Genomic DNA, 144179 nt, shown 5'->3' with positions numbered 1-144179 from the left:
CCCAACGTGAACTTGCCGTAGCCCGGGAGGATGGTACCACCTGCTACATTACTACGCAATCCTCCACTATATATAAGAGACAAGTGGCAGATTACCTCTAGGACGACTACTAGTATCATCCTAATACCCAAACAACCAACTACCCTTCATATCTACGAGATGTTATGCTAAACCTTTTGAAAGTATGGTCCTCTGTCTGCTAAACCTTTTGAGAGTATGGTCCTCTGTCGTCATTTAGAGAACGAGAGATCCATTCTACAATGAACCTTTAACCATCCAAGACACCATAAAAATTAATGTAAACACTAGATAATAGTAAAAACTGTTACATCTAGCTGGATATCATGGCGGCTATATAAACAATATACCATCACAAGGACTTTTCCGAGGTTAGTTAAAAGAAAAAAGATATGGCAGAAAGGAAAATAACAGTACTATAATGTAAACCATCGGGTGGATGTCCTGTCTATGGTAAACCCGCAGTCGGATATCTGGCAGTCTTTGTTTCAGTCACGACGAGTTACCGATTCAATCAATTCCTCCTCCATGTTGCATCATTCACAATAAGTTTGTTAGTGGTTCCTTCGTTATGGGTAGGAAATTGTTACAATAGGTTTGGTTAGGTTTGATAATCGTTAATATTCTTACTAACGGTAATCTTTAGGTAACGCTTGGCTAACGTTAGACTTCGTAACGTTGACTAAATTGTGTTTGGTCTTATGGGTCGTTAGACTTCGTAATGTTAAGTTAGGCTGGGATTGATTACGTTTCGAGTTACGTTAGGTTAAGGTAGGACGGTGGTGTGTCAGTTTATATATTTGTAATCCAGCATTCCCCTATTTCTAAAGCCCAACCACCCCACCCACTGTGTGGAACTCAAAGGTCTTGTACACTTTTTATTTTACGCCACTTCCGTATTTAAACAAGACGAACTGCTCCGGATTATAATACTGCGATGTTTCTCCCAGAAATAACGATGACAATAATAGTTGAAAAAAAAAATAGCATAAACGAAGTTCCTACATACAATTTTAACATCAAAAATGAAAAATAAAGAAACAACGCGACTCAAATACTTAATACGTCCTGCGCTTTATGACAACTGAAGCAGCCCTGTGGCGCTTCCCTCATGCAGTGTTGTGGCAGCGAGGAGGTAATGGAACAGCAAAGCAGGATTTTGTTACTGTACATGAAAGCCGATGTGTTGTGTTCAATGGTTTGCTATATCTTATCGCGCTTACTGTTACTTTCACTTTCAGAACGAAAAAGGCTTCCAAGCTCTTACATCAATGGACAGGACAATTTCTGCTGTGTAAATGGAGTTTTTACGCCTAAATCACAAACAAGACAAATATCACACCAAGTGAAAATCTTCTACTAATTGTATTTTGGTGTGAAGATGGGAGACCAAGATGGGCACCGCACGTTGTTAGGTTACATTATCTGTGAATAACCATGAATATAATGCATTCATGGATAACTGCATTATTTTTCTTTGGTCGTTACATAAATCTATATAGTAGAAAATGGTAACGTTTCCAGTCAACTTATGCACTGCGTAAAATAATGACGTCCTACATGACTTTGAAAGCCAGATCTGAATGCAGCAAGTCTGGATCGATCAGAAATTTTTTAGAAAAACAGCGTAAATACCCAAATGACCAGACAACCAGCTACAGAAAGACTAGTGGAGGAAATCAACACCGAAACACTAAAATCAAGTAAAAATATAATCAACTCCTTCATGGATAAGCGGAAAAAAATAAACGTTTCCCAGAATACATGAAGGATCTCACCTGGACGTGGGCGAAATTCTAGCATGATGAATCAACAGAAATGTTCGAGTATTACGGACGACCCTCACACGAAAATATTATACACAAAACATACCTGAAAAAGGAGAGAAAAATATATCAGAATTAAGAAAAATATACAATTTCTTGTTTAGTTGTATTGTAAAGGTTCAAGAAAAACCTGTGAAACTTTATAAGGAAACTAAGTTATAATAATGGCGTTAATGTTAACCTACTTGCTGAAATAGGCATCTTCAAAATTATGAAACTAGATAATCCCATACACATTTTTTTTTTTTTTTTTATACTTTGTCGCTGTCTCCCGCGTTTGCGAGGTAGCGCAAGGAAACAGACGAAAGAAATGGCCCAACCCCCCCCCCCCCCATACACATGTACATACACACGTCCACACACGCAAATATACATACCTACACAGCTTTCCATGGTTTACCCCAGACGCTTCACATGCCCCGACTCAATCCACTGACAGCACGTCAACCCCTGTATACCACATCGCTCCAATTCACTCTATTCCTTGCCCTCCTTTCACCCTCCTGCATGTTCAGGCCCCGATCACACAAAATCTTTTTCACTCCATCTTTCCACCTCCAATTTGGTCTCCCTCTTCTCCTCGTTCCCTCCACCTCCGACACATATATCCTCTTGGTCAATCTTTCCTCACTCATTCTCTCCATGTGCCCAAACCATTTCAAAACACCCTCTTCTGCTCTCTCAACCACGCTCTTTTTATTTCCACACATCTCTCTTACCCTTACGTTACTTACTCGATCAAACCACCTCACACCACACATTTTCCTCAAACATCTCATTTCCAGCACGTCCATCCTCCTGCGCACAACTCTATCCATAGCCCACGCCTCGCAACCATACAACATTGTTGGAACCACTATTCCTTCAAACATACCCATTTTTGCTTTCCGAGATAATGTTCTCGACTTCCACACATTTTTCAAGGCTCCCAAAATTTTCGCCCCCTCCCCCACCCTATGATCCACTTCCGCTTCCATGGTTCCATCCGCTGCCAGATCCACTCCCAGATATCTAAAACACTTCACTTCCTCCAGTTTTTCTCCATTCAAACTCACCTCCCAATTGACTTGACCCTCAACCCTACTGTACCTAATAACCTTGCTCTTATTCACATTTACTCTTAACTTTCTTCTTCCACACACTTTACCAAACTCAGTCACCAGCTTCTGCAGTTTCTCACATGAATCAGCCACCAGCGCTGTATCATCAGCGAACAACTGACTCACTTCCCATACACATATAACCCTTAAATACCTTTTGGGTGTGGTGGTACAAAGATACGGGTAACATTCCATTATACGACCGAACGTTAACAATTCTTACTTAAAAATCGTAACATATTCGTCCAACTCCGAGTGGCACGTATGAACGATTATAGTAATATTCCTCACACCATATAAACTCAGAACTTATCTAAATATTTACCACAGTGTACATGACATTTACGTAGATAGTTCGAGCCCAACGTGTCCACACATCACTGACCTGCTACATCCTGCGACGAACACGAGTCCTGGTACTGGCAGATGTAATACCAGCACAAACATTACTCTCACGTAGGCTGTTGTCAGTACATATTCTCTGCACACTTCCACACGATCAGCAGCCCAGTTTGAATATACTTCTCGACAAACACAGAGATCAACACACACCGCGACCCGCTCGTCCAGCTGACGTTTACCCTACTTCTATCTGGAGTACCGGCAGCGGCATTATGGGAGACTTCAGCTGCACCAATCATCGGCCACAATGCTTTGTTTACATTTGCTGGGCGGCAACGACTGCTCTTAACTACCTCTTATCGTCAAGATACAATTACACGGTAGTAGGTCAAACTTTTCTTTTTATTCATAAATGAGATAAACTAAAGAGCACAATTAACAAACGACAGTTCTCCAGGACTCAGGTAAATAATCAATCTTCCATCAGTACAATATTGATGACGCCTGAACTAGCCCGCCCACCGCGTGTTGACTGGTGCTTCGATACGGAGGATGAACCAATAGCAAGACCTTACAATAACGTATCTCTTATTTGTACAGTTCATTATTGGCGAATCCATATGTATGATTACAGCATCACATGCAGTTGTCAAATTAAGAGAAACTGAACTTTGTTGTTTTTACGAAGTTATATATTCCTTGTAGTAGTAAATTCTGACGTTAGCCATTTTTTTTTTTTTTTTTTTTGCCAATGTCCAGCTGTGAAACCCGGCCTGACAGTGTCGGGTTCGCACCGTCAACATTTCAACAACGACGAGTCATTAACCCAGGTGCAATCCGCGCTTCGGGTTCACTGCTGGACCCAGCTAATAATTTTGCTTAAGGTTTATCCAAGATCCCATTATGAACCTTACTTCAGGTTCACTAATGAACCTTGCCGCGAACTTTACTTCATGTTCACCCAAGATCCCACCATGAACCTTTAGATTCACTAAAGAACCTTGCTTCGAACTTTGTTTTCGGTTCACCCTAGATCGTGCCATGAACCTCGTTTCAGATGCACTGAATAATAACAAAGAATTTCTAAGTAAAGTCAAGACTCATGAGCCCTGTATCTGATCCTCATAGTTCCTCATATTCCTCTCGATGCGAAATAACCATATATCAGGTTACACCGTCCCTGTTCTTAAGAAAGGACCAGACACATGGACCATGACAGATCACAAGCAGCAGAGACGATACCCCTCAAGGTGATGCTCAGACAACAAGGAGCGACATAACTACGAACACAGTAATGACACAAGTAATCACGTTACCAAGGTTACTGGGAGGAATGGAAAGTGATAAAGCTGGTGTGGTGTGGGCACTATGAACAGACACCGCACTCTACTACCACACTCAGCACTGACATGGAGAGTGTTCAGGGGAATATCTACCAGAAGTAACCGAAAAAGATAAGAGAGCGAGACACATTCGCATGGGAAACTGCAGAAGTTGGTGTCAGAGTTTGGGAGAGTGTATGAAAGGAGAAACGTGAGAGTAAATGTGGATAAAAGCATGGTTATTCAGGTTTAGCAGTGCAAAGAGACAGGTTACATGAAGTGCGAGTTTCAATTGCAAAAAAAGGAGAAAGTGGGGTGTTTTAGATACCTGGGACAGCGAATGGAACCTTGGAAGTGGAGATGAGTCACAAGGTGTGTGAGTGGGTGAATGTTCTGGGAACACCGAGCAAAGTGTGGAAAGCGAAGCGACCTTTGGGAAGGTGAAAATGGGTATCCTTGAAGGTATAGTAGCTCCCAATGCCTAAAAACAGATGATAGGAAAGCTATAAAGGACCTTTAATGCTAACTGGAACCTCAGAGTACGATATTGCTGCGTAATGAATGTAGGTGGCGTTGGCTGGCGCCTAAGTTTTCGTCTGCACGTATACAAAGTACACGTTTTAGAAATACAGTTTTGCCATGACCATAACTCGTCTTTCATAATTTTACTCTCTAACCCCAAAAGAATAACTTTATAACTTGTGAAACACCATCATGTACATACATATATACATTTCATTCAGGATATATACCAATGAACTGATCCGCAAAAAGGGACTACAGTTGTATATTTTTCAAAAATAATGCGAGACGAAATGGCTTTTTCTCATGTACACCTCAATCTGAAAGCAAGAAAACATGGTCGGACGTTCTCACTGCTGTGTTGTGAGCAGAATATCCACACACACACACAATATATGAAAGAAAACGATCGGTAAGTGCTATTGTTTGCTCTTAACGTACGCTTATTGACCAATAACCCAGGAGTAACAATCTAGAATAGGCCTAACCGGTAGCTGTGAATATGTGATACCATGGGAATTTTCGTTTATTCATATTTGTTAACCTCTTAATTGGGAAGAATTCCTGATTGCGGTAACTGTTTCTGCATGTGATTCGTGTGGCAGTATGCTGTCTGTGTGCCTTATATTATGAATGTGAGAGCAGAAAAGTTGCACAGAAGCTACAGGGTTTGCAGTCATCATTTTTTATCAAAGAAATTACGTGACTGGACAGACATCCTCCAAACTGAAACACGACGCTTCCTGGTTTGTTGGGCGTTCAGTAAGTGCATGCTTTTGAATTTTACAGTGTAGGTCTATGCCTGCAGTGCTTACTGTAATGCTATATCAAACATCAAAGCCAATCTTTGTTATCCATAATTCATGTGGTATGCAGGTGGTTATTGAAATCCTATTTATGTAGTGGTGATTGGTAAGGTCTGTGTGCTTAACATGCTGTTAATTGCAGTACAATGTGTGACTTGTTGATTTCATTATTCATGATATATCAAATAATTGGGAAAAATTTGGAGAGAAATGAAATTAGAAGACAGAGAAAAATATCCAATACAGAGATTGCGGATGAGGGATAAATAATCATAATCATAAGACTGATTAACAACATACAGGATAATACACGCAGAAAAGACAGTAGTGATCAAAATATGTTACATAACAAGGTTAAAAAAATGCATATACTGCTAACAGATAAATGATAAAGCAGACTGGAAGAAAAGCAAATAAGTTAGATTTCCATTACGTCAACTGAATGATGGGAACTATAAAAGCCTGTACTCCTGTCATTGACCATATATGTACTGGGAGAAGATATCAAGGAGAAACTTGGCACCTACCTAACACCAGGATGAGTGAAACAATATACTGCCGTTAATGTATATTAATCATTAATACTTGTTGCCCAAGAAGAATAAGGATATGCGTAACGATCATAGTGGGCAGGAGAGGTGGCCACAGTTGCCAATACGTACTTTGGTTATCCATTTTTCTATTGGTTGCAGCAGTCACTTTCCTATCATCGTTTGTATAGTCATTGGTAGCGCCACCGATGCTGTATGAGAACACACGAAAGAGGGTGGATGTTTGGAAATGAAATATTTCAGGACAACTTGTGGTGTGAGAAGCGTTGATACGGTAAGAAAGAGGTGTGGTACTAGAGGAGTGTGGTTGAGAGTGCTGAAGAGGGTGTGCTGAAAGACTTTGGATATGTAGAGAGAATAAGCGAGGAAAGGTTGACATACAGGATATATGTGGCAAAAGTGGAGAGGACAAGAGAAGGGAGATCAAAGTGAAGATGTAAGGTTGGAGCGACAAAAGATTTTGAGTGAGCGGAGCCAGAATATGGAGGATGGTGAAAAGGCGTGCACAGGATACAGTGCATGGGAAATATGTGGTATACAGGTGACGACGTGGTGTCCGTGGACTGAACTAAGGCATATGAAGCAGGAGGAGAAACCGCGTAAAGGTCTGTGGGGCCTGGCTGTGGACATGGGGCCATGGTTTCGGTGCATTACGCACGAAAGTTTAAGGATGTATGTGAGGGAATGAGGTCTTTTCTTCATCATTCCTGGCACAATCTCCCTATCGCGAGGCACCAGTAAACAAGTCTGAAAGATAAGCAAGAGAGAGAAATATAACAGACACAGAAAAGGCACCAGTCTCTCAAAACTTTCCTGATGTCAGGTTTAAAACGGAGACGAGCATGTCGTAACTACACGAGTACCTCCAGTGTGTGCACAGGCTACACTTATTGTAGTGAGTGAGTACGGTTATTCAAGTGAAGTTACAAGTCTGTCTATTTAAAGAACACTAATATCTTATTTCTTATTTAACACAAAGGAGTGGGAAGTGTTTATGTGCAGCTCATGACAATTTTTGGACAAGTTCACCAATGGCCATCAGAATTATATATAAAAAGTTTCATTTTAATCTATAAATAACTGTAAGAGGAACTGACTACACCAAACAGATAGATACGGCGCAACGTAATATAGCTGGAAAAAGTATCATGGAAGTTTCTGCAAGTCCTTTCTAATGCCACTATAACTTCCATGCATGTTTAATATACATATGATGCACTTAACAAAATTTCAGCTGAATCCTAGTAAAAATACCTGTGTGGGAAGGCGGGTACACATAACAGGTACCGTACTTACTAACACGGGTAAACACGTAAACAAAATCATTATATATCTCCGTTTATGATTTCCATGTCACAAATCAGTATAGTTCCATTTTATTCAACTGACATTCGTAATCGTATGCGAGAGCGTTGATTATACAAATTATAACACCCTCACTCGGGAGGAACACAGACAGACAGGTGTAATAAAGCAATATACTTTCTAATTACTTCGTAGCGGGCGCATGATAACACGGGCCATGAGAAAACAATCATCCACCAGTACTGAATAATAAGCCAGTCAGATGAGCTTGACGTGCTTACCACAACGTCACAGTGGCCCGGGGCGTGACCAACTCACCAACCAGGAGTTCAGTATCTCTGGGAGACGTACGAGATTAATCATGTTCTCAGATACAAGAGTTTGTGTGTTATTTAATACAAGAATGATGGCGTCCCCTTGATTAACGATAGTGTCTGAGAGAAAATTATCGCCAAAGTGAATAAGAATATCTCCTGGAAAGCTAGGATCTTTCCTGAGTTTCATACCAGATAAAAAAAAATGACATCAGGATATCTTTTCAGCACGTTATGATTTGAAAGGAGACAAACCTGCATAAAGGCATAAACAATATTGGAGAAAAACCTATTGACTGAAAAATATAAAGCTAGTAAACGGAACCATGCAGAATAAATGCCAGGACAATAATGAAGTCCCGAATTAAGCACATCTCTCCCAGTTTGTTAATGTGTCTATGTCGAATTAAGTAGACCAGCGAGGTGACTATTACAGATTACACCACAGCCTTGCGCGTCGGCATGACGGTCTTGGGAATAAAATATGAGGTGGGTATATAATTACCAAAGGAAAATAACAAAGGACCTCATCTCAATCTCAGTAGGACCGGCGTTATTCATGCCAGAGATGCATCACCCTAGGGGAATGGAGACGTAATCGCTCCCACAATTTTGCATCCTTCAGTAATGTTTTGATGCGACATGAAAATTATCGTACTTTTGTAAAGTGCTTCAAAACATATAAAATGATGCGAATATGCTTCGAATTACGCCTAATATACCATTAATACGTGTTTCTGGTGCCACACGGATTTTCAGACGCTCGCAAACACATCTGTATACATTAATACATGCAAGCATATTGACAGGTAAACAAATACAAATATCATTCACAGTAAAAAAAAACACAAAGATAACAAGAACACAAATACAGTCACACAAATATGAACGCAATCTGATGAACATACTACCTAAAAACTCACATACACATGACATTATATTTGAGATCACAAACCCAAAAATACGTCCAAGATATCTGAAGAATTAGTAGCTTAATAAGAGGATGATTACACTGTGGCTCCTTACCCTGGACATGGTCGTCTTCACAAGCCTCCAGCACGACCAGCCAATACCTCGGCATTGCCACCCTGGCCTGCAATTCATAGGTCACTTGATCTCGACGTAATTTCGTGTATTTACCACAAAACTAAGTCACTTATACTCTCTAACACTTGATATAACTCATGTACACACACACCCACACACACACACACAAACACACATATATGTATTATTATTTTGCTTTGTCGCTGTCTCCCGCGTTTGCGAGGTAGCGCAAGGAAACAGACGAAAGAAATGGCCCAACCCAACCCCATACACATGTATATACATACACGTCCACACACGCAAATATACATACCCATACATCTCAATGTACACATATATATACACACACAGACACATACATATATACACATGCACACAATTCACACTGTCTGCCTTTATTCATTCCCATAGCCACCTCGCCACACATGGAATAACATCCCCCTCCCCCCTCATGTGTGCGAGGTAGCGCTAGGAAAAGATAACAAAGGCCACATTCGTTCACACTCAGTCTCTAGCTGTCATGCAATAATGCCCGAAACCACAGCTCCCTTTCCACATCCAGGCCCCACACAACTTTCCATGATTTCCCCCAGACGCTTCACATGCCCTGATTCAATCCATTGAGAGCACGTCGACCCCGGTATACTACATCGATCCAATTCACTCTATTCCTTGCCCGCCTTTCACCCTCCTGTACGTTCAGGCCCCGATCACTCCAAATCTTTTTCACTCCATCTTTCCACCTCCAATTTGGTCTCCCACTTCTCCTTGTTCCCTCCACCTCCGACACATATATCCTCTTGGTCAATCTTTCCTCACTCATTCTCTCCATGTGCCCAAACCATTTCAAAACACCCTCTTCCGCTCTCAACCACGCTCTTTTTATTTCCACACATCTCTCTTACCGTTACACCACTTACTCGATCAAACCACCTCACACCACATATTGTCCTCAAACATCTCATTTCCAGCACATCCACCCTCCTGCGTACAACTCTATCCATAGCCCACGCCTCGCAACCATACAACATTGTTGGAACCACTATTCCTTCAAACATACCCATTTTTGCTCTCCAAGATAACGTTCTCGACTTCCACACATTCTTTAAGGCTCCCAGGATTTTCGCCCCCTCCCCCACCCTATGATTCACTTCCGCTTCCATGGTTCCATCCGCTGCCAGATCCACTCCCAGATATCTAAAACACTTTACTTCCTCCAGTTTTTCGCCATTCAAACTTACCTCCCAATTGACTTGACCCTCAACCCTAATGTACCTAATAACCTTGCTCTTATTCACATTTACTTTTAACTTTCTTCTTTCACACACTTTACCAAACTCAGTCACCAGCTTCTGCAGTTTCTCACATGAATCAGCCACCAGCGCTGTATCATCAGCGAACAACTGACTCACTTCCCAAGCTCTCTCATCCCCAACAGACTTCATACTTGCCCCTTTCCAAAACTCTTATAATAATATATATATATATATATATATATATATATATATATATATATATATATATATATATACACTCCTACTAGTCCACGGAGAAAATGAAACACGGTAAGTTCCCAAGTGCACTTTCGTGTAATAGTCACATCATCAGGGAAGATACAAGAGAAATATAACAGTCAGTTGATATACAACGAAGAGACGTAGCTAGGACGCCATTTGGTAAACATATTGTCTTGGACAATTGCGTAGTCTAGCTCTGCAAGGGACGGAGGTCTGGTTATTATAGCTACCTGCGTCGTCGAAATACTTATCACGATAATAAGGTGGCTCTGTATAGACACAGTGGTGACACCACCTGAACTACAGGCTCAAATCTCCCTATGGCCAGCATGCTTGTTTATGATTTCATTTCCCTAGCGACGGTTGCCACATTTTCTTAAAGTGAGGGAAGTTCTTAAAGGCAAGTGGTTGACCCTTAAGCTCGGTTCAACTTATGCTTGCCAAGCGGTAAGATATGATTTAGAGGCAGACGTATATTTTCATCTTAATCTATAAGAGACTCAAACACGGATATACATAATCTTTCTGTATTGCTGTGTGTCGCGCGTGCTATCTAGAAACGTAGAGACTAGTATAAGGTGTTCCAATGATAGGAAGAGCTTATCTAGGAACTAATTTAGGATTACGTTTCATGTACTACAGGCTCTCCTATCAGACAGGGAAATAAGATATTCCAAATTACATACGAGAAACACAAAAAACGCTGACACTGAAAACCACAGAAGATATTGTACTATTGCGTGTCATCTCTCTACCGAAACTGCGGTAAAAGTCGCGACACATGATTCAGGAGGATCCTGTTTACGACGCGGTTAATGGTTTCACACACCACATCTCCATCCTCAGTGTCACGTTACCAATCGCCTTCGAATACGGTAGGTTTCAACCCCTTAACACACATTAGCCCAGGATTATGCCGATATAACTGTTTCGGTAGATAAACAATCAGCAAAAACATCTTGAAAGAAACAAAAAACAAGTTATGATCTGAACACATGACCGACGTCGAGGTGGACTAGCAACGGAAACATTTATCCTAATTAAATATTTACATCTGTCCACAAATATTGTTCTTTCCTTCTCTAAATAAAGCCTATATCCTTATCTTTGAATATGACGATTAATCAAGGGCTGATGACAACAAGAAGGGCAAATACAACCTGATTCTGCAGAGAAGCCAGCGCGAACGTTTACCTAACAAGCAACGAGCAGAGAGAGCGAATGTGCGTTTGAACACCATAGCTCCAGCTCCCAAAATTACTGTTTTAGCAAAACAAGCACTTTTTTGTACAGAAAAGTAAAAATTATAATCTAAGCAAAACTTTAATAGTAATTTACATAATTAAATAAAGTCAGTGACATAATAAAAGAATAGAAAATTTATAACATTCTTTAAGTCTGTAAGAGAAAAGTTAACGGTATATTATGGGACATTATACAAAACAAAAACATTCTTTTTCAAGGTACAAAAAATTATATACATAACATCTGCCTCCTCAAAAAACCATGTCATCTTTCAGGTTGACTCATAACCAGCGAACATGCTGGACGATACGTAAGCTATAATACTATCTATTTTTATTTATGTATTCATTTTGCTTTGTCGCTGTCTCCCGCGTTAGCGAGGTAGCGCAAGGAAACAGAAGAAAAAATGGCCCAACCCACCCACATACACGTCCACACAAGCAAATATACATACCTATACATCTCAACGTATACATATATATACACACACAGACATATACATATATACACATGTACATAATTCATAACGTCTGCCTTTATTCATTCCCATCCCCACCCGCCACACATGAAATAACAACCCCCCCCCCCTTATATGCACGAGGTAGCGCAAGGAAAAGACAACAAAGGCCACATTCGTTCACACTCAGTCTCCAGCTGTCATGTAATAATGCACCGAAACCACAGCTCCCTTTCCACATCCAGGCTCCACAGAACTTTCCATGGTTTACAGAGACGCTTCACATGCCCTGGTTCAATCCATTGACAGCACGTCGACCCCGGTATACCAAATCGTTCCAATTCACTCTATTCCTTGCACGCCTTTCACCCTCCTGCATGTTCAGGCCCCGATCGCTCAAAATCTTTTTCACTCCATCTTTCCACCTCCAATTTGGTCTCCCACTTCTCCTCATTCCCTCCACCTCTGACACGTACACCCTCTTTGTCAATCTTTCCTTACTCATTCTCTCCATGTGACCAAACCATTTCAAAACACACTCTCCTGCTCTCTCAACCACACTCTTTATTACCATACATCTCTCTTGCCCTATTATTACTTACTCGATTAAACCACCTCACACCACATATTGTCCTCAAACATCTCATTTCTAGCACATCCAACCTCCTCCGCACAACTCTATCTATAGCCCACGCCTCACAACCGTATAACATTGTTGGAGACACTATTCCTTCAAACATACCCACATTTGCTTTCCAAGATAATGTTCTTGCCTTCCACACATTCTTCAACGCTCCCAGAACTTTTGCCCCCTCCCGCACCCTATGATTCACGTCCGCTTTTATGGTTCCATCCGCTGCCAAATCCACTCCCAGATATCTAAAACACTTCACTTCCTCCAGTTTTTCTCCATTCAAACTTACCTCCCAGTTGACTAGTCCCTCAACCCTACTGTACCTAATAACCTTGCTCTTGTTCATATTTGCTCTCAGCTTTCTTTTCACACACTTTACCAAACTCAGTCACCAGCTTCTGCAGTTTCTCACATGAATCAGCCACCAGCGATGTATCATCAGCGAACAACAACTGACTCACTTCCCAAGCTCTCTCATCCACAACAGACTTCATACTTGCCCCTCTTTCCAAAACTCTTGCATTCACCTCCCTAACAACCACATCCATAAACAAATTAAACAACCATGGAGACATCACACACCCCTGCCGCAAACCTACATTCACTGAGAACCAATCACTCACCTCTCTTCCTACACGTACACATGCCTTACATCCTCGATAAAACCTTTTCACTGCTTCTAACAACTTGCCTCCCACACCATATATTCTTAATACCTTCCACAGAGCATCTCTATCAACTCTGTCATATATCTTCTCCAGATCCATAAATGCTACATAAAAATCCATTTGCTTTTCCAAGTATTTCTCACATACATTCTTCAAAGCAAACACCTGATCCACACATCCTCTACTTCTGAAACCACACTGCTCTTCCCCAATCTGATGCTCTGTACATGCCTTCGCCCTCTCAATTAATACCCTCCCATATAATTTCCCAGGAATATTCAGCAAACTTATACCTCTGTAATTTGAGCACTCACTTTTATCCCCTTTGCCTTTGTACAATGGCACTATGCAAGCATTCCGCCAATCCTCAGGCACCTCACCATGAATCATACATACATTAAATAGCCTTACCAACCAGTCAACAATACAGTCACCCCCTTTTTTAATAAATTCCACTGCAATATCATCCAAAATCCGCCGCCTTGCCGGCTTTCACCTTCCGCAAAGCTTTTACTACCTCTTCTATGTTTACCAAATCATTCTCCCTAACCCTCTCACTTGGCACACCACCTCGACCTAACCTAACCTAACCTAACAACAAGCGAGAGCGGCGGCAAAGGCGGCGGCCAACCCTCCTCCCTCACCGCGCGCATACCACATACACCGAGCCAGCCTTCTCACTCTCGCTTTCGATGACGCGCGGCCGACCCACCTCCCTCCCTTCCTCACACACGGTGGTGGTGGTGAACATCAGTGGCCTATCATCGATCGACTCACATTGCGTCCGCGGAGTTTGACATCACTCACTAGATTGCCGGTTGTTGTTTTAGTAAGTAGTGCGCGAGCGAGGGAACGGGCGGGTGGCGGCGAAGGAGGAAAAGGCCGGACGACCCCCGCCCCCTGCTCCCGCGCGCTCTCGCATTCCATACTACACACAAACACACACCCAGCCAGCCTCCTCCTCCTCACTTTCGATGCCGGCGTAGGAGGTCCAGTTACAGTGGCGAAATACACAACTCTTAATTTATATGTCGACTATGTTGGGGCTTTTGCCATCAATAGGCGTGACAAATCCCCTAACCTTTCTCCGACTTAAACCTAACCTAAGCGAGAGAGCAGCGGCGGCAGCGGCCGACCCTACTCCCTCCCCGCTCGCATACCACACACACCGAGCCAGCCAGCCAGCCAGCCACCTCCTCCTCACTCTCGCTTTCGATGACGCGCGGCCGACACACCTCCCTCCCTTCCTCACACACGGTGGTCAGTGGACCATTATCGATCGACCCACATTGCGTCCGCGGAGTTTGACATCACTCACTAGATTGCCGGTTGTGTTTTTGTAACGTTCTAATACGTGAGCGAGGGAGCGGGTGGGTGGCGGCGATCGACCCACATTGCGTCCGCGGAGTTTGACATCATTCACTAGATTGCCGGTTGTGTTTTTGTAACGTTCTAATACTACCTAAACTTTACCCAACTTAAAACTCTTCCACAGCATCCCATGCAAACTGACCTTACATTCTGATCTATCCTTTTCAAAATCACTATCTTACTTTTACTTGCATCCTCCCCCTACATATATCACTCAAATAAAATAAAGTTATATGTGATGAATGCAGTCAGTTCTGATACAATAGTTTTAAGGCCTTAGATATATCAACGGGCCATTCCACCCTTAAGTTAACAACTTTTTATTGTAAATAAAATGACATACCCATATACACTTCATATTTACTGCATCTATTTTGCTTGGAAAAGATCTGATATCATTTAAGTTTCTATGACAAGTTACAATTCATTCTTATTCTTTTACCAAAAACAGCTCAAGCATCAACTTCAGCCATTTTTCACCATTTATACTGTTCATTTGGATTTCTGCTACCTATTCCTCTTCCACGGCCTCTTCCATACTGCTTCTTCCTCTGAGCCAGCACTGCCTGAGTCTTGTAAAATTCTCTAAGATGAGGCTGAGCTTCTGTGAACTCTTTACTGATTTCCTCAGTAAGTGATTGGGCCATCCATGTTATTGCAGCTGACAGTGATAAATATAAAAGATTGTTAGCACATAAAACCTTGAAAATAAAGACCGCTGATATCAAGCAACAAAAATATATACAGAATATCAATATTCACCCTGCTTAATAGATTTCTAGGTTGTACATGACAAGAATAACTTTTGACTTCATTTTACATCTTGAAGGTTTCTTAGCATTACTTGTTAGGTATCTACTAGGTGTATAATAGCTACTCCCAGCCCCAGGAGTCCCTTCTATCCTTGTGAGGCTCCTTAGGCATTAAGAAAGTTGGCTACATCCACCAGTCAGGCCTACAAGTCATAAAGTGTTGTGATGTTGAGTGTGTATCTATGAACAGAGTGCAAGGTACTCAAAGAGTAAAAGTTCAGTGTCTTATTTAAGGTTATTCAATGTGTGTATGTTTTGTCTAATATTTTTGGGAGGCTGGGGGACCTGTGAGTAAAGGCTACTGAAGTGTGAGGCAGGGATAAGCTTGCACAGAACTGAGTGCCAAGCATGAAGTGGAACTGTACTGGATGGATCTATGTTGCACAATGGTTATGAGTGTTTCTGGTACCACGGCTAGGCTGCCGGTCATTATTCTGAGGGCAGTATTTTGTGTTGTTTGTAGCTTTGTTGTATTTTCTTGTGAAAGAGTGGAAGACCAGGCAGGCATGGCAAAGTTTGAAGTGAAGGGGATTAAAGGATATTAAAGCATTCCTTTTCTTGTCAAAATCTGGTGCCAATTAGTGTTCTGAAGGCTTTTCAGTCTGTTTTGCTTTTGCAATGATGTTACTGGAGTGAGGAGTGAATGTCAAGAGTGATTCATATTTGAAACCTAGAATGGAATGTATTTTGCCCAGTGGGTGACTATCCATTCAAGGTGACTTGAGGATATGGGCTACAGCTATATCTGTCTGGGGTTAAAATACTGATCACAGACATTCTGTTGTGGGTGAGCTGTTGTTCCAATTGGATAAAGTAGTGCTGTATGTCTGATGTTCCTACTGTGGTGTTAGGGTGCTGCGATGTGATTGTTAGGTCGTCTGCAAAGAAAAGGACCTTCATGTTGAGGCCTGTGTGAGGTGATGGGAGATTGTGTACGAACAGACTGAAAAGAGTTGGAGAAAGATCTACTCCTTGAAGAACTACACTGTAGCATTTGTTTTTGAGGTGAAGCTGTTGTGAGTGACTCTGACATGTCAGCCAGCAATGAAGTTGGCCAGTCACTTATTGTCTTTCTTGTGGGGGTAATGTCAAGATTTTTTTGCATTATGATGTGTCAGGGGACAGTATCAAATGTTTTGATAATGGCAAATACTACTAGCACAGTAAAATGTGACGTTGTGGTGGGATGCATCCATCTAAGATGGGTTATGTGAGCTCAGTATATAGTATGATGATGGAGTCTTAGGGTATGAAGCCGAATTGCTGAGTGGGTGAGAGTGGAATGTTGTCTTTGATTTTGATGTAGATAATTTTTTCACAGATTGGGCACTGGGAATAGAAGTGATAGGATGGTAGGAGGAGGAGGGAGATTTGAGTGGTTTAAAGTTTTAGAATATAAAGGTTTTGGTATTTTATGGTTTAGAAGGTTTTAATACAATGTCAGCAAGTTCCCAGATGTTTGGGACTTTGTTGTGTAGCTTGTCGTTGATATGTCAGAGCTTGGATTGCAAATAAGCCACACTGTTTTATGAGAAAGTTTGATATGTTGTCAGAACCTGAAGCAAGTGAGTTCCTTAAGGTTTTAACTGCAATGCTTGTTTCAGTGGAGATGAAGAGTCGGTAGGCAATTATTTTTGAGTGGATTTTGTGTAGGTTTTGCATAGCTTCTTTTTAGGAGTAAGGTTGGTTTCTGGCTGATTTTAGCGTAGTGTCTCATGACTAAGTTTGTGTGTTCTTTGGATGAAGGGGTTTAAGAAGAATGGGTCAGGAGTATTTCATGAGTAGTGGCTGAACAGGTTCTATGAAAGTGGATTTTCCTTAATGTATGCCAGAGTTGATTGCTGTGAGTGGTGAGGAAAGTGTGCCATGTTTCAGTTTGTCTTTCAGTGATTGAGTTCATAATGTTGTTGTTTTCTGTTGGTATTGCATATAATTCGAACAGCTTTGATGCATTAATGCTCTGAATGTTATTCAGAACCTTATTTCCATTAGCTATACAATGTATTAAGTATATTTTGTGTTATCCTTTTTCACCCTACAGTCCTTAACCCCTTATTTACATGAAAATGGATTTCACAATATTGTGTAATTTGATACTGCACTTTTGGTACCTAACTCATGCAACATCTCAACCCTACTTTAGCATGAGAAACAATTATCATACGACAACAGAACCAAATGCTAAAGCTTTTCCTAAAAGATGAGATTCAAAACAAACCTTCAATCCTTGGGTCACTAGGAAGTACGAAGAAATTTTTCTTTTTAACCTGACGATGCTGCAAAACAACAGGTCTAGACAGTGCTGAAACAGGAACTGTGACTTCTTTAGTGCCACTCTCTTCATCCCCTAGAAATAAAGATTACATTTGTCTTTTCATTCTTGAACACAGCATTTTGTTACACTCTTTTATGATATTCTCATGTGCTTGACTCATCACCTGGCATACATCAACTCACAAACCATACATGGAAAGCAGCGTCATAACATCTATACACTCCTACTAACATTTGCTTATACTTTGAACATTCTAATTACTGTAATACTCATAGCTACATAGTGGAATAATGGTTCCAACAATGATATATGGTTGTGAGGGCTATAGATAGGGTTGTGCAGAGGAGGGTGAATGTGTTGGAAATGAGATGTTTGAGGACAATATGTGGCGTGAGGTTGTTTGATTAAGTAATGAAAGGGTAAGAGAGATGTGTGGTATTAAAAAGAGTGTGGTTGAAAGAGCAGAAGAGAGTGTATTGAAATAGTTTGGTCATATGGAGAGAATGAGTGAGGAAAGATTGACAAAGAGGATACATGTGTCAGAGGTGGAGGGGACGAGAGAAGTGGGAGACCAAATAGGAGGTGGAAGGATGGAGTGAAGAAGATTTTGAGCAATCGGGGCCTGAACATACAGGAGGGTGAAAGGCTTGCAAGGAATAGAGTGAATTGGAATGATGTGGTATAACGGGGTTGACATGCTGTCAATGGATTGATCTAGGGCATGTGAAGCATCTGGGGTAAACCATGGAAAGTTTTGTGGGGCCTGGATGTGGAAAGGGAGCTGTGGTTTCAGTGCATTATACATGACAGCTAGAGACTGAGTGTGAATGAATTAAAGTATTAAAGAATTATAACCTAAATATTAGTGAAGGTCTATACAAATTGGATAACTTTATTGTTGATAAAATTTGTAAACAATTCACCTTCTTGTCCACATAAGTTTATGATACACTCATTGTCTGTCTGCACAATCACATTTACCAAATGCCATCCTAGCTACGTCTCTTCGTTGTATATCAACTAACTTATATTTCTCTCTTGTCTCTCCCCTGATGACGTGATTATTACACGAAAGTGCACTTGGGAACTTATCGTGTTTCATTTTCCCCGTGGACTCACAGGAATATACTTGATCACACGTAAAATTGTGATCCTTCCCAAAATCGTTTATATATGTATATGTCTGTGTATGTATATGTATGTATACATTAAAATGTATAGGTATGTATATGTGCGTGTGTGGGTGTTTATGTATATACATGTGTATTTGGGTGGGTTGGGCCATTCTTTTGTCTTTCCTTGCGCTACCTTGCCAACGTGGGAGACAGCGACTATGTATAATAAATAAAATAAGTATCTTATATTTATTTATTATGATAGAGTTGATAGAGATGCTCTGTGGAAGGTATTAAGAATATATGGTGTGGGAGGAAAGTTGTTAGAAGCAGTGAAAAGTTTTTATCGAGGATGTAAGGCATGTATACGTGTAGGAAGAGAGGAAAGTGATTGGTTCTCAGTGAATGTAGGTTTGCAGCAGGGGTGTGTGATGTCTCCATGGTTGTTTAATTTGTTTATGGATGGGGTTGTTAGGGAGGTGAATGCAAGAGTTTTGGAAAGAGGGGCAAGTATGAAGTCTGTTGGGGATGAGAGAGCTTGGGAAGTGAGTCAGTTGTTGTTCGCTGATGATACAGCGCTGGTGGCTGATTCATGTGAGAAACTGCAGAAGCTGGTGACTGAGTTTGGTAAAGTGTGTGGAAGAAGAAAGTTAAGAGTAAATGTGAATAAGAGCAAGGTTATTAGGTACAGTAGGGTTGAGGGTCAATTCAATTGGGAGGTGAGTTTGAATGGAGAAAAACTGGAGGAAGTGAAGTGTTTTAGATATCTGGGAGTGGATCTGGCAGCGGATGGAACCATGGAAGCAGAAGTGGATCATAGGGTGGGGGAGGGGGCGAAAATTCTGGGAGCCTTGAAGAATGTGTGGAAGTCGAGAACATTATCTCGGAAAGCAAAAATGGGTATGTTTGAAGGAATAGTGGTTCCAACAATGTTGTATGGTTGCGAGGCGTGGACTATGGATAGAGTTGTGCGCAGGAGGATGGATGTGCTGGAAATGGGATGTTTGAGGACAATGTGTGGTGTGAGGTGGTTTGATCGAGTGAGTAACGTAAGGGTAAGAGAGATGTGTGGAAATAAAAAGAGCGTGGTTGAGAGAGCAGAAGAGGGTGTTTTGAAGTGGTTTGGGCACATGGAGAGGATGAGTGAGGAAAGATTGACCAAGAGGATATATGTGTCGGAGGTGGAGGGAGCGAGGAGAAGAGGGAGACCAAATTGGAGGTGGAAAGATGGAGTGAAAAAGATTTTGTGTGATCGGGGCCTGAACATGCAGGAGGGCAAGGAATAGAGTGAATTGGAGCGATGTGGTATACTGGGGTTGACGTGCTGTCAGTGGATTGAATCAGGGCATGTGAAGCGTCTGGGGTAAACCATGGAAAGCTGTGTAGGTATGTATATTTGCGTGTGTGGACGTATGTATATGCATGTGTATGGGGGGGGTTGGGCCATTTCTTTCGTCTGTTTCCTTGCGCTACCTCGCAAACGCGGAAGACAGCGACAAAGTATAAAAAAAAAAAAAATATATATATATATATATATATATATATATATTTTTGTCGCTGTCTCCCGCGTTTACGAGGTAGCGCAAGGAAACAGACAAAAGAAATGGCCCAACCCACCCCCATACACATGTGTATACACACACGTCCACACACGCAAATATACATACCTATACATCTCAATGTACACATATATATACACACACAGACACATACATATATACCCATGCACACAATTCACACTGTCTGCCTTTATTCATTCCCATCGCCACCTCGCCACGCATGGAATACCATCCCCCTCCCCCCTCGTGTGTGCGGGGTAGCGCTAGGAAAAGAATACAAAGGCCTCATTCGTTCACACTCAGTCTCTAGCTGTCATGCAATAATGCCCGAAACCACAGCTCCCTTTCCACATCCAGGCCCCACACAGCTTTCCATGGTTTACCCCAAACACTTCACATGCCCTGATTCAATCCACTGACAGCACGTCAACCCCGGTATACCACATCGATCCAATTCACTCTATTCCTTGCCCGCCTTTCACCCTCCTGCATATTCAGGCCCCGATCACTCAAAATCTTTTTCACTCCATCTTTCCACCTCCAATTTGGTCTCCCACTTCTCGTTCCCTCCACCTCCGACACATATATCCTCTTGGTCAATCTTTCCTCACTCATTCTCTCCATGTGCCCAAACCATTTCAAAACACCCTCTTCTGCTCTTTCAACCACGCTCTTTTTATTTCCACACATCTCTCTTACCCTTACATTACTTACTCGATCAAACCACCTCACACCACACATTGTCCTCAAACATCTCATTTCCAGCACATCCACCCTCCTGCGCACAACTCTATCCATAGCCCACGCCTCACAACCATACAACATTGTTGGAACCACTATTCCTTCAAACATACCCATTTTTGCTTTCCGAGATAATGTTCTCGACTTCCACACATTCTTCATTTTTATTTTATTTTTTTTTTTATTATACTTTGTCGCTGTCTCCCGCGTTTGCGAGGTAGCGCAAGGAAACAGACGAAAGAAATGGCCCAACCCCCCCCCATACACATGTATATACATACGTCCACACACGCAAATATACATACCTACACAGCTTTCCATGGTTTACCCCAGACGCTTCACATGCCTTGATTCAATCCACTGACAGCACGTCAACCCCGGTATACCACATCGCTCCAATTCACTCTATTCCTTGCCCTCCTTTCACCCTCCTGCATGTTCAGGCCCCGATCACACAAAATCTTTTTCACTCCATCTTTCCACCTCCAATTTGGTCTCCCTCTTCTCCTTGTTCCCTCCACCTCCGACACATATATCCTCTTGGTCAATCTTTCCTCACTCATCCTCTCCATGTGCCCAAACCACTTCAAAACACCCTCTTCTGCTCTCTCAACCACGCTCTTTTTATTTCCACACATCTCTCTTACCCTTACGTTACTCACTTGATCAAACCACCTCACACCACACAATGTCCTCAAACATCTCATTTCCAGCACATCCATCCTCCTGCGCACAACTCTATCCATAGCCCACGCCTCGCAACCATACAACATTGTTGGAACCACTATTCCTTCAAACATACCCATTTTTGCTTTCCGAGATAATGTTCTCGACTTCCACACATTCTTCAAGGCCCCCAGGATTTTCGCCCCCTCCCCCACCCTATGATCCACTTCCGCTTCCATGGTTCCATCCGCTGCCAGATCCACTCCCAGATATCTAAAACACTTCACTTCCTCCAGTTTTTCTCCATTCAAACTCACCTCCCAATTGACTTGACCCTCAACCCTACTGTACCTAATAACCTTGCTCTTATTCACATTTACTCTTAACTTTCTTCTTCCACACACTTTTCCAAACTCAGTCACCAGCTTCTGCAGTTTCTCACATGAATCAGCCACCAGCGCTGTATCATCAGCGAACAACAACTGACTCACTTCCCAAGCTCTCTCATCCCCAACAGACTTCATACTTGCCCCTCTTTCCAAAACTCTTGCATTTACCTCCCTAACAACCCCATCCATAAACAAATTAAACAACCATGGAGACATCACACACCCCTGCCGCAAACCTACATTCACTGAGAACCAATCACTTTCCTCTCTTCCTACACGTACACATGCCTTACATCCTCGATAAAAACTTTTCACTGCTTCTAACAACTTTCCTCCCACACCATATATTCTTAATACCTTCCACAGAGCATCTCTATCAACTCTATCATATGCCTTCTCCAGATCCATAAATGCTACATACAAATCCATTTGCTTTTCTAAGTATTTCTCACATACATTCTTCAAAGCAAACACCTGATCCACACATCCTCTACCACTTCTGAAACCACACTGCTCTTCCCCAATCTGATGCTCTGTACATGCCTTCACCCTCTCAATCAATACCCTCCCATATAATTTACCAGGAATACTCAACAAACTTATACCTCTGTAATTTGAGCACTCACTCTTATCCCCTTTGCCTTTGTACAATGGCACTATGCACGCATTCCGCCAATCCTCAGGCACCTCACCATGAGTCATACATACATTAAATAACCTTACCAACCAGTCAACAATACAGTCACCCCCTTTTTTAATAAATTCCACTGCAATACCATCCAAACCTGCTGCCTTGCCGGCTTTCATCTTCCGCAAAGCTTTTACTACCTCTTCTCTGTTTACCAAATCATTTTCCCTAACCCTCTCACTTTGCACACCACCTCGACCAAAACACCCTATATCTGCCACTCTATCATCAAACACATTCAACAAACCTTCAAAATACTCACTCCATCTCATTCTCACATCACCACTACTTGTTATCACCTCCCCATTTGGGCCTTCACTAAAGTTCCCATTTGCTCCCTTGTCTTACGCACTTTATTTACCTCCTTCCAGAACATCTTTTTATTCTCCCTAAAATTTAATGATACTCTCTCACCCCAACTCTCATTTGCCCTTTTTTTCACCTCTTGCACCTTTCTCTTGACCTCCTGTCTCTTTCTTTTATACATCTCCCACTCAATTGCATTTTTTCCCTGCAAAAATCGTCCAAATGCCTCTCTCTTCTCTTTCACTAATAATCTTACTTCTTCATCCCACCACTCACTACCCTTTCTAATCAACCCACCTCCCACTCTTCTCATGCCACAAGCATCTTTTGTGCAATCCATCACTGATTCCCTAAATACATCCCATTCCTCCCCCACTCCCCTTACTTCCATTGTTCTCACCTTTTTCCATTCTGTACTCAGTCTCTCCTGGTACTTCCTCACACAGGTCTCCTTCTCAAGCTCACTTACTCTCACCACCCTCTTCACCCCAACATTCACTCTTCTTTTCTGAAAACCCATACAAATCTTCACCTTAGCCTCCACAAGATAATGATCAGACATCCCTCCAGTTGCACCTCTCAGCACATTAACATCCAAAAGTCTCTCTTTCGCACGCCTGTCAATTTACACGTAATCCAATAACGCTCTCTGGCCATCTCTCCTACTTACATAAGTATACTTATGTATATCTCGCTTTTTAAACCAGGTATTCCCAATCATCAGTCCTTTTTCAGCACATAAATCTACAAGCTCTTCACCATTTCCATTTACAACACTGAACACTCATTCAACACTCATTCTTCATATATATATATATATATATACACACATGAACATATTCATTGTTGCTTGCCTTTTTCCATTCCCCCATTTCCCGCATTAACGAGGTAGCGCCAGGAACAAATAAAGAAATGATTTTATTCGGTAACATCCACTCTCTAGCTGTCATCCCTCTAAACCATAATGCTCCATTTTCCTTTATCCCTTGCACAACTCGCATCCTCCTGCATGTTCAGTCCCTTAGCCTTCAAAGCATCTTTTACTCCCTTCCAACTCCTCCTTGGTTCCCACTTTTCCTTGTTCCTTCAATTCTGATGTGTATGCCTGCTTAGTCGCCTTTCCTCTCATTCCTTCCATAAGTCCAAACCATTTCAGAACATCCTCTTCAGCTTTCTCACAGAAACTCCTCTTATCCACACCTTTCTCTTAACTTTCATTTCTTTTTAGATCAACCCTCCTTACAACACAAATTGTCTTCATACATTTGATTTAATATCATTTCTAATGCATTCACCCTATCTTTCAGTTTTTGTCTAAGGCCTATGCCTCACATTCATATCGCACCAACTGAACAACACGCCGATTTTTTCCCTTAAAGACAGTGGACTCTCCTGCCACACATTCTTCAGTCCACACAAAACCTTTGCCCCTTCACCCATCCTTCAACTTACTTTAGTAACTATGGTTCCATTTACTGCCACATCCAACTGAGGTATCTAAAATACTCCACTTCCACCAAGTTCTCTCCACTCAAACTCACACTACAAATAAAATCTTTTTTTTTTTTTTTTTTTACTGCTAATCCTAATAACCTTGCTTTTATTCACACATCTCAACTTTCTCTACGAAAACACTCTTCCAAGCCCAGGGCCCAGCTTCTACAATTTCTCACTCAAATCTGCCTCTGATACTGTATCATTAGCAAACAACAAATGACTCACCTTCCAATTCATTCACCTCCCTCACCATCCAAAAAATAGATGGAACAGCCATGGTAACATCACACACCCCTACTGCAGGCCCGCTCACCCTCCTCTCTACTCACATCTTACTCTGATAAAAACTCCTCACTGCTTCTAAATAGCTTTCCTCCCACACCAATATATCTCTAACACCTTCCACAAAGCATCTCTATCAACCCTAGCATTTGCTTTCTCCAGATCCATAAATGCCTTAAACAATCCTTGTTTCTCCAGGTGTTTTTCACAAACATTCAAAGCAAACACCTGATCACAGATCCTCTACTCTTCCTAAAACCACATGCTCCTCCCTAGTCCGATGCTCTGTGCATGTCAGTGCTCTCAATTGCCACTCTTCCATACAACTTACCATGTCAACTCAACAATCTCATACTTTTGTAATTCAAACACTTATTTTTGTCCCCCTCGCCTCTATACAATTGCACTATACATACATTCTGGTAATTTTCACTCAGGCCCCTCACCATATCCACACATACACTGAAAATACTTACTAACCAGTTAATAACAGTCACCCCTAGCTTAAGAAATTCAACAGCATTATCATCTACTCTTATGCAAATCTTCTACCTCATGCTCTTTTTACCAAAGTATTTGCAATAACTCTCTCTTACTTTGCATACCCACTAAAGTAAATTCCTGTGTTACAAAAATATATCCATCAATCTCTCCTTCTTTTACTACACATAATCAAAAAGAAACCAAATACAGATTATAAAATTCCATGAAGAATACTGAAAAATAATCATACTTCTTACCTGCTTTCCTTTGTTGAGAAAACTGGGCTAATAAGCTGAATCCTGATGACTTTTGCCCAAAGTTGAGAGCTTTGGTTATTTTCACATACTTATTTTCAGCATCTGGTTCACAAACTACATTTTCTTCTGCCTGCTAATTAAATTCAAAAGGTAATTAAATGAAAATATGCTCCAAAAACCATGTTTGCTGTATGTGTGTTAGCCACTGCCATAGAGTGAAACTTAAAGATGCACAGGTAAGTCAGCTGGGTTATGGGATCATGATATACAACAGTTCTGAATAATTTCTCAAGAATTAATATGGGTGCATTAAGCGTACTGAGCATCAAAGATCACCAATACATATCCTCAACTTATGTGTAATGTGCCTAAAGGCTTACCTTTTCTCCCTGAAAGTGATCTTTCTGGCCACATTCAAAATTCAGCACCACTATTGGTCTGCTTTGTACAGAATTTCCAGTCTAACACTACCTTTCATATTACACTATTTCCTCATTATCCATCTAATATTATTTCACTCTTACTCATGCCTAGCCCTAGCTGTTCTTACCATACCATCATGAAAATATCCTCAGTGTTTCAAGTCCTGCTGATGCTGAATCTTTGACATCTAAAGGCGAAGAGATGATAGCAAGAATTTCTGAGAAGACCTAAAGGCCAAGGGTGGGTTGGGAGCCAAAAACAGCCCAGGCAAAGATCTAGAAATCGGACCATATGACTGTGTCACAAATTTGATTTTATTTGTCTTAGAATGATACTTTCTTCCTGCTCCAGGAGTCCCTTCTAAATCCCTGTAAGGTTCCTACATCTTCCATCTAAACCGCAGGTCGCAAGTGCTGTGATGTGAGTGCATTAATGTGCAGAGTCCACAAGGCAATTGAGTAGTAAGTTCTCAGCATCTATTTCATGACAGCCGCATCATGGGCATGAAGGGTCATGGGATATGTCAAAACAGTGTTTGTAAAGTTGCAGTTATGAGTGATGTCCAGAGAATAACAGAGAGGGTGGTTTCTCCTGGGTGTGTGTCTTATGGGATGGAGTTGAAGACAAAATTGGTCAGTTGACTCTTCAGTGTTTGTCAGGTTATTTCAGCGTGCATTTGTTTTGTCACTGTTATATTTGTTAGGGGTGGGGGGATCTGTATGCAAAGGTGACTAAATTGTGAGGAAGCAGGGGGTAAGCTTTTTTTTCTACTTGGGGGATGGTGGTTAGTTATATAGTGTCCTGGTTCAGTCCACTGATGGCACATCAACCCCAGTATACCACATTGTTCCAACTCACTCTATTCCAAGCACGCCTTTCCCCTACCTGCATGTTCAGGCCCCAATTGCTCAAATTTTTTTCATTCCCGCTTCTCCTTGTTTCCTCCACCTCTGACACATATATCCTCTTTGCCAACCTTTCCTACTCATTCTCTCCATATGTCCAAACCATTTCAACACACCCTCTTCTGCTCTCAAATCACACTCTTTTTATTACCACATATATCTCTTACTCTTTCATCACTTCCTCGATCAAAACATTTAACACCACATATTGTCCTCAAACATTTCATTTCCAACACATCCACACAACTCTATCTACTATAGCCCATGCCTTGCAACCATAAAATATTGTTGGAACTACTATTCCTTAAAACATACCTATTTTTGCTCTCCGAGATAACATTCTCTCTTTCCACACATTCTTTATCGCTCTCAGAGCCTTCTTCCCCTCCCCCACCTTATGACTCACTTCCACTTCCATGGTTCCATCCGCTGCTAAGTCCACTCCCAGATATCTAAAAAACTTAACTTCCTCCAATTTTTCTCCATTCAAACTCACATCCCAACTAACTTGTCCCTCAACCCTATTGAACCTAATAACCTTGCTCTTATTCACATTTACTCTCAACTTTCTCCTTTCACACACTTTTCCAACTCAGTCATCAACTTTTGCTGTTTCTCACTCAAATAAGCCACCAGTGCTGTATCAAAAGCGAACAACAAATGATTCTTTTCCCAGGCCCTCTCATTGCCAACAGACTGCATACTCACCCCTCTCTTCAAAACTCTTGCATTTACTTCCCTAAGCACCCCATCCATAACAAATTGAACTACCATAGGGACATTACACACCCCTGCCGCAAGCTGACATTCAGTGGGAACAAATCACTCTCCTCTTTTCCAACATGTACACATGCCATATATCCTAGATAAAAACTTTTAACTGCCTCTAGCAACTTACCTCCCACACCATATACTCTAAAAGACATTCCACAAAGCATCTCTATCAACACTATCATATGCCTTCTCCAGATCCATAAATGCTACATACAAATCCATCTGTTTTTCTGAGTATTTCTCACACATTCTTCAAAACAAACACTTGATCCATGTATCCTCTACCACTTTTGAAAACACACAGCTCCTCCCATCTGATGCTCTGTGCATGCCTTTACTCTCTCAATCAATATCCTCCCATACAATTTTCCAAGTATACTCGACAAACTTATTCCTTTGTAGGTTGAACACACACCTTTATCCCCTTTGCCTTTGTGCAACGGCACTATACATGCATTCTGACAATCTTCAGGCACTTTACCATGATCCATACATACAGTGAATATCATTACCAACCAATCAACAGCACAGTCACCCCCTTTCTTAATAAATTGAACTGCAATACCATCCAAAGCTGCCACCATGCTGGATTTCATCTGCAAGGCTTTCACCAACTGATATCACCAAACCACTCTCCTTAACTCTTTCACTTCAAAGACGAACCCAACCAAAACACCCTACATCTGCCACTCTTATCATCAAAAATTCAACAAACCTTCAAAATACTCACTCCATCTCCTCCTCACCTCATCACTACCTATTGTCACTTGCCCCTTTCACCAATGTTCCCATTTATTGTCTTACACATGTTAATTCCTTCCAAAACATTCTTTTTATTCTCCCTGAAGTTTAATGATACATTCTAACCTCAACTCACATTTGCTCTCTTTTTCAACCCTTGCACCTCCCACTTGACCTCCTGCTACTTCCTCAAACATCTGCCAGTTATTTGCACTCCTACCTCGCAAGGGTCATCCAAACACCTTTTTTCTCATTCACAAACAACTTTACGTCTTCATTCCACCACACACTACCCTTTCCAATCTGCCTACCTCCTGCCTTTCTCATGCCACATGCATCTCTTGTTCATGCCATCACTATTTCCCTAAATACATCCCATTCCTCACCCACTCTCCTCACATTATTTGCTCTCACCTTTTGCCATTCCACACTCAATCTCTCCAGGTACTTCCTCACACATGTCTCCTTTCCAAGCTCATTTACTCTCACTACTCTCTTCTCCCCAACATTCTCTCTCTTCTTTTTTTGAAAACCTCTACAAATATTCACCTTTGCCTGTACAAGATCATGTCAAACATCCCCTCAGCTGCCTCTCTCAGCACATCAACATCCAAAAGTGTCTTTTACATGCCAGTCAATTAACATGTAATTCAATAATGCCCCTTGACCATCTCTCCTACTCACCTACATTATTTTTTTTATTATATTATTATCATTATACTTAGTCACTGTCTCCCGCGTTAGCAAGGTAGTGCAAGGAAACAGACGAAAGAATGGCCCAACCCACCCACATACACATGTATATACATACACGCCCACACACGCACATATAAATACCTATACATCTCAACATATACATACATATACATACACAGACATAAACATATATACACATACATCTTCATACTTGCTGCCTTCATCCATTCCCATTGCCACCCCGCCACATATTGAAAACAGCACACACACACACACACACACACACACACACACACACACACACACACACACACACACACACACACACTCACATACACACACACACACACACACACACACACACCACTCACGCACATGCGAGGTAGCACCAGGAAAGGACAACAAAGGCCACATTTGTTCACACTCAGTCTCTAGCTGTCATGTGTAATGTACCGAAACCACAGCTCCCTTTCAACATCCAGGCCCCACCAAACTTTCCAAGGTTTACCCCAGATGCTTTTCATGCCCTAGTTCAATCAACTGACAGCACGTCAATCCAGTATACAACATCTTTCCAATTCACTCATCTTCCTTGCAAACCTTTCACCCTCTTGTGTCTTCAGGCCCTGATCACTCAAAATCTTTTTCATTCCATCCTTCCATCTCCAATTTGGTTTCCCACTTCTCCTCATTCCTTCCACCTCTGACACATATATCCTTTGTCAACCTTTCCTCACTCATTCTCTCCATGTGACCAAACCATTTCCATACACCCTCTTCTGCCCTCTCAACCACACTCTTTTTATTACCACACATCTCTCTTACCCTTTCGTTACTTACTCGATCAAACCACCTCACACCAGATATTGTAAGGTCCTTAAACATTTCATTTCCAGCACATCCACCCTCCTTCACACAACTCTATCCATAGACCATGCCTTGCAACCATATAACATTGTTGGAATCACTTTTCCTTCAAACATACCCATTTTTGCTCTCCAAGATAACATTCTCGCCTTCTACACATTCTTCAATGATCCCAGAACCTTCGCCCCTTCCCTCACCCTTTGACTCACTTCCACTCCTAAGTCCACTCCCAGATATCTAAAACACTTCACTTCCTCCAGTTTTTCTCCATTCAAACTTACTACCTCCCCAATTAACTTGTCCCTCAACCCTACTGAACCTAATAACCCTGCTCTTATTCACATTTACTCTCAACTTTCTCCTTTCACACACTTTTCCAAACTCAGTCACCAACTTTTGCAGTTTCTCCCTCGAATCAGCCACTAGAGCTGTATCATTGGTGAGCAATTGACTCACTTCCCAGACTCCTCTCATCCCCAACTGACTGCATACTTGCCCCTCTCCAAAACTCTTGCATTTACCTCCCTCACCATCCCATCCATAAACAAATCAAACAACCATGGGGACATTACTCACCCCTGCCACAGACCGACATTCACTCTACTCTCTTCCAACTCATACACATGCCTTACACCCTTGGTATAAACTTTTCACTGCTTCTAGCAACTTACTTCCCACACAATATACTCTTAAGACCTTCCACAAAGCATCTCTATCAACTTTATCATATGCCTTCTCCAAATCCATAAATGCTACATACAAATCCATCTGTTTTTCTAAGTATTTCTCACATACATTCTTCAAAGCAAACACCTGATCCACACATCCTCTACCACTTCTGAAACCACACTGCTCTTCCCCAATCTGATGCTCTCTCTGTACATGCCTTCACTCTCTCAATCAATACCCTCCCATATAATTTCCCAGGAATACTCAACAAACTTATGCCTCGGTAGTTTGAAAACACACCTTTATCCCCTTTGCCTTTGTACAATGGCACTAAGCATGCATTCCGCCAATCCTCAGGCACTGCACCATGAGCCATACATACATTGAACATCCTTACCACCAATCAACACAGTCTCCCCCTTTTTTAATAAATTCTACTGCAATACCATCCAAACCCACTGCCTTGCCAGATTTCACCTTCCACAAAGCTTACACTGCCTCTTCTCTCTTAACCAAATCCTTCTCCCTGACCCTCTCACTTTGCACACCACCCACATCAAAACGCTCAATATCTGCCACTTTATCATCAAACGCATTCAACAAACCTTCAAAATACTCTATCCCCTTCTCACTTCGTCACTACCTGTTATTACTTCCCCACTTGCCCCTCCACCAATGTTCCCATTTGTTCTCTTGTCTTGCGCATGTTATCTACCTCCTTCCAAAACATCTTTTTATTTTCCCTAAAGTTTAATGATACTTTCTCACCCCCACTCTCATTTGCCCTCTTTTTCAACCCTTGCACCTTTCTCTTGGCCTCCTGCCACTTTCTTTTATACATCTCCCTGTCATCTGCACTCCTTCCTTGCAAGTATTGTCCAAACACCTCTTTCTCTTTCACTTACAACTTTACTTCTTCATTCCACCACTCAACCCTTTCTTATCTGCCCACCTTCCACCTTTCTTGCCACATGCATCTTTTGCACAAGCCATCACAGCTTCCCTACATGCATCCATTCCTCACCCACTCCCCTCACATCATTTTCTCTCACCTTTGACATTCTACACTCAATCTCTCCTGGTACTTATTCACACAAGTGTCTTTTCCAAGCTCACTTACTCTCACCACTCTCATCTCCCCAACATTCTCTCTTCTTTTTTGAAAACCTCTACAAATCTTCACCTTCGCCTCCACAAGATAGTGATCAGACATCCCTCCAGCTGCCCCTCTCAGCACATTAACATCCAAAAAGCTCTCTTTTACATGCCTATCAATCAACGCATAATCCAATAATGCCCTCTGACCATATCTCCTACTCATATACGTATATGTATGTGTATCTCTTTTTAAACCAGGTATTCCCAATCACCAGTCCTTTTTCAGCACACAAATATACAAGCTCTTCACCATTTCCATTTACAACACTGAATACCCCATTTACACCAATTATACCCTCAACTGACACATTACTTACCTTCGCATTTAAATCACCCATCAACACAACCCACTCTCGTGCATCAAAGCTGCTAACACACTAACTCAGCTGCTCCCAAAACACTTGCCTCATGATCTTTCTTCTAATGACCAGGTGCATAAGCACCAATAATCACCCATCTCTCTCCATCTGCTTTCAGTTTTACCCACATCAATCACAATTTACTTTCCTACACTCTATCACATATTCCCACAACTCCTGCTTCAGGAGAAGTGCTACTCCTTCCTTAGTTCTTGTCCTCTAACCAGCCCCTGACTTTACTCACAAGACTTTCTCAAACCACTCTTTCCCTTACCCTTGAGCTTCCTTTCACTCAGAGATAGAACATCTAGGTTTCTTTCCTCAAAAAAAAAAAAAAAAAAACATTCTATCTCTCCTTTCTTCTCATCTTGGTTACATTCACACACTTGTTTGCAGTTTCCTACATCAGTGAGGGAGAGCCAGGAAACATACGAAGAATGGCCCATCTACTCGTATACCCATACATATACATATATGCCCCTAGATGCACATAAACATATATATATATATACATATCAACATATACATATATATACATATCAATATATGCACATATACATACATATTGGAAAGGATCACAATTTTGCGCGTGATCAAGATATTCCTATGGGTCCACGGGGAAAATGAAACACGATAAGTTCTCAAGTGCACTTTCGTGTAATAATCACATCATCAGGGGAGACACAAGAGAGAAATATAAGTCAGTTGATATACATCGAAGAGACGAAGCTAGGACACCATTTGGTAAACATGATTGTTTACCAAATGGCGTCCTAGCTTCGTCTCTTCGATGTATATCAACTGACTATTATATTTCTCTCTTGTGTCTCCCTTGATGATGTGATTATTACACGAAAGTGCACTTGGCAACTTATCGTGTTTCATTTTCCGTGGACTCATAAGAATACATACATATGTATACACATACACAAACTTATCAGTATTTACAAATGTACATATTCACACTTGCTTGCCTTCATCCATGGCTTTGATTAGAGCAATCAGTTGCCCTAACATAATAAAAAAGGATTACTAAATACTTGGAATCCTTATATTGTATATGTAATTAACTATCTACCGTAACAGAAAAATAGCATTCTGGAGTTTTCAGAAGCATCTTACCTCTACACTTTTCACTTCCTTGCATGGCCTGAGAGATTTCACATATGATGACTTAGCAGATTTGATATCATTATATTCATCAGGATCAGAGATATCCTTTTTGTCATCAAATAAATCATTCCTCTTCACATCAAGTATTTCATTATTCTCTGAGTCAGAATCAGCCCAAACAGAACTAAAGCTCTTGAAGCTTGAAAGCATCTCCTCTTCAACTTTATTTTTTTTCTGTGAACTGGATCTTAGCAAGACAGGCAGTTTGTTTTCTGCTGTTAAGCATGTTTTTTCAGAATCTTTCCTTTTCAGTTTCTTTCTCTTCTCTTTCTGACATTCACTTGTATGCATTGCATCTTTACACAATGAAATTTCAACATGGGCACTTTCATTAGAGGTTTTATCCTTTTTTTTCATATTTGTTTGATTTTTATTAACAGCATCACTTCTCTCTGCTTCCAGATCTTTTGGTGGCTTCTGAATGATAATTTCACCACCCTTTTCATCATGTGAAGGCTGCTTTTTTTCATGTTGCTGCATAGTAGCTCTCTCCCTCTTCAGGCGATCCAGGAAACTTTCTTTTGCAGGCTCAACCCTCAAAAAAGAACCATGCCATGATGCCCCATTCAGCTGTCTCATACCTGTGCATAAATATCAGTATCTAAAGATCAGTTTAACAATGAGGATAAATTTAGTACAAAAAAATATACAGATATAAGATACTTTCTCAATCAACTTTCAGCAAATATCCCTGTAATATTCATGATTTGGTAATTCTAGAATATCTTATCAGGAAACATGGAGTCTTTCTTTGTCTATTCCAGCATTACTTTGTAAACAAAGGAAACGGAGAGCAAGTATAAAAAAAACTGCTTCAGTCAGAATATATATGGTTTGACCAAAATTATCCTTCTTTCTTTATTTCATCAACAGTTCCCAGCACAAAGGATTTAGAAAAATATAATAATCCTTATACAGGTCAATATAAACATTATACTCCATATGAGAAAAGGTGTACTTACACTCTTCAATCTGGGATGTTGGTGCATCAATACTAGCATGTGCAAATTTGAACAACACATTTCCATCAGCATCAGTTTTTTCCTTAAGGTTAACATCAAACACTGATACATAATGAGAAAGCCTCAGTTCAAGTGCTGCTCTGTCCACTTTGTCACTAAGACCTCCCACATACAATCGCATTTCTGGCATTCTGTTCTGCCTGCAATAAAAATTTAAAAGTTTTCATAAAAATGACTCTTACTTCAACTAGAAGGGGCAAGGTGTGGGTAATAATGCTCCAATATTTTACCTGAATACTGCTTGGAACCAAGAATTAAATGGGGAAGGAGGCAAGATTTACTGTACAGTTCCCCAAACCACCACAAATAGACAGTCACTGTATCTTATGATTTACCCTGTTGCTGGATCAAATTACTCTACTGTACTAGAGAGCAACATCCATACTTCAGATCACACAGTCTGATATTTATCTGTCTCTGATGCCCAATCCCTCCACTAACTCCCTCAAGGGGGTGGCCACAGCAAGAGTTTCCATAACTGGTGAATTCCAGTGCCACTTCTTTTCCTCTTTAGTGCCTCATCCTTAACAGGCAACCGGCATAGGGTAACTTCAGTGCAGGGTTCCCAAAGGCTTCTGCCTACTATTCCTACTAACTACATCTACCAGATGTGACAAACTAATGTTCCTGCCTATGTTCCAACCTATTACCTCCACCTAATGCTCCTGCCTAAAATTCCTACCTACTACTATTTATTGCTCCTACCATTTTGTCAAAAGTCAAGGTTAATGCACACTGCAGAGTGATCTAGAGTTAAGAATGGCTAGTGTGAGTTTCGGTGTTCTCAAGTATTATGTATGACAAGGAGAAACTGTTCATTTGTGGACAGAATGCCAGGAGTCCACATCTGGGTGAGGCAGAAAGAAAAGAAGGCATTATGTACCAGCAATCAGAATAATTATTTATCCAAAATGAGTGAAACACTGGGATGAGTGGGACAACAGTGTGTACTCTTAAATTCCACAAGTCGTAAATGATTTTATCTACATAAGAGATGAAACCATGAAGGCAAAACTGTCCAAATATAAAGTGCATACCCACACTGTCATTATCCCCCCACTTTCCCAAATCATCATACCCTCTCCCACTGTCAATATCCCATATCATCATAGCCTCCCGCCCTGTCACTGTCCCACACTTTCCCATATCATCATAGCCTCCCCCACTGTAACTATCCCACACTTTCCCAGATCATCATAGCCTCCTCCACTGTCAATATCCCACACTCCCAGATCATCATTGCCTCCCCCACAGTCATTATTCCACTTTCCCAATCATCATATCCTCCCCCATTGTCACTATCCCACATTTTCAAAGATCATCATAGCCTACCCTACTGTCAATATTCCGTACTTTCCCATATCATCATAGCCTCCCCCATAGTAATTATATATTCCACACTTTCCCAATCATCTCAGCATCCCGCCTTCACTATCCCACACTTTCCCATATCATCATAGCCCCCCAGTCATTATCCCACACTTTCCCATATCATCATAGCCCCCCAGTCATTATCCCACACTTTCCCATATCATCATAGCCCCCCAGTCATTATCCCACACCTTCCCATATCATCATAGCCTCCACTAGTCATTGTCCCACACTTTCCCATATCATCATAGCCTCTACATCATTATCCCACACTTACCCATATCATCATAGCCTCTGCATCATTATCCCACACTTTCCCATACCATCATAGCCTCCCCAGTCATAATCCCACACCTTCCCATATCATCATAGCCTCCCCTAGTCATTATCCCATACATTCCCATATCATCAAAGCCTCCCCCAGTCATTATCCCACACTTTCCCATATCATCATAGCCTCCGCATCATTATCCCACACATTCCCATATCATCAAAGCCTCCCCCAGTCATTATCCCACACTTTCCCATATCATCATAGCCTCCGCATCATTATCCCACACTTTCCCATATCATCATAGCCTCCGCATCATTATCCCATACTTTCCCATATCATCATAGCCTCCGCATCATTATCCTAAACTTTCCCATATCATCACAGCCTCCGCGTCATTATTCCATACTTTCCCATATCATCATAGCCTTCGCGTCATTATCCCATACTTTCCCATATCACAGCCTCTGCGTCATTATCCCATACTTTCCCATATCACAGCATCTGCGTCATTATCCCATACTATCTCATATCATCATAGCCTCTGCGTCATTATCCCACACTTTCCCATATCAGCATTGCCTCCCAGTCATTATCCCACACTTTCCCAGGTCACCATAGCCTCCCCCACAGTCATTATCTGATTATATGTAATGCTCCTCTATATAATGAAGTGACTTCAATGATATACATTTCTTCTAAACCCTTACATAATTTCAGTGGTGCCTGTAAACTGGTATTTTCCCAGCCAAACGTATCATTCGTCAATATACAAACTTTGTTAGGTTTATATTTCATGACTGCCTTGGTTGCCATACCAAAGGATATTGTCAATATTCCATACTTCTTGGGATTCTTCTTACATCAGTCATGGGACGGCCTATGTAGTCCAGCGGCTCTGAGGACAACTGTTCTCGCAAGACTCTAAAGAATTTCCTCCAGTCAGATATTTCACCTTGTATTTTACTCACCACTTACTAGCCTTCATTTACAGTGAATTTATTCCTCGTGACAAAACCGTAATTTTTATTTCGCGCAATACATCATGGCCTACAGGATATATGCGTGACATGCTATCTAGTTAAGCAACACTATCAAATATAACCAATACCCTGAACAGAAGACCAGGAAATACAACGAATTGTCCACAAAATTAATAAAAGAAACACCTATCTAATTCCAGGGGCCAACATATCCTTGGTTTTCTCTGTTACTGTTGTAACAAATGTGACAATGCTTACTGCTTAAGTTGACCAAAAACAGAACTGTTTACATGGATTCCGACTCATTCATATTTACCTCAAAATAATTATTACTACTCAAAATATTTCTAAAGACAAAATGCATATAATAAAACATTCTAATTATTTTTTTCAACTTCCACATTAGAAAACTTCAGAACGGGAGCAACGAATGAAAAAATAAAAAAAATCTTTTAGCAATCTCTAAAACTGTTCGTTTGACACCAAAACATAAATTCTAATAATATGGCATCTAACATTGATGGGAATTATTAACCATATTAATTATCAGTGGTTTAATAGTTTTCTATACTATTATAACCAGTTTTATTAGGAAGCGATTTATGCACTATTCATAGACAATCTGACCATTGATCATTTTCAACTGATATAGAAGTAAAGATTATTACCCACTATAATTCCTGTACTCTTCTTCATCATTTTCAACTGATATAGAAGTAAAGGTTATTACCCACTATTATTCCTGTACTCTTCTTCATCATTTTCAACTGATATAGAAGTAAAGGTTATTACCCACTATTATTCCTGTACTCTTCTTCATCATTTTCAACTGATATAGAAGTAAAGGTTATCACCCACTATTATTCCTGTACTCTTCACCATTTTCAACTGATGTAGAAGTAAAGGTTACTACCCACTATTATTCCTGTCCTCTTCATCATTTTCAACTGATATAGAAGTCAAGGTTATTACCCACTATTATTCCTGTACTCTTCTTCATCATTTTCAACTGATATAGAAGTAAAGCATTTCCTTATGATACTTGTCCTCTTTAAGCAGCGATGCCCTGCCTGGTCGAATCAATAAAAATGCTGAGCTAAGCTAGACAGATGATTTTCTAACATTATACTTAAGCGAGAGTTCGTCTTTGTAAACCGATATAGTTTTATGGAAAGATTTTCCATCAATGCTAAACTAAAGAAGCATTAAAAGAGTTTCATTTTATGTAATACATGAAGTGCGAATGATCTCGTGCAATAACTGTTCTACTCTTAAATATTAGTGGTTCACGAGGAAATTTATGCATGTATCTATTTCACTGGTATTTACTACTCTCATAGTGTACTTAAATTATATGATGACCACACTGGAAATTGTAGTTTAGCACGGCATGACATGCTATCAAGTGAAAGGCGGCGTCACTATATAATATATATATATATATATATATATATATATATATATATATATATATATATATATATATATATATATATATATCCCTGGGGATAGAGGAGAAAGAATACTTCCCACGCATTCCTCACGTGTCGTAGAAGGCGACTAGAGGGGACAGGAGCGGGGGGCCAGAAATCCTCACCTCCTTGTATTTCAACTTTCTAAAATGGGAAACATAAGGAGTCACGCGAGGAGTGCTCATCCTCCTCGTAGGCTCAGATTGGGGTGTCTAAATGTGTGTGGATGTAACCAAGATGTGAAAAAAGGAGAGATATGTAGTATGTTTGAGGAAAGGAACCTGGATGTTTTGGCTCTGAGTGAAACGAAGCTCAATGGTAAAGGGGAAGAGTGGTTTGGGAATGTCTTGGGAGTAAAGTCAGGGGTTAGTGAGAGGACAAGAGCAAGGGAAGGAGTAGCACTACTCCTCAAACAGGAGTTGTGGGAGTATGTAATAGAATGTAAGAAAGTAAATTCTAGATTAATATGGGTAAAAATTGAAAGTTGATGGAGAGAGATGGGTGATTATTGGTGCATATGCACCTGGGCATAAGAAAGATCATGAGAGGCAAGTGTTTTGGGAGCAGCTGAACGAGTGTGTTAGTGGTTTTGATGCACAAGACCGGGTTATAGTGATGGCTGATTTGAATGCAAAGGTGAGCAATGTGGCAGTTGAGGGAATAATTGGTATACATGGGGTGTTCAGTGTTGTAAATGGAAATGGTGAAGAGCTTGTAGATTTATGAGCTGAAAAAGGACTGGTGATTGGGAATACCTGGTTTAAAAAGCGAGATATACATAAGTATACGTATGTAAGTAGGAGAGATGGCCAGAGAGTGTTATTCGATTATGTGTTGACAGGTGCGCGAAAGAGAGACTTTTGGATGTTAATGTGCTGAGAGGTGCAGCTGGAGGGATGTCTGATCATTATCTTGTGGAGGCGAAGGTGAAGATTTGTATGGGTTTTCAGAAAAGAAGAGAGAATGTAGGGCTGAAGAGGGTGGTGAGAGTAAGTGAGCTTGGGAAGGAGACTTGTGTGAGGAAGTACCAGGAGAGACTGAATACAGAATGGAAAAAGGTGAGAACAAAGGAGGTAAGGGGAGTGAGGGAGGAATGGGATGTATTTAGGGAAGCAGTGACGGCTTGCGCAAAAGATGCTTGTGGCATGAGAAGCGTGGGAGGTGGGTTGATTAGAAAGGGTAGTGAGTGGTGGGATGAAGTAAGATTATTAGTGAAAGAGAAGAGAGAGGCATTTGGACGATTTTTGCAGGGAAAAAATGCAATTGAGTGGGAGATGTATAAAAGAAAGAGACAGGAGGTCAAGAGAAAGGTGCAAGAGGTGAAAAAGAGAGCAAATGAGAGTTGGGGTGAGAGAGTATCATTAAATTTTAAGGAGAATAAAAAGATGTTCTGGAAGGAGGTAAATAAAATGCGTAAGACAAGGGAACAAATGGGAACTTCAGTGAAGGGGGTTAATGGGGAGGTGATAACAAGTAGCGGTGATGTGAGAAGATGGAGTGAGTATTTTGAAGGTTTGTTGAATGTGTTTGATGATAGAGTGGCAGGTATAAGGTGTTTTGGTCGAGGTGGTGTGCAAAGTGAGAGGGTTAGGGAAAATGATTTGGTAAACAGAGAAGAGGTAGTAAAAGCTTTGCGGAAGATGAAAGCTGGAAAGGCAGCAGGTTTGGATGGTATTCCTGTGGAATTTATTAAAAAAAGGGGGTGACTGTATTGTTCACTGGTTAGTAAGGTTATTCAATCTATGTATGATTCATGGTGAGGTGCCTGAGGATTGGTGGAATGCTTGCATAGTGCCATTGTACAAAGGCAAAGGGGACAAAGGTGAGTACTCAAATTACAGAGATATAAGTTTGTTGAGTATTCCTGGGAAATTGTATGGGAGGGTATTGATTGAGAGGGTGAAGGCATGTACAGAGCATCAGATTGGGGAAGAGCAGTGTGGTTTCAGAAGTGGTAGAGGATGTGTGGATCAGGTGTTTGCTTTGAGGAATGTATGTGAGAAATACTTAGAAAAGCAAATGGATTTGTATGTAGCATTTATGGATCTGGAGAAGGCATATGATAGAGTTAATAGAGATGCTCTGTGGAAGGTACTAAGAATATATGGTGTGGGAGGCAAGTTGTTAGAAGCAGTGAAAAGTTTTTATCGAGGATGTAAGGCATGTGTACGTGTAGGATGAGAGGGAAGTGATTGGTTCTCAGTGAATGTAGGTTTGCGGCAGGGGTGTGTGATGTCTCCATGGTTGTTTAATTTGTTTATGGATGGGGTTGTTAGTGAGGTAAATGCAAAAGTTTTGGAAAGAGGGGCAAGTATGAAGTCTGTTGGGGATGAGAGAGCTTGGGAAGTGAGTAGTTGTTGTTTGCTGATGATACAGCGCTGGTGGCTGATTCATGTGAGAAACTGCAGAAGCTGGTGGCTGAGCTTGGTAAAGTGTGTGAAAGAAGAAAGTTAAGAGTAATTGTGAATAAGAGCAAGGTTACTAGGTACAGTAGGGTTGAGGGTCAAGTCTATTGGGAGGTAAGTTTGAATGGAGAAAAACTGGAGGAAGTAAAGTGTTTTAGATATCTGGAAGTGGATCTGGCAGCGGATGGAACCATGGAAGCAGAATTAAATCATAGGGTAGGGGAGGGGGCAAAAATCCTGGGAGCCTTGAAGAATGTGTGGAAGTCGAGAACATTATCGCCGAAAGCAAAAATGGGTATGTTTGAAGGAATAGTGGTTCCAACAATGTTGTATGGTTGGAAGGTGTGGGCTGTGGATAGAGTTGTGCGCAGGAGGGTGGATGTGCTGGAAATGAGATGTTTGAGGACAATATGTGGTGTGAGGTGGTTTGATCGAGTAAGTAATGTAAGGGTAAGAGAGATGTGTGGAAATAAAAAGAGCGTGGTTGAGAGAGCAGGAGAGGGTGTCTTGAAATGGTTTGGGCACATGGAGAGAATGAATGAGGAAAGATTGACCAAGAGGATATATGTGTCGGAGGTGGAGGGAACGAGGAGAAGTGGGAGACCAAATTGGAGGTGGAAAGATGGAGTGAAAATGATTTTGAGTGATTTAGGCCTCAACATGCAGGAGGGTGAAAGGCGGGCAAGGAATAGAGTGAATTGGATCGATGTGGTATACCGGGGTCGACGTGCTGTCAGTGGATTGAATCAGGGCATGTGAAGCGTCTGGGGTAAACCATGGTAAGTTGTGTGGGGCCTGGATGTGGAAATGGAGCTGTGGTTTCGGGCATTATTGCATGATAGCTGGAGACTGAGTATGAGCGAATGGGGCCCTTGTCTTTTCCTGGCGCTGCCTCGCGCACATGAGGGGGGAGGGGGATGTTATTCCGTGTGTGGTGGGGTGGCGATGGGGGTGAGTAGGGGCAGACAGTGTGAACTGTGAGCATGTGTGTGTCTGTGTGTGTATATATATATGTGTACGTTTGGATGTGTGGGTGTGTATGTTTGCATGTGTGGACGTGTGTGTGTGTGCATGTGTGTGGGGGTGGGTTGGGCCATTTCTTTCGTCTGTTTCCTTGCGCTACCTCGCAGGTGACAACAAAGCAAAATAATATTATAATAATATATATATATATATATATATATATATATATATATATATATATATATATATATATATATATATATATATTATTTATTATTTTTATTATACTTTGTCGCTGTCTCCCGCGTTTGCGAGGTAGCGCAAGGAAACAGACGAAAGAAATGGCCCAACCCCCCGCCCCATACACATGTATATACATACGTCCACACACGCAAATATACATACCTACACAGCTTTCCATGGTTTACCCCAGACGCTTCACATGCCTTGATTCAATCCACTGACAGCACGTCAACCCCGGTATACCACATCGCTCCAATTCACTCTATTCCTTGCCCTCCTTTCACCCTCCTGCATGTTCAGGCCCCGATCACACAAAATCTTTTTCACTCCATCTTTCCACCTCCAATTTGGTCTCCCTCTTCTCCTCGTTCCCTCCACCTCCGACACATATATCCTCTTGGTCAATCTTTCCTCACTCATTCTCTCCATGTGCCCAAACCACTTCAAAACACCCTCTTCTGCTCTCTCAACCACGCTCTTTTTATTTCCACACATCTCTCTTACCCTTACGTTACTCACTCGATCAAACCACCTCACACCACACATTGTCCTCAAACATCTCATTTCCAGCACATCCATCCTCCTGCGCACAACTCTATCCATAGCCCACGCCTTGCAACCATACAACATTGTTGGAACCACTATTCCTTCAAACATACCCATTTTTGCTTTCCGAGATAATGTTCTCGACTTCCACACATTCTTCAAGGCCCCCAGAATTTTCGCCCCCTCCCCCACCCTATGATCCACTTCCGCTTCCATGGTTCCATCCGCTGCCAGATCCACTCCCAGTATCTAAAACACTTCACTTCCTCCAGTTTTTCTCCATTCAAACTCACCTCCCAATTGACTTGACCCTCAACCCTACTGTACCTAATAACCTTGCTCTTATTCACATTTACTCTTAACTTTCTTCTTCCACACACTTTACCAAACTCAGTCACCAGCTTCTGCAGTTTCTCACATGAATCAGCCACCAGCGCTGTATCATCAGCAAACAACAACTGACTCACTTCCCAAGCTCTCTCATCCCCAACTGACTTCATACTTGCCCCTCTTTCCAAAACTCTTGCATTTACCTCACTAACAACCCCATCCATAAACAAATTAAACAACCATGGAGACATTACACACCCCTGCCGCAAACCTACATTCACTGAGAACCAATCACTTTCCTCTCTTCCTACACGTACACATGCCTTACATCCTCGATAAAAACTTTTCACTGCTTCTAACAACTTTCCTCCCACACCATATATTCTTAATACCTTCCACAGAGCATCTCTATTAACTCTATCATATGCCTTCTCCAGATCCATAAATGCTACATACAAATCCATATTATCCCTGGGGATAGGGGATTAAGAATACTTCCCACGTATTCCCTGCGTGTCGTAGAAGGTGACTAAAAGGGGAGGGAGCGGGGGGCTGGAAATCCTCCCCTCTCGTTTTTTTTTTTTAATTTTCCAAAAGAAGGAACAGAGGGGGCCAGGTGAGGATATTCCAAAAAAGGCCCAGTCCTCTGTTCTTAACGCTACCTTGCTAACGCGGGAAATGGCGAATAGTTTAAAAGAAAGAAAGAAAGAATATATATATATATATATATATATATATATATATATATATATCTCTTTTATTATTTTGCTTTGTCGCTGTCTCCCGCGTTTGCGAGGTAGTGCAAGGAAATATATATATATATATATATATATATATATATATATATATATATATATATATATATATATATATATATATATATATTTTTTTGCTTTGTCGCTGTCTCCCGCGTTTGCAAGCTAGCGCAAGGAAACAGACGAAAGAAATGGCCCAACCCACCCCCATACACATGTATATACATACACGTCCACACACGCAAATATACATACCTACACAGCTTTCCATGGTTTACCCCAGACGCTTCACATGCCCTGATTCAATCCACTGACAGCACGTCAACCCCGGTATACCACATCGATCCAATTCACTCTATTCCTAGCCCTCCTTTCACCCTCCTGCATGTTCAGGCCCCGATCACACAAAATCTTTTTCACTCCATCTTTCCACCTCCAATTTGGTCTCCCACTTCTCCTCGTTCCCTCCACCTCCGACACATATATCCTCTTGGTCAATCTTTCCTCACTCATTCTCTCCATGTGCCCAAACCATTTCAAAACACCCTCTTCTGCTCTCTCAACCATGCTCTTTTTATTTCCACACATCTCTCTTACCCTTACGTTACTTACTCGATCAAACCACCTCACACCACACACTGTCCTCATACATCTCATTTCCAGCACATCCACCCTCCTGCGCACAACTCTATCCATAGCCCATGCCTCGTAACCATACAAAATTGTTGGAACCACTATTCCTTCAAACATACCCATTTTTGCTTTCCGAGATAATGTTCTCGACTTCCACACATTCTTCAAGGCTCCCAGGATTTTCGCCCCCTCCCCCACCCTATGATCCACTTCCGCTTCCATGGTTCCATCCGCTGCCAGATCCACTCCCAGATATCTAAAACACTTTACTTCCTCCAGTTTTTCTCCATTCAAACTTACCTCCCAATTGACTTGACCCTCAACCCTACTGTACCTAATAACCTTGCTCTTATTCACATTTACTCCTAACTCTCTTCTTGCACACACTTTACCAAACTCAGTCACCAGCTTCTGCAGTTCCTCACATGAATCAGCCACCAGCGCTGTATCATCAGCGAACAACAACTGACTCACTTCCCAAGCTCATCCACAACAGACTTCATACTTGCCCCTCTTTCCAAAACTCTTGCATTCGCCTCTCTAACAACCCCATCCATAAACAAATTAAACAACAATGGAGACATCACACACCCCTGCCGCAAACCTACATTCACTGAGAACCAATCACTTTCCTCTCCCTACACATACACATGCCTTACATCCTCGATAAAAACTTTTCACTGCTTCTAACAACTTGCCTCCCACACCATATATTCTTAATACCTTCCACAGAGCATCTCTATCAACTCTATCATATGCCTTCTCCAGATCCATAAATGCTACATACAAATCCATTTGCTTTTCTAAGTATTTCTCACATACATTCTTCAAAGCAAACACTTGATCCACACATCCTCTACCACTTCTGAAACCACACTGCTCTTCCCCAATCTGATGCTCTGTACATGCCTTCACCCTCTCAATCAATACCCTACCATATATATATATATATATATATATATATATATATATATATATAGGGGTGAAAGAATACTTCCCACGTATTCCTCGCGTGTCATAGAAAGCGACTAGAGGGGACGGGAGCGGGGGGCCAGAAATCCTCCCCTCCTTGTATTAACTTTCTAAAATGGGAAACAGAAGAAGGAGTCACGCGGAGAGTGCTCATCCTCCTCGAAGGCTCAGAGTGGGGTGCCTAAATGTGTGTGGATGTAACCAAGATGTGAAAAAAGGAGAGATAGGTAGTATGTTTGAGGAAAGGAACCTGGATGTTTTGGCTCTGAGTGAAACGAAGCTCAAGGGTAAAGGGGAAGAGTGGTTTGGGAATGTCTGGGGAGTAAAGTCAGGGGTTAGTGAGAGGACAAGAGCAAGGGAAGGAGTAGCAATACTCCTGAAACAGGAGTTGTGGGAGTATGTGATAGAATGTAAGAAAGTAAATTCTCGATTAATATGGGTAAAACTGAAAGTTGATGGAGAGAGGTGGGTGATTATTGGTGCATATGCACCTGGGCATGAGAAGAAAGATCATGAGAGGCAAGTGTTTTGGGAGCAGCTGAATGAGTGTGTTAGTGGTTTTGATGCACGAGACCAGGTTATAGTGATGGGTGATTTGAATGCAAAGGTGAGTAATGTGGCAGTTGAGGGAATAATTGGTATACATGGGGTGTTCAGTGTTGTAAATGGAAATGGTGAAGAGCTTGTAGATTTATGTGCTGAAAAAGGACTGATGATTGGGAATACCTGGTTTAAAAAGTGAGATATACATAAGTATACTTATGTAAGTAGGAGAGATGGCCAGAGAGCGTTATTGGATTACGTGTTAATTGACAGGCGTGCGAAAGAGAGACTTTTGGATGTTAATGTGCTGAGAGGTGCAACTGGAGGGATGTCTGATCATTATCTTGTGGAGGCAAAGGTGAAGATTTGTATGGGTTTTCAGAAAAGAAGAGTGAATGTTGGGGTGAAGAGGGTGGTGAGAGTAAGTGAGCTTGGGAAGGAGACCTGTGTGAGGAAGTACCAGGAGAGACTCAGTACAGAATGGAAAAAGGTGAGAACAATGGAAGTAAGGGGAGTGGGGGAGGAATGGGATGTATTTAGGGAATCAGTGATGGATTGCGCAAAAGATGCTTGTGGCATGAGAAGAGTGGGAGGTGGGTTGATTAGAAAGGGTAGTGAGTGGTGGGATGAAGAAGTAAGAGTATTAGTGAAAGAGGAGAGGCATTTGGACGATTTTTGCAGGGAAAAAATGAAATTGAGTGGGAGATGTATAAAAGAAAGAGACAGGAGGTCAAGAGAAAGGTGCAAGAGGCGAAAAAAAGGGCAAATGAGAGTTGGGGTGAGAGAGTATCATTAAATTTTAGGGAGAATAAAAAGATGTTCTGGAAGGAGGTAAATAAAGTGTGTAAGACAAGGGAGCAAATGGGAACGTCAGTGAAGGGCGCAAATGGGGAGGTGATAACAAGTAGTTGTGATGTGAGAAGGAGATGGAGTGAGTATTTTGAAGGTTTGTTGAATGTGTTTGATGATAGAGTGGCAGATATAGGGTGTTTTGGTCGAGGTGGTGTGCAAAGTCAGAGGGTTAGGGAAAATGATTTGGTAAACAGAGAAGAGGTAGTGAAAGCTTTGCGGAAGATGAAAGCCGGCAAGGCAGCAGGTTTGGATGGTATTGCAGTGGAATTTATTAAAAAAGGGGGTGACTGTATTGTTGACTGGTTGGTAAGGTTATTTAATGTATGTATGACTCATGGTGAGGTGCCTGAGGATTGGCGGAATGCGTGCATAGTGCCATTGTACAAAGGCAAAGGGGATAAGAGTGAGTGCTCAAATTACAGAGGTATAAGTTTGTTGAGTATTCCTGGGAAATTATATGGGAGGGTATTGATTGAGAGGGTGAAGGCATGTACAGAGCATCAGATTGGGGAAGAGCAGTGTGGTTTCAGAAGTGGTAGAGGATGTGTGGATCAGGTGTTTGCTTTGAAGAATGTATGTGAGAAATACTTAGAAAAGCAAATGGATTTGTATGTAGCATTTATGGATCTGGAGAAGGCATATGATAGAGTTGATAGAGATGCTCTGTGGAAGGTATTAAGAATATATGGTGTGGGAGGAAAGTTGTTAGAAGCAGAGAAAAGTTTTTATCGAGGATGTAAGGCATGTGTACGTGTAGGAAGAGAGGAAAGTGATTGGTTCTCAGTGAATGTAGGTTTGCGGCAGGGGTGTGTGATGTCTCCATGGTTGTTTAATTTGTTTATGGATGGGGTTGTTAGGGAGGTAAATGCAAGAGTTTTGGAAAGAGGGGCAAGTATGAAGTCTGTCGGGGATGAGAGAGCTTGGGAAGTGAGTCAGTTGTTGTTCGCTGATGATACAGCGCTGGTGGCTGATTCATGTGAGAAACTGCAGAAGCTGGTGACTGAGTTTGGTAAAGTGTGTGGAAGAAGAAAGTTAAGAGTAAATGTGAAAAAGAGCAAGGTTATTAGGTATAGTAGGGTTGAGAGTCAAGTCAAGTGGGAGGTGAGTTTGAATGGAGAAAAACTGGAGGAAGTGAAGTGTTTTAGATATCTGGGAGTGGATCTGGCAGCGGATGGAACCATGGAAGCGGAAGTGGATCATAGGGTGGGGGAGGGGGCGAAAATTCTGGGGGCCTTGAAGAATGTGTGGAAGTCGAGAACATTATCTCGGAAAGCAAAAATGGGTATGTTTGAAAGAATAGTAGTTCCAACAATGTTGTATGGTTGTGAGGCGTGGGCTATGGATAGAGTTGTGCGCAGGAGGATGGATGTGCTGGAAATGAGATGTTTGAGGACAATGTGTGGTGTGAGGTGGTTTGATCGAGTGAGTAACGTAAGGGTGAGAGAGATGTGTGGAAATAAAAAGAGCGTGGTTGAGAGAGCAGAAGAGGGTGTTTTGAAGTGGTTTGGGCACATGGAGAGAATGAGTGAGGAAAGATTGACCAAGAGGATATATGTGTCGGAGGTGGAGGGAACGAGGAGAAGAGGGAGACCAAATTGGAGGTGGAAAGATGGAGTGAAAAAGATTTTGTGTGATCGGGGCCTGAACATGCAGGAGGGTGAAAGGAGGGCAAGGAATAGAGTAAATTGGAGCGATGTGGTATACCGTGGTTGACGTGCTGTCAGTGGATTGAATCAAGGCATGTGAAGCGTCTGGGGTAAACCATGGAAAGCTGTGTAGGTGTGTATATTTGCGTGTGTGGACTATGTATATACATGTGTATGGGGGGGGGTTGGGCCATTTCTTTCGTCTGTTTCCTTGCGCTACCTCGCAAACGCGGGAGACAGCGACAAAGTATAATAATAATATAAAATAATATATATATATATATATATATATATATATATATATATATATATATATATATATATATATATACATATATGGAAGAAATTAAGAATATATGGCATGGGAGGCAGGTTGCTAGAAGCAGTGAAAAGTTTTTATCGAGGATGTAAGGCATGTGTACGAGTATGAAGAGAGGAAAGTGATTGGTTCTCAGTAAATGTCGGTTTGCGGCAGGGGTGCGTGATGTCTCCATGGTTGTTTAATTTGTTTATTGACGGGGTTGTTATGGAGGTAAATGCAAGTTTTTCAGAGGGGGGGAAGTATGCGGTCTGTTGTGGATAAGAGGGCTTGTGAAGTGAGTCAGCTGTTGTTCGCTGATGATACAGCGCTGGTGGCTGATTCGGGTGAGAAACTGCAGAAGCTGGTGACTGAGTTTGGTAAGGTGTGTCCTGAGAGTAAATGTGAATAAGAGCAAGGTTATTTGGCACAGTGGAGTTCAGGAACAACTCAATTGGGAGGTAAGTTTGAATGGAGAAAAACTGGAGGAAGTGAAGTGTTTTAGATATCTGGGTGTGGATTTAGCAGCGGACTGAACCATGGAAGCAGAAGTGAGTCATATGGTGGGGGAGGGGGCGAAAGTTCTGGGAGTGTTGAAGAATGTGTGGAAGGCAAGAACATTATCTCAGAAAGCAAAAATGGGTATGTTTGAAGGAATAGTGGTCCCAACAATGTTATATGGTTGCAAGGTGTGGGCTACAGATTGAATTGTGCGGAGGAGGGTGGATGTTTTGGAAATGAGATGTTTGAGGACAATATGTGGTGTGAGGTGGTTTGATTGAGTAAGTAATGAAAGGGTAAGAGAGATGTGTGGTAATAAAAAGAGTGTGGTTGTGAGAGCAGAAGAGGGTGTATTGAAATGGTTTGGTCACATGGAGAGAATGTGTAAGGAAAGCTTGACAAAGAGGATATATGTGTTAGAAGTGGAGGGAATGAGAAGTGGGAGACCATATTGGAAGTGGAAGGATGGATAGAAAAATATTTTGAGCGGTCGGGGCTTGAACATTCAGGAGGGTGAAAGGCGTGCAAGGAATAGAATGAATTGGAACGATGTGGTATACCAGGGTGGATGTACTGTTAATGGATTGAACCAGGGGATGTGAAGTGTCCGGGGTAAACCATGGAAAGTTTTGTGGGGCCTGGATGTGGAAAGGGAGCTGTGGTTTCGGTGCCTTATACATGACAGCTAGAGACTGAGTGTGAACGAATGTGGCCTTTGTTGTCTTTTCCTAGTGCTATCTCGTGCACAAGCGGGGGGAGGGGGGTTGTCATTTCATGTGTGGTGGGGTTGCGACGGGAATGAATAAGGGCAGACAGTATGCATTATGTACATGTGTATATATGTATATGTCTGTGTGCGTATATATATATGTATACATTGAGAAGTATAGATATGTATATGTGTGTGTGTGAACGTGTATGTATATACATGTGTATGTGGGTGTGTTGGGCCATTCTTTCGTGTTTCCTTGCGCTACCTCACTGGCGCGGCAGACAGCGCCATAGTATAATAAATAAATTGTATATTAGTCAGTTGATTTCTCTCTTGTCTCTCCCTGATGATGTGATTATTACATGAAAGTGCACTTGGGAACTTATCTTGTTTCATTTTCCTTGTGGACTCATAGGAATATACTTGATCACGCACAAAATTGTGATCCTTTCCAATATATATATATTCATATTTATATATATTATACTTTGTCGCTGTCTCCCATAGTTCTTCAAAATACTCTTCCATCTCTTCATCACTATGTGTTACCATTTCCCCTTTTGCTCCTTTCACTGACATTCTATTTATTCTCTTTTCTGCATTGCAGTATTAACCTCAATCCAAAGAATCTTATTTTCTCAAGAGTTTACTGATACTTGCTTACCAAAACACTCATTTTCCCTCTTTTTCATTTCCTGTACCTACTTCTTAACCTCCTGCCACTTTCTTTTACACATACCCCAATCATTTGCATCCCTTCCTTATAAGGACCATCCAAATGCCTCTCTTTTCTCTTTCACTAGCAACTTTACTCCTTTATCCCACCACTCGCTGCCCTTTCTAATCTGCTTGCCTCTCACCTTTCGCATACTACATGCATATCTTGTACTTGCCAGCACTGCTTCCTTAACTGTCCCTAATCCTCATCCACTTCTTCTTTGATTCATTTATTCTTACCTTTTGCCATTCAGCACTCAGTCTCTCCTGGAATTTCTTTACACAATTGTCTTTCCAAGCCGGCTCATTCACATGACTCTCTTCTTGCTGATATTGTTTCCTCCTTTCCAAAAATCTCTAGAAAATATTACCCACACCTCCACAAAATAGTGATCAGACATCCCACCAGCTGCCCCTCTCAGCACTTTTACATCCAGAAGCCCTTCTTGTACATGCCTATCAGTTAACATGTAATCTAATAATGCCCCCTGACCATCTTAGCTACTCACATATCTTCTTCACTCCATCTTTCCACCTCCAATTTGGTCTCCCACTTCTCCTCGTTCCCTCCACCTCTGACACATATATCCTCTTTGTCAATCTTTCCTCACTCATTCTCTCCCTGTGACCATACCATTTCAATACACCCTCTTCTGCTCTCTCAACCACACTCTTTTTTATTACCACACATCTCTCTTACCCTTTTGTTACCTACTTGATTAAACCACCTCACACCACATTTTGTCCTCAAACATCTCATTTCCAACACATCCACCCTCCTCCACACAACTGTATCTATAGCCCACACCTCGCAACCATATAACATTGTTGGAATCACTATTCCTTTAAACATACCCATATTTGCTTTCGGGGATGATGTTCTCGGCTTCCACACATTCTTCAACGCTCCCAGAACTTTCACCCCCTCCCCCACCCTGTGACTCACTTCCGCTGCCAAATGCACTCCCAGATATCTAAAACACTTCACTTCCTCCAGTTTTTCTCCATTCAAATTTACCTGCAGTAAGGTCAAAGAGGTGCACATGATCCAGTGTTTGCTGATAACCACGAGGAAAAATGAAACAAAAGTCCTAAGTGTATTTTGGTGTAAATACATCTGCCATCAGCATATAACTTGACAACAAGTAACTTACAGAGCTCATTCTTTGTGACTTGATTTTCCTGCAGTGAGCACCACTCACTAGCCCTACCTTTTGGCAAAATGGTAGCAGTAGATAGTAGTAGGTTGCAATATTTAGGCAGGAACATTAGGTAGAAACATTAGACAGATGCATTAGGTAGTAGTTGCAGGGAACATTAGTTAGGAGTCTCTGTGCAAACATTACACAAAAGTTGACCTCTGCCAGTGGCCTGTTAAGGGTGAGGCACTAAAGGCTAAGAAGCAGCTCTGGAGCCCACTAGATATGGAAACTCTTGCCGTGGCCACCCCCTTGAGGGAGTTCCAGTTGGGAAAAGGTGTTAGAGATACAGACTGATAGATATAGTCATGTCAATGGAAAATTTAATATACCAAGTCCAGGGAAGCTGGGGTGCTTTGGGTTAGTTGTATATCAATGATGCAAAAAAAAAAGTACACACCCTAATATTATATAACTGATATAATTATACCTTAAGCCAATATCTATCTACTACAAGCATTTAGGTTATAACATTTAATTATACCTTAGCTTTAAGCAGAAGCATTAAGTAGAAATGTTTGGTTGAAGTAGGAAATAGGAACATTCGGCAAGAGCTTAGAAAGAAGTAGTCAGCAGGAACATTAAGTAGGAACCTCTGCAAACACAGCACTAGAGTTGCCCTCAGCCAGTGGCCTGTTAAGGGTAAGGCCCTAAAGGCTAAAAAGCAGCACTGGAGTTCACTCCCATGTAGACTCTGTAGCCATGGCCACGCCCTTGAGGGAGTTCCAGTCAGGAGCAGGCATCAGAGATACAGTTAGATAAATAGATAGGTTATAACTGATATAAATATACCTCAAGTTAATATCCATATACAGGTACACCACCAATTTTCCAGTAGTCTTGGTTCCAAAGCCTTGTCGGATTAACCATTTTGCAGGACCAACCATGGTCACGTAATAATAATTTATCAACACACCTCTAACCCACTAATTATGCGTCTTCCATGTGTCTAAAGTATGCCATGGACTGCTAGAAATTCAAGTTAAACAAATATCAAATGTTTAAGCACCCTAAGATGGTAAGTCTGTCCTTAGATTATTTGAATACATTGGCATATCTAGGGTATGGCAGGTAGGGCAGGTGCCCCGGGCGCCATTTGAAGGGAGGCGCCAGTGGTGTGATGACATCCTGGACCCAGACAATAATTCAGATCTTACAGATTTAAATTTCTTGACCATGAAAACATATCTTTGGCATTTGGAATCACATTGATATCAGTATTAGTTCAATAGTTATTCACAAAAACTGATATATCCGTAATGGCGTCCTGGATGCAGACAATGATTCGGATCACCCCCAAAATCTAATCAATTGGTCCTTGTGTCATTTCTGACTCTCCCTCAAAATTTCAACAAAATTTGTTCATAACTTTTGTTAAAAGATGCTCACAAACAAACGCCGGTAAAAACATACTCTACTTGGCAGAGGCAATAAAGATGATATTGGTGTCATATGTTTGGACAAGGGCACAATTTCAGTGCTTGCCATAGGTGCTATTTCCCCTAGATATACCCCTATTTGAATCCTGTGGGGTTTCCTTTGTCTTCTGTTGTTAGTGTTTTCCTAGGTGTGCATCGCCAGAATAATGCAGTTTCATATGCATTATACACCTGCTCAGGACGGAGGTGCTTGTCAGCTACGAGTTTCGTAAACTCATCCACATACTCAGCAGCTCCTTCGCAGTTTGCAGACGGCTTTTCTCTGCACACTTTATTCACGGAAATTCCACGACTTCTCGAATCTTTAAAGCCATCCTTCACTATAGTTATGCTCATGTTGTAATTTAAGTTCTTTATGGAACAACTTAGCCTGGTCCATTAACATGCTACCTGACAAGTCCACTCCATCACTCCAACGCTGTTGAAACCATTCCATTATCACTCGATCATGCTCAGTACTCTTACCATCTTTCATAGTTTTTCTAATCATCATTGCTTCTTGGAATCACTGTCTGGATAGGATTTCAATATTTTCTCCCTTTGCTTCTTTATATCATAAACAGTTGATGAACTAATACTGTAGATGTCACACAGCTTATGCACCAAAACACCACAGTCCATTTTTTTCAAGTTCTACTTTATCTTGAACTAATGTGGACTGGTGTTTACGTTTGAAACCTCGACTGACACTCTCATATGTCTTAGAAGCCATGGCTGGGGTTAAATTTAAGCAAAATAAGCTAAGAATCTCACAGAATATCACCACCAACGAGTGCAGTGTAAAGAATGTAAACAAGCGCACCCTACACACAATGCCATCTGCGGCCGCCCAGTAAACTAGTCTGGTGGCCGCGGTAATTTCAAGTTCTCTCACATAATTTTGTCTGGACTAAAGGAGGTGCCAAACCATCAGTTGCCGGAAAATCAGTGGTGTACCTGTACTATAAGCATTTAGGTTTCTGGGCATTTGTGATGATAAAATGTGAAGTGATAGTTTGCAAATGAATTTTAAATTTCTATAATCATGCATTGATTCTAAATCTTATATACTGTGTCATCAACTGCTGAGCTGTTTTTTCTCTCTTTAATTCAATAATCCTATATTCTCAAATGGTAGGTTACTAAGATATTAAAGAAGAGTTGTGTGGATAATTATATATATATTAATGATACCACAAACTTCTACAGTGTTGTGCATCACAAGTCTTTTTGGCCAAAGCACCTCATCTTAACTACATAAGAAAACAATATTGGGGAAGTAACTCTGTAAATAGCTAAGCCACACTACTTTCAGTCAGAAATATTGCCAAGATCACAAAACGCTTTTTCCTGATCTAAGTCCTGAGGCCCACTATATCCACAGTAAGTGACAACACCAGGAAAACACTGTTGTTACAACCTTGAAAGTCAAAATCATGAGTGTCCATAATGGGTATACAAGTTCTGGGTGATGCATCACAACCTCAATCGTGGACACTATTTGGAGGGATTATAACTACTCAAGATATTACTGAAGAACATACAGTAAGTAAAATTTTAGGGCAATACTAAAGTACATTCATTAAGCAAAACCTTAAAACATTACTTAAGTACATACATTAGGTAAAGCCTTATGACATTACTGAAGTATATACACTCGGTAAAGTCTTAAAAACTACTGAAGGACATATGTTAAGTAAAGCCTTAAGACATTACTGAAGTACATACATTAGGTAAAGTCTTAAAACTTGACAGAAGGACATACATTAAGTTAAGCCTTAAAACATAACTGAAGTACATATTTAAGGTAAAACCTTAAGACATTGCTTTAGTACAAACATTGAGTAAAGCCTTAAGACATTACTGAAGGTGTACATTAAGTAAAGCATTTAGACATTACTGGAGTACGAACATTAGGTGAAGCCTTCAGACATTTCTGAAGTATATAGTTAAGTAAAGCCTCAAGACATTACTGAAGTACATATATTAAGTAAAGGCTTACAACAGTACTGAAGTACATATATTAAGCAAAGTCTTACAACATTACTGAAGTGCATATATTAAGTAAAGCCTTAAGACAATACTAAAGTACATATGTAAGTAAAGCCGTAAGACATTACTGAAGTACATACATCAAGCAAAGCCTTAAGACATTACTGAAGTACATACATTAAGTAAAGCCTTAAGACATTCCTGAAGTACATACATTAGCAAGTCCTTTAGACATTACTGAGGCACATACATTTAGTTAAGCCTTAGAACATTACTGAAGTACATACATTAAGTAAAGCCTTTAGATATTACTGAAGTACATACATTATGTAAAATCTTAAGACATTACTGGAGTATAAGCATAAAGTAAAGCCTTATGACAATACTGAAGTACATTCATTAAGTAAACCCTTAAGATATTTCTGAAGTACACACAGTCAGTAAAGCATTAAGATATCACTGAAGCACAATAAGTAAGGCCTTAAGATTTTACTTAAGTAACACACATTAAGTTGAACCTTAAGACATTACTGAAGCACTTGCATGAAGTAAAGCCTTATGACAGTAATGAAATACAAACATTTAAGTAAAGCCTTAAGACATTACTGAAGCACATACACTAAGTAAGGTCTTAAAACATTACTGAAAAACAAAATTCTAAATATAGCCTTAAGACATTACTGAGGCACATACATTAAGTAAAGCTTGGAATGCAGGTAAAATGTAAATAATACATACAATGTATGGTAAACAAATGAAATGCCATTTGTTTAATCAAATCATGTCTCTAAAGAAATTTTATGGCTTTTACTGGTTTAGGTTCTCTGTAAAGCAAAGTTTTTGCTGCTCTAAGAATTTTATTCTATACATAATGGCAATAAATGAATAGTACTATGCTCTCAACTAATCATGTATCTTATCACAAGAAAATTTGGTAGGTCCTTAGATGCATCAAATTTTCATCTAATGAATTTAACTGGTCAAGACCCATAGCTTTAGGTAATGAAGATAGTCCTCATAACAATAAAATATGCTTCAGCAACTTGTTCATGTGGTATAATATTTGGGAACTGCATAAAAAAGATGCCCATTACAAAGAATGACATATACTCAAGTGGCGCATAACTGATGTTGTGGTGTGTTCATTTTTCAAGTAAGCTTTATACAAGGGATTCCTAGAGATCAGTAGTCATAGAGCAACACTTCACAACAACAACATTCGAAAATTAGGCTACAAATTCATAGAATGACACTAAGGTTTCACAATAGCAACAGATTTAAAGATTTTTTTTCAAATATTCTTCTTCATCAATAATGCCTTTTATAATATTAGATTAAAAAACACAAAGTTCTCATTGTATTAAAGCCACAGACAGTCACCTTACAAGGAGCATCAAGTTCTCATATTTTAATAAGCTCTGCAAGAGAAATTTACCTGAACTGAAAAAATTAACATATGCAATGCAATGGCCAAAGACATCAACAAACATAAATGTCACTTAATGAAATGGACAAACTTTATTTAAGAAGGCTTGATAAACCATTCACTCCACCACCCCCATCACCACCTACATCAAGCCCTCTTCACCTGCATTATCAGTCAGCATCATTAAAAATTTTCTGATTTACCAATGATTTACCTATGAAATTAAAACTGTTGTATCAGAGTGTCCAATTTACATCATGACAAAGTGTGTAGTATAGTGATGGTAAGCTAAATCATTTCAGGAATAATCCATACATGAAAACCAAATTGGGGAAATTTTTGGTGAGGAATCTAACACTCTTTATAAAGGGGGTTTCAATTACATGATATTCCACTAGAGTGACAGATCTCCAGGAATGTAACCCCAGTGTTCTAAGTAGACCCAAAGTATCTATCTATCTATGTAGACCCCAGGTATCTATCTAACATTCATTTTCATAATTTATTGCCTTTTTCCTACATTAGCAAGGTAGCGCCAAGAACAAATGAAGAGAGGCTGCATTTCCTCACATCAATTCTCTAGCTGTCATGTGCAATGCACTGAAACCACAGCCCCCCAACCAGAAACAGGCCACACACAACTTTCCATGGTTTCCCCTAGCCACTTCACATGCCCTGGTACAGCCTTCCAACAGTATGTTAACCCCTGTATACTTCACTCTATTCTGTACACACCTTTCAATTTCTTGCATGCTCAGGCTCCAATGACTCAAATCTTTTTCACTCTTTCCTTCCATCTCCAATCTGACCTTCCCATTTTTGTTCCCTCCATTTCTGACACATAATCCTCTTGGTTAACCCTTCCCCACCCAGTCTCTCCATATGTCCAGACCATTTCAGTACACACTCTTCAGCTCTCTCAACTACACTCTTTTCATTACAAAACCTCTCTCTTTCCCTTCCATTACTTGGAACACCTTAAACCACTTATTGTCCTAAAACACTATGTTTCTAAAACATCCACCCTCCAATACACATTCTGATCTACAGGCCATGCCTCACATCCATACAGCGTTTTTGAAACTACATCTTCAAACATGCCTATTTCTGCCCTCCCATATAACAACCTCTCTTTCCACACATTCTTCAAAGCTCTCAGAGCCTTTGCTCCTCTTACCCACCCTATGACACATTTATTTCCATGGTTCCATATGCTGCCATGTCCACTCCCAGGTACCCAGTTATACTCACACCCAAACCAACCTATCCACTTACCATGCTAACAATAATAACCTTGTTTTAATGCACATTTACTCTCAACTTCCTCCTTTCACACATTATTCCAGCCTCAGTAACCAACTTCTGCAATTTCTCAGAACCTCACCAGCATACCCAACACCTACATCTGTGGAGATTTTGATACCCACCACTCTACTTGGTCCATCACACACATAAACAATCCCCAGGGTGAACTACTTATAATCCAACTGCAACCACTCAATATCCTCCACCTATACAACCATCCAATCAGACTTTTTGCTCACCACAACTACATGCAAGGAAAACTGAAACATGCTTCACGACCTCTCACCTGACCACTTGACCATCCTGAGAACACTCCACCTAACGCACCCACTCGACCTAACCAAAAAATTCTTTCAAAAAAATACAGGAAAGTAGACATGAAAACAAAGCTCTGAAACTTCAGCACAGGTGACTTCTCATCCCTGGAACACAGAACCTCATACTTCAACATTTTCAACCAAGCCAGCAAAAAGCATATACCATAGAGGCATAGAAAGAAATATAAACAAATTTTCTCCCTATTACTTAAACACATTGTAAAGCAAAGAAACCAGCTCACACACAGCTGCTCACCATCAACAGAAATCAGAGAGCAAATTCAAACACTAAAGATCACCATCACTAACTTACTTCCTGAGAGACAAACTGAATACTGGCAGTCCTTCCTCAACACAGTGAATCGCAATATCCACTGCAACCAACTCTGGTGCACATTAAAGAAAATCCACTAATATATCACCAGTCCAGCCCCAAGTGATGAAGTACTCCTTACCCATTCAAATGAAATTCCCTCTCCCAAAAAATACAAAGATACTAATGAGAAATTACTAAAAATTCTGGCACAAACCAACCTTGCCCCTGAACATGTTAGTCATAAAAAACCTTCATAAAATTCACGCAGAAACAACACCCAACCCACCCTTCACTTCCACTGATACAAGCAATGCAATCAAAACCTTGACAAACTTTCTGCTATAGGCCTTGACAACATACTGAACTTTCGTATAAAACACTATGGCCCATTTGCAGTCCTAGCACTCGCAGATATCTTCAACTGCTCCTGGCTACACAACAAAATCCCTAACATTTGAAAACTCCTCAACATAGTAGAAATCCTAAAAGCCTCCAAACCACCAACCTCACCATCTGCCTACTGTCCTATATCACTTCTTTCCTTGATATTCAAACTCTGTGAAGAAAAATTATCCTTAATATCAAACAAACCATACCACTTTCACACACAAAGCATGGCTTAAGACCCAAACACAACACACATCACCGTGAGCTCTCACAGCATATCCTATTTGGATTCAACCTACCACAATCTCTCTCCCATATAGTACTAGTGGCAAAAGATATCAACAAAGCATTTGATACTGTACCCTAACACATCCTCTCATGAAAAATACTCGACACCATCCTCCAAGACAATGACAAATGGTGGTTAGCCAATCTTATAACTGGCTAAAATTACTCATAACAGCTTCATCTCAAAAACACTTAAACACTACAACGAAGTTACCCAAGGAGCAGTCCTTTCTTCAACTTTCTTTGATCTCCTACACAACCTCCCATTAATTCAGGCAAATCTCAACATGAAGGTCCTTTCATATGCAGATGACCCCACAATCGTATCACAACTTGCAGTACCCTCATCCCACTTTAGCAACAAAATATGCAACACTATATTACACTTCTGGAACAATGACTCAACCAGAACTGTATGTCTGAATCTCTAGATAACTCTTTTAACCCCAAATAAACAGGAATCCAACTCACACCCTCCAGTTATCTTAAGTGGACAGTTTCTCCTACTGAACTAATCGACAACCACTCCAAGCATCACATCTGAAAAACCCACGACATTCACTGCCCAACCAATAAACAACACAAAAGCAACATACAAATAAATGCCCTCATAACACTAACTTGGATCAGATATGGATAAGAAAAAGAATCCCTCAACATCCTATACAAATCAATTATCTGCTCCAATTTAAACTATGCCTCACCTTCATGGTCTTCCACCCTTTAAAAAGCAAATATGACAAAGCTGCAAACCACACAAAATAGTGCACACAACAATCAATGGCTACTTCGCAACCACAAACACTCAACGCCTTCACAATTAAATAAAGATCCTTCTCATACAGTCCCATCTGAACATGCTCAGCATTCAGTTCTATGCAGCAATACTAGACCCCTCCCACCTAAACTACTCTTTAACTAAACATGTATTTCTAATTAAAAATAAAAAGCTTAAACCTGCCTTAAACCAGTAACCTCTACTAATATATCCCTCCCACCACCCCCAACAAATATAACACTGACAAAACACTTACACAGTGAAGAATCCCAATAAGCACTGAATAGCTGACCCCTTAACTCAGTCTTAAACTCCAACCCACCAGACATACATCTGTCAGAAACTACATTCCCTTGACAAACAGGAGTTATACTCTCCTGCTTATGTTCTGGACATCACCAATCACCACAAATAGTTTTACCATATCCCAAGAGCCTTCATGCCCATTGTGAAACTACCATAAAGAAGAAATTGAACATTTACCACTAAACTGCCCTGTGCTTTCTGCACACAGATGCACAAACATAACAACACTTTGTGACCTGTGGTCCTGACTGGTGGATATGGCCTGCCTCTTGAGTGCTGCAGGAACCTCATGTAGACAGAAAGGAGTCCTGGGACAGGAAGTAAGTATACATGTAAAAACCTGTACATGTATGTATATCCATATGCATGTGTGTGTAATTACCTATTTGTACCGTATGGGGAGGGGTCTTACACTCAAAGGGCCCTAAAAGACCCTATCTCTTGAACATTCTCCACTAACATACAACCTATGCATGCTGTCTGCATTAACCATGTCCTCAGTCATTCTGTTCAATTCATGTTCAATTCATCACCACTCTTATACTATAAAAGTATTTCTTTACATCCTTAGTAATGAGTTTCTTACTTAATTTCATGTAATGTCCTCTGGTTGCTTTATCCCTTTCTTATTTGATTTCATTCAATGTCCTCTGGTTGCCCTATCCCTACATCTCTGAAAGAAGTGTTCATTGTCCACATGCTAGATCTCTCTTATAAACTTAAAGGTTGCGATGAAATCACCCCTCACTATTGTGTGTGTGTGTGTGTGTGTGTGTGTGTGTGTGTGTGTGTGTGTGTGCCTAAATATAATTCCTAAATATGTATTTACTGCAATGCTTATCAGTGATTATGTCACAGAGAACACTTCATGGAATAAATAAATATGAACACATGGTATATTAAAGCTTCTATGTGTATCCTATCTTAAAGTTAAGCATCTATACAAGAAAATGTTTATGAAACATGGCACAAATATCCACACTGTAAGGTGTGACCAGAATGTTAGTTTCAATAACTGTACATGGCCACTAGTAATTCTTACTTGATAATTCAGTTTGACACCAGTCTAAGTCATTACTGGTTCACACTACAAATAGTGTGAAGAGGAATTCCTCAACAAGTCAACCAAGAATTCTTCAATATACCTGAAGACTTTCTATTAAACTAAGAAAACCTTATTTTATAATTTACCATTACATAAAATTTACTACCTGAGAATTAACATAAAATGACTGTTTAACAACTTAAATGTGTCTGTTTTAACAGATAATCCAGACAACTCTTGGTTAATCAATTTTCCAATTAATCAGTATTTCTAATAAATGGTACCAGTCAAACAGGAATGTAGGGTATTGGACTAGGGTATGCTACTATTTGGCTGCTTTCTATACCAATACACTTAAACATCTCATCAGACCAGATAACGTAAGTGTGCTTAGTACTGTGTTGTACATGTGGTTTATCTTTTGCATCATTTACAAGCAACTTTAAGTATTCCCTACCTCAGACTGATACAGTCATTATGAACATCAGTGATTCTCAGCAGTAAACCAAAGTTGAAGTAAGGGAAAATACAAGGACTTTATTCAATATCAAGAGCCATTTTGTATACAAAATAACGATAATTTACTCTGAGTACACAGCAATGAAACTTTAAGCAAAAATGCACATAAAAATTCTAATGTGTACATGGTTAACCAGCAACGCCTCTTTTTCTGATAGACAACAAGCTTGACAGTACACATGATTTTTCTTTGATGTACATTTTACTTTAATGGTTTTGACATTGCAATACAAAGTTTCACTAATGCTTTGTATAATAATGAATACCTCAGAAAGACTGATAAAGTCCTATTGATAAATCTATCATATCTAACACTGAATCCATATGCAAGAAGATTCTTTCCTCATTTTGGAGATAAATTCAACATCAAGCAACACAAGTTTGTCTGAATTAGCAAACTATGGATAACAGTAACAAAAATAACAAGTCTTATTAGATGCTGGACATTTTCCAGCTATCAAAAATGACTGGGTGTATTACAGACATTAATGACAGAAATCATACATAACAGTTGTAACACAGAAGATAAGAAAGTCTTCCCAATCCCAAAGAAAACACTTAAAGACACAAGTTTCTGAATGAGCTTGTGTAATTAAAAATGGACATTGTAACAACCCTTTATGGACCTCTATGGTGTAGCAGTTAAGTGTTCCTGACCATGACACATTCAAAAGCTGACCAGGGTCAAGTGCACAGGTCTGATCCTGGATGTGGCAGCTGGGCCACAGTCATTCACCTGTTCATCCACCCCTAGGAACTGGTCAATAAAATGGGTACCTGGAGTGGACCAGGATATACAAGGGTGAAAGGCATGCACAGAATTGAGTGAACTGGAATAATGAGGTATACAGGGTGGTGAAGTGCCATCAATGGACTGAAGCAGGGCATGTGAAACAAAGGTAAACCATGGAAAAGTCTGTGGGGCCTGGATATGGATAGAAAGCTGTGGTGTCAGTGCATTAAACATGACAGCAAGAGACTGAGTATGAGCAGATGTGGCCTTTTTTCATGTTTCCTGGTGCTACCTCATTGACAGAAGGAATGGTAATACTGTTTCCTATGGGGCATACTGGTGCCATGAATGGATAAGTACAAGCAAGTATGAATATCAAAATTGTACAAAGGCAAAGGGGATAAAGGTGAGTGTTCAAACTACAGAGGTATAAGTTTGTTTAGTATTCCTGGGAAATTATATGAGAGGGTATTGACTGAGAGGGTGAAGGCATGTAAAGAGCATCAGATTGGGGAGGAGCAGTGTGGTTTCAGAAGTGGTAAAGGATGTGTGGATCAGGTGTTTCCTTTGAAGAATATGTGAGAGAAATACCTAGAAAAACAGATGGATTAGTATGTTGCATTTATGGATCTGGAGAAGGCATATGACAGGGTTGATACAGATGCTTTGTGGAAGGTCTTAAGGGTATATGGTATGGGAGGTAAACTGCTAGGAGCAGACAGTGAAAAGTTTTTATCAAGGACGTAAGGCATGTGTATGAGTAGGAAGACAGGAGAGTGACTGGTTCTCAGTGAAGGTCTGTCTGCACCAGGGGTATGTGATGTCCCATGGTTGTTTGTTTATGGATGAGGTGGTTAGGGAAGTAAATGCAAGAGTATTGGGAGAGGGGCAAGTATGCAGTCTGTTGGAGATGAGAGGGCCTGGGGAGTGAGCCAGTTGTTGTTTGCCGATGATACAGCATTGGTGGCTGATTCAAGTGAGAAATTGCAGAAGCTGGTGGCTGAGTTTGGAAAAGTGTGTGAAAGGAAAAAGTTGAGATTAAATGTGAATACAAGGAAGGTTATTAGTTGGGATGTAAGTTCGAATGGAGAAAAATTGGGGGAAGTGAAGTGTTTTACATATCTGGGAGTGGACTTGGCAGTGAATGGAACCACTGAAGCGGAAGTGAGTAACAGGGTGGGGGAGTGGGCAAAGGTTCTGAGAGTGATGAAGAATGTGTGGAAGGAGAGAATGTTATCTCAGAGAGCAAAAATGGGTATGTCTGAAGGAAAAGTAGTTCAAACAATATCATATGGGTGCGAGGCATGGGATATGGATAGGATTGTACAGAGGAGACTGTTTGTGTTGGAAATGATATATCTGAGGACAAAATGTGGTGTGAGGTGGTTTGATCGAGTAAGTAATAAAAGGGTAAGAGAGATGTGCAGTAATAAATAGAGTGTGGTTCAGAGATAAGAAGAGGGTGTGTTGAAATAGTTTGGACATATGGAGAGAATGAGCGAGGAAAGATTGACAAAGAGGTGGAGGGAAAAAGGAGAAGCGGGAGAACAAATTGGAGGTGAAAGGATGGAGTGAAAAAGATACATACCTATGGCTTGCGCAAAAGATGCTTGTGGCATGAGAAGCGTAGGAGGTGGGCAGATTAGAAAGGGTAGTGAGTGGTGGGATGAAGAAGTAAGATTATTAGTGAAAGAGAAGAGAGAGGCATTTGGATGATTTTTGCAGGGAAATAATGCAAATGACTAGGAGATGTATTAAAGAAAGAGGCAGGAGGTCAAGAGAAAGGTGCAAGAGGTGCAAAAGAGGGCAAATGAGAGTTGGAGTGAGAGAGTATCATTAAATTTAGGGAGAATAAAAAGATGTTTTGGAAGGAGGTAAATCAAGTGCGTAAGACAAGGAAACAAATGGGAACTTCAGTGAAGGGGGCTAATGGGGAGGTGATAACAAGTAGTGGTGATGTGAGAAGGAGATGGAGTGAGTATTTTGAAGGTTTGTTGAATGTGTTTGATGATAGAGTGGCAGATATAGGGTGTTTTGGTCGAGGTGGTGTGCAAAGTGAGAGGGTGAGGGGAAAATGATTTGGTAAACAGAGAAGAGGTAGTAAAAGCTTTACGGAAGATGAAAGCCAGCAAGGCAGCAGGTTTGGATAATATTGCAGTGGAATTTATTAAAAAAGGGGGTGACTGTATTGTTCACTGGTTGGTAAGGTTACTTAATGTATGTATGATTCATGGTGAGGTGCCTGAGGATTGGCGGAATGCTTGCATAGTGCCATTGTTCAAAGGCAAAGGGGACAAAGGTGAGTGCTCAAATTACAGAGGTATAAGTTTGTTGAGTATTCCTGGTAAATTATATGGGAGGGTATTGATTGAGAGGGTGAAGGCATGTACAGAGCATCAGATTGGGGAAGAGCAGTGTGGTTTCAGAAGTGGTAGAGGATGTGTGGATCAGGTGTTTGCTATGAAGAATGTATGTGAGAAATACTTAGAAAAGCAAATGGATTTGTATGTAGCATTTATGGATCTGGAGAAGGCATATGATAGACCTGATAGAGATGCTCTGTGGAAGGTATTAAGAATATATGGTGTGGGAGGCAAGTTGTTAGAAGCAGTGAAACGCTTTTATCGAGGATGTAAGGAATGTGTAAGTGTGGGAAGAGTGGAAAGTGATTGGTTCTCAGTGAATGTAGGTTTGTGGCAGGGGTGTGTGATGTCTCCATGGTTCTTTAATTTGTTTATGGATGGGGTTGTTAGGGAGGTGAATGCAAGAGTTTTGGAAAGAGGGGCAAGTATGAAGTCTGTTGTGGATGAGAGAGCTTGGGAAGTGAGTCAGTTGTTGTTCGCTGATGATACAGCACTGGTGGCTGATTCATATGAGAAACTATAGAAGCTGGTGACTGAGTTTGGTAAAGTAAGTGAAAGAAGAAAGTTGAGAGTAAATGTGAATAAGAGCAGACGCTTCACATGCCCTGGTTCAATCCATTGACAGCACTTCGACCCTGGTATACCACATCGTTCCAATTCCCTCTATTCCTTGCACGCCTTTCACCCTCCTGCATGTTCAGGCCCCGATCACTCAAAATCTTTTTCACTCCATCTTTCCACCTCCAATTTGGTCTCCCACTTCTCGTTCCCTCCACCTCAGACACATATATCCTCTTTGTCAATCTTTATTCACTCATTCTCTCCATGTGTCCAAACCATTTCAACACACCCTCATCTGCTCTTTCAACCACACTCTTTCTAACACCATACATCCCTATTACCCTTTCATTACTTACTCGATCAAACCACCTCACACCACATGCTGTCCTCAAACATTTCATTTCCAACGCATCAATCCTCCTCTGCACAACCCTATCTATAGCCCATGCCTCGCAACCATACAACATTGTTGGAACCACTACTCCTTCAAACATACCCATTTTTGTTCTCCAAGATAACGTTCTCACCTTCCAAACATTCTTCAATGCTCCCAGAACCTTAGCTCCCTCCCCCACCCTGTGACTCACTTCCACTTCCATGATTCCATCTGCTGCTAAGTCCACTTCCAGATATCTAAAACACATCACTTCTCCAGTTTTTCTCCATTCAAACTTACCTCCTAATTAACTTGTCCTTCAACCCTACTGAACCTAATAAACTTGCTCTCATTCACATTTACTCTCAACTTTCTTCTTTCACACACTTTACCAAACTCAGTCACCAACTTCTGCAGTTTCTCACCCGAATCAGCCACCAGTACTGTAGCATCAGCAAACAACTGACTCACTTCCCAAGCTATCTCATCCACAACAGACTGCATACTTGTCCCTCTCTCCAAAACTCTTGCATTCACCTCCCTCACCATCCCATCCATAAACAAATTAAACACCCTTAGAGAAATCACGCACCCCTTCCACAAACCGACATTCACTGGGAACCAATCACTTTCCTCACTTCTTACTCGTACTTATGCCTTACATCGTTTGTAAAGTCTTTTCACTGCTTCTAGCAACTTACCTCCCACACCATATACTCTTAAAACCTTCCATGAAGCATCTCTATCCACCTTATCATATGCCTTCTCCAGATCCATAAATGCTACATACAAATCCATCTGTTTTTCTAAGTATTTTTCACATACATTGTTCAAGTAAACACCTGATCCACACATGCTCTACCACTTCTGAAACCATACTGCTCTTCCCCAATCTGATGCTCTGTACATGCCTTCACCCTCTCAATCAATACCCTCCCATATAATTTACCAGGAATACTCAACAAACTTATACCTCTGTAATTTGAGCACTCACCTTTGTCCCTTTTGCCTTTGTACAATGGCACTGTGCAAGCATTCTGCCAATCCTCAGGCACCTCCCCATGAAACACACATATGTTAAATAACCTTACCAACCAGTCAACAATAAAGTCACCCCCTTTTTTAATAAGTTCCACTGCAATACCATCCAAACCCACTGCCTTGCTGGCTTTCATCTACCTCTACTCTGTTCACTACCTCCTCTCTGTTCACCAAACCATTCTCCCTGACCCTCTCACTTCACACACCACAAACACCATCAAACACTTTCAACAAGCCTTCAAAATACTCACTCCATCTCCTTCTCACTTCATCACTACTTTTTATTACCTCCCCATTTGCCCCCTTCACCAATGCTGCCATTTGTTCTCTTGTTTTACGCACTTTATCTATCTCCTTCCAAAATATCTTTTTATTCTCCCTAAAATTCAAAGATACTCTCTCACCCCAACTCTCATTTGCCCTCTTTTTCACCTCTTGCACCTTTCTCTTGACCTCCTGCTGCTTTCTCATGCCACATGCATCTTTTGCACAAGCCATCACTGCTTCCCTAAATACATCCCATTCCTCCCCCACTCCCCTTACTTTTGCCATTCTGCATTCAGTCTCTCCTGATACTTCCTCACAAATGTCTCCCTTCCAAGCTCACTTAGTCTCACCACTCTCTTCTCCTCAACATTCTCTCTTCTTTTCTGAAACCTCTACAAATCTTCATCTTCGCCTCCACAAGATAGTGATCAGACATCCGTCCAGTTGCCCCCTCAGCAAATTAACATCCAAAAATCTCTCTTTTACATGCCTATCAATTAACACCTAATCCAATAATCGCCTCTGGCCATCTCTCCTACTCACATACGTATACTTACGTATATCTCTCTTTTTAAACAAGGTATTCCCAATCACCAGTCCTTTTTCAGCACACAAATCCACAAGCTCTTCACCATTTCCCTTTACAACACTGAACACCCAATGTACACCAATTATACCCTCAACTGCCACATTACTCACCTTTGCATTTAAATCACCCATCACCATAACCCTGGTCTTGTGCATCAAAGCTGCTAACACACTCACTCAGCTGCTCCCAAAACACTTGCCTCTCATGATCTTTTTTCTCATGACCAGGTGCATAAGAATCAATAATCACCCATCTCTCTCCATCTGCTTTCAGTTTTATCCACATCAATCTAGAATTTATTTTCTTACACTCTATCACATATTCTCACAACTCCTGCTTCAGGAGTAGTGCTACTCCTTCCTTTGCTCTTGTCCTCCCACTAACCCTTGACTTTACTCCTAAGACATTCCTATACCACTCTTTCCCTTTACTCTTGAGCTTCATCTCACTCAGAGCCAAAACATCCAGGTTCCTTTCCTCAAACAAACTACCTATCTCTCCTTTTTTCTCATCTTGGTTACATCCAAACACATTTAGACACCCCAATCTGAGCCTACAAGGAAGATGAGCACTCCCCGCATGACTCCTTCTTCTGTTTCCCCTTTTAGAAATATAAATATAAGGAGGAGGAGGGTTTCCAGCCCCTGCTCCCGCCCCCTTTAGCTGCCTTCTACGACATGTGGGGAATACATGGGAAGTATTCTTTCTCCCCTACAAAAAGTGCAAGGAATAGAGTGCATTGGAACGATGTGGTATACCAGGGTCAAAATACTGTTAATGGATTAAACCAGGGCATTTGAAGCATCTGAGGTAAACCATGGAAAGTTTTGTGGGGCCTGGATGTGAAAAGGGAGCTGTGGTTTTGGTGCACTACACATGACAGCTAGAGACTGAGTGTGAACAAATGTGGCCTTATTTGTCTTTTCCTAGCGCCACCTCGTGGAGTGGGGTTGGGTGGGGGTGAGAAGTTGCTATTTCATATGTGGCGGGATGGCGACAGGAATGAACGAAGGCAGCAAGTATGAATATGTACGTATGTACATATGTACATATATATGTCTGTGTATGTATATGATAGAGTTGATAGAGTTGCTCTGTGGAAGGTATGAAGAATATATGGTGTGGGAGGAAAGTTGTTAGAAGCAGTGAAAAGTTTTTATCGAGGATGTAAGGCATGTGTACGTGTAGGAAGAGAGGAAAGTGATTGGTTCTCAGTGAATGTAGGTTTGCGGCAGGGGTGTGTGATGTCTCCATGGTTGTTTAATTTGTTTATGGATGGGGTTGTTAGGGAGGTAAATGCAAGAGTTTTGGAAAGAGGGGCAAGTATGAAGTCAGTTGGGGATGAGAGAGCTTGGGAAGTGAGTCAGTTGTTGTTCGCTGATGATACAGCGCTGGTGGCTGATTCATGTGAGAAACTGCAGAAGCTGGTGACTGAGTTTGGTAAAGTGTGTGGAAGAAGAAAGTTAAGAGTAAATGTGAATAAGAGCAAGGTTATTAGGTACAGTAGGGTTGAGGGTCAAGTCAATTGGGAGGTGAGTTTGAATGGAGAAAAACTGGAGGAAGTGAAGTGTTTTAGATATCTGGGAGTGGATCTGGCAGCGGATGGAACCATGGAAGCGGAAGTGGATCATAGGGTGGGGGAGGGGGCGAAAATTCTGGGGGCCTTGAAGAATGTGTGGAAGTCGAGAACATTATCTCGGAAAGCAAAAATGGGTATGTTTGAAGGAATAGTGGTTCCAACAATGTTGTATGGTTGCGAGGCGTGGGCTATGGATAGAGTTGTGCGCAGGAGGATGGATGTGCTGGAAATGAGATGTTTGAGGACAATGTGTGGTGTGAGGTGGTTTGATCGAGTGAGTAACGTAAGGGTAAGAGAGATGTGTGGAAATAAAAAGAGCGTGGTTGAGAGAGCAGAAGAGGGTGTTTTGAAGTGGTTTGGGCACATGGAGAGAATGAGTGAGGAAAGATTGACCAAGAGGATATATGTGTCGGAGGTGGAGGGAACGAGGAGAAGAGGGAGACCAAATTGGAGGTGGAAAGATGGAGTGAAAAAGATTTTGTGTGATCGGGGCCTGAACATGCAGGAGGGTGAAAGGAGGGCAAGGAATAGAGTGAATTGGAGCGATGTGGTATACCGGGGTTGACGTGCTGTCAGTGGATTGAATCAAGGCATGTGAAGCGTCTGGGGTAAACCATGGAAAGCTGTGTAGGTATGTATATTTGCGTGTGTGGACGTATGTATATACATGTGTATGGGGGGGGGGTTGGGCTATTTCTTTCGTCTGTTTCCTTGTGCTACCTCGCAAACGTGGGAGACAGCGACAAAGTATAATAAAAAAAAAAAAAAAATGTATATCTATGTATAAGTTGAAATGTATAGGTATATTCACCATTTCCCGCATTAGCGAGGTAGCGTTAAGAATGGAGGACTGGCTTGATTAGGGCCTCAGTTGCCTATCCATCTCAACTTGAAAAATATGATTTGCAAATGGTTAATATTTATATGTCAGTTAAACACAGTTTCTCAAATGGCCAACAATTGTTTAAAACAAGCATATTCAATTCATATCTCAATCAAGGGCATCATTTAATGTAATCATATACTTTTTCTTCTCTCACATTTGTTTGCAGTTCCCATATTGAGGTAATGCCAAGAACAGATGAAGAATAGGCCTCTTCACTCACAAACATTCTCTACCTGTCATAAGGAATGCACGAAAACCACGGACCCATATTCATAAACAGGCTCTACAGACCTTTCCATGGTTACCCTAGCTCCTTGAATGCCCTGTATCAGCCCATCAACAGAAAATCACCCCTGTATACAATATCACTTCAAATCGCCCTGTATCAGCCCATCAACAGAAAATCACCCCTGTATACAATATCACTTCAATTCACTCTATCTCAAGCATGTCTTTCACCCTCCTGCACATTTAGGCCCTGAGCATTTAAAGTCATTTTCACTCCATCCTTCCATTTCAAAATTTACCTCCCTCTTCTTGCCCCCTCCACTTTTGAAACATATACCCTCTTCATCAACTTATCCTCTTTCATTTGCTCCCCAAGTTAAAACCATTTCAGCATACCTTCTTCAGCTCTCTTAACCATACTCTCCTTATCACCACACATCTATCTTACCCTATCACTACTTACTTGATCAACCGTCCTCACACCATATATTGTTCTCAAGCATTTAATTTCAAACACATGCACCACACAACAGAATACAGACACTCTGAATGTCTCTGTTTTTGAAAATATTAAAAGACTGCTACCACACAAATTCTGATGACTTATAAATATGAAATCACATTTAAGACTGAAATCCCAAATAAAAAAAAATATTGCTAAAAATGTGTCCAAAGAGCATAATACTTCTATCAATGAACATAGATAAAAAACCTAAACACATCACTATATGTAAAAATTTGAGAAAACCAGACCATTATCTAATGAAAGCACAATCAAACACATACAAACAACCAGATTATCAAATGCTCCCTGTTCTTTAGGGGATAGGGGAACATAAAGAATAGCTATTAACAGTAATCAATGATTCAATATACGCAACATGAATGTGTACTGTCTGAAGGTGAGCCAAACTGTACGGTAATAAAAAGATTAGATTAATAAAGAGTGACATAAGAGAAGAAATGCTGTTAATATAGCACAACATTATACAAAAAAAGCAATGGAGATTAACAAATGGTTACTACTGCATTGATGGGCAGACATGTTGCATGAAATAGTTCTTACCTCCTTCAATTAAGTATGGTATCATTATTGTGGGAACAAATCAAGCATATAGATAGATAGATAGATAGAATCAAGCATATAGTAGAATTTTTTCCTCTCAATCTATCAAAGATGCATTATGTACTTAAAACAAATCACATTTTTCATATTTTAAGTGCCCTATACTTCTATAGTGCAAGCAAGCAAGACACTTATATGCTTTAATTCTATTTTTCCTTCTCATCATGCCATGCTTACCTACCATAATCTTAATTCTACTTGGAAACATAACACTGGTGACTCACTGTGTCAGAAAAATTATCTAACATCAAGCAACATGTAGCTGGAAAACCATATCCAAAGAATTATCTAATATCAATCTCACTAGCCTTGCTAATTTTTTGTTTCCCAAACTTTCTGACTCTGCTTCTAACTAATTCCCTTCATCTCATGTTCTCTGTATTTGTATTTCAACAGTTCGACTCCTTACAGTGTACACACAAAGTAACAGCTTCACTTGTGTAATATGTAAATATACAGTCTTCTCCAGAGCTTTGGGGAAATATTGCTAAGAAATCAATCCTATCTGTAGAAATATGAATTAGCGGTACCTGAAGATGATACTATATGGGTCACCTACTTCAACCTGTTGCCGAGAAATCAAAAATACTATGTGGAAATATGAAGTGGCTGTAACCTGAAGATGATGCTATATGGGCCACCTACTTCAAATTGTTGCTGAGAAATCAAAAATGCTATTTATGGAACTATGAAGAGGCTGAAACCTGAAGATGATACTAAATGGGCCAACTGCTTCAAGCTGTTGCTAAGAAATAAATAATACTATTTGTAGAAATATGAAGTGGTAGAAACCTGAAGATGATACTGTATGGGCCATCTACTTTAAATTGTTGCTGAAAAATAAAAAATACTATTTGTGGAAATATAAACTGGCTGAAACCTGAAGATGACAGTATATATGGGCCACCTACTTCAAACTGTTGGTGAGAAATCAAAAATACTATTTGTGGAAACATGAAGTGGCAAAAACCTGAAGATGATACAATGTGGGCCACCTACGTCAAATGAGGAAAATTTCATTTATCACAAACATGTGTACAAAGAATAAATACGGTTCTTAATTCTCTCATCCTAAATTCTCAAAATGGTGGTTTTTCACACTATGTAAATGACTAAGATAGGGAAAACAGTAAAAAGAAGTCTGAATTCCTATGAAATTTCACATGGAGAAAAATAAATTAACTGGACAATCAAAAACACATTTTTAACAACTTTTTCACAGTAAACATACGCTTGTGATGAACAAGGAGAAAAACAAATAACGGCCTTAAATTCTCACCTGTCATTTAAAGGACAACAAAATAAACAGATCTAAAATGGTGCCAATTATATGTCAGTTGCAAAGAGACTTTAGCCTGTCAGTGTTAAGCAACTGTCCACCAGATGACCAAAAGAATAAACAAATCTGCAAGCAATGTTTCTGTTACTTATCACAATAGAAACATGGGTTTTACCATTATCCATGACTTAAATCTATATGCAAATGAAACTTCATCTTATTGTACCTCAATCACCAATCCCAAAAAATCTAAAAATTCTGTTGCAAGGTATATACATTAAAGCTTCTAGTTAGTTAATATCATCTGAAGAAATAGCTACAATTCAGCTCTGATAACAGTTTACTTATTGCACTTAGACTCAGAGTGTGTGATAAAGTTATAAAGTGGTTATGTCTAAAAACAAGTTTCTTTCAATAAATGTAAGCAAAACAATAAATTCTGAGTTTCATGAGATAAAAGATGTGTTAGTTCCTTTCAAACTGGCCTTCAAAATATTACCAAAGAGACAACAAGATGAGGCAGTGGTGGTGGGAGGCTGTTGCATGGAAGATGAAGATGCTTGAGAAGTACTGGCTACAGAGGAGATGGGTGGATGCTGGCCAAGACCTTGCTGTTGTTGTTGTTGCAAGTGAGGTGATTGACGACACTCATTAAGATGAGACTGAGGCTCAATTGTTACAGGATCTGCTGGACGAATATGGCTCCCTGTTAAGAATAAGAGAAAGTTTAAAAGAAACACAAGAGATTGTGTGTGTGTGTGTGTGTGTGTGTGAGAGAGAGAGAGATTACCTATTTAAACATTATGGGGAAAGAGTTTAACACTCATGAGGTCCCATCTCTTGTACTCTCTACACTATTACAAAGACTTTTGAATCTTTGTAAGCTGCTAGCATTCACCGTCTCCTAACTTACACAATTCCAACCATCCACAACCCTTACATTAAACCAATACTTCTTTACATCCTTCTCGACCAGTCTCTTTCTCAGTCTCTGATCAAGGCGTCTGGTACTGCACCTTGTGATAAACTGTTAACTTAAAGGCTCTCACTATGTCACTCCTCTCCCATTCATAGTAGACAGCTCTGCAGCCCTAAACCTTCATTGTAGCTCAGTTTTCTCAGTTCAATTACCATCTTGGTTGCTCTTTTCTGTACTCTCTCAGTCATAACTTTGTGCTTCTTTGGGAGCTTTGACCAGACCTGGGAGGAATAATCCAGCTTACCAAACATTTCCTTTTCCATACAATTTGATTTTAATATTTACAATTCTCCTGATATGTAGCTCTCTCTCTCTCTCTACAAATCTGGAACAATATTAACCCCCAGATCTCTTTCACACATCAATTCCCACAGCTTACTTCGCATTAAGCAATATTCATAATGAGGCCTTTCACTGATTCCCACACTCATTACCTTGCACTCACTTGGAATGAATCTCATCCTCCATTTATCAAACCAACTTTGGAGTTTGTCCACGTTACTCAACAATCATTCTTTATATTTATTTCTGTCGTGAATTTAGCATCATCTGCAAACATGTTTAGGAAGTAGTAGTAGTCTAGTCCTTCAGGCAAGTCATTTACATGCACTAAGAACAGCAGTGAGTCTATGACTGAGCCCTGTGGCACTCTACTTATAACCTCAGCTCATTCTGAGAATGGGTCTCTTACCTCATCCTCTGCTCCCTTTTACATAGGTAATTCTCAATCATGTAGGGATCTGCCATTCATTCCTGTATGTAGCTCTACCTTCTTCATCAAACTCCCATGGGGTATATGGGGGTCCAGGAACACACATTCTGACCATCTATCTCTTTGGTCTAAAACTTAGCTCACCCTGTCACTGAAGTTTACAAGGTTCATGACATTAACTCATTTTCCTTGAAAACGTTTTTTCTCCTAGTTAAGATGTTTCTCCTTCGTAGATATTCATTACTTTGTTATATGATTATCTTTTCCAGTGTTTTACAAACCACACCCATCAATGACACAGGCATGCAGTTCAGAACAATTTTTGGGTCTCCCCTCTTGTATTGGGATATGACATTTGCCCTCTTGCACACCTCTGGAATTATTCCTTCCTTCAGTTATCTAATGACCAGTGTTTCAACTCCCTAATGAACCATCCTTCCCTCCCACAGGCTTAGTTGTGATCTTCTTGCACAGGAGCAACAATTTCATTCTTTCATGAGATAGATTTTTTGCCACCTGATTATATTTTTTTTGTATGAAACTAACTGTACTCTTTGAAGAATTGATTGCTCTTTTACATAATATATACATATGTAATTCTACACCGTGAAGTTGTACACTTTAGTCTTCAATACAATAAACTCACATTTTGCTAACGAAAAGCCAAGTAAGCACAATGTGTTATATAAGTAATATTCACTCTTTTCGTGGTTTTTACTTTCACTTTTATATTTCTCATCTTTTCATTATTCCAATGGCTATCATAAGTGTCTAGGTATGTTATGGTGGTTTTAGGATTATACTAGAATGGATGGTTTTGCTGTAACTAATCTTAGAAAAATCTATTCCCATCCAGGGTAGTGTTATACAACATACTGGTAGTATACAATGTAATCTTTGTAATATTATACTGGTACAATAAACTATATTTCAAGGCAATTTTACCTTTTGATGTAATGTGAAATGTTTGAGGGAATCATATGGGGTGAGCAGGGCGGGCAGCGGTGTTCATGTGGGTACCTACCTGCGTATGGGTACCTATGAAAAGATTTTGCCCTGGTGGCAGGACTAGCATGCTGTGCTCACCAAGTGACTTGTATGTTGTAGCATGACACTTCTCTCAACTGCCTCACCTCATCCCCTCACTTGTCTTAGTTGATGTATAATGCTATTTCTTTCAACAAATACTCCTCTGGCATAATTATATATTGTACAATCATCTGGTACTGTCTTAACCATGAGTCTAATCTTCTTTTTTATGTTTCTGTACTCGCTCCATTGAAATTTCATATATAGACCACTATTGCATTAAATAACTGTTCTTACTTCATTGCTAGGTATTCATGTACCTTTGTCTTATGCACTTTTTGTAGGTTTCCAAGAATTACCCTTGACTGAATGACTCTGTATTGCCCTTGTCTAGTTGCTTGCATTGAAGAAATCTAATGTACAGTGGATAAAGGGAGTGAAGAATGGCAGAAATAAGATACCGGTAAGTAAACATCATAAGGACATACAGAGCCCAAGAATACTATGGAACACTGATTACGATTGCAATACAGGTAAACACAAAAATGGGAAACAATCTATCATAAAAATTATTGGAAGAAATTCATACTTGTAACTTCACTGTTCTTCTACTGCAGTAAGAATTCTACAAATACATATGAAGATATGCTTATGAAACATACAACTATCTAATAACATCACATACCAGTAGAAGGGGATCGTCGAGTCCTACGTGGTGAACCATGAGGAGAGGCATTGGGAGTCCGAGGCCTTGAACTGCTAGTGGATGAAGAGGCAGTAGGAGTATGTGATGAGGTGGAGCCAGCTCCTGAATGAGAACCTGGAGTGTAACGGGATCTTCGGGTGGCTTCTAGGAATACTCCAGCAGAGTTATGCATACGGGTCTGTAACGCCAGCACCTCTTCAAGGTCAGACTCTCTGAAGAATAAAAACAGTGACCATCTCTGAAGGGGACTGCATCACTGTTTCTGCATTCAATAGGAAATCATATAATATGCTGATAACCTACAGTAATAAAATGCTTTAGAACTAGGTAATATTCACTTCAGAGAGACACAATACTGTAAAATCTTTCATCATTAACTCTATTTTTATCTATACTGGGTGGATGAAGTGCATACAAGCATGCACTCTGGGAAACAATTTTGCACACAGCTGTGCACCTTCCTTGTGAATTAGATTTGCAGATCTGGGGTCCCTAACTCCAACCTGCAAGTTGGTGAATGTCAGGGTCATCCTTAACTCTTGCTGAAGAAATTTTCATAAGCATGGAATTACATGAAACAATTTTTTCAATATGTATAGTATTTTACATTCTTCTATTCACTACTCTACTAAAACTACTACTATTTCTTTTTTCCATACATCATTTTCTCAGCACATATATAATATTCCACCTAACCTACATACTCATATATGGGCCTCTGTGTTATAGTGGTTAGCATTACTGACAGAGAGTCAGCACAGTATTAGCAACACAGCACAGGAACAGATAAAGAAAAAGCTTCATTTGCCCACATCCATTCTCTAGATGTCATGTGCCCACAATCATGCTGGGTGGATGAAGTGCATACAAGCATGCACTCTGGGAAACAATTTTGCACACAGCTGTGCACCTTCCTTGTGAATTAGATTTGCAGATCTGGGGTCCCTAACTCCAACCTGCAAGTTGGTGAATGTCAGGGTCATCCTTAACTCTTGCTGAAGAAATTTTCATAAGCATGGAATTACATGAAACAATTTTTTCAATATGTATAGTATTTTACATTCTTCTATTCACTACTCTACTAAAACTACTACTATTTCTTTTTTCCATACATCATTTTCTCAGCACATATATAATATTCCACCTAACCTACATACTCATATATGGGCCTCTGTGTTATAGTGGTTAGCATTACTGACAGAGAGTCAGCACAGTATTAGCAACACAGCACAGGAACAGATAAAGAAAAAGCTTCATTTGCCCACATCCATTCTCTAGATGTCATGTGCCCACAATCATGCTGGGTGGATGAAGTGCATACAAGCATGCACTCTGGGAAACAATTTTGCACACAGCTGTGCACCTTCCTTGTGAATTAGATTTGCAGATCTGGGGTCCCTAACTCCAACCTGCAAGTTGGTGAATGTCAGGGTCATCCTTAAATCTTAATGAAGAAATTTTCATAAGCATGGAATTACATGAAACAATTTTTTCAATATGTATAGTATTTTACATTCTTCTATTCACTACTACTAAAACTACTACTATTTCTTTTTTCCATACATCATTTTCTCAGCACATATATAATATTCCACCTAACCTACATACTCATATATGGGCCTCTGTGTTATAGTGGTTAGCATTACTGACAGAGAGTCAGCACAGTATTAGCAACACAGCACAGGAACAGATAAAGAAAAAGCTTCATTTGCCCACATCCATTCTCTAGACGTCATGTGCCCACAATCATGCACCACAAAACTTTATGTGGTTTCTTGTGGCTGCTTCAGTCCAGTAAAAGAAAGAAGCCCCTGTAGGGGCTTTCACCCCCCAGCATGTTCAGGCCCTGAGCACTCAAAATCTTATCCATCCCATCCTTGCATCTCCAATAAGGTTTCCCCTCCTCCCTCTTCCCTCTACTTCTGGCATTAAAAGAACAGAGGTTAGACAGGACATATAATTGCAACAACTACACAAACCTCAATAAATTCTATGGAAACGGAACTCAGCAGCCAGGAACCAGAGCTCTTTGGTGAAAGGTTCACTTAAACTTAAAATGAAGCAGTAGAGGAAAAGGTACCTCTAGCCTCAAATAGAGGTAACAGTAAGAAACAGGAAGGAATGGTTTAATACAAGGTGTTATGGTAGCAAAGGCATAGAAAACACAAGATGAGAAAAGAGAAACAAAAAACTTTAAAAAGATTGCAGTGAACAAGGCAAATGAAATCCAAAACTTTTCCAGAAATTCATCAGGAGTCAGCTGCAAGTTAAGAGGCAGCTAATCATGCTAATGGATTAACAGGGAGAATTGAAGAGGATGATGGTTTGATATGTGATGAGCTGAATAACTATTTCAAAAGTATTTCCACATTGGAACACACTAAAGCACCAGCACCAGAGAGATGGGATGGGGAGTAGGTTTATGAAAATTAATGAGGTATCTAAAAAATATGTTAAAAGAATACTAAAAGAACCTGACTGACATATGGCTCATGGTATTTATGAAATTTCACCACATGTACCAAAGTTGTGTACAGATAAGCTTAATAAACTAACTGTATTATTGTTCAAGATGTCACTAGAGAGGGCTAAGGTGCTATGTATATATTATATTATATTATACTTTATCCCTGGGGATAGGGGTGAAAGAATACTTCCCACGCATTCCTTGCGTGTCGTAGAAGGCGACTAGAGGGGATGGGAGCGGGGGGCCAGAAATCCTCCCCTCCTTGTATTTTTTTAACTTTCTAAAATGGGAAACAGAAGAAGGAGTCACGCGGGGAGTGCTCATCCTCCTCAAAGGCTCAGACTGGGGTGTCTAAATGTGTGTGGATGTAACCAAGATGTGAAAAAAGGAGAGATAGGTAGTATGTTTGAGGAAAGGAACCTGGATGTTTTGGCTCTGAGTGAAACGAAGCTCAAGGGTAAAAGGGAAGAGTGGTTTGGGAATGTCTTGGGAGTAAAGTCAGGGGTTAGTGAGAGGACAAGAGCAAGGGAAGGAGTAGCACTACTCCTGAAACAGGAGTTGTGGGAGTATGTGATAGAATGTAAGAAAGTAACTTCTCGATTAATATGGGTAAAACTGAAAGTTGATGGAGAGAGATGGGTGATTATTGGTGCATATGCACCTGGGCATGAGAAGAAAGATCATGAGAGGCAAGTGTTTTGGGAGCAGCTGAATGAGTGTGTTAGTGGTTTGATGCACGAGACTGGGTTATAGTGATGGGTGATTTGAATGCAAAGGTGAGTAATGTGGCAGTTGAGGGAATAATTGGTATACATGGGGTGTTCAGTGTTGTAAATGGAAATGGTGAAGAGCTTGTAGATTTATGTGCTGAAAAAGGACTGGTGATTGGGAATACCTGGTTTAAAAAGCGAGATATACATAAGTATACGTATGTAAGTAGGAGAGATGACCAGAGAGCGTTATTGGATTACGTGTTGATTGACAGGCGCGCGAAAGAGAGACTTTTGGATGTTAATGTGCTGAGAGGTGCAACTGGAGGGATGTCTGATCATTATCTTGTGGAGGCTAAGGTGAAGATTTGTATGGGTTTTCAGAAAAGAAGAGTGAATGTTGGGGTGAAGAGGGTGGTGAGAGTAAGTGAGCTTGGGAAGGAGACTTGTGTGAGGAAGTACCAGGAGAGACTGAGTAAAGAATGGAAAAAGGTGAGAACAATGGAAGTAAGGGGAGTGGGGGAGGAATGGGATGTATTTAGGGAAGCAGTGATGGAGTGCACAAAAGATGCTTGTGGCATGAGAAGAGTGGGAGGTGGGTCGATTAGAAAGGGTAGTGAGTGGTGGGATGAAGAAGTAAGATTATTAGTGAAAGAGAAGAGAGAGGCATTTGGACGATTTTTGCAGGGAAAAAAATGCAATTGAGTGGGAGATGTATAAAAGAAAGAGAAAGGTGCAAGAGGTGAAAAAGAGGGCAAATGAGAGTTGGGGTGAGAGAGTATCATTAAATTTTAGGGAGAATAAAAAGATGTTCTGGAAGGAGGTAAATAAAGTGCGTAAGACAAGGGAGCAAATGGGAACTTTAGTGAAGGCCCAAATGGGGAGGTGATAACAAGTAGTGGTGATGTGAGAATGAGATGGAGTGAGTATTTTGAAGGTTTGTTGAATGTGTTTGATGATAGAGTGGCAGATATAGGGTGTTTTGGTCGAGGTGGTGTGCAAAGTGAGAGGGTTAGGGAAAATGATTTGGTAAACAGAGAAGAGGTAGTAAAAGCTTTGCGGAAGATGAAAGCCGGCAAGGCAGCAGGTTTGGATGGTATTGCAGTGGAATATATTAAAAAAAGGGGGTGACTGTATTATTGACTGGTTGGTAAGGTTATTTAATGTATGTATGACTCATGGTGAGGTGCCTGAGGATTGGCGGAATGCGTGCATAGTGCCATTGTACAAAGGCAAAGGGGATAAGAGTGAGTGCTCAAATTACAGAGGTATAAGTTTGTTGAGTATTCCTGGTAAATTATATGGGAGGGTATTGATTGAGAGGGTGAAGGCATGTACAGAGCATCAGATTGGGGAGAGCAGTGTGGTTTCAGAAGTGGTAGAGGATGTGTGGATCAGGTGTTTGCTTTGAAGAATGTATGTGAGAAATACTTAGAAAAGCAAATGGATTTGTATGTAGCATTTATGGATCTGGAGAAGGCATATGATAGAGTTGATAGAGATGCTCTGTAGAAAGTATTAAGAATATATGGTGTGGGAGGCAAGTTGTTAGAAGCAGTGAAAAGTTTTTATCGGGGATGTAAGGCATGTGTACGTGTAGGAAGAGAGGAAAGTGATTGGTTCTCAGTGAATGTAGGTTTGCAGCAGGGGTGTGTGATGTCTCCATGGTTGTTTAATTTGTTTATGGATGGGGTTGTTAGGGAGGTGAATGCAAGAGTTTTGGAAAGAGGGGCAAGTATGAAGTCTGTTGGGGATGAGAGAGCTTGGGAAGTGAGTCAGTTGTTGTTCGCTGATGATACAGCGCTGGTGGCTGATTCATCTGAGAAACTGCAGAAGCTGGTGACTGAGTTTGGTAAAGTGTGTGAAAGAAGAAAGTTAAGAGTAAATGTGAATAAGAGCAAGGTTATTAGGTACAGTAGGGTTGAGGGTCAAGTCAATTGGGAGGTAAGTTTGAATGGAGAAAAACTGGAGGAAGTAAAGTGTTTTAGATATCTGGGAGTGGATCTGGCAGCGGATGGAACCATGGAAGCGGAAGTGGATCATAGGGTGGGGGAGGGGGCGAAAATTCTGGGAGCCTTGAAGAATGTGTGGAAGTCGAGAACATTATCTCGGAAAGCAAAAATGGGTATGTTTGAAGTAATAGTAGTTCCAACAATGTTGTATGGTTGCGAGGCATGGCCTATGGATAGAGTTGTGCACAGGAGGATGGATGTGCTGGAAATGAGATGTTTGAGGACAATGTGTGGTGTGAGGTGGTTTGATCGAGTAAGTAACGTAAGGGTAAGAGAGATGTGTGGAAATAAAAAGAGCGTGGTTGAGAGAGCAGAAGAGGGTGTTTTGAAATGGTTTGGGCACATGGAGAGAATGAGTGAGGAAAGATTGACCAAGAGGATATATGTGTTGGAGGTGGAGGGAACGAGGAGAAGTGGGAGACCAAATTGGAGGTGGAAAGATGGAGTGAAAAAGATTTTGTGTGATTGGGACCTGAACATGCAGGAGGGTGAAAGGAGGGCAAGGAATAGAGTGAATTGGATCGATGTGTACCAGGGTTGACGTGCTGTCAGTGGGTTGAATCAGGGCATGTGAAGTGTCTGGGGGTAAACCATGGAAAGCTGTGTAGGTATGTATGTTTGCGTGTGTGGTCGTATGTATATACATGTGTATGGGGGTGGGTTGGGCCATTTCTTTCGTCTGTTTCCTTGCGCTACCTCGCAAACGCGGGAGACAGCGACAAAGAAAAAAAAAAAAAACTTTGTCACTGTCTCCTGCGTTAGCGAGGTAGCGCAAGGAAACAGACGAAAGAATGGCCCAACCCACCCACATACATATGTATATACATACACGTCCACACACAGCACATATACATACCTACACATCTCAACGTATACATAAATATATATATGCACACAGACATATACATATATATGCATGTACCTAATTCATACTTTCTTTCTTTCTTTTCTTTTAAACTATTCGCCATTTCCCACGTTAGCGAGGTAGCATTAGGAACAGAGGACTGGGCCTTTTTTGGAATATCCTCACCTGGCCCCCTCTGTTCCTTCTTTTGGGGAGAAAAAAAAAAAAAAAAAACCTCCCCCCGCATGTGCACGAGGTAGCACTAGGAAAAGACAACAAAGGCCACATTCGTTCACACTCAGTCTCTAGTTGTCATGTATAATGCACCGAAACCACAGCTCCCTTTCCACACCCATGCCCCACGAATCTTTCCATGGTTTACCCCAGACGCTTCACATGCCCTGGTTCAATCCACTGACAGCACGTTGACCCCGGCTAAGGTGCTAAAGAGTGGAAAATGGTAAACATAATACCCATATATAAAAAAATGAGACTGAGAACACGTATTCAAATACAAATTGGTCTCACTAATGAGTGTGGTTAGTAAGGCTCTGGAAAAGAATATTAGAAAGCAAGTGGATGACTTCCATGAAGATATTTCCTAAGTGAGAGACAGAGCATGGTTTTAGGGAAAGACGGTCATGTGTAAATAATCTCTTAAGAGTTCTATGAGAGAGTTTGCTCAGTCCTGGACAAAAGGGAAGGCTGGGTTGACTATCTGTATCTGTGCTGCCAGAAAGCAATTGACACTAGTGTGTGGAAGGCTGATTAAGAACCTAGATTATCAGGCAGGAATACTGGGGAGATTCCTAAAATGGACAAAAGATTATCTGAGTGGGAGGGAACAAAGGGTGGATGTTGGAAGAGCCTTTTCCATATGGCAAGAGGTGACCAGTAGAGTGCCATAGGGTTCAATTATGAGTCAACCACCATTCTACATTTCATCAAAAACTTGAATAAAGGTATGAGATCCTATTTGAATATACTTGCAGATGATGCAAAGATCAAGAGGAAGTGAAACACTAGGAAAATTGTGTTCCTTATAAGGGGAACTAAACAGAATATATGGTGTGGGAGGAAAGTTGTAAGAAGCAGTGAAAAGTTTTTATCGAGGATGTAAGGCATGTGTACGTGTAGGAAGAGAGGAAAGTGATTGGTTCTCAGTGAATGTAGGTTTGCGGCAGGGGTGTGTGATGTCTCCATGGTTGTTTAATTTGTTTATGGATGGGGTTGTTAGGGAGGTAAATGCAAGAGTTTTGGAAAGAGGGGCAAGTATGAAGTCTGTTGGGGATGAGAGAGCTTGGGAAGTGAGTCAGTTGTTGTTCGCTGATGATACAGTGCTGGTGGCTGATTCATGTGAGAAACTGCAGAAGCTGGTGACTGAGTTTGGTAAAGTGTGTGGAAGAAGAAAGTTAAGAGTAAATGTGAATAAGAGCAAGGTTATTAGGTACAGTAGGGTTGAGGGTCAAGTCAATTGGGAGGTGAGTTTGAATGGAGAAAAACTGGAGGAAGTGAAGTGTTTTAGATATCTGGGAGTGGATCTGGCAGTGGATGGAACCATGGAAGCGGAAGTGGATCATAGGGTGGGGGAGGGGGCGAAAATTCTGGGGGCCTTGAAGAATGTGTGGAAGTCGAGAACATTATCTCGGAAAGCAAAAATGGGTATGTTTGAAGGAATAGTGGTTCCAACAATGTTGTATGGTTGCGAGGCGTGGGCTATGGATAGAGTTGTGCACAGGAGGATGGATGTGCTGGAAATGAGATGTTTGAGGACAATGTGTGGTGTGAGGTGGTTTGATCGAGTGAGTAACGTAAGGGTAAGAGAGATGTGTGGAAATAAAAAGAGCGTGGTTGAGAGAGCAGAAGAGGGTGTTTTGAAGTGGTTTGGGCACATGGAGAGAATGAGTGAGGAAAGATTGACCAAGAGGATATATGTGTCAGAGGTGGAGGGAACGAGGAGAAGAGGGAGACCAAATTGGAGGTGGAAAGATGGAGTGAAAAAGATTTTGTGTGATCGGGGCCTGAACATGCAGGAGGGTGAAAGGAGGGCAAGGAATAGAGTGAATTGGAGCGATGTGGTATACCAGGGGTTGACATGCTGTCAGTGGATTGAATCAAGGCATGTGAAGCGTCTGGGGTAAACCATGGAAAGCTGTGTAGGTATGTATATTTGCGTGTGTGGACGCATGTATATACATGTGTATGGGGGGGGTTGGGCCATTTCTTTCGTCTGTTTCCTTGCGCTACCTCGCAAACGCGGGAGACAGCGACAAAGTATAATAAAAAAAAAAAAAAGTCTCCAAAGTTAGTCTAAAACATGGCTGAAAAAATTCAACCCAAGCAAATATAAAGTAATGAGATGGATCAATGCAAGACGGCCAAAATATGATTATTACCTATAAAGAAATAAGCTTCAGGATTCTGTCAGAAGGGCTTGGGAGAGTACATCCTCCCTAACCTGTCACCCGAGTTCCACAATATGAGAACGGTTAGGAGACAAACTGTTTGCTAGTAAGTATATTTATTTATTTATTTTGCTTTGTCGCTGTCTCCCGCGTTAGCAAGGTAGCACAAGGAAAGAGACGAAAGAAATGGCCCAACCCACCACCATACACATGTATATACATACACGTCCACACACGCAAATATACATACCTATACATCTCAATGTACACATATATATACAAACACAGACATATACATATATACACATGTAGATAATTCATACTGTCTGCCTTTATTCATTCCCATCACCACCTCGCCACACATGGAATAACAACCCCCCCTCCCCCCTCATGTGTGCGAGGTAGCGCTAGGAAAAAACAAAGGCCCCATTCGTTCACACTCAGTCTCTAGCTGTCATGTAATAATGCACCAAAACCCCAGCTCCCTTTCCACATCCAGGCCCCACACAACTTTCCATGGTTTACCCCAGACACTTCACATGCCCTGTTTCAATCCATTGACAGCACTTCAACCCCGGTATACCACATCGTTCCAATTCCCTCTATTCCTTGCACGCCTTTCACCCTCCAGCGTGTTCAGGCCCTAATCACTCAAAATCTTTTTCACTCCATCTTTCCACCTCCAATTTGGTCTCCCACTTCTCCTCGTTCCCTCCACCTCCGACACATATATCCTCTTGGTCAATCTTTCCTCACTCATTCTCTCCATGTGACCAAACCATTTCAAAACACCCTCTTCTGCTCTCTCAACCATACTCTTTTTATTTCCACACATCTCTCTTACCCTTACATTACTTACTCGATCAAACTACCTCACACCACATATTGTCCTCAAACATCTCATTTCCAGCACATCCACCCTCCTGCACACAACTCTATCCATAGCCCACGCCTCGCAACCATACAACATTGTTGGAACCACTATTCCTTCAAACATACCCATTCTTGCTTTCCGAGATAATGTTCTCGACTTCCACACATTCTTCAAGGCTCCCAGAATTTTCACCCCCTCCCCCACCCTATGATTCACTTCCGCTTCCATGGTTCCATCCACTGCCAGATCCACTCCCAGATATATAAAACACTTCACTTCCTCCAGTTTTTCTCCATTCAAACTTACCTCCCAATTGACTTGACCCTCAACCCTACTGTACCTAATAACCTTGCTCTTATTCACATTTACTCTTAACTTTCTTCTTTCACACACTTTACCAAACTCAGTCACCAGCTTCTGCAGTTTCTCACATGAATCAGCCACCAGCGCTGTATCATCAGCGAACAACAACTGATTCACTTCCCAGGCTCTCTCATCCACAACAGACTTCATACTTGCCCCTCTTTCCAAAACTCTTGCATTCACCTTCCTAACAACCCCATCCATAAACAAATTAAACAACCATGGAGACATCACACACCCCTGCCGCAAACCTACATTCACTGAGAACCAATCACTGTCCTCTCTTCCTACACGTACACATGCCTTACATCCTCGATAAAAATTTTTCACTGCTTCTAACAACTTGCCTCCCACACCATATATTCTTAATATCTTCCACAGAGCATCTCTATCAACTCTATCATATGCCTTCTCCAGATCCATAAATGCTACACACAAATCCATTTGCTTTTCTAAGTATTTCTCACATACATTCTTCAAAGCAAACATCTGATCCACACATCCTCTACCATTTCTGAAACCACACTGCTCTTCCCCAATCTGATGCTCTGTACATGCCTTCACCCTCTCAATCAATACCCTCCCATATACTTACATACGTATACTTATGTATATCTCTCTTTTTAAACCAGGTATTCCCAATCACCAGTCCTTTTTCAGCACACAAGTCCACAAGCTCTTCACCATTTCCATTTACAACACTGAACACCCCATGTATACCAATTATTCCCTCAACTGCCACATTACTCACCTTTGCATTCAAATCACCCATCACTATAACCCGGTCTTGTGCATCAAAACCACTAACACACTCATTCAGCTGCTCCCAAAACACTTGCCTCTCATGATCTTTCTTCTCATGCCCAGGTGCATATGCACCAATAAGCATCCATTTCTCTCCATCAACTTTCAGTTTTACCCATATCAATCTAGAATTTACTTTCTTACACTCTATCACATACTCCCACAACTCCTGATTCAGGAGTAGTGCTACTCCTTCCCTTGCTCTTGTCCTCTCACTAACCCCTAACTTACTCCCAAGACATTCCCAAACCACTCTTCCACTTTACCCTTGAGCTTCATTTCACTCAGAGCCAAAACATCCAGGTTCCTTTCCTCAAACATACTACCTATCTCTCCTTTTTCTCATCTTGGTTACATCCACACACATTTAGACACCCCAATCTGAGCCTTCGAGGAGGATGAGCACTCCCCGCGTGACTCCTTCTTCTGTTTTCCCTTTTAGAAAGTCAAAATACAAGGATGGGAGGGTTTCTGGCCCCCTGCTCCCGTCCCCTTTAGTCGCCTTCTACGACACGTGAGGAATGCGTGGGAAGTATTCTTTTTCCCCTATCCCCAGGGATAACTAGTAAATATAAATAAGGAAATATTTAACATGCTATTTACATCCTATACATCCAAATACAATATACTTCTCAAGATTGGTCACCTCACCTAAAGAAGCACAAAGAACTCATAGTGAAGGTCCACAAGAGGGCAACAAAGATAGTACCCGAATTAAGAAAGCCAAGTTACATGGAAGGGCTGGAGGCTATAATCTTACCCAACATGGAGGAAAGAACTAGGGGTGACATTACAACCATTAAGTTCTGAAATGAGATTGAATAGGTGGACAGTTCTTTGAGAGATGAAGGGACTGAGCAATCAGAGGACTTGAAATCAAATAAGAAACTTGTTAATAGGGATGTAAAGAAATACTTTTATAGTAAAAGAGTGGTTGATGAAAGGGGAAGACTATGGGCATGGTTAATGTAGACAACATAAACAAATTAAGAAGGTTGTATGACAGTACAAAATGTTCATTAGATGGGGCTTCATGAGTGTAAATCTCCCTCCTCATAATGTACAAATGGGTAATTACAAATAGGTAAATATATCCTCTTTGTAAACCTTTCCTTACACATTCTCTCCAAATATTTGAATCATTTCAACAAACCCTCTTCATGTCTCTCAACCATGCTCTTCTTATTATCAGACCTCTCTCTTGCCCTACTATTATTTTTCAATCGACCTTCCTCACACCAAATGTTGCCCTTAAACATTTCCAACACACTCCTCTCTTCCATGCATTCTCATCGACAGCCCATACTCTGCATCCATCCAACATCACTGGGACTACTTTACCTGACTCCCATTCATCATTCATCACTGCCTGTAATCATTGCAAGTGCATTATCTGCGAGGCAAAGCATTCCTTTATTCAAAGGAAATGAGATAACCTCACCTCTTCATCCTGCGATATGTCTCTCTGGTCTTTCACTAGGGGCATTGCTATCAAGTTCTGTCACTCCACCTTTCCATCACTTTTCTGTTCTGCTGGTACTATAACTGTCTCTCCAGTAGACAAAGCAACTCTCTTTGGTTCTGACTTCTCATCTAACTCCACATTGGATGACCCATAACATTCTTTCACCCCTTGATGCTCCTCTTACAAATCCTATGCCGTTCCCTGTAATCCCTTTTCAAACTGTCCGAAAACTACTTCTCTTTCTGGACACAAGTAAGGCTTATGGTCCTGATGGCATCCACCTCCTTGCACTTTAAGAGTGTGCTTTTAAACTTGCACCTATGCTTTCTCATCTGTTCTGTTTCTGATTAAATTCCAGAACTTTCCTTTTTGTTGGAGGCATGTTTAGGTACATCTTATCCCTAAAAAGAATTACCATTCTAACTCCTCTAACTATCCTCCTGTTACTTTGACATCTACCATTTCCAAAGTCTTTGAATCCCTCGGCAACTCCCATATCCTTAGACATCTTAAATCTCACAGTCTTTTCTCTGGTCACCAATATGGCTTCCTTAAGGCAAGATCCACTAGTCATATTCTTTCCTACCTTACTAATGTCTGGTAGTCATTCCTGAAAGATTTTGGGAATCCAATGAAGTTGCCCTTCATATATCTGAAGATTTTGAAAGGGTGTAGCACTGGGGTCTTATCTCTAAACTCTCTTTTGGATTTCCTCTCTCATGTCTAGCTTCCTTTCTGGCTGATCTATCTCCATGGTTGTAGATGTATCAGCCTCTCTCCCTTTCTCCATCAACAGTTGTGTACCTCAAGGTTCTGTCCTGTCTCCTACACTTTTTCTCCTTTGTATCAACGATTTCCTTTCTTTTACAAATAACCAAATGCACTTGTATGCTTATGACTCAATGCTAGATTCTCCCAAATCCTTCAATTCTGCTTCCTCTTCTCTCACTTGCTCTGCGTCTTGTCTTGACACAACCTTCAAAATGAACTCAGACTTCGAGATAATATCTCAGTGGGGCAGATAAAATCTGGTTAACTTTGATGCCTCCACGACCCAGTCTCTGTCTATCTGTCTATCAAAAATTCCTCCCAAACTTAACAGTTCTGTAATTCCACCTCTTAACCAATGAACATTCTTGGAAACCATACATTACAGATATAATCAAGTCTGCCTCTTAAGAAACTGGGAGTCCTGTTCATGCCAAAATTTCCCTTCTTTCGAACAGTTGTTCCATCTTATACAAAGGAATGATTTGTCCTTGTGTGGAGTGCTGCTCTCACTTCCGGGGTGGTTCTTGGTCTGCAACCTTACCTGACATGAAAGAGGTCTGACAGATCAACTCTCTCAGGATAACTTCCAGACTAACTTCAAAATTTGACCTTCTTGCCCTATGCTGCGATGCTGGTTCACGTTCCCTCTTCTATAGGTATTACTTTGGTTTCTGCTCCCAAGAGCTGGCTGCCTGTGTTCCCACCACTAGCTTGACCATGCAATACTCAGCAAGCTACTGCATCACCTGAATACTGCATGACCGTTCGCAACTCTAGGGTGGGCCATTATGATAACTGTTTCTTTCCCTACATTTCAAAACTTTGCAAATCTTTACCCTGTCATGTCTTTGCTATAACTAACACATTTCAAAAGATAGGTTTTTTACTTCCTCCAAAACTCACAAATACTTTCCCTTGTCTCATCTTTTTTTCTTTTCATCAACCTCTCTATTTTTCAATTAAGGCCCAGTCTTGATGAGGACTTTCTCCCAGAACCTTCATCCCCTCAACCAACCTATGACTAACTTCTGCTTCCATGGTTCCATTAACTGCCATGTCCACTCCCAGGTACTCAAAACACTACACTCCCTCCAAGTTTTCATTCAAACTCATACCTCAACTAACCTGTGCCTCTATCTATCTACCTATATTTCTGATGACCATTCCCTCTGGGAACTCCCATCTAGGGGTGGCCATGGCAAAAGATCCTCCACTTATCCCTGTCCTTAAATGCCTCCCTTGCATACACCATTCAACACATTCTTCCACCAGTTACCAATGTTACAGGAGGTCTTCCTCTCATATCAACCCCTTAAATCATACTAACATACACTCTCCTTGTAAACTCAGTCTTGCATTCTTTCCACATGCTCAAAGTATTATAGTTCACCTACTCTACACTACACAATTCATTCCCTTTGCATTCCTTGCCTTATCAAATCTCTCATACACCCTATTATTTCTTCTTCATTCCAGCTAGTTATACCACAAGCCTCTCTTATTTAGCTCATTTCAACAGCCTGGATTCTTGACCTCTGTGATTCATTCCATAGCCATGTTTTGGCAGCATAGGTCAGGGTTGGGGGGACTACACTGTCCCTTGGCCCTCTCTTCACTTCCATACTTATAACTCTACCCTTCATTATTCTATTGAGGGACCCAATGACTCTTCTACCCTGTACTGCTTTCTCACTTATGTCTCCTTCCATATCACCAAATTTACCCAGTATAGCTCATAAATCCTTAAATTCTCTCACCTCTTCCAGTCTTTCACCCCCCTTTTCTATAAAACAGCTAAGTACACTAACTTCCTTTTACTCTACAGGATTTTTCAAAATCTATACTTTCACTCTTTTCCTTTCAAACACCATTACTTTATTTCTTTTTTTTTTCTTTGTCGCTGTCTCCCGCGTTTACGAGGTAGCGCAAGGAAACAGACGAAAGAAATGGCCCTACCCACCCCCATACACATGTATATACATACGTCCACACACGCAAATATACATACCTACACAGCTTTCCATGGTTTACCCCAGACGCTTCACATGCCTTGATTCAATCCACTGACAGCACGTCAACCCCGGTATACCACATCGCTCCAATTCACTCTATTCCTTGCCCTCCTTTCACCCTCCTGCATGTTCAGGCCCCAATCACACAAAATCTTTTTCACTCCATCTTTCCACCTCCAATTTGTTCTCCCTCTTCTCCTCGTTCCCTCCACCTCCGACACATATATCCTCTTGGTCAATCTTTCCTCACTCATTCTCTCCATGTGCCCAAACCATTTCAAAACACCCTCTTCTGCTCTCTCAACCACGCTCTTTTTATTTCCACACATCTCTCTTACTCTTACGTTACTTACTCGATCAAACCACCTCACACCACACATTGTCCTCAAACATCTCATTTCCAGCACATCCATCCTCCTGCGCACAACTCTATCCATAGCCCACCCCTCGCAACCATACAACCATACAACATTTTTTTTTTTTTTTTTTAACTTTCTAAAATGGGAAACTTTATTTTTACTTGAATTTATCTTCAACTGCCTATCCTTACACAAATCATAAAATACACTTATAACATTCTGAAACTCCTCTTCACTCTCAACAAATAACACAGTAACATCAGCAAACAAGCATGTCACCAGCTACCATGTATGTGAGAAATACTTAGAAAAGCATTTGGATTTGTATGTAGCATTTATGGATCTGGGGAAGGCATATGATAGACCTGATAGAGATGCTCTGTGGAAGGTATTAAGAATATATGGTGTGGGAGGCAAGTTGTTAGAAGCAGTGAAAAGTTTTTATCGAGGATGTAAGGCATGTGTACGTGTAGGAAGAGAGGAAAGTGATTGGTTCTCAGTGAATGTTGGTTTGTGGCAGGGGTGTGTGATGTCTCCATGGTTGTTTAATTTGTTTATGGATGGGGTTGTTAGGGAGGTAAATGCAAGAGTTTTGGAAAAAGAGGCAAGTATGCAGTCTGTTGTGGATGAGAGCTTGGGAAATGAGTCAGTTGTTGTTCGCTGATGATACAGCGCTGGTGGCTGATTCATGTAAGAAACTGCAGAAGCTGGTGACTGAGTTTGGTAAAGTGTGTGAAAGAAGAAAGCTAAGAGTGAATGTGAATAAGAGCAAGGTTATTAGGTACAGTAGGGTTGAGGGTCAAGTCAATTGGGAGGTAAGTTTGAATGGAGAAAAACTGGAGGAAGTGAAGTGTTTTAGATATTAGGGAGTGGATTTGGCAGCGGATGGAACCATGGAAGCAGAAGTGAATCATAGGGTGGGGGAGGGGGCGAAAGTTCTGGGAGCCTTGAAGAATGTGTGGAAGTCAAGAACATTATCTTCAAAAGCAAAAATGGGTATGTTTGAAGGAATAGTGGTTCCAACAATGTTGTATGGTTGCGAGGCGTGGGCTATGGACAGAGTTGTGCGCAGGAGGGTGGATGTGCTGGAAATGAGATGTTTGAGGACAATATGTGGTGAGGTGGTTTGATCAAGTAAGTAATAATAGGGTAAGAGAGATGTGTGGTAATGGAAAGAGTGTGGTTGAGAGAGCAGAAGAGGGTGTTTTGAAATGGTTTGGTCACATGGAGAGAATGAGTGAGGAAAGATTGACAAAGAGGATATATGTGTCAGAGGTGGAGGGAACGAGGAGATAAGGGAGGTGGAAAGATGGAAAGAAAAAGATTTTGAGTGATCGGGGCCTGAACATGCAGGAGGGTGAAAGGCATGCAAGGAATAGAGTGAATTGGAACGATGAGGTATACTGGGGTTGACGTGCTGTCAATGGATTGAACCAGGGCATGTGAAGCGTCTGGGGTAAACCAAGGAAAGTTCTGTGGGGCCTGGATGTGGAAAGGGAGCTGTGGTTTCGGTGCATTATTACATGCCAGCTAGAGACTGAGTGTGAACTAATGGGGCCTTCGTTGTCTTTTTCTAGCGCTACCTCACACACATGAGGGGGGAGGGGGTTGTTATTTCATGTGTGACGAGGTGGCGATGGGAATGAATAAAGGCAGACAGTATGAATTATGTCTGTGTGTGTATATATATGTACATGTTGAGATGTATAGGTATGTATATTTGCGTGTGTGGACGTGTATGTATATACATATGTATGTGGGTGGGCTGGGCCATTCTTTCATCTGTTTCCTTGCGCTACCTCGCTAACGCGGGAGACAGCGACAAAGCAAAATAAATAAAAATAAATCTGTATCAACCCTAATACAAACATTTTATGTATCCATAAATGCCACTTACAAATCTTTCCATTTCTGTAAGTATTTCACACACACATTCTCTATAGCAAACACCTGAAATGAAGATGTTCCTCCTCAAACTGGTACTCTGTACATGCCTTCACCTTCTCAATCACTACTCTTCCATTTGACTTACCAGGCACACTCAAAAATCTCATACCTGTGTTGTGTGAACACTCATCTTTGTCCTCCTTGCCTTTATACATTGGCAATATATATGCATTTGCCAATCCTCAGGTACCTCATGATCCATACATACAATGAAATCCTAACTAACCAGTCAGAAAAACAGTCACCCTCTTTCTTTAGAAATTCAACTGCAATACCATCCACTTCAGCCATCTTACCACATTTCATATTACACAAGGCCTTCACCACCTCCTCTCTCTTCCCCAAACCACTCTCTATGGTTCTTTCACTTCTACCACTGAACCCATACTATAGGAATTTTTCTTTTTCCCGCAACTAACTACAACAATGGGCATTGAAATCTGGCTTCCCACCCAGATGCTGTATATACTGTAAATTATCTTTAAACTCCTGTGCTAGATGTGTGAATTTTTCCAGCTGCAGTAGTATGTAGCTAGTGATATCTATGGGTAACTGGAGGAAGAAATATAAGTTGGTATTCTAAACAGATGCAGGAAGCCTTAATCTATCATGTGATGAAGGAAGCAGAGCTATAAGGTTTGTCACTAGACAAATGGAATGGTTTAAGAGTTAACAGTACGGTGCAAAAATGTATTAAGCTAAGAAACAGTATACGGACAAAGCATCAAAAAGTTCTTGAAACTGTTTGAAAGAAAAAAGGGTGTTAAGAGAATGAGTTCTGTGAATTCAAACCTTTTTCTCTATCAGTGCAAACAGGTAATCACATGAACAGTTCATCATATTACATGAACAATTCACTGTATCACTCTCACTAACATAAACTCAGTCATTCACTCTTTCCATCTGGTTTCAATGACTAAAAATCATTCATTATTTCTTTTTACGGCAACTCTTTCCAATTCTTTTTGTCACATTCTTCTTCATTCTCAATTTTCCTTTTCTGTCCAAATGCAGCTTATTTTTCCTAAGACGATGTAATTATACAAAAAATAACTATGCTCTTCTAACTGTATATATCACATCCCCAAGTTCTCACTACTAATGTAATATCCAACAATAAAACTATACCCGGCACTAGACATGAAGGCTCGATATAGGTCCATGGTTATGTGTTCATCCTTAGTCTGCTGCTGCTGCACATGTACTTGCTGCTCACTGGTGTGTTTCTGTAGATCACTTGAATCTAAACTTGTAGACATTTTGCTGCCATCACCCTCTGTAAGAAACTGATTTGTTAATTTCATATTCTACATTGCATTAATGTATGTTTCATCAAATGGTGGTCAGCCATTCTGGTACACTCTTAACTCAATATCAGGGGTGAATATTGCTTTTAATATAAAAATATTCATATCTTCATTTTAAACTCAAAATATGCTGACCCATGCAGAATTTTCATTATATACTTTGACAACCACACTGTCATCTTTAAAATCTTCACACACTATGACACAAATGTTACATCATTTCTAGTTTCATTCAGTTTGTACCAGACACAACAATTGCATCACTCAAAAGAAAAAATCACATAAAAATGAGTAATTTCAAACAGTGTGAAATTTTAACACGTCATTCTTTTAAGTCTTTTCTTTCATGGTAATCTATCCCTACTGAGATATATGGCAACCCTATGCAGCATGTCAAAAGCAACAGTTACCTCTCAGCACCCATGCCAGAAGGTACTGTGCACTCGCCCTTTAAAAGCCTTCCTTTGTCCCTCTCAAATACTCCCACCCTCCATTGTAAAATAATATTGCATGCAAAGCTGTTTGTATTGTGCTTATAAGTCTTTAAAAAAGTGTTTATTAAAGCATTTTAAGATATTTCACTGGTTCAAACATGTAACCATCATTTGTGTGTGAACTGCTGATAAGTCTTGCAAAAATGTATCATCACTCTGTAAAAGTGATGCAGTGTGCTGTGAACTGTTGCTATAAAATCATATATTATTATATTACTGGATATTTAGGCTTTTATAATATAACATGCTACATTTGTTCAACCCTGTTACAATGACTCACTACAAGCATGCATACATATGGCCAGCGTCTCGTCATCACTTTAGATAGAGAAGGACTTGATGATGGCTTAGCACAGTGTGAATCAAAGTCTGAGTATGAAACTGACATCCCTGAATTTGATAGCAATGACTAAATGCCTAAATCTATTTTGCAGACTTCTGGTCATTCTGCTTGAAGGTGTGGGGATGTTGCAGTGCAAACAAACAACACCCTGCAACTTGATTTTCCCCCTGCTGCCTTTCCTCCCAAGGTAGGGCCAAGTGATGCACACCAACAGCAACAGATGCAACCATATACTCTTCCTTACAACATCACCACTGCCCAATCTAATCACACTCTGTGCAACTCCCTCGAGCATCTAACATCGAACCAAAATGTAAAATAGTTGTAAAATATAGATTTATTTCATTGATCTAATACTACAAACATTATATTGTTGTGTACAAAGATGCATCTTTTAAAGGAACCTTATACAATGGATTTTAGTTTAACTGACAAAAAAAAAGTGTTGTGGACTAAATGACAGTAGTCCATTTGTGGGTGAGGCAATGAGAAAAGACAGCTACCTTAGTTGGAGAAGTGCAACTTGAAAACCACTGAGGCGCTGGCTCACTACACAGCTGCCACTAACTCTCCCGATTCCCAGAGGGGTAGTACTGGTAATATACCTCCCAGGTCGTTGGCTACATACCAACTACTACCCACTAATAGTAATTTATCCAAAAATAACACCTGATGCACGAAAGCATTATTTCAAACAGAAATCATCAATTCTTTCTTATTTTCCCGAGACTGTATATGTCCTCCATTATATGAATGCATAACTCTTGTAATACCCTTGAACCTTTAAACTTGCAACACCAAGACCCCTGTTATGAGGACTGCACGACTTAGGAAGTCACCCATGTCTACCGGAGTGTACTACAATTCATGAAATGAGGTGATGTATGCTTGTCTGAGCATGGTAAGTGCAGGGTAGCTGAGATGTTTAGTGTCTTCAGTGAGGAAAATTGGGTATGAATCCAGCATTCTTGTTACATTTGGCTATATGTACAATGCCTACATATGAGGTCCCATGCACCTCTGCAATATAATGCTAAAATTTTATAAAGAAAGCTTACCTATTATGGGGACTGCATTGTCTCCATCGGACTTCAGTCTTCGTACTCTTGGAGGCAATGTAGCTATTTCAACTCCAATATCGGATGCTGAGTTGAGGGACGAAATTGAGACAGATGAGGGTGTTTTGGAAGGAGAAGGAAAATTTACTGAGGTGGAGGAACCACTAACTGACACAGACGGAGGACTGCAAATGGAACTACAAGAAGCTGAAAAGGCAATTGAAGGAGGGCTATTAATGGATGTACAAGAGTCAGACATAGACACTGATGGTGGACTATTGATGGAAGAGGTTGAGCCAGACAGACACAAAGGTGGATAGTTATTAACTGACACAGAAGAGCTAGACAGTGGCACAAATGTTGCAACGTTCACTGGTGTTAAGGAATCAGATTCTGTGATGGAAGGAGGAGTACTAACTGAAGCAGAGGATTCTGATTTCTTAATAGCTGGAGGACTACTGGAAAGAGAACAGGATTCAGATTTTGAGGTACAACCTGAATTATTGACGGAACTCGTAGAATCACAGATGGATGCTGGTGCATTGTTTATAGAGGATGTTGAGGCACTCATAGATGCAGACATTGAGGATCCAGCAGATGGAGAGTTGATGGACAATGTAGAAGTAAACGGTGGGGAAGTTACATGTGGAGTGGATGGCTCTGAGGAAGTGGCAACAGATGTTGGGCACTGAGAAGACAGAGAGGAACAGGATGAGGAGGTTCCCTGATCCAAATATATATGAGTCTCCTTGGTATAGGCCTGAATGAAATCTCCAAGCTGCTTGGATATCACAACTGCACGGGCTTCTGAAGGCAACGTCTTACTGGGGTTCTGTTGAAGAAAGGTGGGAGTATATATCAATGAAAAACTAATATGCAGATATGTACATAATTATGCAGATTTTGAACACATGAATGTAATGAATCAACTAAAATGACTTACTTCTGTCATGTAAGAAACTAAGCTATACAGATCAGCCCTAGATAATGTCAGGATTGCATTTCTGGGAAGTCACCTGCAGCAAAATCATTAAAGTTGAATCCATATTCCCATAGAAACCCATTTGCATGGGCTAGTTACATTCCATGGGACTTAATTCAGGAACACTCTCTATATACAATAAAGACAAAAAACAATTTGACACACAAAACATGTACATATATAAATACTTATCTTAAAGTACACTATGAATAACATGTACACCCTACCAGAGAGGGTGGAAAAGCTTACTTAAAGAAGTGGGGAGGGGTAAGTGGAGTTAGGCAGACAAAGAACAGTACTGTCTGTAGTCAATGCATTAGATACAGTAGGTGAACTTGTAGGACTACCTGTATATGTAGACTCATAGCTTCTCTTGCTGCTTCAAACTGATCCTGAAGAAGTTATCCAAAGACTATATGACTGAATATCTTTTCTTCTACTGATGAACATCTCTATAACAATTAATGTCATCAGCCACTATCCACTAGGTGAGGCAGTTTCTCTTTGGATCATTCACCCTAGTAACAGCCATTACTTTTCTAATAAAGGGAAGACTTCTATGTTTGTTTTATAGACAACACTTGCTGGGGTAATGTTTCAACAGGAAGAGTTTCTTCTTAAGCGCACTGTGACTTTAGGTACAATAAATCATCCAACAGATCTTTTCTGTGTGATTAAAGCATTTCCTCCACATCAGACTCAATCCACTTTAGCACCAAAATATTGACAACAGCTTCTCTAAATATCTAGCAAGCACTTTGAGTGACATTTTACAACACATCTGAAAAAAAAACTTTTTTCTAAGAAAGAAAGATACATATATCAATACAGCAGCACAGTACTATGGGTGAAGTGACATTATCATATGAACATATGTTCAAGTTACAGTACTACCAGGTATATGACACATCCTCCCTAATAGTGTAGAATATACACATCTTACTATGCAGTAGTTTTATAAATGCCAATAACATGTGTTCATTACTCACATACATACATATACATTATCAATATAAAACTAAATAAATCATCTATATACATTTTCTATGTTACCAGGGCAACACAAAAATGATGAATTACCCTCCATAGCATTTTCAAGGCTACTGAACAGCTGAATTGAAAAAAATATGGGCAAAGAACAAACATGCAGGAGGGTGAGAGACGTGCAAGGAATAGAGTGAATTGGAATGATGTGGTATACCGGGGTCTACATGCTGTCAATGGATTGAATCAGGGTATGTGAAACATATGGGCTACACCATGGAAAGGTCTGTGGGGCCTGGATGTGGATAAGGAGCTGTGGTTCTGGTGCATTACACATGATGTGGTATACCAGGGTTGACGTGATGTCAATGGAATGAATCAGGGCATGTGAAATGTCTGGGGTACACCATGGAAAGCTCTGTGGGGCCTGGATGTGGATAGGGAGCTGTGGTTTCGGTGAAATACACATGACAGCTAGAGACTGATTGTGAATGAAAGTGGCCTTCTTTGACTGTTTTCCTGGCACTACCTTGCTAGAGCGGGGGTAGCAATGCTATTTCCTGTGTGGCGGGGTAGGGACAGGAATGGAGGAAGGCAAGCGAGTATGAATATGTATATGTGTATATATGTTTTTTTTTTTAATTTTCCAAAAGAAGGAACAGAGAAGGGGGCCAGGTGAGGATATTCCCTCAAAGGCCCAGTCCTCTGCTCTTAACGCTACCTCGCTAACACGGGAAATGGCGAATAGTTTAAAAGAAAGAAAGAAAAAAGATGTTTATATATTTATATATTTATATATGGGTGTGTGTATGTCTGTATATGTTGGGGGAAGTAGCTCTTCTTCATCTGTTTCCTGGTGCTACCTCGCTAACGCGGGAAACAGTGATCAAGTATGAAAAAAAAATGTTTAGGTCTGTGTATGTGTATGTACATATTGATATGTATATGCATGTATATGTGTGTATGGGCATTTATGTATATCTTTCTTTCTTTCATACTATTCGCCATTTCCTGCGTTAGCGAAGCAGCGTTAAGAACAGAGGACTGGACCATTAAGGGAATATCCCCCCCATGGCCCCCTTCTCTGTTCCTTCTTTTGGGAAAAAAGAAAAAAAAAAAAAGAGGGGAGGATATCCAGCCCCCCACTCCCTTCCCTTTTAGTCGCCTTCTACAACACGCAGGGAATATGTGGAAAGTATTCTTTCTCCCCTATTCCCAGGGATAATTTATGTATACATACATATATGTATGTGTGTGTGGAAGAAGAAAGTTAAGAGTAAATGTGAATAAGAGCAAGGTTATTAGGTACAGTAGGGTTGAGGGTCAAGTCAATTGGGAGGTGAATTTGAATGGAGAAAAACTGGAGGAAGTGAAGTGTTTTAGATATCTGGGAGTGGATCTGGCAGAGGATGGAACCATGGAAGCGGAAGTGGATCATAGGGTGGGGGAGGGGGCGAAAATTCTGGGGGCCTTGAAGAATGTGTGGAAGTCGAGAACATTATCTCGAAAAGCAAAAATGGGTATGTTTGAAGGAATAGTGGTTCCAACAATGTTGTATGGTTGCGAGGCGTGGGCTATGGATAGAGTTGTGCGCAGGAGGATGGATGTGCTGGAAATGAGACGTTTGAGAACAATATGTGGTGTGAGGTGGTTTGATCAAGTAAGTAATGTAAGGGTAAGAGAGATGTGTGGAAATAAAAAGAGTGTGGTTGAGAGACACATGGAAATCGTGAAGAGCTTGTAGATTTATGTGCTGAAAAAGGACTGGTGCTTGGGAATACTTGGTTTAAAAAGAGAGATATATACAAGAGTACTTATGTAAGTAGGAGAGATGGCCAGAGAGCATTACTGGATTACGTGTTAATTGATAGGCACGTGAAAGAGAGACTTTTGGATGATGTTAATGTGCTGAGAGGTACAACTGGAGGGATGTCTGATCATTATCTTGTGGAGGCGAAGGTGAAGATTTGTAGAGGTTTCCAGAAAAGAAGAGAGAATGTTGGGGTGAAGAGAGTGGAGAGAGTAAGTGAGCTTGGGAAAGAGACTTGTGTGAGGAAATACCAGGAGAGACTGAGTATAGAATGGAAAAAGGTGAGAACAAAGGACGTAAGGGGAGTGGGGGAGGAATGGGATGTATTTAGGGAAGCAGTGATGGCTTGTGGAAAAGATGCTTGGGGCATGAGAAGCGTAGGAGGTGGGCAGATTAGAAAGCGTAGTGAGTGGTGGGATGAAGAAGTAAGATCATTAGTGAAAGAGGAGAGAGGACATTTGGACGATTTTTGCAGGGAAATAATGCAAATGACTGGGAGATGTATAAAAGAAAGAGGCAGGAGGTCAAGAGAAAGGTGCAAGAGGTGAAAAAGAGGGCAAATGAGAGTTGGGGTGAGAGAGTATCATCAAATTTTAAGGAGAATAAAAAGATGTTTTGGAAAGAGGTAAATAAAGTGCATAAGACAAGGGAACAAATGGGAACATCAGTGGAGGGGGATAATGGGGAGGTGATAACAAGTAGTGGTGATGTGAGAAGGAGATGGAGTGAGTATTTTGAAGGTTTGTTGAATGTGTTTGATGATAAAGTGGTAGATATAGGGTGTTTTGGTTGAGGTGGTGTGCAAAGTAAGAGGGTTTGGGCGAATGATTTGGTAAACAGAGAAGAGGTAGTAAAAGCTTTGCGGAAGATGAAAGCCGGCAAGGCATCGGGTTTGGATGGTATTGCAGTGGAATTTATTAAAAAAGGGGGTGACTGTATTGTTGACTGGTTGGCAAAGGTTATCTAATGTATGTATGACTCATGGTGAGGTGCCTGAGGATTGGTGGAATGCTTGCATAGTGCCATTGTACAAAGGCAAAGGGGATAAAAGTGAGTGCTCAAATTACAGAAGTATAAGTTTGTTGAGTATTCTTGGGAAATTATATGGGAGGGTATTGATTGAGAGGGTGAAGGCATGTACAAAGCATCAGACTGGGAAAGAGCAGTGTGGTTTCAGAAGTGGTAGAGGATGTGTGGATCAGGTGTTTGCTTTGAAGAATGTATGTGAGAAATACTTAGAAAAGCAAATGGATTTGTATGTAACAGTTATGGATCTGGAGAAGGCATATGATAGAGTTGATAGAGATGCTCTGTGGAAGGTATTAAGAATATATGGTGTGGTAGGCAAGTCACTAGAAGCAGTGAAAAGTTTTTATCGAGGATGTAAGGCATGTGTACGTGTAGGAAGAGAGGAAAGTGATTGGTTCTCAGTGAATGTTGGTTTGCGGCAGGGGTGTGTGATGTCTCCATGGTTGTTTAATTTGTTTATGGATGGGGTTGTTAGGGAAGTAAATGCAAGAGTTTTGGAAAGAGGGGCAAGTATGCAGTCTGTTGGGGATGAGAGAGCTTGGGAAGTGAGTCAGTTGTTGTTCACTAATGATACAGTGCTGGTGGCTGATTCAGGTGAGAAACTGCAGAAGCTGGTGACTGAGTTTGGTAAAGTGTGTGAAAGAAGAAAGTTAAGAGTAAATGTGAATAAGAGCAAGGTTATTAGGTACAGTAGGGTTGAAGGACAAGTCAATTGGGACGTAAGTTTGAATGGAGAAAAACTGGAGGAAGTGAAGTGTTTTAGATATCTGGGAGTGGATTTGGCAGCGGATGGAACCATGAAGGCAGAAGTGAAACATAGGGTGGGGAGGGGCCGAAAGTTCTGGGAGCATTGAAGAATGTGTGGAAGTCAAGAACATTATCTTGGAAAGCGAAAATGGGTATGTGTGAAGGAATAGTGGTTCCAACAATGTTATATGGTTGCGAGGAGTGGGTTATAGACAGAGTTGTGCGGAGGAGGGTGGATGTGCTGGAAATGAGATGTTTGAGGACAATATGTGGTGTGAGGTGGTTTGATCGAGTAAGTAATAATAGGGTAAGAGAGATGTGTGGTAATAAAAAGAGTGTGGTTGATAGAGCAGAAGAGGGTGTTTTGAAGTGGTTTGGGCACATGGAGAGGATGAGTGAGGAAAGATTGACCAAGAGGATATATGTGTCGGAGGTGGAGGGAACAAGGAGAAGAGGGAGACCAAATTGGAGGTGGAAAGATGGAGTGAAAAAGATTTTGTGTGATCGGGGCCTGAACATACAGGAGGGTGAAAGGAGGGCAAGGAATAGAGTGAATTGGACTGACGTGCTGTCAGTGGATTGAATCAAGGCATGTGAAGCGTCTGGGGTAAACCATGGAAAGCTGTGTAGGTATGTATATTTGCGTGTGTGGACGTATGTATATACATGTGTATGGGGGGGGTTGGGCCATTTCTTTCGTCTGTTTCCTTGCGCTACCTCGCAAACGCGGGAGACAGCGACAAAGTATAAATAAAAAAAAAAAAAAATACATATATATCCCTGGGGATAGGGGAAAAAGAATACTTCCCACACATTCCTCACGTGTCGTAGAAGGCGACTAAAGGGGATGGGAGCGGGGGGCCAGAAACCCTCCCCTCCTTGTATTTTAGCTTTCTAAAAGGGGAAACAGAAGAAGAAGTCACGCGGGGAGTGCTCATCCTCCTCGAAGGCTCAGATTGGGGTGTCTAAATGTGTGTGGATGTAACCAAGATGAGAAAAAAGGAGAGATAGGTAGTATGTTTGAGGAAAGGAACCTGGATGTTTTGGCTCTGAGTGAAACAAAGCTAAAGGGTAAAGGGGAAGAGTGGTTTGGGAATGTCTTGGGAGTAAAGTCAGGGGTTAGTGAGAGGACAAGAGCAAGAGCAAGTGAAGGAGTAGCACTACTGAAACAGGAGTGGTGGGAGTATGTGACAGAGTGTAAGAACATAAACTGTAGACTGATAGAGGTAAAACTGAAAGTGGATGGAGAGAGATGGGTGATTATTGGTGAATATACACCTGGACATGAGAAGAAAAATCATGAGAGGCAAGTGTTTTGGGAGCAGCTGAGTGAGTGTGTTACTAGTTTTGATGCACAAGACTGGTTTATAGTGATGGGTGATTTGAATGCAAAGGTGAGTAATGTGGCAGTTGAGGGAATAATTGGTGTACATGGGGTGTCCAGTGTTGTAAATGGAAATCGTGAAGAGCTTGTAGATTTATGTGCTGAAAAAGGACTGGTGCTTGGGAATACTTGGTTTAAAAAGAGAGATATATACAAGTATACTTATGTAAGTAGGAGAGATGGCCAGAGAGCATTACTGGATTACGTGTTAATTGATAGGCACGTGAAAGAGAGACTTTTGGATGATGTTACTGTGCTGAGAGGTACAACTGGAGGGATGTCTGATCATTATCTTGTGGAGGCGAAGGTGAAGATTTGTAGAGGTTTCCAGAAAAGAAGAGAGAATGTTGGGGTGAAGAGAGTGGAGAGAGTAAGTGAGCTTGGGAAAGAGACTTGTGTGAGGAAATACCAGGAGAGACTGAGTATAGAATGGAAAAAGGTGAGAACAAAGGACGTAAGGGGAGTGGGGGAGGAATGGGATGTATTTAGGGAAGCAGTGATGGCTTGTGGAAAAGATGCTTGGGGCATGAGAAGCGTAGGAGGTGGGCAGATTAGAAAGCGTAGTGAGTGGTGGGATGAAGAAGTAAGATCATTAGTGAAAGAGGAGAGAGGGACATTTGGACGATTTTTGCAGGGAAATAATGCAAATGACTGGGAGATGTATAAAAGAAAGAGGCAGGAGGTCAAGAGAAAGGTGCAAGAGGTGAAAAAGAGGGCAAATGAGAGTTGGGGTGAGAGAGTATCATCAAATTTTAAGGAGAATAAAAAGATGTTTTGGAAAGAGGTAAATAAAGTGCATAAGACAAGGGAACAAATGGGAACATCAGTGGAGGGGGATAATGGGGAGGTGATAACAAGTAGTGGTGATGTGAGAAGGAGATGGAGTGAGTATTTTGAAGGTTTGTTGAATGTGTTTGATGATAAAGTGGTAGATATAGGGTGTTTTGGTTGAGGTGGTGTGCAAAGTAAGAGGGTTTGGGAGAATGATTTGGTAAACAGGGAAGAGGTAGTAAAAGCTTTGCGGAAGATGAAAGCCGGCAAGGCATCAGTTTGGATGGTATTGCAGTGGAATTTATTAAAAAAGGGGGTGACTGTATTGTTGACTGGTTGGCAAAGGTTATCTAATGTATGTATGACTCATGGTGAGGTGCCTGAGGATTGGTGGAATGCTTGCATAGTGCCATTGTACAAAGGCAAAGGGGATAAGAGTGAGTGCTCAAATTACAGATGTATAAGTTTGTTGAGTATTCTTGGGAAATTATATGGGAGGGTATTGATTGAGAGGGTGAAGGCATGTACAAAGCATCAGACTGGGAAAGAGCAGTGTGGTTTCAGAAGTGGTAGAGGATGTGTGGATCAGGTGTTTGCTTTGAAGAATGTATGTGAGAAATACTTAGAAAAGCAAATGGATTTGTATGTAACAGTTATGGATCTGGAGAAGGCATATGATAGAGTTGATAGAGATGCTCTGTGGAAGGTATTAAGAATATATGGTGTGGTAGGCAAGTCACTAGAAGCAGTGAAAAGTTTTTATCGAGGATGTAAGGCATGTGTACGTGTAGGAAGAGAGGAAAGTGATTGGTTCTCAGTGAATGTTGGTTTGCGGCAGGGGTGTGTGATGTCTCCATGGTTGTTTAATTTGTTTATGGATGGGGTTGTTAGGGAAGTAAATGCAAGAGTTTTGGAAAGAGGGGCAAGTATGATGTTTGTTGTGGATGAGAGAGCTTGGGAAGTGAGTCAGTTGTTGTTCACTAATGATACAGTGCTGGTGGCTGATTCAGGTGAGAAACTGCAGAAGCTGGTGACTGAGTTTGGTAAAGTGTGTGAAAGAAGAAAGTTAAGAGTAAATGTGAATAAGAGCAAGGTTATTAGGTACAGTAGGGTTGAAGGACAAGTCAATTGGGACGTAAGTTTGAATGGAGAAAAACTGGAGGAAGTGAAGTGTTTTAGATATCTGGGAGTGGATTTGGCAGCGGATGGAACCATGAAAGCAGAAGTGAAACATAGGGTGGGGAGGGGCCGAAAGTTCTGGGAGCATTGAAGAATGTGTGGAAGTCAAGAACATTATCTTGGAAAGCGAAAATGGGTATGTGTGAAGGAATAGTGGTTCCAACAATGTTATATGGTTGCGAGGAGTGGGTTATAGACAGAGTTGTGCGGAGGAGGGTGGATGTGCTGGAAATGAGATGTTTGAGGACAATATGTGGTGTGAGGTGGTTTGATCGAGTAAGTAATAATAGGGTAAGAGAGATGTGTGGTAATAAAAAGAGTGTGGTTGATAGAGCAGAAGAGGGTGTTTTGAAATGGTTTGGTCACATGGAGAGAATGAGTAAGGAAAGATTGGCAAAGAGGATATATGCCTCAGAGGTGGAGGGAATGAGGAGAAGTGGGAGACCAAATTGGAGGTGGAAAGATGGAGTGGAAAAGATTTTGAGCGATCGGGGCCCGAACATGCAGGAAGGTGAAAGGCGTGCAAGGAATAGAGTGAATTGGAACGATGTGGTATATCGGGGTCGACGTGCTGTCAGTGGATTGAACCAGGGCATGTGAAGCATCTGGGGTAAACCATGGAAAGTTCTGTGGGTCCTGGATGTGGAAAGGAAGCTGTGGTTTCGGTGCATTATTCATGACAGCTAGAGACTGAGTGTAAACGAATGTGGCCTTTGTTGTCTTTTCCTAGAGCTACCTCGCACACATGCAGGGGGAGGGGGTTGTTATTTCATGTGTGGCAGGGTGGCGACAGGAATGAGTAAGGGCAGACAGTGTGAATTATGTACATGTGTATATATGGGAAGACAGTGTGATTTATGTACATGTGTATATATGAATATGTCTGTGTGTGATTATATATATGTATATGTTGAGATGTATGCGTATGTGTGTGGACATGTATGTATATACATGTGTATGTGGGTGGGTTGGGCCATTCTTTCGTCTGTTTCCTTGCGCTACCTCGCTGACGCGGGAGACAGCAACAAAGTAAAATAAAAATTACAAAAAACATATATGCGTGCATATGAGAGGATGGGCTATTCTTCGTCTGTTTCCTGGCGCTACCTCACTGACGCAGGAAACAGCGATGAAGGCCGAGTTCAGGAGAGTGCATGAAAGGTGGATGTTGAGAGTTCATGTGCATAAAAGTAATTTATGAGGTTCATAAAGGGAAGAGACAAGTTGCTTTGATCATGAGTTTAACTGGAGGGTATCTGCAGGCAGTATATGCCTGGGAGTGGACATGGCAGCAGACAAAACTACGGAAATTGCAGTGAATCACACAGTGGGTAAGGTGAGACAGTCCTAGGTGCATTGAGGAGTTTAGAAAGAAAGATCACTTTCTATGAGGGAAAACAGAGGTATGTTTGATGGTATAGTAGTCCCAAGAGTGATGTATAGGTACAAGTTGATGATGGAGAGAGCTGAACTAGGTATGAAGTGGTTTGGACGTATGGAGAAGATGACTATGAAGATGTGTGTCAGAAGTGGAAGGAACAAGAGGGAGAGGGATACTGATAAAAAGATGGAAGTTTGAAATAAATGAGGCTTTGAGTATTCAGAGCCTGAACATACAGGTGGGTGAGAGGCACAAAAGGGATAGAACAAACGAGAGTGACATAATTACCTACTTGTACTGTATGGGTAAGGAGTTTTATACTTATGGAGTCCCATCTCTTGAACATTCTTAATCATCAAACAACTTCTTAAATATGTTTATGCTGTCTGCATTAACCTTGACCCATCATTCAACTCCATTAATGCACCATTCTTATAAAAGTACTTTGTTAAATCTTTTTAAACAAGTTTCTTGTTTAATTTCATGTTATGTCCTCTGGTTGCTATATTCCAATTTCTCATGAAGAACTGTTCAGTATCCACATCATCAATCTGTTTCAAAAACTAAAAGACTGTGATCAGGTCATCCCTCACTCTTCTCTCTTCCAAAGTAGGTTAACTCAAAACTCTAGCCTTCCCTTATAATTTACCTCTTAATTCTGGCACTATCTTTGTTGTCCTTCTCCAGATCTCCTCTATCTGCATTTTGAGCTTCTTAATGTGTAAGAACCAAACTCAAGAATAATATTCTAGTTTTATCCTTATATAGGATATGAACAGCTTCCTAAATATTTCTTTATGGCGATGGGAATAAATAAAGGCAGACAGTATGAATTATGTAAATGTGTATATATGTATATGTCTGTGTGTGTATATATATGTGTCCATTGAGATGTACAGGTATGTATATTTGCGTGTGTGGACGTGTATGTATATACATGTGTATGTGGGTGGGTTGGGCCATTCTTTCCTCTGTTTCCTTGCGCTACCTCGCTAACGCGGGAGACAGCGACAAAGCAAAATAAATAAATAAATACTAAATGTATCTGAGAGCTATTCTAATGGTGGTATAAAGGGGGCAATTTCTGTCAATGGGCTGAATCAGGGCATACAAACTGACAGGGGAACCATGGAAATATTTGTGGGGCTTGGCTGTGGAGGAGGCTCTGGTTTTGGTGACAGCTGGAAAGTGGATACGAGAAAACATTGCAATTTTTTGTCTGTTCCTGGCACTACCTTGCACTGCAGGAAAAAATGAACTAGTGTGGCACTGCAGGAAAAAATTAACTAGGGTGAAAAAACATGAAAATAGCTTCGAGACTGACAAAGTATTCATTCTACTGCTGAAATATTACATTTGGAGAATTGTTAAGATGGCAAATTAGCTGTTGTGTAATATCAACATTGCCTTTAATTTCAAGGATAAGGAAATGTTTAGTAACCTATTCACAGTAGATAACATATCTAAATTAGAGTATCCATCTCAAGTTTGGTTACCTCACAATAAAAGATCTATTGTAAGGCAACGAACATGGCACCTGCAATATGGGAGGTGAGTTACTGTGAGATGCTAGAAGTAATAAATTTGTCCATAAGGAGAGGGGAGATATCATATGAGGTTTCACATGTTATGAAACAAATTGCCACAGGTGAAAGTAAACAGTTCATTGACAAAAAAAATTCATGAAAGTTCAAAGCAAAAACTAAGCAAGAGACATATATGAAAAGATATGAGGAAATAGTTCTTGAGTATTAGAATAGTGAATGAATGGAATAAGCTGAGTGGTAAGACTGTAAATGGAATCACTAAACAAAAATTTTAAAGTTATGTGACAGTAAAGAGTTTAACCCATTATGTGCCCAATGCCTTGGGAGTTAATCTGCACAGTGTGGGGAAAACATCCTTACAGAATATATCTATCATATATTACAGAAAATACCCCCCAAAATAGCTTCCTTTCCTTTATACAGGCATGAAAAAATGCAGATTGGATAGTGTATGAACTGGGCTGGTGGCATGAATGCCTCTCTCAGTAAGTAGATGATAATCATGAATGCTTTCAAGAAGATGGCATACATACATTTAAGAAGACGAATAACAGTAAAGAATGTTCAAAGGATGATGGCCCCTGAGTGTAAAATTCTATCCACATATAGCACAAATAGGTAAATACTCTTTGTTTTTCCAGGCATGATTTCACACTACACATTATGTATTATTTAGACAATCTTTACATCTATGTCTCTTTATATAATCTAAGGATTATCTATGTATTCACACCTCATTTACATAGGGAGAACTATATATACATGAATAAATGAACAAATTCTATTTCGATAAAAACAATGATACTGTAGAAACTGTCTTTTCAATTCCAAAAATAACCATAACAGTGGGCATGTACAAATGGCATCATGCCAAGATGACATATATGTACTCTCATGATAATCCATGGGTGACTGAGACGTGTAATATTTCTTTTTCAGCTGTGATGATAAGCTGCTGGTGACATCTATGGGTGATTGTTGGAAGCAAACATCAGCTAGAATTTTAAATGATGGCAGGAGCTAATAAAACATGACATGACAGGGAGCAGAAGCTACAAAATATGTCATATGATTCATAGAGCAGTGAAAGGGGATCTATGAGAGTAAAACTCCTACCCTTACTATGCAATAAGGTAATCATATACTTTGTACTTTGAGGATTACCTGTCTCCACTACTTTTATAAGTTCCCCATAATTCTACCTTTACTTTCAGCCTTCCAAACACCATCTTTAGATGATCATTCTCAAAACAGATCATATCTGTATATTTTTCTTAATTCAAACTTGTTACAATGAAAATCACTCATCTTTCAAAACTAAGTTTTCTCCTCACAATTACTTTCATCATTAATGTTAAGAAGCACATTTTCAAGATTACTTATATTTTGATTAATTTCAGTTCAGCTAATGGAATGGCATAACCTGCTAACAACAGCTACAGTATTATTTAATCCAAATTTTCAATTAGAACATCATAATACCTGAACATTCATTGGAGTCTGGAGCGTTCGAGTTGCTGACTTTAGGAAGCGATAAACCAGATCTGTTTGCTTCTCCTCATCACAGCCAATCATTAACCTTCTTTGAACATGTTGCAGGTAGACCGAAAATGCCATGCGAGCCTGATACTTGCTGGAGTGGAACAGAATAAAGCACATATATGAATACTAAGTTTATCTAAAACACACAGAATACATGCCTTACACTATACATTATAAAATCAGTAAGCACAGATTAGTTAACATCACTGCAGTCTAGTAAGCAGTACTAAAGCAGACATCGGTCATCCATAAAAAGTCATGGCTTTATATTCTATGGCATTAAGTGGCACTTATAAAAAATAAATAGTCTATTCACCAATCAACAGCTCTAACTTTCTCCTTCCCTTTGGGTGGATTAAGTGTATACAGCCTCAGTTCATTCCTCTCATATCTGCCTGAAACAAGTATTTCACCTAACACCCCCCTCCCCACACACACACACACACACACACACACATACACACACACACACACACACACACACAGGACATCATTTGTTAATTTCCTCATGCCATGCTGGCATAATTCATATTGAGGGTAGGGAGTCACAAGAGGGCATGTAACAGCCAGTCATAACACCAGCAGCAGCCAATCATTATCACAATACAAAAAAGCCAGAAAGGCAAAACCTCATGAATTAAAGCCAATGAGATGAACCAAAATTGATGAAGTGTCCTGCAGAATTCAAACAATAGCAATAGTGAGGGCTAGACATTTCTCTAGGGGATACACTGAATACTTCCTTATGTGGAAGGGATGTGCTCTCTCTCTCTCTCTCTCTCTCTCTCTCTCTCTCTCTCTCTCTCTCTCTCTCTCTCTCTCTCTCTCCTAAATTCACCTCTGTAACACAGCAATCAGTCTGTCTGTTATGAGTTTGTTTGATCTCCTATACCTGTGATGTTACAGTCTGGGTGTAGTGTGTTTGTGTGTCCTCCTAAACCTGTTTTATAAGTAAAGGACTCCAGACAGGATTTGGGCCATGAGGTATACAATCAGAGATATCTGAAATATAAGAAAACCTGAAAAATATGTAAAATCTTTATGTCTTGTGCTATCCAATGAATTCCTTAAGGTGATTTTTTTTTGTACCTACTGTCACTAGCAAAGCTTTGGTCATACAATGCATTCTTAACAACTCGTTGGTATAGCAAACTTTGATTAGTATTCCACACAACTGATACACCTAAGACAAAATGTATCATATCTGACTGACAGTGACCAAAGATAACATGAAAATTCTTCATCATTAATATTCAAACTATCAACAAGGTACATTTGCAACATTTTTTTCCTTACACAAATTTTTTTTTTTTTTTTTTTTTTTTGCCGCTGTCTCCCGCGTTTGCGAGGTAGCGCAAGGAAACAGACGAAAGAAATGGCCCAACCCACCCCCATACACATGTATATACATACATCCACACACGCAAATATACATACCTACACAGCTTTCCATGGTTTACCCCAGACACTTCACATGCCTTGATTCAATCCACTGACAGCACGTCAACCCCGGTATACCACATCGCTCCAATTCACTCTATTCCTTGCCCTCCTTTCACCCTCCTGCATGTTCAGGCCCCGATCACACAAAATCTTTTTCACTCCATCTTTCCACCTCCAATTTGGTCTCCCTCTTCTCCTCGTTCCCTCCACCTCCGACACATATATCCTCTTGGTCAATCTTTCCTCACTCATTCTCTCCATGTGACCAAACCATTTCAAAACACCCTCTTCTGCTCTCTCAACCACGCTCTTTTTATTTCCACACATCTCTCTTACCCTTACGTTACTTACTCGATCAAACCACCTTACACCACACATTGTCCTCAAACATCTCATTTCCAGCACATCCATCCTCCTGCGCACAACTCTATCCATAGTCCACGCCTCGCAACCATACAACATTGTTGGAACCACTATTCCTTCAAACATACCCATTTTTGCTTTCCAAGATAATGTTCTCGACTTCCACACATTCTTCAAGGCTCCCAGAATTTTCGCCCCCTCCCCCACCCTATGATCCACTTCCGCTTCCATGTTTCCATCCGCTGCCAGATCCACTCCCAGATATCTAAAACACTTCACTTCCTCCAGTTTTTCTCCATTCAAACTCACCTCCCAATTGACTTGACCCTCAACCCTACTGTACCTAATAACCTTGCTCTTATTCACATTTACTCTTAACTTTCTTCTTTCACACACTTTACCAAACTCAGTCACCAGCTTCTGCAGTTTCTCACATGAATCAGCCACCAGCGCTGTATCATCAGCGAACAACAACTGACTCACTTCCCAAGTTCTCTCATCCACAACAGACTTCATACTTGCCCCTCTTTCCAAAACTCTTGCATTCACCTCCCTAACAACCCCATCCATAAACAAATTAAACAACCATGGAGACATCACACACCCCTGCCGCAAACCTACATTCACTGAGAACCAATCACTTTCCTCTCTTCCTACACGTACACATGCCTTACATCCTCGATAAAAACTTTTCACTGCTTCTAACAACTTGCCTCCCACACCATATATTCTTAATACCTTCCACAGAGCATCTCTATCAACTCTATCATATGCCTTCTCCAGATCCATAAATGCTACATACAAATCCATTTGCTTTTCTAAGTATTTCTCACATACATTCTTCAAAGCAAACACCTGATCCACACATCCTCTACCACTTCTGAAACCACACTGCTCTTCCCCAATCTGATGCTCTGTACATGCCTTCACCCTCTCAATCAATACCCTCCCATATAATTTGCCAGGAATACTCAACAAACTTATACCTCTGTAATTTGAGCACTCACTCTTATCCCCTTTGCCTTTGTACAATGGCACTATGCACGCATTCCGCCAATCCTCAGGCACCTCACCATGAGTCATACATACATTAAATAACCTTACCAACCAGTCAACAATACAGTCACCCCCTTTTTTAATAAATTCCACTGCAATACCATCCAAACCTGCTGCCTTGCCGGCTTTCATCTTCTGCAAAGCTTTTACTACCTCTTCTCTGTTTACCAAATCATTTTCCCTAACCCTCGCACTTTGCACACCACCTTAACCAAAACACCCTATATCTGCCACTCTATCATCAAACACATTCAACAAACCTTCAAAATACTCACTCCATCTCCTTCTCACATCACCACTACTTGTTATCACCTCCCCATTTGCGCCCTTCACTGAAGTTCCCATTTGCTCCCTTGTCTTACGCACTTTATTTACCTCCTTCCAGAACATCTTTTTATTCTCCCTAAAATTTAATGATACTCTCTCACCCCAACTCTCATTTGCCCTTTTTTTCACCTCTTGCACCTTTCTCTTGACCTCCTGTCTCTTTCTTTTATACGTCTCCCACTCAATTGCATTTTTTCCCTGCAAAAATCGTCCAAATGCCTCTCTCTTCTCTTTCACTAATACTCTTACTTCTTCATCCCACCACTCACTACCCTTTCTAATCAACCCACCTCCCACTCTTCTCATACCACAAGCATCTTTACACAAAAATATTATGCTTAAATAAATCATAAAGATATGAACAGTTTTTCATACCTGTTTGCTATTTCCTGCATTAACGGGGTAGCATCAGGAACAGACAAGAATAAGGCACTCATTTACTTACATGCACTATTTAGCTGTTATATAAAATGCATCCACGTCCATGAGACATTTTTGTGGTAAATGATGATTTAAACTGAAAACCTTTCACAAATAATTTCTAACTGCCTAATGCAATTTCGTGCAATGCCTCAGCAAGGCATAGGAGCTACTGTACCTTGTGTTCACTTGTCAGAAAAACTGTTTCCTTACCTGAGGGCAAGGCCATTCTCTAGAGCTCTCATGACACTGGCCTTTACTTGTTTCATATCCCGGCAAGTTGTTTTTTCTTCCTTCTTACTTGAACCTTATGTTGGGAAAATTAGGAAAAAAGTTATATCTGCTGTTATCACAGTTTCAGGTATTTAGGCAGTTCTTATCAGTGTCTAAATAAAATTCAAAGATTTTAAGTTTGTCTATATATAGAGTTTCATGTTATTCATTCCTGAGTCTATTATAGGTATAAAGAGATTTTCTAAGCAACAAAGGTTACAAAAATAATGAAATTATTGTTATCATTATTGAGGCATTACCAACATTCCTTTAAGAATAATTGACAGAAAATATCATCCTTAATTCAGTGAGGTAATAGCAGAGTATTATCTTGAAAAAACTAGTTTCCACAGCTCAAAATGACAGACCAAACAATCATATACATTATCACAACACATATGAAGTTTAGACAATGGAGACTGAGGATTTATGGTGGGTGACACATATGAAACTGCAAAGAGAACTGAAAATAAAGAGACGATTGTGATTTCATATAGAAAAGGAATAAGGAAATTTGTAACAGTACTGATAAACAAATAACCATGATCATGTCCTGGGGATAGCAAGTGTAAAAGGATTAATGATATGTAATATAAATCATGGTACAGGGTTGAAAAAAAAAGCCGCTAGTATGTCTAAGTATACAGAAAGTACACATACTTTGTTTGTAAATATAAGTACGTTAATAAAAAAGCAATGACCTACACAGCGATGCAAATGATAATTGGCCTTACACACTGAGAGTACTTCCCTTGTACATTCAAGGAGTTAAAAGCTACTATTTACATATGATAGAGGTATATACAATGATATAAAAATCCCTCACCTTATTTGCAAGGAGAAATATGCAGGAAGAATTTCCATAGATAGAAAATGTCAGGATAAAAATATGAGCAGAGTGATATTCTTATGGAGTTTCCTAAGGGTCATCTATGACAAGTAGTGTAGTAATGGTATACAAGTCTGTATTCAGATATGAATAGTATGATAGGCAATTCCACCAGAGCAGTGACTCTATAAACAGCCAGAGAATAGGGAAACTTAGCATTATGAATACAAACACAAAGGAAAAAAGAAATTACATAAAGACTACATTGTGACATGGCAAACAGATCAAGAGACTGACTGGTGCAGGGGAGCTAAGAAATATGGTGTAGCTCCTAGAATATGAAAACTTCTATATCTTTTTTTTAAACTGAGACAGCATGGGAAACTGAATGCTCTAATCAAGGCCTTCTCATCAATGATATATCCCTGGAGATAGGGGAGGAAGAATACTTCCTACGTATTCCCCTGTGTCGTAGAAGGCTACTAAAGGGGGCGGAAGGGGGGGCTGGAACTCCCATCTCCTTGTATTCAAATTTCTAAAAAGGTAAATAGAAGGAGTCAAGCAGGGAGTGCTCATCCTCCTTGAAGGCTCAGATTGGGGTGTCTGAATGAGTGTGCATGTAACCAAGATGAGAAGAAAGGAGAGATAGGTAGTATGTTTGAGGAAAGTAACTTGGATGTTCTGGCCCTGAGTGAGACGAAACTCAAGGGTAAAGGAAAGGAGTGGTTTGGGAAAGTCTTGGCAGTAATGTCAGGGTTTGGTGAGGGGACAATAGCTAAGGAAGAAGTAGAGAACATAATCTCGGAGAGCAAAAATGGGTATGTTTGAAGGAATAGTAGTTCCAACAATGTTATGTAGTTGCGAGGCATGGGTTATACATAGGGTTGTATGAAAGAGGGTGAATGTGTTGGAATTGAAATGTCTGAGGACAATGTGTGATGTGAGGCGGTTTGACTGAGTAAGTAATGTAAGGGTAAGAAAGATGTGTGGAAATAAAGAGTATGGTTGAGAGAGCAGAGGAGGGTGTGTTGAAATGGTTTGGACATATGGAGAGAATGTGAGGAAAGACTGACAAAGAGGATATATGTGTCAGAGGTGGAGGGAACAAGGAGAAGAGAGAGACCAAACAGGAGGAGGAAGGTTAGAGTGAAAAAGAATTTGAGTGATCAGGGCCTGAACATACAGGAGGGTGAGAGGCATGCGAGGAATAGAGTGAATTGGAACGATGTGGTATACCTGGGGCGACGTGCTGTCAATTGACTGAACCAGGGCATGTGAAGCAACTGGGGTAAACTTAATCACCAACTCTTGCATTAGCAAAGTAGCACATGGAAACAGACGAAGAAAGGCCCAACCCATCCACATACACATGTATATACATAAATGCCAATACAAGTACATTTCTTTTTTTTTTTTTTTGCTTTGTCGCTGTCTCCCGCGTTTGCGAGGTAGCGCAAGGAAACAGACGAAAGAAATGGCCCAACCCACCCCCATACACATGTATATACATTCGTCCACACACGCAAATATACATACCTACACAGCTTTCCATGGTTTACCCCAGACGCTTCACATGCCTTGATTCAATCCACTGACAGCACGTCAACCCCGGTATACCACATCACTCCAATTCACTCTATTCCTTGCCCTCCTTTCACCCTCCTGCATGTTCAGGCCCCCATCACACAAAATCTTTTTCACTCCATCTTTCCGCCTCCAATTTGGTCTCCCTCTTCTCCTCGTTCCCTCCACCTCCGACACATAGACACATATATTCTCTTGGTCAATCTTTCCTCATTCATTCTCTCCATGTGCCCGAACCATTTCAAAACACCCTCTTCTGCTCTCTCAACCACACTCTTTTTATTTCCACACATCTCTCTTACCCTTACGTTACTCACTCGATCAAACCACCTCACACCACACATTGTCCTCAAACATCTCATTTCCAGCACATCCATCCTCCTGCGCACAACTCTATCCATAGCCCACGCCTCGCAACCATACAACATTGTTGGAACCACTATTCCTTCAAACATACCCATTTTTACTTTCCGAGATAATGTTCTCGACTTCCACACATTCTTCAAGGCTCCCAGAATTTTCGCCCCCTCCCCCACCCTATGATCCACTTCCGCTTCCATGGTTCCATCCGCTGCCAGATCCACTCCCAGATATCTAAAACACTTCACTTCCTCCAGTTTTTCTCCATTCAAACTCACCTCCCAATTGACTTGACCCTCAACCCTACTGTACCTAATAACCTTGCTCTTATTCACATTTACTCTTAACTTTCTTCTTTCACACACTTCACCAAACTCAGTCACCAGCTTCTGCAGTTTCTCACATGAATCAGCCACCAGCACTGTATCATCAGCGAACAACAACTGACTCACTTCCCAAGCTCTCTCATCCCCAACAGACTTCATACTTGCCCCTCTTTCCAAAACTCTTGCATTCACCTCCCTAACAACCCCATCCATAAACAAATTAAACAACCATGGAGACATCACACAACCCTGCCGCAAACCTACATTCACTGAGAACCAATCACTTTCCTCTCTTCCTACACGTACACATGCCTTACATCCTCGATAAAAACTTTTCACTGCTTCTAACAACTTGCCTCCCACACCATATATTCTTAATACCTTCCACAGAGCATCTCTATCAACTCTATCATATGCCTTCTCCAGATCCATAAATGCTACATACAAATCCAAGTACATATACACTATAAATTTCAATGTATACATACATATAAATACACAAACATATACATATATACACATGTACATATTCATACCTGCTGCCTTCATCCATTCCCGTCACCATCCTACCACACATGAAATAGCACACACACACACACACACACACACACACACACACCCCAGTGCGAGGTAGCGCTAGGGAAAGACAAAAAGGCCACGTTAATTCATCCTCAGTCTTTAGCTGTCATGTGTACTGCACCAAAACCACAGATCCCTTTCCACACCAGGCCCCACAGACCTTTCTATGGTTTACCGCAGATGCGTCACATGACCTGGTTCAATCCACTGACAGCACGTTGACCCTGGTATACCACATCGTTCCAATTCACTCTACTCCTTGCACACCTTTCACCCTCCTGTATGTTCAGGCCCCAATCTCTCAGAATCTTATTCACTCCATCCTTCCACCTCCAACTTGATCTTCCGCTTCTCCTCGTTGTTGTTTGCTGATGATACAGAGCTGGTGGCTGGTTTGGATGAGAAACTGCAGAAGTTGGTGACTAAGTTTGGTAAAGTGTGTGAAAGAAGAAAGCTGAGAGTAAATGTGAATAAGGGCAAGGTTATCAGGTTCAGTAAGGTTGAGGGACAAGTTAACTGGGAGGTAAGTTTGAATGGAGAAAACCAGAGGAAGTGAAGTGTTTTAGATATCTGGGAGTGAATTTAGCAGCGGATGGAACCATGGAAGCGGAAGTGAGTCATAGGGTGGCGAGGGGCCGAAGGTTCTGGAAGCATTGAAGAATGTGTGGAAGGCAAGAATGTTATCTCGGAGAGCAAAAACAGGTATGTTTAAAAATGGGTATGTTTGAAGGAATAGTAGTTCCAACAATATTATATGGTTGTGAGGCATGGGCTATAGATAGTGTTGTGCGGAGGAGGGTGGATATATTGGAAGTGAAATGTTTGAGGACAATATATGGTATGAGGTGGTTTGATCGAGTGAGTAATGGAATGGTAAGAGAGATGTGTGGTAATAAAAAGAGTGTGGTTGAGGGAGCAGAAGAGGGTGTGATGAAATGGTTTGGTCACATGGAGAGAATGAGTGAGGAAAAATTGACAAAGAGGATATATGCGTCAGAGGTAAAGGGAGTGAGGAGAAGTGGAGGTGGAAGGATGGAGTGAAAAGGATTTTGAGCGATCAGGGCTTGAACATACAGGGGGGTGAAAGGCGTGCAAGGAATAGAGTGAAGTGCAACGATGTGGTATACTGTGGTCGACGTGCTGTCACTGGACTGAACCAGGGCATGTGAAGCGTCTGGGGTAAACCATGGTAAGTTTTGTGGGGCCTGGATGTGGAAAGGGAGCTGTGGTTTCGGTGTATTACACATGACAGATAATGTGGCCTTTTTTGTCTTTCCCTACTGCTACCTTGCTTGCGCATGGTGAGGGAGCAGGGGATGCTATTTCATGTGTGGTGGGGTGGCAACGGAAATGGATGAAGGCATCAAGGATGAATATGTACATGTGTATATATGTATATGTCTGTGTATGTATATGTATGTATACATTGAAAGGTAAAGGTATGTATATGTGCGTGTGAGGGCGTTTATGTATATACATACATGTGTATGTGGGTAGGTTGGGCCGTTCTTTCGTCTGTTTCCTTGTGCTACCTCACTAATGTGAGAGACCGCAATTAGGTATAATATAAAAATATATTTTATCTTATATTAACTTTGCGTTGTCACGGTCTCCCGCGTTAGCGAGGTAGCGCAAGAAAACAGACGAAAGAAATGGCCCAACCCACCCCCATACACATGTATATACATACATGTCCACACACGCAAATATACATACCTATACATCTACTTGCTTTGTCGCTGTCTCCCACGTTCGCGAGGTAGCACAAAGAAAAACAGAAAAAAGAAATGGCCCAGCCCACCCACATACACATGTATATACATACATGTCCACACGCAAATATACATACCTATGCATCTCAATGTACACATATATATACACACACAGACATATACATATATACACATGTACATAATTCATACTGTCTGCCTTTATTTATTCCCATTGCCACCTCGCCACACATGAAATAACAACCCTCTCCCCCCTGCATGCACGGGATGTAGCGCTAGGAAAAGACAACAAAGGCCCCATTCGTTCACACTCAGTCTCTAGCTGTCATGTAATAATGCACCGAAACCACAGCTCCCTTTCCACATCCAGGCCCCACACAACTTTCCATGGTTTACCCCAGACGCTTCACATGCCCTGGTTCAATCCATTGACAGCACGTCGACCCCGGTATACCACATCGTTCCAATTCACTCTATTCCTTGCACGCCTTTCACCCTCCTGCATGTTCAGGCCCTGGTCACTCAAAATCTTTTTCACTCCATCTTTCCACCTTGAATTTGGTCTCCCACTCCTCCTCGTTCCCTCCATCTCTGACACATATATCCTCTTGGTCAATCTTTCCTCATTCATTCTCTCCATGTGACCAAACCATTTCAAAACACCCTCTTCTGCTCTCTCAACCACACTCTTTTTAATTCCACACATCTCACCCTTACATTACTTACTCGATCAAACCACCTCACGCCACACATTGTCCTCAAACATCTCATTTCCAGCACATCCACCCTCCTCCGCACAACTCTATCCATATCCCACGCCTCACAACCATACAACATTGTTGGAACCACTATTCCTTCAAACATACCCATTTTTGCCTTCCGAGATAATGTTCTCGACTTCCACACATTCTTCAAGGCTCCCAGAATTTTCGCCCCCTCCCCCACCCTATGATTCACTTCAGCTTCCATGGTTCCGTCCGCTACCAGTTCCACTCCCAGATATCTAAAACACTTTACTTCCTCCAGTTTTTCTCCTTTCAAACTTACCTCCCAATTCACTTGACCCTCAACCCTACTGTACCTAATAACCTTGCTCTTATTCACATTTACTCTTAACTTTCTTCTTTCACACACTTTACCAAACTCAGTCACCAGCTTCTGCAGTTTCTCACATGAATCAGCCACCAGTGCTGTATCATCAGCGAACAACAACTGACTCACTTCCCAAGCTCTCTCATCCCCAACAGACTTCATACTTGGAGGTGGAAAGATGGAGTGAAAAAGATTTGTGTGATCGGGGCCTGAACATGCAGGAGGGTGAAAGGAGGGCAAGGAATAGAGTGAATTGGATCGATGTGGTATACCAGGGTTGACGTGCTGTCAGTGGGTTGAATCAGGGCATGTGAAGCGTCTGGGGTAAACCATGGAAAGCTGTGTAGGTATGTATATTTGCGTGTGTGGACGTATGTATATACATGTGTATGGGGGTGGGTTGGGCCATTTCTTTCGTCTGTTTCCTTGCGCTACCTCACAAACGCGGGAGACAGCGACAAAGCAAGAAAAAAAATATATATATATATATATTTATTTATCTATCATAATAATGGACCCAAAACCAGGAATTTCATAAATAATGGGCCAAATCTTCATCTTCGATAAAGGATCTGCCTATATCTCTGATACCTATTCCCACCTGGAACTCCCCTAAGGGGAATGGACATGGTAACAGAGTTTCTAAAACTAGTGAGCTCCAGTGCTGCTTCTTACCCTTTAGTACCCTACCCTTGACAAGTCACTAGCAGAAATCAATTCTAACACAGAGTTTACAGAGGCTGCTACCTAATGTTCCTACTGACTACATATACCTTATGCTCCTGCCTAATGTTCATACCTCCTACTTCCTAATGTTTCTACCCAATGCTTTTGCCTAAATGTCCCTACCTACTACTTGTATCTATTGCTCCTACCATTTTGCCAAAAGGGCAGGGCTAGCATGTAGTGCTCACCTAGATAATTGAGCTACAAACTGGATGTCCTGACTTTTGCTAGCCTACAGGGTTAGGAGTTAGATATATTATTTCTGCAAATTAATGTTACACATGGTGTAGGCATGTATGACCCTGATCCAACTTATCTTGATGGGAATGGAATAAATGATGTTGATGGATATTTATAGATTACATGTTCTCACTTAAATGAAGGTATGAAATATGACATTTTAATATTTTTTATTTATTTATTTTGCTTTCTCGCTGTCTCCCGCGTTTGCGAGGTAGCGCAAGGGAACAGACAAAAGAAATGGCCCAACCCACCCCATACACAATGTATATACATACACGTCCACACACGCAAATATACATATCCATACATCTCAATGTACACATATATATACACACACAGACATATACATATATACACATGTATATAATTCATACTGTCTGCCTTTATTTATTCCCATCGCCATCTCGCAACACATGGAATAACATCCCCCTTCCCCCTCATGTGTGCGAGGTAGCGCTAGGAAAAGACAACAGAGGCCCCATTCGTTCACATTCAGTCTCTAGCTGTCATGAAATAATGCCAGAAACCACAGCTCCCTTTCCACATCCAGGCCCCACACAACTTTCCATGGTTTACCCCAGACGCTTCACATGCCCTGATTAAATCCACTGACAACACGTCGACCCCGGTATACCACATCGATCCAATTCACTCTATTCCTTGCCTGCCTTTCACCCTCCTGCATGTTCAGGCCCTGATCACTCAAAAATCTTTTAATGGGTTGATGAAAAGATTCTGGAATGTTCTGTATGAAAGCAACCTACTCTGATGGCCAAATTATAATTCTGGTTACAGTTCAAAGTTTTATAAAGAAGTCAAAGCCAAAAATGATACCAATGAAACAACATACTTCAAGTTACTGGAATATTATGTACTCTTGACATCTGAAATATTTTTCCATGCAATAAACTTTTCAGAATAAGTTAAGAGCTTGTGCCTGTCATATTTTCAGCTTGTTCAGACTTATGAAAAAAATTATTAAGAGCATTGCACATGGTAAACAAAGTCGTATTTCTAAGTCAAGAATAGCTTAAGCCAAACAATGTTTTTACATGGTGATCCAAGGTAGGATTCATAAAAGCAAAAAATATATGTAGTATATGAAGAAGACACTTTTTCTATGGGACAAAAAGCACAGATGAAGGAATGAAAATGAAGACCTGGTTATCTTCTTTCACTAAATTCATATCACTTGAGAAATTTTGCTATCAAAGTTTCAAAAAAAATTTTTTTCTAAGATAAGCCTATAATCATTTGAGAGAGAACTTGCTCACATGGGATAAAACATCATTTTATCCACCAAATCATGGTGTATCTGCCAAGTTCTTATTTGCTTTGACCAAAGAAATATCTAAATAGCATGTTAATGTAATTCACAGAGATCCAGCAACCATAAACAAGCCCATCCTGGTCTATGATGCTACTGGTGGCACTTCTTGGCTTCCAACTCTCATCATTCATTAACCAATCATCTTTACCTTGGCCTACAGAACTCCGGCAAAAGTTTGTCAAAAAGGAGAGAGGAGAAAGAAGGTATAGAAAAATAAATGGATGCTGATAAGGCTCTGCCTCTTACAGAAAAATAGAATTCACTTTGCAAAACCAACATTTAAAAGTGATGGCAAGCAAGTAGATGAATCAGAAAAAATGCAGGCAGCAGTATGAAAGGAACATGACCGAATGTTTAGATGGCAGTGCAGCAAATGTAGGAATGCAGTCATGACAGAAATGAGGGTGTTTAAAATGTTAAGAGAAACACAATTAAAGGTTGCAAATCATTGGTTGGATACACAGTTATGAGACACAGGAATGAAAAGGAAAATGCATGGTGGTTGAATGAGATTACAAATGCTGTTGAAGACTTGAAAAAAGCATATAGCAGATTGCTCAAAATGAATGTACCAATGGAAGTTTAGCAAAGGAGGAGGGAAGAATATATGAGTAAACAAAATGTTTAGAAGATGACAGAGGAAAGCAGAGAAAGAGTAGATTTTGGAAGTAACTTGAGAGAAAAGTTTAGGGAAACTAAGATATTGTATTGGAAGAAGGTGAAAAAGGAAAAAGGTGGGAGGCAGATGTATGAGTGGAAACACTAATGTGAGAAGTAAGGAAGGGGAGATGCTGAATCAAGAGGAGGAAGAAAAAAGAAAGATGAAAAGAGTAATTTGAAGAACTGATGAATGTAGATGGGGAGGCAGCAGTTGTTACATGTATAGATATGGAGAATGGAAGGAAGAGTATGCAAGTGCAAGGGCCCGAGGCAAAAAGGGTGGTGCAAAGGGTGATAATGAGGCTGATGGTAGGAAAGGCCCATGGAGTGGAAGGGATTACAGCTGAAATGCTGAAGTATGGAAGAGAAAGTGTAATAAAGTGGATGGATCTGACTTGAAAATTTAGCAAGGAATAGAAAGTTGTGCCTGAAGATTGGGTGAAAGCTATCATTGTTCCTTTACTCAAACGAAAGAATGCAAAGGCTGGATGTAGCAATTATAAAAAATAAGTCTTCTGTGGTGTGGCAGTAAGTGTTCCTGACCATGACGCATTCATTGGCCACATAGGGTCAAGCATATTGGTTCGACTCCTGGCTGTGGCAGTTGATCCATGGTCATCTCAGCTGTTCATCCATAACTAGGGGTTGGTCGGTTAAATGGGCACCTAGCTCAGGCTAAGGAATATATATGTATATACGTTGTACCAAGAAGTGGAGGGAACAAGGATAAGTGGGACACCAAATTAAAGCCTTCTACCTCCAATTTGGTCTTCCATTTCTCCTTGTTCCCTCCATCTCTGACACAAATATCCTTTTTGTCAATCTTTCCTCTCTTATCCTCTCCGTATGTTCAAACCATTGCAATAACACCCTCTTCTGCTTCCTCAACCACACTTTTTATTTCCACACGTCTCTCTTACCCTTTCATTACTTACTCGATCAAACACCTCACACCACATACTGTCCTCGAATATTTCATTTCCAACAAATCCATCCTCCTTCGTACAACCCTATCTATAGCCCATGCCTCACAACCATATAATATTGTTGGAACTATTCCTTCAAACATACCCATTTTTGCTCTTTGAGATAACATTCTCTCCTTCCACACATTCCTCATCGCTCCCAGAACCTTCAAACCCTCCCCTACCCAGTGACTTACTTCCACTTCCATGTTTTCACTCACTGGTAAGTCCACTCCTAGATACTCAAAAACACATCACTTACTCAAATTTTTCACCATTTAAACTTACATCCCAATCAACTTGTCCCCCAACCCTAATGAACCTAATAACCTTGCTCTTATTCACATTTACTCTCAGCTTTATCCTTTCACACTTTTCCAAACTCAGTCACCCCTCTCTCCAAAATTCTTGCATATGCCTCCTTAACCAGCCCAACCCTAAACAAATTAAACAACCATGGGGACATCACTCATCCCTGCCACAGACTGACCTTCACTAGTAACCAATCACTCTCCTTTCTCCCTACTATTACACATGACTTACATCCTTGGTAAAAACTTTTCACTGCTTCTAGCAGCTTACCTCCCACACCATACATTCTTAAGACCTTCCACAAACCATCTCTATCAACCTTATCATATGCCTTCTCCAGATCCATAAATGTTACATACAAATCCATCTGTTTTTCTAAGTATTTCACACATTCTTCAAAGCAAGCACCTGATCCACACATCCTCTACCACTCCTGAAACCACACTGCCCTTCCCTAATCTGATGCTCAGTACATATCTTCACCCTCTCAATCAATACCCTCCCATATAATTTCCCAGGAATACTCAACAAACTTGTGCCTCTGTAGTTTGAACACTAACCTTCATCCTCTTTGCCTTTGTACAATGGCACTATGCATGCATTCTGCCAATCCTCAGGCACTTCACCACGATTCATACATACAGTGAATATCCTTAACAACCAATCAACAACACAGTCACCCTCTTACTTAATAAATTCTATTGCAATACCATCCAAACCCACCACCTTGCCAGACTTCATTTTCTACAAAGCTTTCACTACCTCTTCTCTCTTAACCAAACCACTCTCCTTGACCCTCTCACTTTACACCCCACCCCAACCAAAACACCCTATATCCGCCACTCTATCATCAAATACATTCAATAAACCTTCAAAAAACTCGCTCAATCTCAGTCTCACTTCATTACTGTCTGTTATCACTTCCCCACTTGCTCGCCCCTTCACCGATGTTCCCATTTGTTCTCTTGTCTTCTGGACATCATCTATCTCCATCCAAAGCATCTTTTTAATCTCCCTAAAGTTTACTGATACTCCCTCACCCCAAATCTCATCTGCCCTCTTTTTCAACCCCTACACCTTTCTCTTGAATTCCTGCCACTTTCTTTTATACATCTCCTAGTCATTTGCACTCCTTCCTTGCAAGTATCGTCCAAATGCCTCTCTCTTCTCTTTCAATAACAACTTTACTTCTTCATCCAACCACTCATTACCCTTTCTAATCTGCCCACCTCCCACCCTTCTAATGCCACATGCATCTTTTGCACATGCAATCACTGCTCCCTAAACACATCCTATTCCTCCTCCACTCCCCTCATGTCATTTGCTCTCACCTTTTGCCATTCTACACTCAACCTCTCCTGATACGTTCTCATACAAATCTTCTTTCCATGCTCACTTACTCTTACCACTCTCTTCTCCCCAGCATTCTCTCTTATTTTCTGAAAGCCTCTACAAATCTTCACCACTGCCTCCACAAGATAGTGATCAGACATCCCTCCAGCTGCCCCTCTCAGACATTAACATACAAGTCTCTCTTTTACACGTCTATCAATTAAAACGTAGTGCAATAATGTCCTTTGACCATCTCTCCTACTCACATATGTATACTTATGTATATCTCTTTTTAAACCAGGTATTCCCAATCACCAGTCTTTTTTCAGCATACAAATCCACAAGCTCTTCACCATTTCCAACACTGAACAACCCATGTACACCAATAATACCCTCAAGTGCCACATTACTCACCTTCGCATTTAAACCAACCATCACTATAACCCGGTCTCGTGCATAAAAGTGGCTAATGCACTCACTCAGATGCTCCTAAAACACTTGCCTCTCATGATCTTTCTTCTCATGACCAGGTGCGTGGGTGCCAATAATCACCCATCTCTCTGCACCCACTTTCAGTTTTATCTACAACAATCTAAAATTTACTTTAGAACACTCTATCACATACTCCCACAACTCCTGCTTCAGGAGCATTACTACTCCCTCCTTTGCTCCTGTCCTCTTATCAACCCTTAACTTCACTATCAAGACTTTCCCAAACCACTCTTTCTCTTTACCTCCTTGTACACAAATTTCTAAAAAGGGAAACAGAAGGAGTCAAGCAGGGAGTGCTCATCCTCCTCGAAGGCTCAGACTGGGGTGTCTGAATGTGTGTGGATGTAACCAAGATGAGAAGAAAGGAGAGATAGGTAGTATGTTTAAGGAAAGAAAACTGAATGTTCTAGCTCTGAATGAAACAAAGTAAATGTGAATAAGAGGAAGGTTAGGGATGAGGGGCAAGTTAATTGGGAGGTAAGTTTGAATGGAGAAAGACTGGAGGAAGTGAGGTGTTTTAGATATCTGGGAGTGGACTTAGCAGAAGATGGAACCATGGAAGTGGAAGCGAGTCACAGGGTGGGGGAGGGGGGCAAAGGTTCTGGGAGCATTGAAGAATGTGTGGAAGGCAAGAACGTTATCTTGGAGAGCAAAAATGGGTATGTTTGAAGGAACAGCAGTTCCAACAATGTGATACAGATGCAAGGCATGGGCTATAGACAGGGTTGTGCAGAGGAGGGTGGATGTGATGGAAATGAAATATTTGAGGACAATATGTGGTGTGAGGTGGTTTGATCGAGTAAGTAATGAAAGGGTAAGAGTGATGTGTGATAATAAAAAGAGTGTGGTTGAAAGAGCAGAAGAGAGTGTGTTGAAATGGTTTGGACACATGGAGAAAATGAGGGATGAAAGATTGACAAAGAGTATATATGTGTCAAAGGTGGAGGGAAGGAGAAGCAGGAGACCAAATTGGAGGTGGAAGGATGGAGTGAAAAAGATTTTGAGCAATCGGGACATGAACATACAGGAGGGTGAAAGGCATGCAAGGAATAGAGTGAATTGGAACGATGTGGTATTCTGGGGTCGATGTGCTGTCCATGAATTGAACCAGAGGATGTGAGGCGTCTGGGGTAAACCATGGAAAGGTCTGTGGGGCCTGGATGTGGAAAGGGAGCTGTGGTTTTGGTGCATTACACATGACAGCCAGAGACAGTGTGTAAACAAATGTGGCCTTTGTCTTTTCCTGGCACTACCTCGCTGGTGGGAGGATGCTATTTCATGCGTGGTGGGGTGGCAACGGGATTTGATGAAGGCAACAAGTATGAATATGTACATGTGTAGACATGTATATTTCTATGTATGTATATGTTGAAATGTATACGCATGTATATGTGTGTATGGGCGTTTATGGATATATATGTGTCTGTGGCTGGGTGGGCCATTCTTCGTCCGTTTCCTTGCACTACCTCGCAGACGCAGGAAACAGCAATTAAGTATAACGATAAAATGATATCATACCTTATGTTCTTTGCTTGGATTTATACAAATTGTTGCTGTCTTTTATAAAAAACATGTCTTCTAGTCTGTTTGCACACCTATGTACTCTAGCTGAGAAGAATAGTGGTATATTTATGATAGTAACAGCATGATAGCAGCATGACCTGACTCTCTCTCTCTCTCTCTCTCTCTCTCTCTCTCTCTCTCTCTCTCTCTCTCTCTCTCTCTCTCTCTCTCTCTCTCCCTTGGAAAACGAACTGTTTAACCAATATAATGAAAATGAGTACACATACTGAAATATGGGAAAATATAATATCAAAGCAATTGTTCAGCTCAGAGAAATTCAGCTTCAAGAAAAGTTGGAATCCCAGCCATATTCCTTATAAAGACAAAAACAGTGATAGTGATATTATTAAGGCAAAGTCTGGATGAAAGCAAATTGTAGATAGTCACAAATTGGCAAATGTAACACAATACACTAAGAAAGATCTAAGACATTACTTAAATAATAAAGTTATTAGACTGACTTCACATATAAGATTCGAAAGGGTGAAAAAAGGATATATATCAAACCCATCTAATCAAAAATAGACAAAAGACCAACAGGGATCTGTGCCAGGAAAAACTATGGAAACCAAATATTAGCCCCTTAAAGACATACATAAAAGCATAATCCATGGAAAATGAGTGAAAGCTGTTTTCTCGACTTTGCAGAAGTACTTCAAAAATAAACCACAGGATTTTGCCAGAGAAGGCAGATAAAAAGAACCATTATGGGTATGATAATCAGATGGATTAAGAGCTTTTAACTGACAGAAAGTTCAAAGAGGAAGCACGAAACCATGTCTGAGGAGGAAGATGCCCTCTCTAGGGCACCACAGGGAACAGTATTCATCTCAATACTCTTTGCAATTGTAATACAAATATCAGCAGCAGAGTAAAGAACAGCATAGTAAAGAGCTATGCCAATGATACCAGAGTAAGCAAAATGATTGGATCAGACACTGAACAGAGAGGTAAACAAAAAGACTTGCTGACAATTTAGAAATGGCTAGAAGAGAACCTGAAGGAATCTAATACAGAGAAATTTAGGTGGAAGTTAGTCATGTGGTGGGTGAGGAGTGAAGGTTCTGGGAGAATTGAAGGTGTGGAAAGAGATTATCTTGGAGAGCAAACATGGGTATGTTTGAATTTATAGTAGTCAACAATATCATATGGATTCAAGGCATGGGCTATAGATAAGGCTGTATGGAGGAGGGTGGAAGTGTTGGAAATGAAATATTTGAGGACAATATATGGTGTGAGGTGGTTTGATTAAGTAATCAACTGGTAAGAGAGAGGTGTGGTAATAAAAAGTTGTTGAGAGACCTGAAGCGGGAGTGCTGAATGGTTTGAACAAATGGACAGAATGAGTGAGAAAAAGTTGACAAAGAGGATATATGTGTCAGAAATGGAAGGAACAAGGAGAACAGGGAGACCATATTTTGGATGCAAGGATGGAGTGAAAAAGATCTTGAGTGTCCAGGGCCTGAACATGCAGGAGGATGAAAGACATCCACAAGATAGAGTGAATTAGAACAATGTGGTATAAAGAGGTCAATGTGCTGTCAATGGACTGAACAAAGGCATGTGAAGCATCTAGGGTGAACTACCAAAGGTCTGTGGGGCTTGGTTGAGGATAGGGAGCTGTATTTTTGATGCACTGCATATGACAGCTAAAGAATAGATGTGAGTGGATATTACCTTTCTTCATCTGTTCTTGGCACTACCTCCCTAATGAGAAACGGCAATTAAGTACAAAAAAATTTAGGAAATACATTACGAGTCAAGGATGGATTCATTTGTAGTATCAAATAAGGGCCCAACAAGGAAAGTCGTATTTCAATTAAGGCCTGGCCTTGATCTGGACTCCTGTTTGTGAATGAAGCCTCCAACATAAAATACTATTACTATTATTATACTTGAGTGCTGTTTCCCATGTTAACAAGGTAGTGCCAGGAAACAGACGAAGACCCATCCAATCATATACACACATATATACATACATACATATATATATATATATATATATATATATATATATATATATATATATCCCTGGGGATAGGGGAGAAAGAATACTTCCCACGTATTCCCGCGTGCCCGTAGAAGGCGACTAAAAAGGGGAGGACGGGGGGCTTGGAAACCCCCCTCTCCTTTTTTTTTTTTTTTTTTTTGGGGGGGAAAAAGGGGGGGGTTTTTGGGGGGGTTTTTTTCCCCCCAAAGGGAAAGGGAAAAGGGAAAAAAAAAAAAAAAAAATTTAAAAAAAATTTTTTTTTTTTTTTAAAAAAATTTGGGAAAAAGGGGCAAAAAAAAGGGGGCCTTTTAGGGAAAAAAAAAAAAAAATTTTTTTTTTAAAAAAAAAAAAAGGGGGGAAAAAAAAAAAGGGGGCCCTTTTTGGGGGAAAAAAAAAAAAGGGGAAGGGTTTTAAAAAATTTTTTTTAAAAAAAAAAAAAAAAAATTTAAAAAAAATTTAAATTAAAAATTTTTTGGGGTTTTTTTTTTTTTTTTTTTTTTAAAAATTTCCCCGGAAAGGAAAAAAAAATTCCCCCCCCAAAAATTTAAAAAAAAAAAAAAAACCAAAACCTTTTTTTTAAAAAAAAAAATTTTTTTTTTCCCTTCAAACCCCCCCCCTTTTCCCCCTTCCCCCCCCCTTTTCCCTTTTTTTAAACCCCCCTTTTCCCCCTTTTTTAAAAACCCCTTTTTTTTCCAAATTTAAACCCCCCTTTTTTCCCCCCCCCGGGGCCCCCCTTTTAAAATTTTTTTTTAAAAAACCCCCCCCCCCCCCCTTTTTCCCAAAAATTTTTCCCCCCCTGCCCTTTTAAAACCCCCCCCTTTTTTTTCCCCCCTCCTTTTTTAAAAAAAATTTTAAAAAAACCCCCCAATTTTTTAAAAATTAAACCGCCTTTCCCCCCCCCCAAATTTTTCCTTTCCCCCCCCAAAAAAAACCGTTTTCCCCTTTTCCCAAAAACCCCCCCCTTTTTTTAAAAAACCCCCACCCCCCTTTCCCCCCCCCCCCCCCCCCTTTAAAATTTTTTTTTTCCCCCCCCCCCAAAAAAAAAAAAAAACCCCCCCCTTTTCCCCCCCCCCCAAAAATTTTCCCTTTTTTCCCCCCCTTTAAATAAAATTTTTTCAAAAAATTTTTTCCTTTTTCCCCCCCCCCAAACCCTAACCCCTTTTTTCCCGAAACCCCCCCCCCCCCAATTAAAACCCCCCCCCAATTTCCCCAAAAAAATTTTTTTCCCCCTTTCCCAAAAAACCCCCCTTTTTCCCCCAACCCCCCCAAAAAAAAACCCCCCCAATCCGGCCCCCCCCCCTTTTTAAAAAACCCCCCCCTTTTTCCCAAAACCCCCCCTTTTCCCCCGAAAAAAACCCCCCCTTTTTTTCCCCCCCCAAAAAAAAAATTTAAAAAAAAAACCCCCCCAAAAAAAAACCCTTTTTTTTTAACCACAAAAAACCTTTTTTTTTCCAAAAAAAAAAAACCCCAAAAAATTTTTTTAAAAAACCCCCCAAAAAAAAAAAACCCCCCCCAAAAACTTCCGCTTCCATGGTTCCATCCGCTGCCAGATCCACTCCCAGATATCTAAAACACTTCACTTCCTCCAGTTTTTCTCCATTCAAACTCACCTCCCAATTGACTTGACCCTCAACCCTACTGTACCTAATAACCTTGCTCTTATTCACATTTACTCTTAACTTTCTTCTTTCACACACTTTACCAAACTCAGTCACCAGCTTCTGCAGTTTCTCACATGAATCAGCCACCAGCGCTGTATCATCAGCGAACAACAACTGACTCACTTCCCAAGCTCTCTCATCCCCAACAGACTTCATACTTGCCCCTCTTTCCAAAACTCTTGCATTTACCTCCCTAACAACCCCATCCATAAACAAATTAAACAACCATGGAGACATCACACACCCCTGCCGCAAACCTACATTCACTGAGAACCAATCACTTTCCTCTCTTCCTACACGTACACATGCCTTACATCCTCGATAAAAACTTTTCACTGCTTCTAACAACTTGCCTCCCACACCATATATTCTTAATACCTTCCACAGAGCATCTCTATCAACTCTATCATATGCCTTCTCCAGATCCATAAATGCTACATACAAATCCATTTGCTTTTCTAAGTATTTCTCACATACATTCTTCAAAGCAAACACCTGATCCACACATCCTCTACCACTTCTGAAACCACACTGCTCTTCCCCAATCTGATGCTCTGTACATGCCTTCACCCTCTCAATCAATACCCTCCCATATAATTTACCAGGAATACTCAACAAACTTATACCTCTGTAATTTGAGCACTCACCATGTACTATTCTATCTATTTTCCAATAAAAGAAAATACATAAAAATAAAAGGAAAGCACATGATAAATCACTAGGCAGGTTGACCTGTCAACCACAATAAAAATCTGTTTCCTATCACATAAGAAAAAAAAAAGAGCCAACCACAATTTCTAAAATTTAAACACCCAACAAGAAAAGTAACTCAATGCAGAAACTGATATCAAAATATAGAAAAATAAAAAATGTACGATTACAACTAATGCAAAGTTGTACTGATCACTACCCTAGTACCATAAACTAACAATTATCTGATTAAACCTACCAAATGCACTATCACGTGCCAAAGAACTATAAAAAAGTATATAAAATTCATTTCACCATATACAGATTAAAGAAATGGATATGGATGAAACTTCTCTAAACATAAGAGGTGAAGGTCATGGGGTGAAACTATTGCTAGCATACAAAAGCAACAGTTAATGGGTTCACACTGCAGACATGTGATTAAGTTAGTGATGAGTTTTAGGGAAAAAAGGGGGGTTAGGGAATAACCAATGACATCACAGATCTAGCAAGTTAGTATATGACTGTCATATCTCTAATAATGACTACTAGGCAGTCTCTCAGATATCACTGTGGTCAAAGAGAGTGAAATTCAGGCAGATACACCTTATTTGAGAGCTAAAATGGTGTTCCAATTCCCCCACTAGCAAGAGACTCTCTCTAATGTTCATAGGGACTGTCCAGATGTGAGCAAATCTCTGACATCATACCTAGTAATACTTCAACTATGAAGAGTGAACAAAACCTATCGCATGATCATAAGTATTACTGAAATAAGCTTCAAGAACTTTTTCATTTGATAAACAAAGTCATCCTCTGCTAAACCAGGCTCCAAAGACTTATCTATTGCAGCAAGATGAAGTTACAGGACTCTTGTTGTTGCAAAGTATCAATCATGAACATTATGATTATTGCCAGTATCATTATCATGAAAGTAATATCATAACCATCATCATTACTATCATCACTACTTGTATGACTATTGTTATCATCATTCTAAATTTGAACTTCTCCCCTTTCTGTTTCAATGATCTGACCACTTACTTCTCCCCTTTCTGTTTCAATGATCTGGCCACTTACTATCTTAATGACTCAGAAAACAGATATTTATGCATATCAGTCAGGCCTTGTAAATGTTAACAGAATTAAGAATATCCTGCTCTTCAAAGCTAGCTATAAGTTTAAACATTTATCATCGACAGCATTAGTATGTGCACTAATCTAAATTCTATTCAGTATGGTGTTGTTTTCATTTCTGTGATACCAGAAGAATGTCGATTCTAATGCTGTATTCATCATTCAGAAAAACTGGACAGTCAGATCGAAATTTAACACTTTCACTGACCTACAAGCAATACTGTGTACAATGAAGCTGTATATGAGTCTTAATATTAAAATTAATCTATCTCATAAGGGTCAAATACTGTTATATTTATGGTAAGGTGTTGTAGCCTACCCAAGTTTTTCTTGTTCCTGAAGAAAGCAAGACCTTTGGGTAAAGCAGCTTGTAGCAGGTGAGACATTCCTATCAGATCTGTTAAATACTGAACTTTAAACTTAAAGAAAACTTAAATGTACATAGCAATGCTTTAACAGTAAGCAGGATACAGAAAATTAAAGCACTCTTCAGTCATTGATAACATATGTAAAGTTATATCTTGATCAAGACATCAAATTACTGTATTATACTGTATGATGAAGGATTCTTATTTTTACATAGCATACACCCATTACCATCATTATACAATTATACTTGATTGCAGTTTCCTTCATCAACGAGGTAGCACCAGGAAACAGACAAAGAATGGCCCATCCACTCATATACACATGCACACACACACATATATCGAGAATGTAAAGCATGTGCATGAGTGGGAAGAGAGGAAAGTGATTAGTTCCCAGTGAATGTCGGTTTGCAGCAGGGGTGCATAGTCTCCATGGTTGCTTAATTTGTTTATGGATGGGGTTGTTAGGGAGGTGAATGCAAGAGTTTTAGAGAGAGAGGGCAAGTATGCAGTCTGTTATGGATGAGAGGACTTGGGAAGTGAGTCAGGTGTTGTTCGCTGATGATACAGCACTGGTGGCTGATTCAGGTGAGAAGCTGCATAAGTTGGTGACTGAGTTTTGTAAAGTGTGTGAAAGAAGAAAGCTGAGAGTAAATGTGAATAAGAGCAAGGTAGCAAGGTTATTAGGTTCAGCAGAGTTGAGGGACAAGTTAACAGGGAGGTAAGTTTGAATGGAGAAAAACTGGAGGAAGTGAAGTGTTTTAGATATCTGGGAGTGGATTTACTAGCAGATGGAACCATAGAAGTGGAAGTGAGTCACAGGTTTGGGGGGAGTGAAGGCTCTGGGAGCGTTGAAGAATGTGTGAACGGTGAGAACATTACCTTGGAGAGCAAAAATGGATATGTTAGAAGGAATAGTGGTTCCAACCATACAATAGCGGTTGCAACCATATTAGATTGTTGAAACCACTATTCCTTCAAGTATACCCATTTTTTGCTCTCTGAGATAACGTTCTCACCTTTCACACATTCTTTAATGCTCCCAGAACCTTCACTCCCTCCCCCACCCTGTGATTCACTTCCACTTCCATGGTTCCATCTGCTGCTAAGTCCACTTCCAGATATCTAAAACACTTCACTTCCTCCAGTTTTTGTCCATTCAAACTTACTTCCCAATTTACTTGTCCCTCAACCCTGCTGAACCTAGTACCCATGCTCTTATAAACATTTAATCTCAACTTTCTTCTTTCACACAATTTACCAAACTCAGTCACCAACCTCTATAGTTTCTCACTCAAATCAACCACTAAAGCTGTATCATCAGCAAACAACTGACTCACTTCCCAGGCCCTCTCATGCCTAACAGACTCCATACTCGTCCATCTCTCCAAAACTCTTGCATTTACCTCCCTAACAACCCCATCCATAAACAAATAAAACAACCATGGGGACATCACACACCCCTGCTGCAGACAGACATTCACTGGGAACCAATCACTCTCTTGTCTTACTACTCGTACATTTGCCTTACATCCTTGGTAAAAACATTTCACTGCCTCTAGCAACTTACCTCCTACACCATATACTCTTAAGACCTTCCACAAAGCATCTCTGTCAACCCTATCATATGCCTGCTCCAGATCCATAAATGCTACATACAAATCCATCTGATTTTCTAAGTATTTCTCGTACACATTCTTCAAAGCAAACACCTGATCCACACATCCTCTACCACTTCTGAAATCACACTGCTCTTCCCCACTCTGATGCTCTGTACATGCCTTCACATCTCAATCATTACCCTCCCATATAATTTCCCAGGAATACTCAACAAACTTATGCCTCTGTAGTTCGAACACTCACCTTTATCCCCTTTCCCTTTGTACAATGGCACTATGCATGCATTCTGCCAATCCTCAGGCACTTCACCATAATCCATACATACACTGAAAAACCTTACCAACCAATCAACAAGAAAGTCACCACCTTTCTTAATAAATTTCACTGTAATACCATCCAAACCCACCGCCTTGCCAGATTTCATCTTCTGCAAAGCTGTCACTACCTCTTCTCTCTTAACTAAACCATTCCCCCTAACCCTCTCACTTCGCACACCACCCCAACCAAAACATCCTATATCAGCCACTCTATCATCAAACACATTCAACAAACCTTCAAAATACTCGCTCCATCTCCTTCTTACTTCATCACTACCTGTTATTACTTCCCCATTTTCCCTCTACACCAATGTTTTCATTTGTTCTCTTGTCTTATGCACATTACTTATCTCCTTCCAAAACATCTTTTTATTTTCCCTAAAATTTACTGATACTTCCTCATCACAACTCTTATCTACACTCTTTTTCATCCCTTTTACCTTTCTCTTGACCTACTGCTGCATTCTTTTATACATCTCCCAGTCACTTGCACTCCTGCCTTGCAAGTAACATCCAAACACCTCTTTTCTCTTTCACAATCAACTTTACTTCTTCATCCCACCACTTGCTACCCTTTCTAATCTGTCCACCTATTTTCCAACTTTCTGTAATTCAGGGATCTATTTTACCCTTCATCTCTTTTCATACAGTAAAAACTAGTATGTCTCATTATACTGTATCAATTACTTCTTACATGTAATAAAAACTCTAAAACTCTGTTCTTTACACAAATTACATGTACACTAATAACCTATTCATCATCAAATTTTCCTTAATATACTTAATATAATTATGCTTCACATACATTATCTGCATTTATATATTTATTATTTATATTCATCTATTTTGCTTTGTCGCTGTCTCCCGCGTTAGCGAGGTAGCGAGAGGAAATAAACGAAAGAATGGCCCAACCCACCCACATACACATGTATATACATACACGTCCACACATGCAAATATACATACCTATACATCTCAACGTATACATATATATACACACACAGACATATACATATATACACGTACATAATTCATACTGTCTGCCTTTATTCATTCCTATCGCCACCCCGCCACACATGAAATAACAACCCCCTCCCCCCTCATGTGTGCGAGGTAGCGCTAGGAAAAGACAACAAAGGCCACATTCATTCACACTCAGTCTCTAGCTGTCATGTAATAATGCACCAAAACCACAACTCTCTTTCCACATCCAGGCCCCACACAACTTTCCATGGTTTACCCCAGACACTTCACATGCCCTGGTTCAATCCATTGGCAGCACATCGACCCCAGTATACCAAATCTATTCCTTGCATGCATTTCACCCTCCTGCATGTTCAGGCCCCGATCACTCAAAATCTTTTTCACTCCATCTTTCCTCCTCCAATTTGGTCCCCCACTTCTCCTCGTTTCCTCCACCTCTGAAACATATATCCTCTTAGTCAATCTTTCCTCACTCATTCTCTCCATGTGACCAAACCATTTCAAAACACCCTCTTCTGCTCTCTCAACCACACTCTTTTAACTACCACACATCTCTCTTACCATATCATTACTTAATCAAACCACCTCACACCACATATTGTCCTCAAACATCTCATTTCCAGCACATCCACCCTCCTGCACACAACTCTATCCATAGCCCATGCCTCGCAACCCTATAACATTGTTGGAACCACTATTCCTTCAAACATACCCATTTTTGCTTTCCGAAATAATGTTCTCGACTTCCACACATTCTTCAACGCTCCCAGAACTTTCACCCCCTCCCCCACCCTATGATTCATTTCCGCTTCCATGGTTCCATCCACTGCCAAATCCACTCCCAGATATCTAAAACACTTCACTTCCTCCAGTTTTTCTCCATTCAAACTTACCTCCCAATTGATTTGTCCCTCAACCCTACTGTACCTAATAACCTTGCTCTTATTCACATTTACTCTCAGCTTTCTTCTTTTCTTCTTTTCTCAGTTTCTCACCCGAATCAGCCACCAGCTCTGTATCATCAGCGAACAACAACTGACTCACTTCCAAAGCTCTCTCATCCACAACAGACTTCATTCTTGCCCCTCTTTCCAAAACTCTTGCACTCACCTCCCTAACAACCCCATCTATAAACAAATTAAACAACCATGGAGACATCACACACCCCTGCCATAAACCTACATTCACTGAGAACCAATCACTTTCCTCTCTTCCTACACATACACATGCCTTACATCCTCGATAAAAACTTTTCACTGCTTCTAACAACTTGCCACCCACACCATATATTCTTAGTACCTTACACAGAGCATCTCTATCAACTCTATCATATGCCTTCTCCAGATCCATAAATGCTACATACAAATCCATTTGCTTTTCTAAGTATTTCTCACATACATTCCTCAAAGCAAACACCTGATCCACACATCCTCTACCACTTCTGAAACCACACTGCTCTTCCCCAATCTGATGCTCTGTACATGCCTTCACCCTCTCAATCAATACCCTCCCATAAAATTTACCAGGAATACTCAACAAACTTATACCTCTGTAATTTGAGCACTCACTCTTATCCCCTTTGCCTTTGTGCAATGGCACTATGCATGCATTCCGCCAATCCTCAGGCACCTCACCATGAATCATACATACATTAAATAACCTTACCAACCAGTCAACAATACAGTCACCCCCTTTTTTAATAAATTCCACTGCAATACCATCCAAACCTGCTGCCTTGCCGGCTTTCATCTTCTGCAAAGCTTTTACTACCTCTTCTCTGTTTACCAAATCATTTTCCCTAACCCTCTAACTTTGCACATCACCTTGACCAAAACACCCTATATCTGCGACTCTATCATCAAACACATTCAACAAACCTTCAAAATACTCACTCCATCTCTTTCTCACATCACCACTACTTGTTATCACCTCCCCATTAGCCCCCTTCACTGAAGTTCCCATTTGCTCCCTTGTCTTACGCACTTTATTTACCTCCTTCCAGAACATTTTTTTTTTTTTTCCGGTCTCCCGCGTTTGCGAGGTAGCGCAAGGAAACAGACGAAAGAAATGGCCCAACCCACCCCCATACACATGTATATACATACGTCCACACACACAAATATACATACCTACACAGCTTTCCATGGTTTACCCCAGACGCTTCACATGCCCTGATTCAACCCACTGACAGCACGTTAACCCCCGGTATACCACATGCTCAGGCCCCGATCACACAAAATCTTTTTCACTCCATCTTTCCACCTCTAATTTGGTCTCACACTTCTCCTCGTTCCCTCCACCTCCGACACATATATCCTCTTTGTCAATCTTTCCTCACTCATTCTCTCCATGTGCCCAAACCATTTCAAAACACCCTCTTCTGCTCTCTCAACCACGCTCTTTTTATTTCCACACATCTCTCTTACCCTTACGTTACTTACTCGATCAAACCACCTCACACCACACATTGTCCTCAAACATCTCATTTCCAGCACATCCATCCTCCTGCGCACAACTCTATCCATAGCCCACGACTCGCAACCATACAACATTGTTGGAACCACTATTCCTTCAAACATACCCATTTTTGCTTTCCGAGATAATGTTCTCGACTTCCACACATTCTTCAAGGCTCCCAGGATTTTCGCCCCCTCCCCAACCCTATGATCCACTTCCGCTTCCATGGTTCCATCCGCTGCCAGATCCACTCCCAGATATCTAAAACACTTTACTTCCTCCAGTTTTTCTCCATTCAAACTTACCTCCCAATTCACTTGACCCTCAACCCTACTGTACCTAATAACCTTGCTCTTATTCACATTTACTCTTAACTTTCTTCTTTCACACACTTTACCAAACTCAGTCACCAGCTTTTGCAGTTTCTCACATGAATCAGCCACCAGCGCTGTATCATCAGCGAGCAACAACTGACTCACTTCCCAAGCTCTCTCATCCCCAACAGACTTCATACTTGCCCCTCTTTCCAAAACTCTTGCATTCACCTCCCTAACAACCCCATCCATAAACAAATTAAACAACCATGGAGACATCACACACCCCTGCCGCAAACCTACATTCACTGAGAACCAATCACTTTCCTCTCTTCCTACACGTACACATGCCTTACATCCTCGATAAAAACTTTTCACTGCTTCCAACAACTTGCCTCCCACACCATATATTCTTAATACCTTCCACAGAGCATCTCTATCTTTTTATTCTCTCTAAAATTTAATGATACTCTCTCACCCCAACTCTCATTTGCCTTCTTTTTCACCTCTTGCACCTTTCTCTTGACCTCCTGTCTCTTTCTTTTATACATCTCCCACTCATTTGCATTTTTTCCCCGCAAAAATCATCCAAATGCCTCTCTCTTCTCTTTCACACATAATCTTACTTCTTCATCCCACCACTCACTACCCTTTCTAATCAACCCACCTCCCACGCTTCTCATGCCACAAGTATCTTTTGCGCAAGCCATCACTGCTTCCCTAAATACATCCCATTCCTCCCCCACTCCCCTTACCTCCTTTGTTCTCACCTTTTTCCATTCTGTACTCAGTCTCTCCTGGTACTTCCTCACACAAGTCTCCTTCCCAAGCTCACTTACTCTCTCCACCCTCTTCACCCCAACATTCTCTCTTCTTTTCTGAAAACCCCCACAAATCTTCACCGCCTCCACAAGATAATGATCAGACATCCCTCCAGTTGCACCTCTCAGCACATTAACATCCAAAAGTCTCTCTTTCGTGCGCCTGTCAATTAATACGTAATCCAATAACGCTCTCTGGCCATCTCTCCTACTTACATACGTATACTTATGTATATCTCGCTTTTTAAACCAGGTATTCCCAATCACCAGTCCTTTTTCAGCACATAAATCTACAAGCTCTTCACCATTTCCATTTACAACACTGAACATCCCATGTATACCAATTATTCCCTCAACTGCCACATTACTCACCTTTGCATTCAAATCATCCATCACTATAACCCGGTCTTGTGCATCAAAACCACTAACACACTCATTCAGCTGCTCCCAAAACACTTGCCTCTCATGATTTTTCTTGTCATGCCCAAGTGCATATGCACCAATAATCACCCATCTCTCTCCATCAACTTTCAGTTTATTTATATATTATTTATATATCTATTTATATAATATAATATATATATATATATATATATATATATATATATATATATATATATATATATATATATATATCAGCCTTGAAATAAACTACAAGCTGTAAGCTGAAAAAGTGCAAACTAATGCCAAACATGAGCTTTATCGTGAATGAACATACTTTGAATGAAATACAGCTGTACTCATAGAAAGGTGTTGTAACCTACCCAAGTTTTTCTTGTTCTTGAAGAAAGCAAGACCTTTAGGCAAAGCACGCTCATAACAGGTGAGACGTTCTAAGGATGATGCTAAACCACTGCTAGACACACCTGATGTTCGACCAGGAGCCACTCTGCCATATCTGTAACATTGATCCAGCATCACTACAAAGTTTGAGGAACAGCTCAATGAGACTGTAAAAAAATCTATTTAATTCATCCATGAGGAACATGAATAACAAAGCACGCTCATAACAGGTGAGACGTTCTAAGGAAGATGCTAAACCACTGCTAGACACACCTGATGTTCGACCGGGAGCCACTCTGCCATTTCTATAGCACTGATCCAGCATCACTACAAAGTTTGAGGAACAGCTTAATGAGATTGTAAAAAAATTTATTTAATTCATCCATGAGGAACATGAATAACCAGTTAGGCTATAAATATCTTAAGGTATTCAGTGTTTTAGATATCTGGGAGTGGATCTGGCAGCGGATGGAACCATGGAAGCGGAAGTGGATCATAGGGTGGGGGAGGGGGCGAAAATTTTGGGAGCCTTGAAAAATGTGTGGAAGTCGAGAACATTATCTCGGAAAGCAAAAATGGGTATGTTTGAAGGAATAGTGGTTCCAACAATGTTGTATGGTTGCGAGGCGTGGGCTATGGATAGAGATGTGCGCAGGAGGATGGATGTGCTGGAAATGAGATGTTTGAGGACAATGTGTGGTGTGAGGTGGTTTGATCGAGTAAGTAACGTAAGGGTAAGAGAGATGTGTGGAAATAAAAAGAGCGTGGTTGAGAGAGCAGAAGAGGGTGTTTTGAAATGGTTTGGGCACATGGAGAGAATGAGTGAGGAAAGATTGACCAAGAGGATATATGTGTCGGAGGTGGAGGGAACGAGGAGAAGAGGGAGACCAAATTGGAGGTGGAAAGATGGAGTGAAAAAGATTTTGTGTGATCGGGGCCTGAACATGCAGGAGGGTGAAAGGAGGGCAAGGAATAGAGTGAATTGGAGCCATGTGGTATACAGGGGTTGACGTGCTGTCAGTGGATTGATTCAAGGCATGTGAAGCGTCTGGGGTAAACCATGGAAAGCTGTGTAGGTATGTATATTTGCGTGTGTGGACGTGTGTATGTACATGTGTATGGGGGGGGGGGGGGGTTGGGCCATTTCTTTCGTCTGTTTCCTTGCGCTACCTCGCAAACGCGGGAGACAGCGACAAAGTATAAAAAAAAAAAAAAAAAAAAAAAAAAATTCAGTGCATTTTCTTTTTTCATAAAACAAAACATTTCTTTCAATATACCAAACCATGGCAAAAATAAAGTAGCAAAACTTCATGTTCAGGTTATCAAAATCAACATTTGGGTCACAAATTATGATTACAAAGGCCGTAAGACAAAATATTCTTTCTCACCATGAAATATAACTATGGTCCACAGCAATCAAAAAACAGTCTGCAAATCCCTCACAATTTGCCAGCCCTTCCGAAGCCAAAAAGTGACAGCAGGGCCCTATGGTGCTGCCACTATGCAGAGGTTGGCTGGTAAAGTACAGATAATGGGGGATGTCAGTTACTAGGAAAGAGATAAGAATTCAGATCCCCATGGATATGCTGAGTCATGGAAAAACAAATTCCTTGAAAGTACACTGGAGAACTTCCTGCATCAACTTGTCAGAGAACCTACGAGAACTCGGAGGGATGATATATCATTTCTTCTTGACCTCATCATTAAACATTTTAGTATGGAAACAAAACATATGAAGTTTGACACTCCTATTGGAAAGAGTAGTCTTGAAGAGAATGTTTTTGAATATGTGGTAGTGAAAGATGTAAAGGGGGAAAGAGAGGAGGCACAGGAAGCAAAGAAGTACAGTCGAGGCAACGATGTGGAACTGATCAAGTTCTCTGTGAGTAATGACAGGGTAGGGGAGCTCTATAATAAGAAAATGGACCACTTCTACTGAAGGTTTTATTAAATCAACTTATCCCTGGGGATGGGTGAGAATGAACATTCCCATGTATTCCATACATGTCATAAAAGGTGACTAAAAAGAGAGGGAGTGGCGGCTGGAAATCCTCCCCTCCAGTTTTTACTTTTCCAAAAGAAGGAACAGAGGAGGCCAAGTGAGGATTCCTTCTTAGGCTCAGTCCTCTGTTCTTAACGCTACCTCGCTAACGTGGGAAATGGAGAATATGTATGGAAAAAATTAAATCTACCATGAAGGGGTCAGAAAATAGGTACTTCTGATAGACATTTGAGGAGGAGGATCAAAATGTATGGAAAGAAAAATGGTTCAACAAGAGATGTCATAAAGCAAGTGAGTTCTGGAACATACTATGAAAGAGATACAAGACAATGCAGCCAGCCATCAAAAGAAAGGTACAGTAAAACAAAGAATGGGTACTGTGAAGTAAGGAGGAGGGAGCAGAAAGATTTTCAAAAAAAGAAGCAGGAGTAGAGAGATTTTCAAAAAAGCAGCAACAAAAAAAGACCACTTAATTAGTCCATAGAACTTAGAGGATGAATTCTTGAAGGTGGCAAGGAAATACATGAGGGGTTGAATGATATATTCAAAAGAGTTTCCACTGCAGAGGAAAATA

At 40.8% G+C, this 144179-nt stretch overlaps 2 protein-coding genes across 4 annotated transcripts; both read right to left on the bottom strand.

Moving 5' to 3' along the window:
• Positions 1-15349: 15349 nt before the first annotated feature.
• Positions 15350-37829, bottom strand: LOC139761493 (uncharacterized). Of its 3 annotated transcripts, none has more exons than XM_071685756.1 (6): positions 37786-37829; positions 34843-35042; positions 33830-34461; positions 26116-26248; positions 18076-18204; positions 15350-15706 (listed from the first exon to the last, which is right to left on the bottom strand). In XM_071685756.1, exons 2-6 carry the CDS (start codon positions 35030-35032, stop codon positions 15522-15524), a joined length of 1269 nt encoding a protein of 422 aa, XP_071541857.1. In that variant the 5' UTR covers positions 35033-35042; positions 37786-37829; the 3' UTR covers positions 15350-15521. The 3 variants fall into 3 exon arrangements, with proteins under 3 accessions (XP_071541857.1, XP_071541856.1, XP_071541855.1); XM_071685755.1 differs by having other exon boundaries at positions 37714-37802; XM_071685754.1 differs by lacking the exon at positions 37786-37829 and adding an exon at positions 37516-37612.
• A 32629-nt stretch (positions 37830-70458) lies between these two features.
• On the bottom strand, positions 70459-141714 carry LOC139761492 (uncharacterized). The gene is made up of 7 exons (XM_071685753.1): positions 141585-141714; positions 114279-114372; positions 110397-110547; positions 97101-97932; positions 95027-95174; positions 76845-77077; positions 70459-74145 (listed from the first exon to the last, which is right to left on the bottom strand). The coding sequence occupies exons 2-7, from the start codon at positions 114332-114334 to the stop codon at positions 73886-73888; spliced, it is 1680 nt and encodes a 559-aa protein (XP_071541854.1). The 5' UTR covers positions 114335-114372; positions 141585-141714; the 3' UTR covers positions 70459-73885.
• Between the last annotated feature and the right edge of the window lie 2465 nt (positions 141715-144179).

Source organism: Panulirus ornatus, chromosome 40 (genome assembly GCF_036320965.1).
Source record: "Panulirus ornatus isolate Po-2019 chromosome 40, ASM3632096v1, whole genome shotgun sequence".
NCBI lineage: Eukaryota > Metazoa > Arthropoda > Malacostraca > Decapoda > Palinuridae > Panulirus > Panulirus ornatus.
Note: the sequence above shows the minus strand (reverse complement) of the source record. Positions and strands in the feature narration are given on the sequence as shown.

Coding starts and splice junctions, on each gene's coding strand:
- LOC139761493 (XM_071685754.1), bottom strand. Junction 26,249..33,829: donor AGGAAGTGAAAAGTGTAGAG/GTAAGATGCTTC, acceptor GAATTTAATTAG/CAGGCAGAAGAAAATGTAGT. Junction 15,707..18,075: donor TAGTGACCCAAGGATTGAAG/GTTTGTTTTGAA, acceptor TATCACTGTCAG/CTGCAATAACATGGATGGCC.
- LOC139761492 (XM_071685753.1), bottom strand. CDS start 114,334: ATGAAACAAGTAAAGGCCAGTGTCATGAGAGCTCTAGAGAATGGCCTT. Junction 110,548..114,278: donor GAGAATGGCCTTGCCCTCAG/GTAAGGAAACAG, acceptor GTTCCACTCCAG/CAAGTATCAGGCTCGCATGG. Junction 77,078..95,026: donor GCCTTCATGTCTAGTGCCGG/GTATAGTTTTAT, acceptor TTTATTCTTCAG/AGAGTCTGACCTTGAAGAGG.